The sequence below is a fragment of the Taudactylus pleione genome, unplaced genomic scaffold (assembly GCF_031769625.1).
Source record: "Taudactylus pleione unplaced genomic scaffold, aTauple2 ptg000179l, whole genome shotgun sequence".
Lineage (NCBI taxonomy): Eukaryota > Metazoa > Chordata > Amphibia > Anura > Myobatrachidae > Taudactylus > Taudactylus pleione.
In genome coordinates this window covers 8,288,108-8,432,286 of record NW_028284581.1, presented here as the reverse complement: position 1 = coordinate 8,432,286, position 144,179 = coordinate 8,288,108, and the positions used below count along the sequence as shown (strand labels likewise).

At 44.0% G+C, this 144,179-nt stretch overlaps 1 protein-coding gene and 2 long non-coding RNA genes across 3 annotated transcripts; 1 reads left to right on the top strand and 2 right to left on the bottom strand.

Annotated features, from left to right (window-relative positions):
• Window positions 1-23,140: 23,140 nt before the first annotated feature.
• LOC148519892 (uncharacterized) lies at window positions 23,141-54,030 on the bottom strand. The gene is made up of 3 exons (XR_015878892.1): window positions 53,978-54,030; window positions 29,505-29,598; window positions 23,141-24,996 (listed from the first exon to the last, which is right to left on the bottom strand). It is a non-coding gene; the product is annotated as an uncharacterized LOC148519892 (long non-coding RNA).
• A 157-nt stretch (window positions 54,031-54,187) lies between these two features.
• Window positions 54,188-58,422, bottom strand: SOX4 (SRY-box transcription factor 4). The gene has a single exon (XM_088475957.1). The coding sequence runs from the start codon at window positions 57,983-57,985 to the stop codon at window positions 56,816-56,818; it is 1,170 nt and encodes a 389-aa protein (XP_088332083.1). The 5' UTR covers window positions 57,986-58,422; the 3' UTR covers window positions 54,188-56,815.
• Window positions 58,423-76,342: 17,920 nt separating this feature from the next.
• Window positions 76,343-142,113, top strand: LOC148519890 (uncharacterized). The gene is made up of 4 exons (XR_015878891.1): window positions 76,343-76,511; window positions 97,130-97,246; window positions 133,238-133,342; window positions 141,870-142,113. It is a non-coding gene; the product is annotated as an uncharacterized LOC148519890 (long non-coding RNA).
• The last annotated feature ends 2,066 nt before the right edge of the window (window positions 142,114-144,179 follow it).

The window sequence follows — 144,179 nt, the reverse complement described above, 5'->3', positions numbered from 1 at the left end:
TTTGCTCCGCGTAAATGACCGGGGCACACGTGTGCCCTATCAGTGAAGGGGCCACCAGCCAATCAGGGAGCATCTCCGTCGGAGCAGCTCCCTGATTAGCTGAATGCGGTCAGCCTGTGTGTCCCGTAGACGTCTATGGTGAGAAATCCCAGTAGACGTCTATGGTGAGAAATCCCCGTAGACGTCTATGGTGAGAAATCCCCCTAGACGTCTATGGTGAGAAATCCCCCTAGACGTCTATGGTGAGAAATCCCCCTAGACGTCTATGGTGAGAAATCCCCCTAGACGTCTATGGTGAGAAATCCCCCTAGACGTCTATGGTGAGAAATCCCCCTAGACGTCTATGGTGAGAAATCCCCCTAGACGTCTATGGTGAGAAATCCCCCTAGACGTCTATGGTGAGAAATCCCCCTAGACGTCTATGGTGAGAAATCCCCCTAGACGTCTATGGTGAGAAATCCCCCTAGACGTCTATGGTGAGAAATCCCCCTAGACGTCTATGGTGAGAAATCCCCCTAGACGTCTATGGTGAGAAATCCCCCTAGACGTCTATGGTGAGAAATCCCCCTAGACGTCTATGGTGAGAAATCCCCCTAGACGTCTATGGTGAGAAATCCCCCTAGACGTCTATGGTGAGAAATCCCCCTAGACGTTTATGGTGAGAAATCCCCGTAGACGTCTACGGTGAGAACCGCTACATCGTAGCCGCAAGAATAATTGAGGTTAATCTTGTGGTTACATCAATGATACAATGTGCGAGAAAGTGCGAGTTTGTACTGTTACTAAAACTGACACGCTATTACATTTGGCCCATCGTCTTTCTCTCACATCCTCATGACATTTGGTCGATATTCCTGTGTGACTGGATCATGCAGCCAACCAAACTGTGCATTCTGGCTGGACCAAAATGCAATATATAGCACATATCCTTGTGTATCAATGCCTATTTCCCTTAAGATTGTAAGCTTGCGAGCAGGGCCTTCCTACCTATATATCTGTTTGTTATTACCCAGTTTTGTTCTATTAATGTTCCAATTGTAAAGTGTAACGGAATATGCTGCGCTATATAAGAAACTGTTAATAGAAAAAATAATAGATAATAAATAATAATTCCAGCATATACAGGACCAGCGATCACAGTAAGCCATTATATGCGGCAGTATGGCCATCCTGCCTAGGCTGAATGTTTTTATTTTAGATGTGGGCACCATTCCAGAGTATTAGAGCAAGTCTGGGAGCAGCAGAATAACCTAGCACTGCCCTGGACATATATGTACATATTGGCTCTATAGCAGCACATCCCTAACAGTGAATGTTTTCCAAATCTCCTAGTTGATGCACAGGTGTATTTATCAGGGCCGTAGCTAGGGTAGTGCGACCGGTGCCATCGCACAGGGCACCACAGGTCAGGGGGCACTGTTAGGGCCTGTCAAATTTCTGTTTATTATCATTCTTGCTTGTAGCTTCCTCTTATTTCATCCCCAGCATCTCGAGGCCTCTCCTATCTATTCCCTGGCCCTTCCCCATGAGGCCATTGCCCTTTTTTGGGTGCATTTTGTTCCTTTGAAAAATGAGAGGGGCGCCAATGCTCTCTCTGGCACAGGGCACCAAAAAGTCTAGTTACAGCTCTGGTATTTATTACTAGCTGATACATGTTAAAAGATCCACAGGTAGTGCTAATTATTTCATTTGTGATACTGAGAATAACATGCAGCACTTGTAAAATTCTATTATATTACTATTTCTATTGTGGTCATGGTGTGGGCTGGGGAGGGGGGTTTCCAGGCAGACGGAAACCCCCCTACGTTTGCCTATGACCCCAAGGAGAAACAAATTGAGGTAACACTTGGAGATATGGTGCTATGCATTCTTTTCAATTTAAGTACTGTACACAGTATAAAGCAGTCATATCCCCTTTTTCTCTTTTTTAGATAGAAAGGGGGATTATCACCACCTCCTGCAATTCTTGATAAGGGCCACCGCAGAGATGATTTATCATTCAGTGTCTTTAATTTGTGGAGTTCATCAAGGGCCTGATTCAGCAAGGATCGTTATTGCGATTACGCATGTAGATGGTCAATTGCTGCTTTCTACGCATGCGTATGTATCGCAGTGCCCGAGCGAGAAGGTCTCAATGCGATCAGACTGTGATCGCAGTGACTATGCAGACCCATTGCAGAGTGATTGACAGGAAGTGACCATTTGGGGGTGGTCAGCAAAACACAGGCGTGTCAGTGCGTTTGAACGCTGTTGAAGGGGCATGCATAAACTAACCACAGCAATGCCATACGCAGCTTGGGCTTGCACTGCGTGCGACGAGATTAGCAACTTCTGAGTAAGGTCAGTCCTTGTGCAAGTGTGTGTGAGGCTCTGATGGTACTCCATGTTACTGATGGTTTTGCAGACTTGCTAAGTAGTATGGATGTGTGTAAGGTGAAGTGGGCGTCCTTATGTTATGCTGCAACTGCATTGCGATAGCAATCATTAGCATATTTTCGCAGTGAGACTGCATGCGTAATCGCAGCTGTGATCAGAAAAGTGATCCTTGCTGAATCAGGGTCCATGTCCCCATTGTAGATTTTAGTGACTGTGATCATGCAAAATATGTAAAACTGCCATAAGCTATACTTGGTGCGGGTTTTGAATATAACATAAGAGCATTTCAGGATGGTATTTTGCTTATTCACCTTTGCCGTGCTGTGTGAAATCCACTAGCAATGAACTGCGGCATGTGCAATAAGGAAAATAGGAGAAAATGTTTACTGAGCATGTGCAGGCTTTCCAGCTAGGGCATTTGCAGTGAATTTTAAAATATCCCTCCTACAATGCACAGCATTAAGTTTCTGCCAAGGTTGCTTTGTGGAGGGGTGGATTAGCGCATCGTATCGACAAAGGGGTAAAATTTAATTAATTGCATGTTGGAGTATGTACATAAATAGACAAGAGTGCAAAGGGCAGAACAATTTTACTCATATTACCGCTTTTATGACAATAATTAATTTTATAATTTATACAACAAATATGCAGAATTATGGTTAATATAATGTAAGACTTGGACAAAAGTAGAATCACATTCTTCCATCAGAAAGTCTTTTAAATGGCAGTTATGTTAATACTAGAAAAAAAATAGAACACCAAATGCTTAGAAAAAGCAAGCAGGAGCCAGATTCTACGTGTGTGGTCTGCACCGTACAAAAACAAAACAGTAGAAAAAACAGGCAGCTAGAGAATTAAAATGCCTTTAAAAAAAACCTCTTTCACCTCCTCTTTTGTTGCTGATGCACTTGTTAATTTTCCTTGAATTTCTGAAAAAAGTAAGCATTGCACTGGTGATCAGCAGCAGGGTGACTCCATAAATTCCTTCCTCTTGTAGATTGTAAAGGGGCCTATGTGTGTTTTGTGCTTTGCATTATCTTGTAACATAATTATGTTTGAATTCTTTGTTGTTAGTGTTGTTTACTAATTTGCCAATACCAATTATGCTTAATTTTCAAATATGAATTTACCATGAGACCTGCAGTCAGAGACCAAAACAAAAACTTTGCAGAATGAAAAAAAAAAAAAAAAAATCCACAAAACAGTAACACTTTTCAAAACTGTTTCCATGTGTTCTTCTGGTGCAGTAATACCATGGTATATTTATGTTCAGCTGCAGAACATCAAAATAGTGAAGCAACATTTTGCATTGTAGCTTGCATAATTTCTTCAGCTATATGTCAATGACATTGCTTTGGACAGATGGTGAAAGATTTAAGTCGACAGGTTTTAAAAATTGCCCACTGAGGGCAAGAAGAAGAACACGGTTCCTGTATCTCCATATTCTCCAGTGCTCATTTGAGAATGAGATTAGTATTCGGATTTCCACGCCGAGTTCAGATTTTTCCCGGCAAAAAATGGGACTCAGAAAGAGGCAAAACGTAATTTTTTATGGACAAACATCATCATTCCTGGACTTGTCCAGGAATGATGATGTTTGTCCATGAAAAATGACGTTTTGCCTCTTTCTGAGTCCCGTTTTTTTGCCGGGAAAAATCCGAACTCGGCGTGGAAATCTGAACTAATCTAAACCCGCTCATCTCTAATTTAGATGTGGAGTTATAGGAGAGCATGAGCAGAAGCAAGAAGAGGTTTTTTTTTAAATTATAATAGAAGGTAAAAAAGGTTGTAGGGGGAGTCAGTGTTGAACGTAGACAATAGAGGAATCCTTTACAATCATAGGGGTTGGGTCTACCCATCATGGCCCACCACTGATTCACCACACTTCGTTATCCAACATCTACTTACAATTTTACTATACTGATTTTAAATATATGCTATATATATCTACTATATGTCTAGGGTACCATCTATTGCCAGCAAAATTCCTAATTGAAATGCATAAAGGCATTTCTACGTATACATGTACCAACTAGGTAGTAACAGTATGTATATATTATATATACGGTTAGGATTTGAAACATTCATTTGTTGTGGCAGTTCTACAGCTGATCACCTTCCACACGTTTCAATACCGTGCACATGCTAAGGTGATGTGAACATGAGCTTAATCACTCTACACACAATCCATAATAAAAATATCAAATCTGTCAATAGTGGTACTCTTATTTACTATTATAATGCTTAAAACAATTCTTTCTCTCTTTCACAATCTTAATTCCCCATAATCATATTATTTGATAGATATTTCCAATTGAATACCTTAATCAAATGGCAACATTATAGAACAAGTAACATTACTTTAAAAACACCAAATTGTAAAACAGTAAGGCTGAGTACACACGTAAAGATTATCTGTCCAACCATCCAACTAGTTGATTGGTTGGAATGAAAATCTGGTAACATATGGGAGTAAGTGATGATCAGCAATTTGCTCCTAAATGCCAGAAAACAGATGAAAATGGTCGTCAGACAAGTTTGTTAAATGTTTAATCTGAACAATTTGTTCAAACAACAGTTTTTGTCCATTTTCCGGCGTTTGGGAGAAAATTGCTGATTGTCATTTGCTTTCATACCTTACCAGATTTTCATTCCAACCAATCAACTAGTTGGATGCTTGGACAAAAAATCTTTACAGGTGTATTCAGCTTTAGTGTTGTAAAAGTTAAATAACTGAACATTTAAAATAAGTGTCCACAAAAATGTAGTAAGTATCTCGCCAAGTCCGTACAATGGGCCTGATTCAGAGCTGGACGCAAAGGCGATTACGCATGCAGATTGAGAGATTGTTTGCCATCGCGCATGCGTATAAGCCGCACTGCGTGTGCACAGTGATTGCATTGTGACTACGGATGCACAGAGTTATCCATCGCAGAGTGAATGACAGGTTATCAGCATTTGGGGGGTGGTGACAGGGGGTGGCCTGAAAAATGCATGCATGCCTGTGCATTTGAACACCGTTTCACGGGCATGCATAAATTAGCCACTGCGAGTTGGCTGCTCAATGTGCGTCGATGTTACTGATATTTCTGCAGGTAGCACGCAGGTAAGAAGGCAGCAGTGGGCGTATTTATGCTCATGTGATCTTTGCAGACATTAGCATATTTTCACAGCTGCGTTGCATATGAAAACGCAGCTGGGATCGCATTAGCATCCATCTCTGAATCAGGCCCACAGTCTGCTTGTTTCAAAACACATAGGGATAGATGGTCCAAAAGTCCCTGGATATATTCATCAGAGAGCTGAACAGTCAGTCCTTAATTAGGGCAGGAAGCACACTTCTATCACTATGTTGTAACTTTATGCCATGGGAGTGGGAAAAAGAAAACTGACCAGATCTTTTTATTACCTCTGTCCAGTCAGAGAATTCCTTTATGGAATATGATGCAGCTATTTAAAATAACCTAATACTCATATATATTGCTGTAATAAACAACAGCCCTGGCTGTGCCTACTTCTGTAGCAGAATAGTTGGAGAGCTGTGGAACAAACTTACTGTCGAGCAGCATGATCTTGAACAGACTGTTATCGCCCACTCATGACAAATTTTATTAATGAGTATGAGGCCGCAGTTTGTCGGCGGAAAGCTGTGGAAGAAGCAGTGAAGATCCAGAGGAGAATCCAGAAGAAAGAAGTTGGTGGAAGAAGCAGAGGAGAAGAAACAGCAACCTCAGAAGAAGGAGAAGATGTGGGAAGCCATGGCTAGCGGTGTCCGCCACCACTACCAAGGTAAAGATTAGAAAGGAAGAGCCAGTACCCGAAGAGGAAGGAAGAGCAGGTGAATATGCTGGAAGTACTGGAGCTGTGATAGCCATTGCAAGACCTTAAAAAGCTTGATGCAGCCGTGGCTACCCCTCCTCAGGACAATGGTGTACCTGTAATGGGTGCAGGGTGTGTGGCGTACATGGGCCCCTGTGTCCGTGGAGGCCCCCACTGCACCCAATTGTAGCTCTTCTTACCCCTCCGTAGATGCAATGGCGCAACGGCCATTTCCCTGGTGGTGTGCACATGCACACTAGAGATGTCCATGGGAATAAGGCACGGGTGCTATTTTCCAAGACACCTGTGCACTGCCAGAGAAGAGGGGTCCACACGGAGGCTGCACATGGGCCCTCTCATCTCTTAAAATGCCCCAGCCTCAGAAGAAGACGATTGGTGATGGTTTCGGTGCGACCGCCGGTGTGACACCAGCAGAACAGTAGGCTGAAACAGTGCAGGTTCAGCTGAAGATGCCAGATGACTTAAAACTTCAGTGGGGCTTTTGTTCTTATTTCCACTAGACCACCAGCTGGTTGCTGCTACAATACCTATCTAGTGCTAGGTCTGTGGCTCCATATGAAATTCTGTTCTAGCCCCTTGGGTAACAAATTAAACCTGGGTGCTATGCCCTTGCTGAATAAATTATTATTATATTATTATTATCATTTATTTATATGGCACCACAAGTGTTCCGCAGCGCCTTACAAAGTATAGAAACAAATAGGTGACCAAAGACTTACAGTACAATACAATACAATGCAGGACAAGGACATGGATAATATACATTGCTACATTAGTGACCATAACACCCACATAATCAGCAGAGCTTAAACAACCAAGTGTTAGGTGCCCTAGTGGGGAGTAATGAGTAGATGAAAGTATAAGTAAGGAGAAGCACAAGAGGGTAGAGGGCCCTGCTTGTAAGAGCTTACAATCTAAAAGGGAAGGGCAGATAAACAGGTGTGACACAGAAGGGGTAGACGGGGAGGAAGGATCATATAGCAGCAAGTTAGGATGAAAGCTGGAAGGCTTTAATGAAATAGTGGGTCTTGAGAGCCCATTTGAATGATTGTAGAGAGGTGGAGAGTCTGATGGGGGAGAGGGAGATAGTTCCAAAGGTGCAGAGCAGCACAGGCAAAATTTTGGAGGCGAGAGTGAGAGGAAGTAATCAGTTGGCATGTTAGACCTGTGGCCAAGAATTATTTCCCCTATTCAGCTAAGTTTGGTGTGGGGGTTTGACTGGTCCCCATACTACCCGCTGTTTCACCAGGGAGTTTCCCATGATTTTTCTGTCAAAAGAAAATCACCTGTAGACCCTTTTAAGCCCCAGTAGTAGGCCCATTTTTAGGAAGCTGCTCACCATTAGTCTCAAAAGGGACAGGGCTCACAAATTTAAGATTCTTTACCTGACAGTGATAGATCTTCACCTGTCAATCAGCAATAAGTAGGTAAATTAACACTTCAGCAGGAGGGTAATTAATTTCTATATGTATGTTTGCTAAAGCAAACTTCATTGTGGTCAATTTTGTCATTGTTGTATTATCTTTGGACAATGTATATTTGTGGGATTATGGTCACGTAGGTTGGAAGTGTAGCACACTGCACATGAGTTGATATTTGTTTTTATTGTTTACACTAGGCCAGTTGTGAGTTAGGGCCATATAGTTGTCATTAGTTTGTTAGTTTTTTATTGGGTGGTACATTGTGTGATAGCTAAATTAGTTGTGGGTTGATGTGCTGTACATCTTTTCAGGTGGAGCAGAGATCCCCTAACAAAGTGACAAGAATTACTGCGTTGAGTGTTTGTGGGTTGAAAATTTTACATATATGTAGTGACCGACAAGATGCCATCATGCATATTGACAAACTGTTGGACACATTTCTGTCAAGAGGTTATCACCCAGGAGCCTTAAAAAAGCTAAAGAGAAGGTCCTTCATTATACGAGAGAAGAAGTATTATCATCTAAACACCAAACAAAGGAATCTAAGAAACAAATTGTCTGGACTCAGGATTATACATCTATCAGTAATAAAATTGTCCTAACAGCAAAAACAGATTTGGCTGATTGTCAGCACGGACAATCCACACACTTTAAATGAGATCTCATCCATTTCTTGATTTTTATAATTAGCAGCTTTAGGGTTATGCCCAACATTTTGGCTCCATGTTTTTTTTTTGCCTTAATGAGTCCCATATGCCATAGATTGCTGTATGCATTGTGCGATAGAGTTTCATGTCTTTTTACTACTATTTATTGATTTATGACTTTTCTCTTATTTTTGTGGTTAAATCTAGCTGTTGTATATTATTGTAGCACTGTACTTTATCTGTTTTCTGTTTTAGTCATGTCCATTTAAGCACATCACTACGGTGACGGATATACACTACATGGCCACGCCCCCTCGAGATGTCCACGTGGGGCTTACACTATTTAAGGTTTGTATATTTTTATAACACTTGTCTTGATAAAAGGGTTTGCTCCCTGAAACGTCGATCTATCCCCCTGTTTGCGTGTACTTCATTTGACTAATGTGCGACCCTGAGTGACGTCCACTATTGTTCTGTATGCTATATTGAGGAGGAGCACCAGGCAAGTTGCTTTGCATGCATTAGGAGTGCCAGTCATTATGGACTATATATATATATATATATATATATATACAGTAACCAGAGCTCTCACATGTGTAATGTTCTCTGTTTCATTCTAATTTCCCACCATGCCAGAGCAGGTCGATCACTGTTTCCCCTCACAGCCATTAGACTGCGCCTCACATCAGTCATACTGTCCCAACATTAGTTGTAAGATGGTGGGGCTGGCATAAACATGGTCAAACATTGAGGTGCGTAGTGTGATCATATTTCTGAATCTAAAGGGCACATCACCAGTGTATGGTGATAATGTCATGTCATGGAAAAAAGGTTTGGATTTGGTGCACTGGCTTTGATTATGGCAGGACAGACGTTTAAGATGAGCAGCGATCTGGCTGGTTATGCACATCCACCACAGATGACAATTTGTGCCGCATTAAAGGTCTCATTCAGGAGGACAGACACATTTGAGTCAGTGATATTGCTGACAAATTTAACATCTCAGTATTTACTGTGCAGAACAACATTGTTCATGAGCAACTGGGGTACAGGACAAAGTGTTCACGTTGGGTACCGAAGCAACTCACAGATGTTCACAAAACCAATAGAATGGGATTGTCTCTCACTTGATGCAGTACCATAAAAAGGGAGTGCTTTTCCTGCAGCATATTGTTACAGGTGATCAGTGGCGTAAGTTCATCCCAGATGCCCGGAGGCAAGTTATAATTTGGTGCCCCCCCCGTCACAGCCGCTGTAATGTAGCAATTCCCATGCAGTCAGGCTATAGATAGACGAAGGTGGCAGCTGATGATCTGACATGGAGCTCTCCACTAGTGTATGGTGGCTTCTCAGGTGCCGGGAAGGGGTGCCATGTATCGGGCGGCTGTGATGGTACACTCTGGGTACATAGTTACAGCCCTAAGTTGGGTGAATATTTTGTGGACAATGGAAGAGGTGCCCCCTTCTGAGCTGGAGCCCGGCGGCAGATGCCTCCATTGTCTCCCATAGTTCTGCCCCTGCAGGTGATGAAACGTGGTGCAGCATGTAACACCAGAGATGAAGCAAGCATACATGACATTGAAACATGCATCAACCCCACCTTCAAAGAAATTCAAGACAACGCCATCATCAAAGAAGATAATGGCAACTGTGTTTTGAGACCACAAGGATGTGCTTCTTGTTGATTTCCTCACCAAGGAAGATACTGTGATTGCTGTCCGTAATTGTGACACATTGAGCTGGTAGCGGAGGACAATTTGTCGAAAATTACCTGGGTTGCTGCGAACAGGTATCGTATTGCTGCACTATAATGTAAGGCCACATTCAGCCAACTGAACGCATGAGTTGTTACGGCGCTACCAGTGGGAGGTACTGGACCATTCTCCCTACATCACTGACCTGCACTGAGTGATTTCCATCTCTTTGGACCATTGAAGAAGCACCTGGGTGTAAGGCGATTTGAAACTGACGGTGAAGTTTAGCAAGCCACCATGTCCTGGCTTCAGACACTTGACACTGATTTCTTCTGCACCAGGAAAGATGCCTTGAGGTACCATTGGAACAAATGCTTAGACAGTATGTGGAAAAATAATCTGTACCAAGGCCATACTATTGAATAGATCTTGTTACCTTATTTATTGAACCACTCTCAAGTGTGTATGTATATATATATATATATATATATATATAATAAATGACGATAGCTGCAGTGGAGCACAGAATGTACCCACTACTGAAGTAGAAAATGTTGTTGGACTAGTTGACTGTGGGCCCGATTCACTACGGATCACAATATAGTGTACGTACGCAGTTCAGTGCGATGGTATGCTAATCCATAGTGATCGCAATGCCGCCGCAGCACTACATAAGGACACCCATTTACTTTACATGCACATCCATAATGGTTATCAAGACTACGTAAACATTGGTGCAATTGAGTACCATCGGACCCATAAGCACAGTTAAGGCAGGTCAGACCTCACTCAGGAATTGCTTACTTCAGTGCACGCTATGAGGCCTCAGGCTGCGTAGGGTATTGCAATGGATATTTTATGCACGCCCATGCAACTGCTTTGAAACGCACTGGCACGTCTGCATTCGGCAGAACACCCCCGTCACCACCCGCAAACGGCATTTTCTATCAATCACTCTGTGATGTGTCTGCGTAGTCACTGCGATCGCAGTCCTGATCGCAATGACTGGTTCTCGCTCACGCACTGTGATGCATATGCATGTGCAGACTGCAACAATCGCCCAATTGCATGCGTATAAGCAACTGCGTTCCTTGCTGAATCTGGTTCTGTATGTCTGATCTTGAAATGAGAAAATATATTTTTGCCTCAGAACAGTTAAAAGACCCTACTATGGTGAAGGCTAGAGAGAATGTAAAAGTGGTTGATGGAAGCCCAGTAGAGGCTGATAGTAGGTTGTCATACCCTCACATGACAGTACTTCAAGATTTGTTGTATCAACTGTCCAAAAAGGGAGAAGATGTTGTGGAACAAGTGATAGTTCCTAAGGCATATAGTAGAACGGTGTAGACCTGACTCATGGTCACATAACTGCCATCTAGGGTTAGAAAAATCTATGAGAGAATTTTACAGCGGTTTTTCTTGCCAATGGTCCATAAAGATGTATCTGACTACTGAGCATACTGCACTGAGTATCAGTACCATACTCCCAGGCCTATAGCTATGGATTGGCTGGACCTCTAAAAAAGTGTGCCCAGGATCATCAGTATATTTTGGTGGTAAAGGATAACTCTAACAGATACCCGGAAGTGATACCATTGCACAATTCATCAACTAAGAAATTGCTAAGGAACTAGTACATGTCTTTAGCAGAGTGGGAATACCTAAGGGAATCCTAACTGAGCAGGGATCCCCATTTATGTCAAGAATCATTAAAGAGTTAAGCTGTCTGTTTAAGGTTACTCAGCTCAGGATCTTAGTGTGTCATCAAGTTTTTAACAAAACTTGAAAGAATAGGCTAAAGAAACTGATGAATAAATATGGGTAATATTGGGAGTATTTGTTACCCTAGTTATTGCTGCCCATCAGAGAGGTTCCACAATCTTCCAGGGGTTTCTCACCTTTTCAATTGCTGTATGGGAGACTACCAAGGAGATTGCTGAATATTGCAAAAGAGACATGGGGTGGGCTATCCAATCCTTATTAAATGGTTATTGAGCATGTTCCTCAAACTCCGCAAAGAATAACTGCAGTGGTGCAGTTTGTGAGAGAGCACTTGGCACTACAAAGTGTGTACAATTGTAATGCCCAATTACGCACCTTTGCTCCTGGGGACAGAGTGTTTATTTTGGTTCCCACAATAGAAGGTAAATTTTTGGCAAAATGGCAAGGACAAAAAAAAAAATCATAGAAAAAATGGGTGTGGTTAATTAGAAAGCCTGAACATTCCGTCACGTACAAAATCTTATAAAACTTTGGAAAGATAGAGTAGCTCTGTTAGCCACCCTGGTCCCTCTAGTTTCTGCAGTACCTTTGTTTCCTAAAGAAAAAATATCCAAAACCCTCTCAACTATTCAACAGCATGAGGCTAAAGAATTTCTCATACGAAACAGATATGTTTTCTGACATACTTGGTAAAACAGCAGTCATTAAACATGACATAATCACAGAACTAGGGGTTAAGGTTAGCCCAAAGCCCTAGAATACAGAAGCATGACAGTCTGAGTTGGTTTCTAGAAATTAAAAAAATATGCTGAAAGTAGATATGAGTCACATAGAGAGGTTAGGATTAGGCTGTGGGGCAGGAGGTTAGGGTTAGGCACTAGAGGGGGTTATGGGTAGGGATTAGTGCTATTGATAGGAGAGAAATATACACCCGAATACTAGAAGATTGGAGGTTTGACCCCCCTAGGACCTGGAAGACGCGGCTTAGCTGCAGCAGCTGTAGGGAGCAGGTAAGGGATGGAAGAGATGTAGTATCTTGGATGAACCATAGGCAGAGGTTTGAGAAAGCCCCAACTTAATAAAATTGAGGAAATACAAACTTGGTTATGACCCCTAAATAATAAACAGGTGGAAACTTTCTTAAGAATCACAGGGCAGTATAGGAAATTTATACCCAATTGTGCCATCATTTCTGCCCTTTTAACTGACCTTACCAAAAGTAAACAGTCAATGTGGATCACCCTCTCCTCCTGCAAATCCTTCACTCGCTTGGTGTACGTGACACTGCCCTCTCCTGGCTGTCCTCCCACCTCTCTGACCTTTTCTTTTCTGTCTTCTCTCCTGACTCCTCTTTCCCCCCACTAACAGTAGATATTCCCCAAGGTTCTGTTTTTGGACCTCTCCTATTCTCCCTCTATACATCCTCTTTAGGTGAACTCATCAGCTCTTTTGACCTCCAATATTATCTCTATGCTGATACTACTCAGATCTGCCTTTCCTCCCCTGGCCTCTTCCCCTCTCTCCTCACTCGTATCATCTACTTATCTTTCTGCTATCTCTTCCTAGATGTTCCAGCGCTTTTTTAAACTTAACATGTCTAAGACTGAGATGATCGTCTTCCCACCCTCCCGCATAACCTCAATTCCCACAATTTCATTATCAATTGACAGCACAACTATCTCCTCTCCAAAGTGCACTGTCTTGGAGTTATCCTGGACTTCCTCCCTCTCCTTCAAACCACACATTCAGCAACTCTCGCACTCCTGTCATTTCCATCTCAAACATATTTCCAGGATCAGACCCTTCCTCACTCTGGATGCTACTAAAACCCTCATCAACTCACTGGTTAGACTACTCTTCAGGTTAATCTCCAGGTTAGACTACTGTAACCTCCTCCTATCTGGCCTCCCTGACTCCACCCTCTCTCATCTCCAATCTGTCTTAAGTGCTGGCACTTGGCTCATCTACCTCTCCAAACATTCCACCTCTATCTTCCCATTTCCTACAAGCCCTACACCAGCTCCCCTTCCCCTTCAGAACACAATTCAAGGTTCTTACATCACTTATAAAGCCCTCACCCCAACCTCTCCCATTTACATCTCTGACCTCATCTCCTTTCACACTCCTGCCTGCTCACTTTGCTCAAAAAATGCATGCTGTCTTTCCTCCCACTCCCACCTCCAATATTTTGCCATGCTGTCCCCTACCTCTTGAACTCTCACCCTCTCCCTATCAGACTCCCCACCACTCTACAATTATTCAAACAGGCTCCCAAGATCCATTACTTCATCATAGCATTCCAGCTCATATCCTAACCCACTACTACATGCTCCTTCCTACCTGCCTACACTATCTGTATCACACCTGTTTGTCTGCTCCTCCCCTTTAGAATGTAAGCTCTCACGAGCAGGGCCCTTTTCCCTCATGCGCTTCTCCTTACTTATACTTTCATGTACTCATTACTCACCACAAGGGCACATAACACTTGGTTGCTGACTCCATGCTGCTTAATTTGAGTGTTAAACTATGTCCTTCTCCTGCATTCCATTGTACTGTAAGTCACTGTTTTCTTGTTCACTTATTTGTTTATGTACTTAGTAAGGTGCAGTGGAACACTTGTGGTGCCATATAAATAAAGGATAATAATAATAAGTGGAATCCTGAGGCAGAAAAGGCTTTTTAGGCATTGAAGGTAGCGTTATCTACCCAAACAGTTTTGAAGACTCCTGACTTTAAAAATCAATTTGTTCTGCAGACAGATATATCAGATGTAAGGATAGATGTTGTGTTGTCTCAAAGCAAAATGGTGAACAGCACCCTCTTATTTATTTAAGTAGGAAATTGAATATAGATGAGAGAAATTATGCCACTGTTGAAAGAGAAGCATTAGCAATAAAGTGGACATTAGAAGCACTAAACTACTACTTTTTTGGCAAAACTTTAGAGTGATTACAGATAATGCTCTGATGAAGTGGATATCTGAGAATAAAGAGACCAACTAGAGAATAACTACTTGGTTCTTGGCATTGCAAAAGTTAACATTTTCAGTAGCGCATAGACCGGAAATGCAACTGGCCAACACATTTGCTTTGTCCCTTATTTTTTGCTTAGGGGCTACAGGTGTTCTTTCCCACAGGTCAAAACAGGAGGGGGGGATACTTAAAAAAAAATTGCCAAGGGGAGATATATATGCCCCAGGGTTTTAGCTTCTGTCTGGTAGACAGAAGTTGACTAGCAGCCTTGATTGCTAGATCACCTGTGGTATGCTGATAAAGTCTCAACAGGTCACAGGCCTGTTAAGAGATTCTGTTATCAGGGGCGCCAAGAGGAGGGGAGAAGGTTCTGATAACCCAAGCATTGGTCCACTGCTCCCCCCTCTTGGTCCTGTCAGCAGCAGTAGTTCCCAGCACACACTGCTGTGTGCTGAGCTGCAGTGAAAACAGGGAGGCTGCTGCCACTGAGCGCAGTAGCAGTCTCCTCTGCCTGCACCTGATGGGAGGAGGGAGATCGATTGCACTGTTCACCCACTCCCCCTTGGATCTGCACATAATACAACCAGAACCACCACATGCCATTTCTATACATTAAAAACAAGAACATGCCACTGTTAAATACACCGCCGGTCACAATCTCGACAGTGAAATGCCGTCTAAGGATTTATGATAGGAGTCGAAATACCGATGCAAAAAACATTTGACCAAGTATCCTGGGATCATCTCTTCAAATAGTCGCGTAAATTTGGATCTAGTGATGACTTCTTCACAATTCTCCCTACCTAATATGCTAATGATACTTCCCAAATTTCTTGTGATGGCTACCTTTCCAGCAGTGGCGTAACTAGGGGGGGTCGAGCAGGGCTCGAGCCCTGGGTGGCATGAGCGCGGGGGGCGCTGTAGGCCGCGGTCCAGGGCACTGGTCAGTGTAGTGTGGACTGCGATACACAGTAACAAACGCCGCCGCCGGGTAGTACACTCGTATTACCCGGCGGCAGTGAGTTTGTTTTGGCAGCCAATGAGAGTCAGATAGACTCTCATTGACTGCTGTGCCACTGCCGGAGCCGGAACTCACTCATGAGTAGTGGGTGATGGGAGAGACGTCATGACGCCATGACGTCTCTCCCATAGTGCAGAGCGGGCCGGCCCGGGAGGATGGACGACCGGTGGAGGGCGCAGGAGCCGGGATTAAGGTAAGTGGGGTTTTTTTGTGTGTGTGCGTCTTTGTCTGGCCCTACTACTACTTGGGGCAATATATAAGGGTACTGCATAAGGGGCACTGCATAGGGGAGGCTATTACTGGGGGCATTATATAACGGGCACTGCATAGGGGGAACCACTACTGGAGGCATTGTATAAGGGGCACTACTGGGAGCACTGCATAAGGGGCACTACTGGGAGCGCTGCATAGGGGGGACCACTACTGGGGGCACTGCATAGGGGTGACTACTACTGGGGTACTGTATTAGGAGCACTGCATAGGGGGGACCACTACTGGAGGCACTGTATAAAGGGCACTACTGAGAGCACTGCATAGGGGGGACCACTACTAATGGCACTGTATAAGGGGCATTACTGGGGGCACTGTATAAGTGGTACTACTGGGAGCACTGCATAAGAGGCACTACTGGGGGCACTGTATAAGGGTGCATTACTGGGGGCACTGTATAAGGGTGCACTACTACAGGGGACACTGCATAAGGGGCACTACTACAGTGGGCATTGCAAGAGGGGAACTACTACTTCAGGCATTAAGGTGAATATGGAATGGAAAGGAATGTTCCCAGAGTGACAAGAAATGGTGGTGTGTTATGTTGCCACGCCCCCTTTTTCCAGTGGCCATGCCCCTTGTGGCAGCCCACTTTTTTGGCGCGCGCCTTCGGCATGCACCTACTTGTGGGGGGCATCATTTTTTAACTTGCCCTTGGCTCCAAGTACCCTAGTTACGCCGCTGCTTTCCAGTCCCTTTACAATTTAACGGGGAACTAGACAGGGCTGCCCCCTTTTTCCATTTTCCCATTGCAATTTGCAGCAGCCCTCCATCCAATTGGAGCCATTTGCGGCAGCCCTCCATCAATCCTCTAGGTTCCAGGGGATCCAAGTAGGCACAGTCTAAGTTAAAGTCACCCTTTTGCTGATGACATGCATTTGTTTGTCTCAGCCCCAGATTCTTCAGTCCCTGAAGTGCTTAGAATTATTTTCCTTTGCAGGATACTGTGTTAATGTAGACAAGTCAGAATTCCTCCCCCTTAATGGCTCCCCCCGAGACAACTTCTGCTTACATACCTTCTTCTGTTTCATTGCTTACGGACCAAATTCAAATATTTAGGGATTCCTTCAGATTTGTAAGCTCTTTATTCTATAATTTTTTTCCCTTTGCTAAAATCCATTTTGAGGATGCTCACCACATGGACATACCTTTATCGCTACTGAAAAGTACTGTTTTAACTAAATTCATTATCCAATGCAATTGTTACCTATCAACATACCTAAATCTGATTTATCGGCATTACATAGAGTATTTTCTACATTTCTATGGAATAAAAGGAAAACAAAACCTGCCATGGCTAAACTATGTCTTTTCAGCAAGGTTGGTGGTCTAGCTGTTCCGAATTTATTGGCTTTTATATTTTTTTTAGATCGGCCTTTAGACCATTCTATTTATAGAATATTGCTTTGGACAATGTTATGTTAGCCCCATACTCTCCTAGCTCTCTTTTACACACTCCCAGGGGTCTACTCCAACCACATGCTTTTTACGAACCCCCTATTCAGGGACACCAATTTGGATTGGATATTTGGCTTGGAACAGTTAATTGCACAGGACAATTTAATTGGCTATTTCCTCAAGGAAATCTATACTACCTCTTCTCACCACTATTATTATGATAGCCTCTTTCAGGGAACAATTATTATGATAGCCTCTTTCAGGGAACTAGTAAATCCCCCCCATTTCTTATTACTTTCAAACAACTACTCCTAAAACTTTTATACTTGGACAGGCAAACAACACTCCCTGATACTGAAAAAGGGAGACATCCATTTTTATAACAAATGGGGCCTCTGTGTTGAAAGCTTCAACACACAGACTCAGGATCACTTTTTCCGCCTTTTTGAGTCTACTAATTGGTTTTTACTATGACAGCTCTGAAGACCTGCCCGACTGCATGTCACTTATAGTTAGTTTACTTTCTGTTGATATGTTTCTTTATTGCTTCATATTTTTATATGTTTTGCAATATTGAGTGGAAACTGCTTAATAATGTTCTATCCTTTGTTCCCCTCTTTGTTTTTCTGCCTCTGTTTTTGTCTTTTCCTCTGTAGGCATTCGCCACCCGCCTCTTTCAATGTCTATCAGTTTTTGAATAATATTCACATTGATGTTTACTTGTCAGAATTGTTCTTTTGGATTCTTTAGTTAAAATAAGTTTTCTTTTCCTGTCGTTTTTGGTTCATTTCTCATAACACACTTTTGTGTGATACTGTATAACCATTGTCTACTTTGCAACATGTATTTTTTTTCTTTCTGACTCTACCATTAATGTTACCTAGATGATGCTCTCTTTATATTATGACTATCTTGATAGCCTATTATTGTCTTGTTGTATAAAAATTCTGTAAACACATTTGAAAAAATACTCAAAATATTAAGCAGAAACTTACTAAAATATCCCACGAGAAAGATTATTTATTATTTTATGTTAACCATAATGAGTGTTTTGCATCATTTATTGGTAATTGGAAAAAAAATGTTTAACACAAATAAAGAATTTTAATTCAAAGTTATTTACATAGCACTCACTATTAATGGCAACACAGTCCATGAAAGTATTTGCAGATGTGACCCTGTTCTGGGCTATAAGCATTGCATTTCATACATTAACGCACTGTGGAAGCAATTGCTTTCTTACTTTATTGCATTTGTTTCCTGATAGGCATTGCTGATATGGCAGGTTATCATATTAATGTTTTTGTTGCCTCTATTCCTAGGACGATTGGATAGTCTACCTATGCCAAACAATTAGTTCATTAAAATTCTTGCTAGGGCAAAAAATAAATCAATTTTCTCTCCGGTCACTGAGTTATCTAGAATAAGCAAGACATCAGGCACTGATAGGTTCAGAGTTTGTTTGCTAAACTGGCACTGTGTGACACATTCCCCTGTGTGAATGAAAATTGATTCAGAAGAGACAGGCAGCGTAAACATGTTTTCTACCCTTACACTGTCTACAAGTGCATAGGTTAAAGATATTTAACCTTTTTGCATTTTGTCATTAACATCAACAAAAAAGCAGTCATTTCTTAGCAATGTATTATAAAAAAGTGCATTTAATTCCATATGTGATATTTTTTTTATTAACATTGTTATGAATGGACTAAGAATCAAGCTTAAATTTGGATGATTATAATAATAATATTATTTATTATTATTATTATTATTATTATTATTATTATTATTATTATTATTATTATTATTATTCATAATAAGTAAATTCTCCAAAAGGAGGAGTGCCATCGGGGTGTCTACTGTCTGACATTCAGGTTCAGCCTTAACCCTACTTTCAGATACTTGTTTCATTGGTTTTAATCAACTCCCTGGGCCTGGTCCCATAATACATAATATTATTTAAATTTACATAATATTATTTTTCAAAGCTGATACTGGCAACTCCCAAATGTGCAGCATGTTGCCCTAAACATGCCCTTGCTATTTTCCCAAGCATAACAGGAATAAATAACCCTCTACTGTAAAATATGAGATTATTAGAAGTCAGCAAATAGTTTGATGCCCATGTATATAGATGATGCTAATATTTTCTAATTTTAGATTAAATGGCCATATATCAAGAAAATGTCTACTAAGCATTTTAGAGTACACAGAACAGTAAAGTCCTCACAATACTCAAGTTTCTAATAGGAATAGGAAAGATACTTGAATAAGCTGATCTTCATATCCTGATGTGTTTTATGTTTAGCGACATTTCTGCATGGTAATATAGAATAATATAACAATGACTTGCAGTATGTGGCACAAGTACATCATTATTCTCCAAATATAAGATATGGCATCAGAATGACATGACTATTGATTAAATGGGATGTGGTCACAATCCCGGCACATAGCATGCCGGCGATTAGAATACTGGAACCGGAATCCCGACACCTGTCAGAATCCTGAAGAAGGTCAGTAGTGGGTGGACAGGGAGGGTGAGGGGTTAGGCACTAGGGGGAGAGTTAGGCACTAGGCAGAGAGGGTTATGATTAAACACTAGGGAGGGAGGTTAGGGATAGATGAAGGATACCTACCGACAAATGTCAGTATCCTAACCCTGTATAGATGTTGGCGTCGGGATTGTGACCGCCACGATCCCGAGCGCCGTCATCCTGTATCCAACCCGATTAAATATAAGGATAGATTTGTATATATAATCATATATTTTGTGAAAATACATTCAAAATATATTGCATAATCATATTGTCCCCTGTATGGAATCAACACCATAAAAGATTTTAGACAGGTGGCAGCACAAGCTTTATCTCAGTACGTCATACTTGCCGACTTTTTAAATCTCTCCGGGAGAAGCACAGAGAGGAGACGCAGCTGGCCACTTTGGGGGGTGGGCCAGGCCTCTAAGTCATTAGGCTCCACCCCATCAAACTTATAAATCGCAAGAAAGGAAGGGGAGACGGGTCTAAATGATGCGTTTGCATGTAATGTAGACCCACCCACCCCCTAGGCCCCCGTACAGAACTGCGATTCCCGGCAATTATCTCCACATCCTGTCCACTCCCCTAAGAAGTGGATGGATGCTGTAGATCCGGACACTCTTCCAGGGATGCAGGGGGTTACCCGAATATTCGGGAGCCTTCCACAACTTTCAGGAGAATAGGTCAGTATACAACACTTCTGCTAGTAACTGCAATCAGTGCTGAGGAGCAACACTCTAATTGCAGCTTATATATACCCTTAATCCCACCAACCTGTGTTTTCTAAAAACTATATATGTATTTACTTGTTTTTAACCTTACTTTTCTCCTACAATACTAGTCTGTACAATGCTAATGGCTTATGTCCTTTGAACATCTACAGTGTTCACTCCAATGATCGCAGTTTAATTCTTTTGTGATAGTACTCTTCTCCAGGGCTAGGAAACCTGCTGTGGAACTACACATCCCAGCATTCCCTGCCATAGTTTTTCTATTAAGGCATGCTAAAACTGTGGCAAGGCATGCTGGGATGTTAAGTTCCACAGCAGATGGAGTGCCAGAGGTTGCCTACACCTGCTTATTCAACCCTTTAACCATGGAATCCTCCATCACTGCTTGTTTTCCCGGTACAAGCTCCTTGGTCAAGAATAGTTTGTTTCTGTCTGGTACCCATGTAAAGGGGCCTCTTCTTTGGAACAACATAGCTGCACACCAGAAACCTGCAGCCAGTCTTCCACAAAGACAGTTTTCTAACACCCACAATCTGTAACATATACTTATTCAATGAAATGCTACCCCATAACTGCACACTGTTTGCCTCATTTGATTAATAATCTCTAAATAATCCATCAGGAGACAGCCATACCCTGATAATGAAAGACTTTGTAATGCACAGACCTAAAAAAAGTGGACTGTTTTTCTCTGTTGAGGCATCATCGACAGTTATACTAAAGTGCATTGGGTTTATTTATCAATGCAAGTAAAACACAAGTTCTGTAACCCATAGCAACAAATATAGTTTATAAATTATACTACTGTAGACAGCTTAAACCTTATATATTGTGTATTGCTGTGTTTTAAAGCACAATATACCTGTTTGTACCATGTTATTAAATGTGCATAAGCTTATAAGCTATTGAAACGGTATCGGTATGTAATACTGACAGTCGGGATGCCTCCTGTCATAATAGCGACAGCGGCAACCAGATGGCCGGTATCCCAACAGGGGTTGGATAAGTATACTTACCCTCCCCCCTTCTCCCCCTAACCCTAACCATCCCTTCTTGTAGCCTAACCCTCCCCACCCCGCACCCTAACCCTCCCTGTTAGTGCCTAAACCTAACCCTCACCCCATAGTGCCTAAACACCCCTCCCACTGGTGCCTAAGTCTAACCCCCCCTAGGGGTGCCTAACCCCCCCTAGGGGTGCCTAGCCCTAACCTACCCCCCAAAAAAACCTAACGCGATATCGTCTAGTGTGTCCCCGGCAGGGTGTGCTCAATGTCGTTCATGACATTGAGCACACCCACTGAACGATATCATTAACGATCATTCAACGCCGGGCTCTCTCCCCCATTCCATAACATGCAGCAACCTGACGACATCGTCAGGTTGGCCTGCATGTTAACCCAATGAACGATGATGACGAATGACCCGCGGGAACGCACGTCGTCATTATCATTCATCATTTTTGTGTTAAACGATATCATTATCGTTCAGTCGTCCACTTTAATCGCCCATTGTGTACGCACCATTACCCTCCTGATGTGGGGGGGGTGCCTATCCCTAAGTCTCCCCTGGGAGCTCCTAACCTAACCCTCTCTCCCCTGTGGCTGTCCACGCCCGTCACCCGGCTTACCTTCGTTCTGTATGCCCGGACGTTGGGCTCCTGGCGTAGGCATAATGATAGGCGTTGGGATTTTGACGCCTATCATTTGTCCCCTGTTGGGATTGTACAGTCGGGAAGCCGGCGGTCGGCATTTGGACCGTCGGCTTCCTGACTGTATCCCGTACATACAACTCCAAACATATCCCAAACTGTATATTTGTAGACCAAAAACATCTATTAAACCACATTCTTCTTTTCCCCAGAACAGCATACTGGGCATTTAGAAATAAGCACAATGTGTGTATATCTTGCTTATAACTTTGTTTCATTCTATTGCAAAACTCACTCGCCAACTGTAGCAACCACTCTGTAAAGCCTGATACACACTATACAATTTCTTGGACGATATGTCTGATTCCGACTGATCGGAACGACATATCGTCCAAATCGTCTAGTGTGTACCCAATATGTCGGCTGTTGCGCATTCCTGTTTGGTCGTCAGCCACATCGTCAGCTCGTTCCTACATGCAGCTCAACCTGACAATGTGACTGATGACCCCATGCAGCCGGATGCAGCAGGGGCCAACATATCAGGCTGTCGGGCACCGAATCATCTTATGTGTACCGACCGCTTTATATGTCGCCCGTCGTATCATTGTGTACACATCATATAGTGTGTACCCAGCTTTACAGTACATTCATGTAAAGTGGACAAATTTGTTATCTATTGTATATTGAATATACTATAACTTAAACAATATAAATGGTGTTGTATAATCACACTAATTAATAAAGTAATGTAAACATGTACATACCTAATGCTGAATGTATATCAGATTACAGAGAAAAGCCCCAACCATATGGAGATACTTAGATTGCTTTTATTTAATGAAGTTATCCAACAGAGTTTACATGAAAGTGTGCAACATAACGTAAATTGATTTTGTTTAAATTGATTATTATCAACTTTTATTTATATGGCTACACAAAGTATCCACAGTGTTGAACAAGGGATAACAATACAATTGAACATGAATACATAGGATAATTATAACAACATGATACAACCAAATGGTGGATGGAGTTAATGGGGGAAGTGAGGAAAAGGGTAGAGAGAGACTGATTATGGCTAGTGAAAACAATAATGAAATTCCGATTGGGAGGGAGGACAGGAAGTAACTCACCATTCAATGAATCTGTCCCTAACAAGTGGATGGACACACAGGATTAAAGTCACTGGTGGGGGATCGGAGACAGGGGAACAGAGGCGCAGTGGTAGCAGGGATAGTGCTATTAGTAGAGAACAGGAGAAGAGGGCCCTGCCAATGAGGGCTTACAGTGTAAAGGTAGAGGCATAACCAGAATAGTGAATTGGGAAAGAGAGAAGGTGGCAGGTCAGATGAGTAGAGTACTGCGTTATGAGGAGGACTGACAGGCTTTCATGAAGAGGTGCCCATTTGAATGTGTGGTAGCAGAAGGGAGTTCCAGACAATGAAGTAGCATGAGAGAAATCTTGGAAGTGGGACTGAGGTGTTGACGCAAGTTAAGGTGAGACATCGGTCAGTGGAATTGGGGAGAGACCAGAAGACAGTGTGAACAGAAATGAGGTGGGAGATGTAGGGGGATTGGCATGATTAAGGGATTTATATGATGGAAAGCCAGTGAAGTAGTTTGAAGAGGAATGAGGCAGCCAGAGAGCATCTGTAGAAGTAAATGAGATGGGCAGAAGCACTAAGTATAGATTGTAATGGTGGGAGGTGGGTAAGAGGAAAGCCAGAAAGGAGAGTTGTAGTCTTCCAGGTGGGAAATTATAAGTGCATAGAGGAGATACTTGGTAGCATGCTTGCCAAAAAAAAGGTCTGATTCTAGAGCTATTGCAAAAGTGGAAGCGGCATAACTGAGATTGGGGAGCAAGGAAGTGGGCAAAGTTGAGTTTTATGCCCAGGCAGTGGAGTTGGGGAACACAGGTGAGGATGGTGTTGTCAACAGATAGAGAGAGAGAGGAAAGGAGAGGGGGTCCTGGATGGGGGAATACAATGAGTTTGGATTTGGACATGTTGAGCTTGTGAAAGTGCTGGTGCAGGAGGAGAAATCAGAAAGGCATGTAGAGACACGAGAGGAGGGAGAGAGGTCAGGGAAGGAGAGGCAAACTTGGGTATCATCAGTATAGAGGTGGTATCAGAGACCGAAGTTTCTGATGAGATCCCTAAGCGAGGAGCTGGAGAGGGGAAATGGGCCAAGAACAGACCTTTGGTAAACATGTAATGAAGAATGACTTGATGAAACACTGAGGTGTAGAAGTGCTAGGGACAAAGAAGCAAAAAGCTGAACATTCTGGTAAAACATTGTAATGTAAAAACAGTGGGTTGGTGCCCAGATACTGAGATGGCAGGTACAGTGTGGGTTAGCTGGGACAATGACTCCGACAATCTAAGAGTCAATAAGTGTGGTGTAGAAAAATAGTTTTGTGTGCATTATTAACTCTTATATTATATACAAGCAAGATCAATCAGATGAACACAAGAGGAAAAAATATGAATACAATATAAACCAATTCCCTTGCAACTAAGGTACTTTAAGTTTCTTCACGGAAAAAGCAATGGAAAGAACAGTAATTGGCACTGAGCTTCCCAGCAGAGTAATGTACAATTTGATAGTAAAACAGAAGGCAGTGAAGATGAGGAAATGTCTTTCCTGGAGGAGTGTCACATGGAACGAGTGAGATGTGCAGGTCAAGAGATAGTACAGTTAGTAGCATACATGGGACCTGTGAAAAAAATGAAAAAGAGCAAATGGAAAAATGAGAAGAGAGAATATACAGGCCGGACATGGTTAAACAACAAATTCTACAGCATTTAATATTTTAAGTAGTGCCCAAGTAAGGTGGAATCTTTGGACTGTTTAAATTGGCATTTGACCATCTCTCTCATCTTAGTAGGTCTTACAGAAACTCTGTCAAGAGTGTTGTCTTGCCAAATTGGGATGTGAAAACGAAGTCATACCAAGGTGCCTATAGGGAGATCAGTTTTCCATTGTGGGTGACTGGAAACCCCCAACAATATTTAAAATTATGTTTGCATAGCTTCATCATCAGAGGTTTCAGTAATCTACGTTGTTGAAGTATTCATCAAGATAGATCTTCGAAAATTTTAAATTTGATGCCATATAATTCCATGCCATCCAAAGTGCAAATTATCTCCCATTACTCCACTTTCATTCTCTTCTACCCCTCCTACTACCCCACAGCTTATCCCTCCTCCAAACCTCCTCTCCATGTCACCCCACCCCACCTCCATCCATATCTCATTAAACTCCCTCCCTGCCCACCGCCTACAGGTTCCCTTCCCAGCACTAGTGCCCGCACAATCTCTCCACTACAGTTATCTCGGTCACCCAAATTAATCTCACCTTCTTGTTACAGCAACCCTGATAATCTCATTCACATCTCTCCCACAAACACTGTCCCTCTATCCTGTGCCCTCTGGAATACCAGATCAGTCTGTAATAAATTTGTTCCCACCCATGACCTTTTCATCTCCAAAAACTTGCATCTCCTAGTCATTACTAAAACCTGGATTTCTCCCTCTGACACCATTTCCCCTGCAGCTGTCTCCTCTGGAGGCCTCACCTTCTCTCACACCCCTCGGCCTGGGGGTCGCCATGGTGGTGGTCCTTTTATCCCCAGGTTACTCCTACCAACTCCTACCCTCTGAACCATCCCTTACTTTCTCTACATTTGAGGTTCATGCTATATGCCTCTTCCAACCCGTACACCTGCAAGTAGCTGTCATTTACCATCCTCCTGGCCCTCCCTCCAAATTCCTTGACAACTTTGCTTCCTGGTTCCCTCACCTCCCTTTTAACCTATCCCTCTCTTGTTCCCCTCCTCTACCTCCTAAGGCCACCATCACTAAGCGTAACATTGAGGCTATTGACACCATTTCTTTTTCTTCCCTGCTTGACTCACTTCTCTTCCCTATACTCTCTCTCTCCTGCCCTGAACAAGCCGCTTCCCTATACAATTCCTCCATTACTTGTGCTCTGGACTCTGTTGCTCCGGCAATCACTACTTACCCTTGCAGATCCACACCTCAACACTGGCATTCCTAATGCACCAGATACCTGGAAAAGTGTTCATGAAGATCAAGCTCAAAGGCAGATTTTCTCCATTTCAAATGTATGCTCTCATCCTACAGTGCTGCCCTTTCCCTCTCTAAACAGTCATATTTAAGAACCTCATCTCCTCCCAGCCCTCAAATCTCTTCATCACCTTCAACTCCCTCCTCTACCCACCCCCTCCTCACCTCCCCTCCTCGCTTTCTGCCCTTGACTTTGCTACCTACTTTACATCTAAAATTGATTCCATACGTCAGGACATCATATCCCTCCAGTCCCCCAGCTCTCCACCTCCTCCTTTCTCAGATCACCACACCCCCAATCATTTTACCAACTCTAACTTCCTTCTCCCCTGTATCTGGAGAGGAAGTTATGGCCCCTCTTCCGTTCCTCCCACCGTTACACCTCCCCCATTGACCCTATCCCTTCACGTCTCCTCTGATACCTCTTTCCATGTGCCTGTTCCCATCTTGCCCACCTCCTCAATCTCTCCCTTTCATCTGCACTGTCCCTTCTGCATTCAAACATGGCCTTGTCTCCCCCATTCTTAAAAAACCTGCCATTGACCCTAACACTCTCTCCAACTACTGGCCCATCTCTCTCCTCCCTTTTGCCTCCAAGATCCTTGAACATGTTGTTTACAATTGCCTTACCACCTTTCTTTCCTCCCACTCCCTCCTTGACCCTTTTCAGTCTGGCTTTCGTTTTGTCCACTCCACTGAAACTTCCCTTAAAAAAGTCAGCAATGACCTCCTTGCTGCTAAATTCAAGGGCCTCTACTCTCTGCTCATTCTCCTTGACCTCTCTGCTGCTTTCGACACTGTGGACCACCCCCTTCTGCTGCAAATCCTTCACTCCCTTCGTCTGCCCTCTCCTGGCTATCCTCCTACATCTCTGACTGATCTTTCTCTGTCTCCTCTCATGACTCCTCTTCCCCCTCACAGCCTCTTACAGTAGGTGTTCCCCAAGGTTCTGTTCTTGGACCTCTCATATTCTCCCTCTATACGTCCTCTCTAGGTGAGCTTATCAACTCTTTTTACCTCCATTATCATCTTCAAACCACATATCCAGAACCTCTCGCAGTCCTGTCGTTTCCATCTTAAAAATATTTCCAAGACCCTTTCTCACCCAGGATGCCACTAAAACCCTCATACACTCTCTGGTCATCTCCAGATAGGACTACTCCTCCTTTCTGGCCTCCCCAACTCCCATCTCTCTCCTCTCCAGTCTGTCCTCAATGCTGCTTCTTGGCTCATTCTCCTCTCCAAATGCTCTACATCTGCCTCCCCTCTCCTACAAGCCCTCCACTGGCTCCCCTTCCCTTTCAGAACCCAATTCAAGGTTCTCACACTCGCCTACAAAGCCCTTACCCATTCATCTCCCATTTACACATCTGACCTCAACTCCCTTCACTCTCCTGTCCACCCTCTTTGTTCATCAAATGCACGCCTCCTCTCATGCCAACTGATTACTTCCTCCCACTCCTGCCTCCAAGATTTTTGCCCATGCTGCTCCCCACCTTTGGAACTCTCTCTCTCTTCCCATCAGACTCTCCACCTCTCTACAATACTTCAAACAGGCTCTCTAGACCCACTATTTCATCAAAGCCTTCCAGCTCTCTTCTTAACTTGCTGCTACATGCTTCCTCCCTGTCTGCCCCTTCTGTGTCACATCTGTTTGTCTGCTCCTCCCCTTTAGAATGTAAGCTCTTTAGAGCAGGGCCCTCTACCCTCTTGTGCTTCCCCGTACTTTACTTTCATCATTTCTTACTCCCCACTAGGGCAACTAACACTTGGTTGCTTATGCTGTGCTGCTTATCTGGGTGTTATGGTCGCTAATGTAGCAATGTATATTATCTTTGTCCTCATATTGTATTGTACTGTAAGTCACTGGCCAGCCTATTTGTTTATCTACTTTGTAAGGTACTGCGGATCACTTGTGGTACCATGTAAATAAATAATAATATTAATATTAATAATAATAAAGATGTCCTCTTTTTGAGTTAAATAGTGGAAACTGCAAATAATTTCTGTAGGCCTTTCACTGGCCAATTATGGTGGCTGGATGGAGGAGATCATTCTCCTTGTAGCTATAACAGAATTGTAGGCCACCCTTTGGCAGGTAGATTCCAAATTGGTTTACAGCAGCATGATTTCTATGTGGAGTGGCTCAGACTCTGTTTGCCTGTTGCAACATTACAGGACACTGGGTGGCAGGTAGATTTAATAGTTGAAAGGCAGCAGTCAGCACAACTAGAGGAACTAGAGCAGGGATTTCTACCCTCAAGAGAGCGCAGACATGATATCAACAGTGGTGGGTGGATGCATTCCACAGGTTCAATGTCCAGAAAAAGTCACAGAAAACCAGAAAGTTGCAGATCCCTCAAGTGTTGAGGAAAATCTCCATGCCTGAATGTTGACTGGCAAGTCAGGAAGCTCCAGGAAAGAATACACTGTGGAAAAGCTAGTGGAAGGTTGGTTCTGCAAGAAGATTAACAAGAAAACACAAAGGTTCATGCAGTATATTTGTAGAATGGGGTATTCCTAATAGAAGACCCCAGAACAGCCTGGGAAGGGGCGGCAGATTTGGTAAAAGGTAGATGTACAAGGGCCTTATCAGTTCCCATCTAGCAGTCATAGACCCTTGGGTCAGTAGAGGCTTGGCCATGAAGAGAGGTAGATCAGTACTCACCAGGAACAGCAGCCAGGTGAACATTGTAGTAGCTGTGAAGAAAGCAGTGGAACCCACTAATCAGAAAGCCAAGGTTGCAGCTGATCAAGTCAGATTGTGAACTCAATTGCATACAGTGAGTACAGTACAGCCTCAGTAGATTTGTTGGCGGGGAGGAGCACAAGAGCAAGGAAAAAGTAATTGTGGTGGTCAGTGGGTGGCAGAAAAGTAGGCAGCAGAACTGAACACCAAGGCTATCTGCATGGAGCCAGGAGGATCACCAATATAGCCTCTCAGGCTCCAACAAGTATAACAGGTAAAAGTAAGCTCCTCTGAGCGGGGCATACTCATGTGAAAAGTCGTGGACAACTTATTGAGTATAGAGTAGGGATGGGCGTTGATCACCAATCTTTTTTAAAAGTGTACAACACATCTCGAATTTGATATTGATTCTAAATTGACAAAATGTGGAAGTAGCAATATACTTACCTTTTCCAAGAAGTTCTCGGCATCTTCCACTCCACTATGAATATGCCATCTTTTACTCTTTTTCAACTTCGCATGCCCGATTTTCCCGGTCCACCTAACAGCACATGTGGGAAAATAATATAGATATCAGGGAGGATCGATAACAATTAATTTCTGTATCAAATACATACATGAAGATCCTGTATCAATCGCAAATATCTATATGTAACCATAGTACAGAGCTCTACTCCACTGTGTCTATTTCGAATGACTACCAAGCCACACCCCATGTTCAACTTTTTATGGTATGTATTGAACATGAGTAGCTTTTGGCAATATTTATGTGACAGGTTCATATACAGTCACTTTTTCAACACAATTTAATTACATTTTTGACTCATCAAAGTAGTCACTTTTTGCAGATATAACTGCAGAACATATTTGTGGCATTCTTTCTACAATGGGAATCAAATATTGTTTGTGATGTTCTTCCCAAAAATATGTAGGTTGCTTTGCTTTCATCTTTCCGTCCAGTTCATCTCAAACCAACGTCATGGGGTTTAAATCTGGGGAATGTGCTGTCCATTCCATGATTTGAAGCCCACCGTCTTGTTCTTTTGCTTGAAGATTGCACTGACAGCCTGGGGGTATGTTTTGGTTCATTATCTTGCTGTAGAATCAACCTCTGACCAACTGGGCATAAACCAGATGGTATTGAATAGTGCTACAAAATACTGTGGTAGCCCTTTTAGTAAAGCGTGCTGGTCACTCTGTGTGCCAGTCACTTTGTGAAAGTCACTAAAGAGCCCCAGGCATCAAGCTCCATCCTCCATGTTTGACAATTGATATAAGTAAATTAGTATCAAAACATGGAGTGTGTTTCTATTAAAAGCATTGTCCTTTTAAATTTTGGGCTTCAACGGAAGTAGCGGCTTTTACAAGCAACAACATAGTAAATATCCTTTATACTACTGGATGGCGAACAAAAACACTGCGTGACAAACCAAACATTTTGAGTAATTGGTCTTAAGTAGTCCACTGGCAGTACTTTAGGCCAGGCACTTTTTCATTGCTACAGAACAGCTGTAAGTTCTTAATCACTGGACTTGAACTGCTTAAATTTCAATGAAATATGGAAAAATATTACTGGTAGTGTGTGTGTTTTTTTGTGTATATACACACGGGCAGGGGGGGAGGGTTACACAGAGATGAGAGAGAGACAGGAGAGGGACAGAGTTGAGAAAGAGACTGACGAGGGGAGCAGTGATGAGAGAGACTGATGGGGGGACAATAATGAGCTAGACAGGGAGTGAGAGAGATTGGTAGGGGAGGGGGGAGAGAGATGAAAAAGACAGATGGGGAGGGGGACAGAGATGAGAAAGACAGATGGGGAGGCTGCATAAAGCTGACAGAGGTACATGGGGCAGAGGTGTAAAGATGAGAGAGATATACAGTATACAGTCTTATGCTAGCATAGGTAACTGGGTGACGTGTAGGTGGGGGGTAGGATAGAATTGAATAAAAAAACAGGATCTTGCCTCTGCAGAAGCCAATCCTGGGACTGATCTCATTCCAGTACTGAGACAGCTCATGCATGCACAGAATATCCTTCACCATGTCAAGTGGTGCTCTCATGTATGTATGTGTCTGTGTTATACCTCCTACACCAGTCCCTACATAATATTACTTATCCTATACATAACATGAATACAACCCCCAGATACTGTAACATTAATACACCATCCATGTAAATTATTATACCACTGTCCCTCTTCCAGATACTTAGCTAGCCTGGAGCACTCTGGTCAACCCTACCTACTAGTGTACAGAGTGGAGGAACAGGATAAAGATCAAACAAAGAGGAGAAGGAAGGAACATGGAGGGGAGAAGAAGAAAAGGGCATGGAGGGAACAGGAGGAATGAATCTTTGATCCACGGTACAATGCTTTGACAGCTGGTGCCAGCTGAGAGGCTAGCCACTGGGAAACATAGCACTAGTGGAGTCAGCCCCCATTAGACCAGGGCCAACCCTGATAATCCTGTTATAAAGATAATTTTCTAGGTGACCCAGTACCCCGATGCTGTCTGGTTGGCTGGCAATCCAGGCCTGAAGCTGGGGTCATAGGTCACCTAATGGCGCTATTTATAATTTTCTATTAGTCATATAAAGTTGAGTATAAAGTCAAAATATAAGAATAAAGTCAGCAAGAGCCACTGAATTATTACCATAGTCAAAGTTTTGCAAGTATGTTTTTCTCTAGAAGCAAAAGGTGTTTTCTCATATTAACTTGGAGAAAGGTTTGCAAACGTAATTGCTTAGAATATTTTCTTGAGTTGTGTAACTAGGATTGGAGTTACAGCCTAAAGTGCTTTGAGAGCACTTTTCACAAAGCTGGTCTAAATTTTAATACAAAATCTACTCTTCTTGGAATGTAACTGTCTGAGCTAAGTAATAATTCTGGCAGCCGGCAAAGGATTTTTCGGTTTAAAATAGGCATATTTCCGGCAATAATTAAAGCAGCTTACCTTAAAGTAGCCCATCTAAAGCAGATTATTCTTTGTTAGACAAATGTCAGATCATACTTATCACTCTGTTCAGTTGATAAACCATGTATAACATGCAATATTTTGATGTAAAAAAATAAATTTAACTGAATTTGAAATTCTCTAAGTGTATTATTTCTCCGGCTGCTTTTGTTGCTCTTGTAGGAAGGAGTGTTTCAATACATTAAACATTTCCAAGAGAATATTCTGTTTAGCCACCATTGCATTTAGTGTTGAAGAGGCTGATTATGAAAATTGAAATGCAGTTGTTATAGAGTATAGGCCAAATACTTGAATGATAATGCACCTACACAACACATAAGTCTCGTATGTAATGTCTTTCACTGGTAACCTGCTCTGTCTGCGACCTGATTAATATGTCATCTATGGAGGTGGATCTATGTTAGAACTGCCTGACATACTCATCACTGCTTGTTCAAACAGCATTCACTGCTCATTCTCAAGCAGACAACATTCACTGCTCATACAGGACTTCCTCCTCCTCTACATCAGACCTCCAAGCTTTACCGATTTAGGGCCTGAATCAGAGATGGATGCTAATGCCACCGCCGCAGCTGGGAATTTGTATGTACAAGCTGTGTGAAAATATGCAAATGTTGCAGCCACCAGGATTCGTTTTGAGACGCCAACCTATGGCTTCGAAAATCCAGGGGATTGTATACAAAGAAGAAGCATCGGATCAGTTGATTATTGAAAGTCCATTCGTGGTTCCTATGAATGGATTCCAGAACTGAGACGTTGAAGCCATATTATCTGCAAATGGGATTGCGATCGCAGTCTGTGACCTGCCCCAAAAACAGTAGTGACACGCCTGTGTTTGGGCTACCACTCCCTCGTTTCCTCCTTCACACTGTGACCAAATCCTTGCTGCGACCGCTGATGGTAAGGAAAGGCAGTGCGACTCAGATGCATGCACAGACCACCCATAATCCATAAAACTGTAGTTAGTCACATGTCTGTGGTCATTTAACATTCTTTTCTATAGAATGTAGCTTGTTTTACACCACCCAAGGATATGACACACCAGTGCCGGATTACCATATAGGCAGAGTAGGCACCGGCCTATGGGCCCCACGACAACAGGTCACAGTAATATTGATTTGATCTTGAAAGAAAATTACAATCATGCTTTCTTAAATTGTTTTCAGAAGAAAGCAAAAGATAATGAACTCAGAAATGAAAACTTTACATTAAAGACTCTATATACAAAATACTGAATTAATGTAATTTACCCATTAACAACTTCAAGTACAAAAACCATAGACATCAGAGTCACATTACAGTTTGTCTCTTACATGCTTATCTTCTGTCAGCTGTCCGTTTGTAAAAAAATTTGGTGCAACCTACGTACGGTTTATTAAAATTGATGGTTGGTAAATTAAAAATGTATTCAAAAATATATACTAATTCAGGCGCAAACCATATATAGATAAACAATCAACAATTATTTAAGTCATTAAATCTCTCTTCAATCTAAGCAGCTCCTAAGGAGGGGGTCTATTCTGATTCCTCCTGATAGAAAAATACAAACATCTAAATCAGATGAATAAATATAAATGATCTTAATTAAATTCAATATATAAGTAAACTGATGTACAAAAAGCGCTCAATAAAGATATAAATTATTTCATAGAGGTATCACACTTATTAGAAAATTCACAATAAAGTACAATACAATAAATAGTATATAATAAAATAGAGCAAGATAGGCTATCGATAATGTCTATCCATACAGAAACTATTGACCACATATATAGATAGATTAATTATCTTTAGTGTTGGACTCTCCTTCTGCAGTAGGTGTCCATACACAAAATTATTGTAAATGTAGTAAGGAACTGGATATCTGTTCATAAATGATGGTCTTTATAGGATCCTATGTTTAACAGTCACAATAGAAAAAATCTTTAAAGAACAATAGAGCTCCTATGCCCAAAAAAAAAACTTGATTTGCAAAACTGATGCCAAAATGAACAAAAAGCCAAAATAATCCTTTAGTAAATTTACCCCAGTGATACTACTGCAGCACCAGGTAGTCATTGCTGCAAGAACAGGTAGCAGAACAGAACAGTCTGCAAACTCTTCAATTCTGGCAGCTATACTAGTAAAAATGACCAAAATAAATCCAACATAAGTGCTCATACTATTACTCAATTATTAGGGTGTTCAGTTCAGAGCAATGGTAATATCATTAGAGGAGTCACAAGCACTCTGTACAAATTTTCTTTTCCAGATGAAGCAGGAGCTAAAAGAGATGATCTGAAGAAGACTAGTACTATTTTACTGTACACCATAGAAGGAAGGAACCTGTGTGGTGTGCGTGATAAATGCTGGGGCTTGGGGCACACACATGACAAAGTTTGAATGGTGGGGGCAGCATATGTGACTATGGCCAAGACCAGTAGGGCAGATATCCAGATGGGCCAGTCCGGCTGCCTGAAGGCCTGGCCGAGCAGTTTCGCCTCCTAGCGCTCTGCATGCGTGCAAACAAAGAATACTGATTCCTACTCCCAGTCCATTTCGAATGGAGAGTATATACTATACATATGCCCTCTTCTTGGCATATATTCTAAGCTCTTACAAGCAGGGCTCTCACTACCTTAAATCTCATGTCTGCCCCCTCTTTGTCTAGCCCATTTGTACTGGTTATGCGTTATGCTGCAATTTCTTTTAACTGAGTGTTATTTTGTAATACACAACTTATATGTATTGTATACGTATAATCCATACATGTTTTGTACTACATGTCGTTGTAACTGTGCGATTCATACTTTCATTTTACCTAGTCTTCCTTTCATGCAAAATTTTTACTCATGTATTTGTATGCTGATGGTCCAGCACTGTGGAATTTGTGGCACTACACATATAAATAATATTGTTGATGTTATCTTCTGAAACTGTTATCCCCTTATCACTTATGCCCCAAGCCTTCCTTATAATATTCACATGGTACGTGACCATGGGAAGGAGTGTGAAGTCATATGTGACAATAAGTAGGATACTGTGGAGGCATATGTGACCAGGGGAAGGTGACATATACTGTATGAAAAGTGAATATGGTGGTATAATGTGGCCCAAGACCAAGAGAGAGGCCTGTACAGCAGACCTCAAGAGTCTCAACTTTATGTGAAATGCACATTATGGGATGCATCACATACCTATATATTACATTTATAGTGAACACTCGCATCTTAGGTGGGTACATACACACATATATCCAAGGCCTGAGATCATCTTAATCCTCCACTGCATAGGGAGTATAGTTTGGAAATGTCCCCCCTTTGTTTTAGTAAGGCTCTCTTTCTAGTGCTTCACATGTTGAGCAAGACTAACCAATTCTACACTTAAGATAACAAAGATAGAAACTGTAGTATGCAGTAATCTATGATGTCAAAACTTTATTTGTACTAGGGAATAGGATTGCCACCTAGCAACAGCATATGGTATAGGCAGCAAGACGAAAAGTGAAAGTTTTAAGTAATTTCCCTGCCAACACTAGCAGTGAAGCTGCACCAGCCCAGAAGGCTAGGCTGTGCACAGGCCACATGCACACTAGCAGCTGGATGGGGCTACTGCTCACTGAGGCCCTGATTCAGAGCCGGACGCTCTGACAGAGCGCTCACTCTGAATCAGGGCCGTTCTTTTTTTTTCTAGAACAGCCTCCTGGCCGCTCGCATAGCTGTGGGTGACCACCCACAGCTATAGCGATCGGCCAGGAAGATGGTCGCGATGGTCCCTTGTAGTAGGGTCTCGTGGCCGCAAGCCCCAGAGAGCTTTCGGCTCAAACAGAGCCTAAATCTCTCCCACTGACATTGTGATGTCAGTGGGGCCGCCCCGAAATGGAGGCGGTCACATGGGAAAGCCTCTGTTTGGGCAGCCTTTCCCCCGGCCCGCCCACCAAAGGGGGCGTGCTGTCACTCAACATTGACAGCACGCCCCCTTTGGTACGAGACCCGGAGCGACGGATTGCCCGTTGCTGTCCAGGTCTTGCGCATGCGCACGATGGAGCCGGCTCCGTCGTGCGCATGCGCTCTGGGCCACCATCGACCCGGTTGCGAGCACTCAGCGCTTGCGACCAGGTCTGAATTGGGCCCTGAATCCGATTCTGAGAAGTTTAATAGTGACAATTGTGATCTCTTAAGAAATAAAGAGAAAGAAGGATACAATTTCCCTATAACCACAATAACCAGACTGGATAAATATGAGGTATACAAAGGTTGCAGAAAATTAACAATTTTATTGATGAAGAGGACGCAGTCACCAATAATGCATCAAATGCTAATAAAATAAACTAGTAAGATGCTGTAAAACATAGAAGGACAGCCCCTGGTTTTAAAGCTTGGAAAGGCCCCTACTTACTAATATTGGCCAACGACACACAATTCCAATTATTCTGGGCCTGATGGTCAGAGAAACACGGCCCATTGACACACCAGTGCAGACCAAACCAGGCTGCCACTTCCATAGTAAGTGACAGCACCCAGCACAGACTGCTTCCACCTCTATACGAGAATTCAACAGATACCACTGGTAGCACACTCAGCTACTAGTTGAGCCAGACCCCATTGGCCTGTGGGGTCACCTCTCCATTATATCCTCTCTATGCCCACAAGCGTTAGTGAGAATGTTCCATATGGGAAGAGTTACACTGCAGATCTGAGAGTTGAGATCTCTCATGGAACAGAGCAAATAGTTCAATAAACCAACTGCCCACCTACCTGTAGGTCAATTCCTCTTTTTTCCCTATCAGTGCGGAAAGCCACCACTGATCCTGAATTGTACTGTAACCAGTACAAACACTCCTAAGTGCTCATACTTGAACAAAAGTCAGCACAGGAGACATGCTGGTCCAGAACCGCATGGTAAAGATGCTCCCTAAAAAAATCACCTCACCCCAAAAGGGTATATCACTTAACTACACAGCGGGAGTATAGATACCACTATACTGGAAAGGGTGTTCCCAAAAAGAACAGACCCCTCCACTATCCACAGAGAAGCACTATGATAAAATACTTGACTTAATAAACGGATTGGTCCCTACACGCCGGTATCCTCTCATTATTCCACACCACTCATCATTTATACAGAAAATACACACAACTATTTATATCACCACCACCATGTCTCTCTCCACCACTTGGACACCACACAGACACACATATGGGGCCTGATTCAGCAAGGATCACAGTTGCAAAGGTGCACGCAATCGGTTAATTCACATTTCGCATGCGTATGCATCGCAGTGTGCGTGCGCAAACTAGCAATTACGATGGGAAATGCATTTGCAGAGTCTACGCAGACCCCGAGCACAGTGATTGACAGGAAGTGTCATTTGTGGGTGGTGATGGGGGGATGGTCGGGCGAGCAGGCGTACCAGTGCATTGGGACGGCGTTGCAGGGGCATGCATAAATTATCTACTGCAATACAATACGCAGCCTGAGGCCTCATAGCATGACCTGAAGTTAGTAATTCCTGAGTGAGGTCTGACCTGCCTTAACTGCGCATATGGGAGCGATGTTACTCAATGTTACCGATTATTTTGCTATGTTGCCCAAGTATACGGGTGTGTGTAAGGGGAAGTGGGTGTCCTTATGGTAAGCTGTGATCGCAAAGCGATTGCAAACATTTGCATTTCACCGTTAATAATAGCAACTGCGGTGCGTGCGTTCTAGCAGAATAGCTATCCTTGCTGAATCAGGCCCATACTCCCTTCTAACACACTAAGGGGTCTATTTATCAAGCAGTGAAAAATGTGGAGAAGTGAACCAGTGGAGAAGTTGCCCATAGAAACCAATCAGCTTTGAAGTAGCATTTATCTAGTACAGTCTATAAAATAATAGGTAGGAGCTGATTGGTTGCTATGGGAAACTTCTTCACTGGTCCAGTTCTCGACACTTTTCACAGCTTGATAAATAGACCCCTTAATTCCATACACTCATATCACAGGGTGAGCACTCGTACGTTTTCTTTATACAATTCTTGTGACTCAGGTAGGAACAGGTACTCTACAGTAATGAGCCACACATCCCCCTCCCAATTCCCTTATACAATTTCAATCTCTTACTACACCACACATAAGATATGCGGTTCACTACCCCTTTATACAGTCAGGTGCATAAATATTGGGACATTGACAGAATTTTCATATTTTGGCCTCTATTCACCACCACAATGGCTTTGAAATGAAACAAACAAGATGTGCTTTAACTGCAGACTTTCAGATTTAATTTGAGGGTAATTACATCCAAATCAGGTGAACGGTGTAGGGATAACAACGGTTTCTATATGTGCCTCCCACTTTTTAGGGGGCCAAAAATAATGGGACAAACTAAACAATCCAAAATCTAACTTTCACTTTGTAATACTTTGTTGCAAATCCTTTGCAGGCAATTACAGCCTGAAGTCTGGAACGCATATACATCACCAGACCCTGGGTTTCATCCCTGGTGATGCTCTGCCAGGCCTCTACTGCAAATGTCTTCAGTTCCTGCTTGTTCTTGGGGCATTTTCCCTTCAGTTTTGTCTTCATCAAGTGAAATGCATGCTCAATCGGATTCAGGTCAGGGGATTGACTTGGCCATTGCATAACATTCCACTTTTTAGCCTTAAAAAACTCTTTGGTTGCTTTCGCAGTATGCTTTGGGTCATTGTCCATCTGCACTGTGAAACGCCGTCCAATGAGTTCTGAAGCATTTGACTGAATAGGAGCATATAATATTGCCCGAAACACTTCAGAATTCATTCTGCTGCTTTTGTCAGCAGTCACATCATCAATAAATACAAGGGAACCAATTCCATTGGCAGCCATACATGCCCATGCCATGACACTACCACCACCATGTTTCAATGATGAGGTGGTATGTTTTGGATCATGAGCAGTTCCTTTCCTTCTCCATACTCTTCTCTTCCCATCACTCTGGTACAAGTTGATCTTTGTCTCATCTTTCCATAGGATGTTGTTCCAGAACTGTAATGGCTATTTTAGATGTTGTTTGGCAAACTCTAATCTGGTGTGGCGCACCAAAGGTTTACATCTTGTGGTGAACCCTCTATATTCACTCTTGTGAAGTATTCTCTTGATTGGTGACTTTGACACATATACACCTACCTCCTGGAGAGTGTTCTTGATTTGGCCAACTGTTGTGAAGGGGTTTTTCTTCACCAGGGAAATAATTCTTCTATCATCCACCACAGTTGTTTTCCAAGGTCTTCCCTTGGTCTTTTGGTGTTGCTGAGCTCTCCGGTGCGTTCTTTCTTTTTAAGAATGTTCCAAACAGTTGATTTGGCCACACCTAATGTTTTTGCTATCTCTCTGATGGGTTTGTTTTGATTTTTCAGCCTAATGATGGCTTGCTTCACTGATAGTGACAGCTCTTTGGATCTCATATTGAGAGTCGACAGCAACTGATTCCAAATGCAAAAATAACACCTAGAATCAACTCCAGACCTTTTACCTGCTTAACTGATAATGAAATAACGAGGGAACAGCCCAAACCTGTCCATGAAATAGATTTTGAGTTGATAGTCCCATTACTTTTGGCCCCTTAAAAAGTGGGAGGCACATATAGAAACCGTTGTAAGTCCTACACTGTTCACCTGATTTGGATGTAATTACCCTCAAATTAAATCTGAAAGTCTGCAGTTAAAGCACATCTTGTTTGTTTCATTTCAAAGTCATTGTGGTGGTGAATAGAGGCCAAAATATGAAAATTCTGTCCATGTCACAATATTTATGCACCTGACTGTATATTTGTAACATAAATCCATTCTGTATCAAAGGAGAACTTTTAATGATCGATATGAGTCAATTCTGAAGGGTTTATTTATTAACGATTCTGATTGTGTTTATGCCCATATTTAAAAGGGCTATGATTTTAGTAGCCGTATCGTGCTAATAAAAGTATTGCCGTTTTAAGTATTGGGTATAAACACGATCAGAAGCGCAGAGTATTACAACCTAAATAAATTGTGATATGTGTGGGCGCACTGACAATGATCTCTCTCCAATGTTTATTATTATAAAAAGTCAGAGGTGGAAGTAATATATGGTCTATCTCTGTGTGTTTTATTTATTTAAGGTTGCAAACAGGTAAAAGTCCAGATACATAACCTGTTATAGCAGTCTTACAAATGCAAGTTTTGTAAGACTGCTATAAGGTAGGAAAATAAAAAGGTAGGAAAATAAAAAGACTGCTATAAGGTAGGAAATAAAAACAATTATGCAACATACATAAAAAAAACCGGCTATAGACTGTAATGTTAAACAATTAAAAAATTGGTGTTCAGATGCTTAATTTGTGGGATCTCCCACCAAAGTCATGGGGGTATAATTACTAATGTGCAGGTTTTTAAGTAGTGCCCCTTATGCAGTGCCCCCAGTACTAGTTCCCCTTCCCAGTGCAGAACAGCCCGCCCACACCGCTGTGCAGTACTTACCTGTCTTCACACTGGAACTGATCCACGCTGTCAGTGCTCTCGCTGTTACTCCCGCTGCTGCTGAATGGATCTAACTGGATCCAGCAGGCATGCAGGCTCCTCACATCACGCACTGCATCACTGGGAACGCTGGTCTCTGAAGCGATCAAAGGCTTCTTTAGCCTCTGATCGCTTCAGAGGCCAGCGTTCCCAGTTGCTGGAATTAGGATGGAGCTACCGGTAGATCGCGATCTATGTTTTGGCCGGGTCTGGTCTAAAGTAAAGGTAATAACAAAAAGGTACTATAACCAAAGTTTGATAGCAAAAACAACCAACAGCAACAGGGTTGGTAGGAATTGAAGTGGTTGCTAGGTAGCAATTCTATTCCCTAGAAATAACAAAGTTTACAGATTATAATAATAATTTTATTTATATAGCAGCTTTCTCCAGCAGGACTCATCACAGGACTCCAGCTGCTGCCTTATATAAGCCAGCGCAAGGCAGCAGCTGGCAGTCCACCAGCGGGGAGGAAGCGTGCAAGAGCTCCCCAAGACAGAAGACTTTGGAAGCCCTGGGGAGGCAGCAGTCATGCAAAAGAGCTGAAAGGCATCCGCCACCCTAGGTGAAGACGTCGTAAGCCCTGGGAGGTGGCGGTCATGTACAAGAGCTGAAAGGCCGCCGTCCCCCAGGTGAAGGCGGCGGAAGCCCTGGTGAGGCGGGTCAGCGGTGCTCCCCCTCCCGGGTGAAGACGTCGGAAGCCCTGGGGAGGCAATGGCCATGCAAAAGAGCTGAAATGCCGCCGCCCCCCAGGTGAAGATACTGTATAATAAACTTTTATTAAAATATTAAAGTGTGTTGTATTATTTTAATATTTTCTTTACAGGCGGAATACAGGTGCCAGGGGGCCTTTAATGTCTGGGCATATAGGCACTTTTGGTTCTCCAAGTGAAGGCATGCTGGGGTAGGCTTGCTGGGATCTGTAGGCCGCCTGTAAAGAACAATGTTATACCATGAATCCCACACTCACCACCACCAGGGGTGCGAGGCATAGCACTAGGCTTTCAGCTCAGTTCTGGTTGTTGCTCGGGTGGGGGGGTCCCCATTTTATTTTTTGGGGATCCCCACTTTCTAAGGAATTTCAGCCCTGGGCTGACTAGTTTAAGGGTGGTTAATGTGATGGCAGGGAAATGCCACACTGAGTGCTATGGTTCAGCCTGGTACTGATTACTGTTATATAGGGAGAACCCTATGCTTTTTTTTTTTTTAAAGGGGGGGTTAATCAGCCAGTGCCTCCCTAGCCATTGACCTCACCACACATCACTGGTCGCCCCTCTTTTTTGGAAAGGACGAGTCCAGGGTCTGCATTTTTGGACACAGATTTCCTGTCCTCACAAGTGACCAGGCATCGACCAGGCTTTGGCTTACACAGCCTGGCCAAAGGAGTGTCACGGCCAGGGTTTCTCGGCATGGTGGTCACCAGGTATTACCTGTGAGGTCATTGTGGCGAGGGGTCTCTGGCAGCGGTGCTGGTATTTGGCGAGGGGTATTAGCTGCACGTGGTTCTTGCAGGCACATTGTCACTGAGGCCTGGTGAGGCCTGGTGGTGTTTCCGTTCCATTTGGCATGGGCGCCGCCATCTTGCCTCAGGTCATGTGATTCAAGCTGTCCAATCCTGGTGGATCATGTGCTCTTTCCAGCCAGTCACAGCGCGGCACCTGGTATTAAGGAAGGTCCAGAACCTTCATTCATTGCCAGAGCAACATGTTTCTCAGCTGCGGCTGAGAGAGAGTACCTGTGCCTTACCTGTCTGCCTGGAAGCGCTACTAGCCTGTTACCTTGCCTGCTCCAAACCTGCTGGACTCACCCTGCACCCTCCATTTACCTTTCCCCTGCCTGAGTACCTGAACCTGCTGTGTCCCTGTACCTTGCCTCACACTCTAACTCCCAGCTGGACTTCATTACCTCTGCCTGCACTTTGTTACAGCTCACCAAACCTGCATACTGGACATTTCCTGCCTGTCACTATCTGGACATTCTCCCATTTGCTTCACCACAGTTATCAAGTGCACTTTAGTGCTAAACCTGGACTTTTTCTTTTGCCATTCCCATGTCTGCTAAATCACTTATTAAAAACTCCACCTTTTTATTTAAATCTGCTTCTGTGTCTGCTCCTGTCACCACCCCGGGTCCACAACAAACCCAGACCTTCACAGTTTGCACTGGCCACGGAACAGGAGTCTGGAGTGGATTTATTTCGCTGTATTGCTGGTCGTTTAGAAAACCTGGAAATTATGCAGCATCAAATGTCTCAGTTTTTACACGAGATGTCTAAACGACAAGGTAATCTGCAAACCTTGTTAACCACTCCTGGGGTATAAGCAACTACACCTCCTCCTGCGCCTGGTAATACAGGGACCAGGGTATCCCCTCGTTTACACCTACCTATGCCAAGCAAATTTGACGGCAATCCTAAGCTCTGTCGTGGTTTCTTAAATCAGTGTGACATACACTTTACCTTACAGCCTGATAACTTTCCCACTGCTGGAACTAAAGTGGCATACATTGTGTCTTTGTTGTCCGGCTCAGCTTTGGATTGGGCCTCCCCACTCTGGGAGCATTCAGACTCGCTGCTGGATAACTATGTGGACTTTGTGTCATCATTCAGGAGGATTTCAAAGAACCTGGACGCACTGTGTCAGCCTCGTCCAGTATAATGAACCTGAGACAAGGAACCCGTCCTGTCAGCCAATATGCCGTACAGTTTCAAATCTTGGCATCCACTCAGCCTTTTGGCATGGCCTTTCGGACCGGCTAAAAGATGATCTGATCAACCGTGAGCTTCCCACTAATTTAAATGAGTTGATCTCACTCTGCAATAAAATTGACTTACGCTTCAGAGAACGTCAGGCTGAAAAGCACAGAACTGACCGTCAAAAGTCATTCACTCCTCCCTTGCCTACCCATCCACCCCATCCTCCTATAGATGAGGAGCCTATGCAGGTGAACCAAACCCATCTCTCCAAAGAGGAACGTCAGAGAAGGATTCTAAAGAACCTCTGTCTATACTGTGGAGATTCAGGTCACCTGGTGGCCTCCTGCTCCCGTAAATCGGGAAACGCCCGTTCCTAACTGATCCTGGGGACATCAAGTTAGGAGTTATGAGCCCGTCCCCTAATACTAAAGATTTCAAAATTTCCTTAGCTTTGGATCTTAAGCCTAAGCCTGTTATTGTTTCTGCTCTATTGGATTCTGGAGCAACCGGAAACTTCATGACTTCTTGTCTAGTTGATAAACTACAGATCCCTTGTTCATCTCACCATCACGCAATCTCCCTGACCTCTGTAGATGGATGGTCTCTAGCTAAAGGAGTGGTCACCAAGGAGACTCAACCAGTATTAGTCCGTGTTGGGGCACTCCACTCCGTCTTTGAAGTTCTTAGTGATACCTGAGGCCTCCCAATAAATCATTTTAGGACTACCCTGGTTACGCCAGCATAATCCCAGGATAGACTGGTTTCTATGCAGATTCTTTCATGGGGAACTGACTGTCAGGAATCCTGTCTTCCCAAGATACGACCTGTAAGAAAGTCATCAATATCTCCATCTATTCCCAAGGAGTACCAGATGTTCTCTGACGGTTTTTCCAAACAACAGGCGAATGTCTTACCTCCCCACAGAGAATGGGATTGTCCAATCGAGCTGATGCCTGACAAGATGCCACCTCGTGGTTGCACCTATCCTCTATCCTTGCCTCAGACTCAAGCCATGTCTGAATACATCCAGGATAACCTAGCGAAAGGATTTATTCATCCTTCCACCTCTCCTGCTGGAGCTGGCTTCTTTTTCGTCTGCAAAAAGGACGGTGGCCTGAGGCCTTGTATAGACTACAGGGGCCTTAATGATATAACGGTCAAGAATTGATATCCTCTTCCACTGATCACAGAGTTGTTCGACAGAGTTAAGGGGTCCATCATATTCTCAAAATTTGATTTTAGAGAGGCTTATAATCTCATCCGTATTCGTGCTGGTGATGAATGGAAGACCGCCTTTAATACTAGAGATGGACATTTTGAATACATTGTGATGCCCTTTGGGTTGTACAATGCCTCTGCCGTGTTTCAGGGCTTTGTTAATTAAATTTTCCGGGACTTGTTGTATGTCTCAGTAGTAGTTTACCTGGACGATATACTGATTTTTTCGTCTTCTATAGAGAAGCATCATGAACATGTGAAGGAAGTATTATCCCTTCTAAGAAATAACCACCTTTACTGCAAATTGGAGAAATGTGTCTTTGGAGTACACAGTGTGCCATTCCTTGGTTATGTCATCTCCGGCTCCAGTCTTGAAATGGATCCCAAGAAGGTGCAGGCAATTTTGGATTGGTCCCAACCTCAAACCTTGAAATCCATCCAGAGATTGCTTGGGTTCGCCAACTACTATAGACGTTTTATTAAAGAATTCTCCTCATTATTGGCTCCCATCACCGCTCTGACCCGTAAAGACGCTAATCCTGCCCTATGGTCACCTGAGGCAGAGACTGCCTTCCAGCTTTAAAACAGGCTTTTATTTCTGCTCCAGTCTTATGTCAACCACATTTGGACAGGCCTTTTCTATTGGAAGTGGATACCTCTTCAGAGGCCGTGGGTGCAGTTCTTTCCCAGCGTTATGAGGATAATCGAGCTCAACCCTGTGGGTTTTTCTCCAAGAAATTCTCACCTGCCGAAAGAAATTATGCCATAGGCGAACAAGAACTCCTGGCAGTGAAATTGGCATTAAAAGAATGGAGATACCTGCTGGAAGGGGCTAAGTTCCCCTTCAGTGTTTTCACAGATCATAGAAACCTCCTATTCCTCAAGAATCTCCAGTGCGTGAGTCCTCGTCTGGGCCGATGGGCAATATTTTTTGCTCGGTTCCAGTTCACCCTGACCTTCCGGTCTGGAGCCCTTAATCAAAAGGCAGATGCTCTGTCCAGATCTCTCCTCTGTGATGACAAAGCAGAGAATCAACAAAATACCCCTGTCTTGGAGTCAAGAGTATTTGCCACCCTACAAGTACAGCCTCCCACTGGGAAGTCCTTTGTGGCCCTGGAGTTAAGGAAGCAGCTCCTCACCTGGGCTCATTACTCTCGCTTTGCAGGTCACTCAGGTACCCGGAAGACCCTGGAATTTCTGAAGAGAGGCTATTGGTGGCCATCCATGAAAGCGGACGTGTCAGAGTTTATCTCTTCATGCTCCTTGTGTGCACAGCATAAGTCTTCACGTCAGGCTCTGGCTGGTTAGTTGTTGCCGCTACCTATTCCATCACGTCCATGGACGCATCTCTCCATGGACTTCGTCAGGGATCTGCCAAATTCTCAAGGGTTCACTACCATCTGGGTCGTAGTAGACAGATTCTCAAAAATGGTCCATTACATACCACTAAAGATATTACCCTCTGCTCCTGACCTAGCTCATTTGTTTGTACAACATATATTCCGTCTCCATGGTCTTCCTGCCGAGATAGTCTCTGACCATGGTGTTCAGTTTACAGCAAAATTTTGGAGAGCCTTATGTTCAGTATTGCAAGTAAAGCTAAATTTTTCTACGGCTTATCACACACAATGCAATGGTTCCACCGAGAGGGTTAATCAAGACCTTGAGACCTTCCTGAGGATTTTCATGACATCTTCCCAAGACAATTGGTCTGAATTGCTGCCATGGGCTGAATTTGCGCATAATGCCTCCTACCAATCTTCCACGAACCAAACCCCATTCCAAGTGGTCTACGGTCTTCATCCTCGGGTTCCTCAATTTCAAAGCCTGCCCGTCTTTGAAGTACTAGCTGTGGAAGACACTGTAAGAGATTTGCATCTATTTGGACTCAAGTTCGTACAGACCTGGAGAAGGCGTCCTCCCGCTACAAATTTCAAGCTGACAAGAAGCGTAGGATAGTACCACGTATGCAAGTTGGAGACCAAGTCTGGTTGTCCAACCGGAACCTACGGCTCAGAGTACCATCTATGAAATTTGCTCCACGCTTAATCGGGCCCTTCTCCATTATAGAAATTATTAACACCGTGGCTTACCTTGCCTGCTCCAAACCTGCTGGACTCACCCTGCACCCTCCATTTACCTTTCCCCTGCCTGAGTACCTGAACCTGTTGTTTCCCGGCACCTTGCCTCACACTCTAACTCCCAGCTGGACTTCATTACCTCTGCTTGCACTTCATTACAGCTCACCAAACCTGCATACTGGACATTTCCTGCCTGTCACTATCTGCACAAGGAGCACTTATCGCAACCATCTGGATCTAAGGCAGCGTCTACAGACCCTGCACTCAGATTCCAAATGCAATGCAGGAGGTGTCTATTTCCTATAGACACCTCCTGCTGCATTTGCATTTTGTTGGGTGGTATTGCACAGCTGCTTCTGAATCAGGCCCTACATCTAGAGCGAATACAGAAGGTATATCAGGTAAACCTGCATGACTGAGGAGAACCCACTCGTCCTCCTTAATTACAGCAAAATTAAAGGCCAGTTTAATTAGTTTATATTCCCTTAGAATTTTCTGAAAAGGTCCAGCATGTGCAGTACAGCTTAGCTTGCGGTGTTTTACATGCATGGGCTACTCTAACCATAGCTGTAACTATCATTTTGAGCCTTGACTATCATTTTGGAGACCTGTGCCAGAAAGAATGTGTGGCGACCCCCCTCTATGTTCTAAATAGGGACAGTGTGCATGGTCTCACAGGGAAGGGGTGTGGCACACAATAGTATACACAATTCAAATCACAGCACACTGTAGTGCCCCTTATTCACATTTTGTCACAAAGTAGTGTCCCTTATTCACATTACGCCACACAGTAGAGCCCTCTATACATGTTACACCACACAGTAGTGCTCCTTACACACAATAGTGCCCCTTACAAACTTTGTGCCACACAGCAGTGCTCCTTACACACATTATGCCACATAATAGTGCCCCTTGCACATGCCATACAGTAATGCACCCGTCTCCATGACTTATATGCCTCTCTCACATCCCAAATGCAGCACTCACTCCAATTAAACTGTGACTGGGCAGGCTTAGCCTCACACTGAGACTGTCAGTGACTGACTCTGACACCCTGCTGTCTGTCTTGAGTGGACTAAAGCCGCCTTCTTGTGCCCAACAGAACAGCTCCTCACTAGATGCTCAGCACTGTGAGAATCTGGAGAGATGTCATGACGTCTCTCCCTGCATACAGCGCAGGGGAGAGACGGAGCTCAGTGTTAGGACAGTCAATGCCTATTACAATGTATATTAGTAGCAGTGCTAGTGCGCCCGGCAGAGGAGCCCAGTGCACCGCTACAAATATACATTGCAGTGAACGCCCAGAAATTAGATATTGCAGCGGGCAGCCGGTTCTGCCCACTGTCATCTGCGCTCTGTGTGGTGGCGCCAGCAGCACTGACGTAGTTATGGCCCTGACTCTAGTGGGCAAATTTACTAAGAATCGAGCCGCTAGTCAATTAGCGGGCATCTCCATCGGAGCAGCTCGCTGATTTGCTGTGTGTGGTCAGCGTGTCTCCCCATAAACTTCAATGGGGAGAATTCTCCAAATTGAAAACAAGCAGCTTACACATATCCCACTGATATGTGCAGGCTGCTTGCTAGGGAGAGTTGTGCAGAGAGAAATCACTGCAATCTCGGGTGAGATAACTCACTCAAGCTTGCTTACAAATCACCCGAGAATCTCGGTACATCACCATCGGCAAACTCTTTTAGCCTCAAATCGCCTGTTGGTAAATTTGGATAAAAAAAGTGAAAAAATCACCCGTGTTCCGGTGATTTATACCAAGATCAATCACTTTGCAAATCGGGTCAATCCCGATTCTTAGTAAATTTACCCCGAGTTAAAATGATCTGAGTCATGTTTCGCCTCACACTCTGCCTTTGAGTTGCAGAAATTTTTGAGGATTTTTTCCTCTTAATAATGAATTCCTCTGAGGAGGAAGAAGAGGATACTTCTGCAGGGGTCCAAACGCAGATAGATACATATAGGTAGAACATTGACGCGTTTTGAGCAGCAACAAGGCTCTTTTTCAAGGCAATGTAACTGTAACTGCCTGGAAAAAGAGCCATGCTGCTGCTCGAAACGCATCGGCATTCTACCTGTATGCATCTACCTGTGTTTGGACCCCTGCAGAATCGCGAATTAGACATTTAGAGCAGTATGCAATTGTTGGTGACGGCAGCTGTCCCTCCTTCGCTCCCGGCGGAGCTATTCAAGTGTTGCTCCTGTCGGGTGCGAACAGCTGCCAGCGCTGGCATTTCAAATGTGCGAAAAGTGACCTGTTTGGGCACCCAAAGGGCACTTTTCGTTATCACGCCCAGCACGTTCATCGGGTTTAGCCATTTTACGCGGCTAGACACGACCTCTTTGGATGCGATAATCAGAATCAATTGAATATCGCCTGCGATCTCCTAACGGGAGATCGGGCGTGATAAAACAATTGAATACCGCCCTTAGAGTACATCCGGAGGTACTCTTCATGCACACGCATGCTAACTAAATGTGTACAAATGGCACGGGTTCATTTTGTTCTATTATGCATTTTACATGCCATATGCTTTCATTTTTTGCTCTTTTACCCTTGCTCTCATGAGCTCATGTTATAACATTTAATAAAATATTCAATGTTGCCATTGCAGTATTTGCTTTTCCTCTTGTTTTTTATATATTTGATTCACATCATTGCTGTGTCCGTCAGGAGAAGACCAGGGAAGTATACATCTTTCTAATACTTAGCTCCCAGGTCCAATACCATTTTTTACTGTCTAATCATTGCCTTTAACTTACTCGAGCAGAATAAAAGTGCATAGCATGCATTTAGTATATATTGTCAAAAACCAAATCTACAATTTCCAACAAACAATGAAACATTAAATATTTTATCTGTGGCACCATATTTACTTATTTTGGTTTCTGTGCCTATTTTTTCCAACAAAGTGAATATAATGATGCTGTAGTACTTAAACCAAAAGGTTGAAGACAGACATTACCTGCTTATTGCACAGAGGCTCTGTCATTAACAATGATCTGTCATTGATCTTTATCCAGTAAGAGCCAAGCTTCTTCTTGTGAAATATAATACAGCATTTCTTAAAAACTGCAACTTTAAATCAGGCTCCACTCAGTTTTATGATTTTGGGGCCTATTCAGCATCACTTAATTTCTACAAAAATAGATGAAAAAGAAACATATTCACCTGCAATTGTAGAAATTAAGTTATCGGCCCATTCATCAAGAAGGTACAGCAGGAGATAGCACAGATATCACCTGTTTACCATCCTCTTGCGAAATGGCCTGCTGTCCCCATACTTTACTATGGGGACAGAACTCATCAAGCTCCGAAAATACTATATTTTTAGAGCTTGATTGCTGGAGCATTCGCCATCTTCAGATGGCAAGTGCTCTAGCTACCCGCTCCTTCCCTATTTGAAGTAGTCCCAGGTTGCGCATGCGCACTAGTGTCACTGCTCCAAAAGAAGCAGTGAAAATATTCATTGCTCTGAAAGGGAGACAGATGATTTTCGGTTCAGCTGTCTCTGCTCTGGAGCAATGATGAATTGCTCTGGCACTCGCATCGAGTTTGAATGGTAATTATCGAGGTCCGACAATTAACATAATGAACAGACCCCTTTGTGTGAAAAAATACAGACTGTAATATAATAATGTGCAAGCAGGACACATGTTAGAAGTCATAGCAAACAGATAACTTTCATTAAATTATGTTTCTCTGGACTAAATAAATATAAAACTAGATCTACCGCTGGGGATTATAACATTTTATAATTTGCAGCATGCTAAAAGCTTTAAAATATTAGTAAACAAAACTATAATTTTCTTTTACAAATTTGAATTCAGACAAGTCTGTCTAAAACACGTGCTTCCCACCAAAATGTAATAAATTCAATAACATAACTCCACAAATTGGTATCTATTCATTAAATTTGTATTCACTTAAAATTGTCTTGCCTGTATTATGGTCTCATAAAATTGAGTCATAGTCCATCCAAAAAAGATATCTGATTTATTTTATTGCATTCTACATGGAGTTTTCAATTTCATAACACTAAGTTAAAATTCCTATCATTTTTTTTACTGTTTTATGCATTTTTTTTTTTATTCAAAACAATCCCTAGGCCCCTCTAGAGTGCCTGTTTTCAGTGTTTCTAAAGGTGCCCATATACGGTGCGATAAAGCAGCCGATCCGACGGATTGGTACGATTTGGCTGCTCTATCGTACCATGGACATGATATCGGATAGTGTGCACACCCGTGGGGTAGTACATCGCACCCCCAGATCTTACTTCAGGTTCAGCCGATCTGGGGATGCGATGTGCGATCCCATGCAGCGCTATGCAGGTGGGAGGGAGGAGCCAGCGTATCGGGCGGTCGGGCACTCGATGGCACCGTGTGTGGGGACCGCCCGATATGTCGCACGGGGCACATCGCACCGTATATGGCCAGCTTAAGGTAGGTGAGTGAGGACAGAGGTTTAGTAAATTATTCACTTATAAATAAGGAAATTTTTAGAAAGTTATTTATTTGAGAGAAATAATTAGAACATTTTGCATGTGTTATATTGTTTACTATAAATATTTGGCTTAGCTAATATACCACATCCTAACAACCAAACATGTAGATCAGTGTTTTCCCCAGGGATTCTTTGATGGGCATTTCTCCAGGTATTTTTCTTATGCCGCTCGGCATCGGCCAGGCTTGCAAAGTGCGCTGATGCCAGCCAATGTGTGTGTGGGGATCTGGGTGGCGCAGTGGGCAGCGTATGTGCTCACTGCACGGGGCCGTCCCTGCCGGAGGGAGGATCCCTGCTGCTCCATCTGCCTCGGCCCACCCTGCACTAGAGGCATGGGTGTAACTACCAAGGGTGCAAGGGATGCAGCTGCTATGGGGCCCAGAGCTGAGGGGGGCCCATCTTTCTTGTCAAAGTTACATGTGTTAATTCATTTTTTGCCATTGGGTGGCACATAGGGGCCTTTACAGACTATGATACTTTTGCTATGGGGCCTTCAACTACCTAGTTACACCCCTGACTGGAGGAGATCTGCCCCTAAGAGCCCGGACCCGCGGAAACTAGCTCTGTCAGTGAGCTGCTCAGTGCGGCTCCAGGGAGAAAGCTGCACTACAGACACATCCAGTAACAATGAAGGCCCCAGCCAGCCAGCAGCCTGCAACCTAGTTGTCCTGCCACTCCACAGCCACACATTGGCACGGGGGAGGATTAGATTTCCGTGGTTGTCAGATATGAAACACTTTAACGGTAACCACTGGTTTTTGGGTGTCAGAAGAATAGCATTCAGACACAGGGCTTTTCCACTGAACAAAGGATAAACATAAGGCATTATGCATGTTTTATCTGTAGTGTTATGTTTAACTACATATAGTTTTTGTTTCAGTTAATAGCTGTATATTATAGAATTTAAACATTTCAAACCCTGCATTTAAAATAAGGATTTGAGAAACACATTGTAAATTATGCCTTATTCATTCGGAGACCTGATGTTTATTAACTATACTTAACATAAATTTAAAGTGTATTGTGTGATACCACAAACATATATACACACATTCACCTCCAAACAATCCATTGTGTGGATAAAGCAAAAAAAGGGGCTAAAAATTTAGCATGGTCATACAGACAAGACAAAATACCTGCATGTAAACTTCTTTTTTGATCTTTAGAGAGCATCTAATTGTTAACTCTGCTTGAATCCTGGGAGAGGTATTGGGCTTAACTTCAACACCTCATACATGTCACCTTTACCATATCCCTAACAAGGGGTAGTTTGTTTGGGCCATTGTTTAAATCCATACAAGGGTTAGTGTTCCCTTGCAAGCCCTGCAAATATGAAAGTATGTATGTGTACTGAGAGGCGTAGAAATCCCTGGTCTTACCTACAATCTATTCTTTCTTCCTTCCTGTGCCATTTCCTTACAACAGAAGAGCTGCAGCTGGAAGCATTCATAGCACCACTTCACCATTTAACCCCTTTGAGTTACAGGCTGTTTCTGTTCACTGGATTCTCAAAAGCATTCAGTGCAGTTTATTATTTATTGCCCCATTCATATGTCACTTCCTAACACTGTATTGAAACGCTATCTCGCTTTCTACCATTTAATTATTGACCTGGACATTTTTTATTTTTTTTTACTGGCTACATTTGTGTACAGAACTAAAAGGATACTATAAACACAACATAGAGAACTTTCATAGGAACATTTTGTTTGTGTAATATAGTGACAATATTTATTTTAAAACTAGCACATGCAGTCTTTGAACAGTCTCGTGCAATTGTGTAGGAACTAAGCTCATGCAAAGCCCGTACACAAATCAGGTCTTGCAGGGATTTTCCTGGAAATCTGGCACTAAGGGAAAGCAACTGCTTCTGCAGACACCAAGGTCAGGCTGCGATGACAAATCGTTTCTGTAGCTTCTCAGGGTGAAAAGGGGTGGAGCTTTATGCTGTTCACTGGTTGGTGATTGTTGGAACCTGCATTATCCATGTTTTGAATCCCTTCTACTAGGATGCCTGGGAGAGATTGGTAATTAACCTCTTCCAATGTAATGCTTGGTATTAGGGTGCGTACACACTAGACAATATGCTCACGATGCGATATCATGAGCAATTTCCCTTGAACTCTCACCGGCACTCCAGGACATGATATGGTGCTAAAAAGTGTCCAATCTGACTAAAAACATCTATCACACACAATATCCATCTATTGCACAAAATAGGGTATGAGATTGACAAATCTTGCCTGCAGTAGGCAAGATCTGAAGATGCGATATACGAGAGGATACGCACATCCTGATCGTGAGTGGAAACGCACAATTAACATATTTTATACGATTTGGCTTTCCGATGGTCAAAATCGGGCGAATTGTGTAAAATAACGTCCAGAGTGTACGCACCTTAAGTGTGTGACTATACAATCACATAATTCCTCTCCTTGGAGCATCATAGAACAACAGCTTCCTTGCTTCTTCATTAATAACTGCATTACCTTATTACCATGGCATGGCACCAGTGCCATACTACACAAACATGCATAGGAGATGCTGTAGAAGTTTGTCAGTCAATTCATACTCCTAATATAACTAAAGGATATTAGTTATGTCCAACATCACCAACTAAATTTGAAAGCAGAGCTACAAAGACCAGTAATGTACTTACATGGTTTATTTACCTACATAACCTATGAAACAATAAGAGTACATCCTTTTACACAGAAAATAAATGAATTCTTTACAGGTATAGAGTAAGGTCAATTATTAAAAATACATAAAAAAAATATTATATTTAAGTTTTTTGTTCCTCAATTAAACTAGCATTATTATTTAAAATATAAATATATATATTCCTTTTTGTGCATCCATTGTGATATTTAACAGAGTAATCGTTTTGCATAGTGTATTCCTAGAAAATTTCCTAGATAGCAAAACATGCTGTGACATTCACACATTACCTGGAAGAATGGCCTGCCAAGATTTTATTTCCCTACTTGCACCGTACGTGTTCAGAATAGAAGTTATAATGTTACGTGTTTTTTTTTTTTTCTTCTTCCAAATACAAGGACCAATAATGTTAAATTTGAGTCCATAGCTCCTCCTCTGCAACAGTCCCATCTCTGGGAGAAGACTCAGCAGCTCAACACACACAATAATGACAAAACCAATCAAATTTAAGGGTTCAGTTCCAGCTGATTTTATTTCCTTTTAAAAAAAGTTATTTACAGAAGTATATCAACAATCTGACAGGCAGTGAAAGAAACATGGTTAGCTGGCATGAATGAATGCCTCAAATCTTTGTTTTGTGGCTTGATGGTTCGACAAAATTATTCTGTACGGCATATTGCACAGTATGGGTTACAAAAAAGGTTTTAAAAATTATGTTAAAACAGAGCTACCTCATTCGGCAGAAGTTCTAGTGCCTGTCATGTAATACATACATAAACACACAATCTTTTTTTTTTTGTCATTTTTGCTTATTATAGACTTAAATGTACAAAGATGTTTTCACTTTCTTGTTTTTCATCTTAAAACACAATAGCTAGAAACCTGAATACATATGCTATCATCATGCCCAAAAGAGACTAAAACAATCATAGTTTAGCGACAAGTATAAAAAGGATTAAATAGTCAAATACGAGAATGAAAACGCAGTACATAGTGTCGCGAACTCAAATCGGCATTAAGATAGGTCCAGTGGTTTAAACGGCACGGTTTGTTTTTGTATTATAAAAAAAGTGCAAAAATGTGGTCTAGAAGTTAAAGCTACAGGATCCCTTTTTTGCTAATAATGTGCACTGGTTGCTTTAAAGCATTTCAATAAAGACTAGCTTAATTAACCCTTTGGAGCTAAAAGGGACAACCATATTACAAGTTCCCCAGCAATAAAAGGGTTATAAAAAGCAAGCATCTGAGAATACAAAAGACTGGGGTTATAACATTATAAAAAAAAATAGAAGTGTGTGGCTCACTGTTTTAATCCTGCATTTACCTACTTGGAAATAGGCAACTAACATTGTTCCCCTTTTCCTTGAGGCATAACAGTGCCAAACACAAAGCGCTGCCATTATTCTATCAATGAGATGGCTGCACAATTTAAAAATAAAATTAAAAAAATCCTCTTAAAGGTATAAAGCGCTATATAAATACTACACAATTATTAATACAAAGAATTTTTTTTTGTAGTTTTTAACGAATGTACAGTGTATTATGAATACTTTGGAGGTGTGATTGTGGAGTGCACTAGGCTGGAAGGGATGCTGTCACTTTAAGAAGCCCGCAGATTGAAGTGTGTAAACATGGAGTAATAGGCTGGTTAAACTTTTTATTATTTGTTTTGAGATATCAACCAGCCTCCCTGTTTGTAGTATTGTCAGGAAATTCAAAACTGCAATTGACACCAGTTAAAACACCCCCTTTATAGATTTTTTACAAAAATACACTGAGAAAATAATCAAACGTTTTCATCTCTCTTCTTTCTTTTTAAAAGTGTCAAAAGTCTACATTTAAATATAAAAAATTAAAAGTTAAAACTCTAGCCCTTCAGTGAAGGAGACATAAAAATGTGTGGATAGGGAAGGGAAGCTACTTAACAAAAGGAAAAAATAAAAAAGTTTGGCCAGTATAAATATGTCCACATATAAAATGGTATCTGTATACATGTACAAGAGGGGGTGGGGGCAATATGGATCACCAATGAGAAAGAAAACCCAAAAGAGAAACAGTCTTTCCCATTTACATCTATTGAGTAATAACACATACATACTCTGAGAAAAAATTTGGTCCTGAATTATTGGTTTAGTCCAGCACAGATTTGAGTTGCGTTTGAATCCTTAAGAGTTAAGAATGAGAAAAAAGCTGGTGATTTTCTTAGGAATCAAACATAGCGCCATCTATCTGCTTTATATTATCCTAACACTAAAACTGTTCAACAGTCTTACAGAAACCTTAAAAAGATAGACAGGATAACATGCTATATTAACCCACCAGTGAAATAATCCAACACCATCACGATTCTGAGCAAGAGAAACACATTTTTAAAAGAATCGCCCTTTCCCCCCCAGGTACCACATATAAATATGTAACTCGGTGTAGTCCAGAAGATCTCTCTTCCTTCTCAAAAGTAGTGTCCTTAATTTTTTTCATTTTTTTTAATATATATATATAAAATGTCCATCTTTTCACGGATGGTTAAAGAAAAAGCTGGGTTACCCAAAGGGTGCCATCCTTCTCCAGGCGTGCAAATCCATTACATCTATAACAAGCCTCCCCGCATCCACCGACTGCGCTTCCAGGGTACATAGGGTGGTGGGGAGGTCATTTCGGGGGACTGGTGACCCCTGTAAAATGTGTAAGTAGTTTGTATTTATTTTGTGCTCCTTCCTCTCCTCTCCGTCTGGAAGGTAAAAGCTGCACTGGCGTTGGAAGGGAGAGTCCCTTTGCTCCCTACTGAAGGGGAGTGAGAGGACTGGATCAGAGCACTGCTCTCCCCCATGGTTGGATGGCTGGGAGCTCTCCGCAGATCTCTCCTGTACCCAACAGCATGTGCAGCCGGATAAGTGCCTTCATCACTGGGAACTGCTGCATAAGAGGCGCCCACACCCCCCTGTATGCAGTCTGTACAGAGGGGGATCTCTCTCCACTGGGGGCAGAGAAGGGCGCTCTCCACTTGGGCTGCTAAAACAACAATCCCTTTTATCAGTCCCGTGTCCCCGGTATGAGCCATAAAGCAGAGGTGCAGTCTCTCTCCGGGTGCTGGGGGCCTCGTATCATTTGGCTGGCTGGCTGGCGGCGGCTCAGTAGGTGAAGACCAGGTTGGAGATGCTGGACTCCAGCCAGTCCCCGGAGATCATCTCACTCACCTCCGGGGTGCAGTAGTCCGGAAACTCGAAGTGGGAGCCGGAGCCGGGCTCAAAGTTAAAGTCCAGGTCTCTGTCAAGCGCGGATGAGCTGAAGCTGCCTAGGGACATGCTCTCAAAGCCGGGGGTAGGGCTGAGCTCCAGCAGCTCGTCCTCCAGCTCCTCGTCCGAGGAGGAAGCCGATGAAGAGGAGGAGGATGCAGAGGAGGGGGAGGATGCAGCCGAAGAGGAGGAGTGAGAGGAGGACGGGGCCGGGGAGGACGCCCTCGGGTATCCGTCGTGCTCGGACGGGGAGTCGGGGGAGTTGTGCATGGAACCGGCCCCGTCGTCGTACAGGCTGAGTGGGTCGCTGGCCTCGCCGGAGCTGCTGCTTAGAGTGGGGCTTGCAGGCACGGCCATGGGAGAGGAGCTCTGGTAGCCCGGGGCGCCAAAGATATACAGCCGGTGCTTGGGCTTCTTGTCCGGTGCGGCCTGCCGGCTAGAGCTGGCAGCAGTCCGGGACTTGTACAGGGAGTGGTGATCCAGGATGCACGGCTGCTCCGGGAAGGCTTTGCCGCCCAGGACGAGCTTGGTGTGCGGCTTGCTGCACAGCTTGGCGCCGCTGCTCTTCTTCACCGGAGGCTTGGATGAGCTGCCCCCGCTGCTGGGGTTACCGCCCCCCGGGCTGCTGCAGCCCTTCTCCCCGGGTTTAGAGGTACCGGACTTCACCTTCTTCCGTGGCCGGTACTTGTAGTCCGGGTAGTCGGCCATGTGCTTGAGCCGCAACCGCTCGGCCTCCCGGATGAAGGGGATCTTGTCGCTGTCCTTCAGCTGCTTCCAGCGCTTGCCCAGCCGCTTGGAGATCTCGGCGTTGTGCATGTCCGGCGACTGCTCCATGATCTTCCGGCGCTCGATCTGCGACCACACCATGAAGGCGTTCATCGGTCTCTTGATGTGCCCGCTGGGCGTTTTGCACCAGCTCGGATCATCAGCCTTGCCCCCGATGGAAGCGGTGGAGCCCGGGGTCGGGGAAGATGCCATATCCAGCTCGATGCCCACCCCGGACTCCGAGCTCTCTCCGGCGAGCAGTGCCTCAGTGTTCTCGGCGTTGCTGCTCTGCTGAACCATGGTGATGCGCGGAGCGTCCCGGCTGCGGTGTCCCGGAGCGATCCAGGCTCTGGAGCATCCAATGCAGCGTGCACCGATCAGCCCGGGTCAGGCGCTAGAGCCACGTTGTGCGGTGTTACTGGCGGCTCCAGCCACTGGCAGGCATCGCTCTGGCTTTATTACTGTGTGATGGTGATTATTATTATTACTGTAGTGATTATTATACGGCTCCAGTCCAGGAGGCGGCTGCTGGCACCAATCACCAGAAGGATCTGCCGGGCACTGATAGGAAAATGTTCATAAGCAGAATACAATCCCAGGAAGCAGCAGCGGGCTGTGAGAGGTGTGTGCAGTCCTGAGTGAGAATGCGGGGTGCTTACACACACATACAGATGTATAGTAGTATATAGGTATATACAGGAGGGCAGCCGGCACCGCTGCCACACACACTACTGCTGCTCATACAACTCAGAGCGCTGCTCAATTCCGCCTCGCGTCCCTTTATCCCTTCCCCGAGCGCTCCTTCGCCAATCCCGTGCTGTTTCCAACGCTTCCTCGTGCCAAGCCCCGCCCCTCCGCCGCCCATTGGCTGGGAACGCGATGCAATAATAATCACCGCGTGCAATGAGAAGCTCCAACGCTGACCTCATTCCGATTCTCACAGCAAACTTTCCTGCGAGGCGGCCGGGGGAGAGAGAGAGGGAGTGTGAGCCCTGTGCCTGTCTCTGTGTGTGTACTGTATATATGTGTGTACTGTATATATATATATATATATATATATATATATATATATATATATATATATATATATATATAGACATACTACATACACAACTCCCCAACGTCTGTCTGTATAGATACACCATACTAACATCACTGTCTGTGGATATACATATCTCTGCATGTATCCTATATACCTACAGCTGACTACCTGTATATTCAGTATCCATGCAAATGGTTCTCTATCTGCATAGCATCCCCTGCACACCTCTGTCTCCTTCACACTATCCGCTCCATTCATCATTCAGATGTAAAATATTATCACACAATATCTGTGCTGTATACAATGTAGCAATAGGTGATATCACTATCCAAGGATGCAATATGTAACCAAATGCATTTTCATGTGTGCTAGCAACAAACAGAAGTCTGGTACATATTATGCCATATGCTTCTATACATAATTTATGTAATACAGTAAATATGGATACCCTTTGCTCCCGTATGCATTTCTTGGTGTATCTGTGTTTCTGCGTCTTATCCAGGAATACATCTTTCTATCAGTGCCATGCCAGACAGGCTGCATCTTCAGGGGCAGTTACATCTGCTCGGTGTGTGAGTAGTAGAGTACTTTACTCATTATGGGCTCGTACTAGCCACCTACATTACACACAACTCTCCAGCCAGGTGAATCAGATTAACACATAAATTACTATTTCATTCTCTTGTAGTATGACGCCTGCACCTTCATTCATAAACACTGCATCGGTGTGATGGGCTTGATCATGATGCATGAGCTCAGTCTTGTGGTAGAACACAGAAGACTCATTGGGTGCTTGTGGAATAGTACATTATAGTGTTGCTGCACAATGAGCTGTTTCCCATCAATGTGACATTTGCAATTAATGACATTATGTTCCATGTTCCTGGGGTAATAGTCTGCAGTACGATACAATGGGAGAGGATACAGCACTGTGCCAATGCCTGTCACGCCCCCCTCTATCCCTCACACTGCACACAAGGCAGCAGCCTGGCACTGTGTTATCCGATCTGACTGGCACTAGAAGGCTCTCGTCGTGCCATGTGCAGTGACTATACTGGTTACATTACTCATTATAGTATAGTTATTAGGCGATGCCTTGTCGACCGAGGTATAGTGTGGACATTACTGTACGGTGCTCTATCCGGGTGAATGGGGCATTTGGGATTGTGTGTGTGCTCCAGGTTGCTACCCTGGATGTGGCACAGGCACTGCAGAGAGCAAATCGCCTCATGTCTGCTCTATTCTAGGCACAGCCAGCACACGTGTTCCTCTATGGAAGTCTCCCCCAGGCGGAGAAGGAGAAGGAGGAGGAAGGGGGAGGCGGCCCGGAGCAGCAGCTGCAGCAGTGTTGAGGCGTGTACAACGACAGCTACAAGCCGGTGAGAGAGATGGGCGGCTCCTGTCTCCTCCATCAGCCTATGGGCACTGGGCCGGCCTTGTGTACACAATGAGGAGACACCTCCGGGAGCAGGGGGTGTGCGCCGTCTGGCTGGCTGTCTGAGATGGGGGAAGGGCGGCAAGATTGCTGCTGCTGAACCTGAGGCGGCTGAGGTCAGCTGCAGAGTCTGCACTGACTGCGAGGGCTGCTTGTCACTATTCATAGCACGGTGCGTGTCTGGGAGGGAGCACCGAGACATTAACCCCTGCTGCCCGACTGCTGTCACTCTTCTAGCTCTGCCCTGCAACAAGCCAAGCGCCTCGCCACCACACAGGGGAGGGCATACGGGGTGCTAGGGAGGCTTCTGTCATTTTACTGAACATGGTAACAGGCTTTCCAGAATCATGTTACACGCCCATAGCCCAGCACATAACAGAAGGGGTAGGCAATGATCGAATGCATATTCCAAATCCCTGGCTCCTATGGTGGCAGTAAAATTATGTGTAACTGCAGTTCCCGTTCCTGCACAGAGACAGTGCTATGATTTGCTGCTGCATGTAACTGGGCAGCTCAGAACTGAAAGGGTCAGGATGGGTGACGTCATAGTGGCTACCATGTTATTTTGTGCTCGGATAATCGCTGCAGAAAAAAACTTCCACTCGGGATTATATATTGCTGCATGACGGCAGTGTGTCTGTGTGTATATTATATATTTATACACATACATGTACTTTGCAAAAATACTAGGACAGATGGTAATGACAAATAGACGCTGTATGCTATGGATCTCTCGGTAACATCGGCTAGTCCATGGAGTGTAGTGTAGGAGAGGTGTGATCGCCAGCGGGAATTTATATTGTCATCTTTGCAGCTGTTTTGTTAGGAGCTTGATTATTGCCCTCTATTAACCGTTCTCAAATATTGTCAGCATTGGCTCTTAGTGTAGTGATGTGTATACACTATACAGACAGGGGAAAATATGCAGCAGTTTTGGGAACGTCATTGCAATGACATGACAGAACTGTCCTCAGTCCTCGCTGTGTATATTTGATCTGATAACTATTTTAGCAGATTACTGCTGTTTTGTCCCAGGCGAGGGTAAAAGTTCACCCGAGGTTGCTCCCAGATGTCCCAGCTTCGGCTGTGTGGAGCACAGAATAAGTTAACGCTCGCTTGGTGGCAGCGGTGAGCTTCCTCCTCTGGCTGCAGCATTAGTACACGTGTGGCGGTGGGACCGGAGACCTGGTGTCCGAAGGATAAGGAACCGGCCATACAGAAGAAGGTGGCAAAGGGGACAACTGCATCTCGCCCGCGGGGGAGATGTTTCAAATTTTGGAGAGAAATAAAGAACCAACCAATCAGCTTCTGTCATTTTTTTCAAACAACCTTTAACATGACAGTTAGAAGCTGATTGGTTGGTACTTTATCTCTCTACATTTTATCTCTCCAAGGTTTGATAAATCTACCCTTCAAGGATGTTTTATTTATAGATAGATATGCACATACAACAGTTATAAACTCATCACACATGGGTAAATTTACTGAAGTGAGAGTTTTTAGCAGTGAGTTTTAAAAGTGATGTTGCCCAAGCAACCAATCAGATTCTACTTAACATTTAACTAGCACCTTCTAGAAGATAATAGCTAGAATCTGGTTGCTATGGGCAACATCACTTTTAAAACTTACTTCGAAAAACTCTCACTTTAGTAAATTTACCTCACATACTCAATTTGTACCTTACACATAACAACCCTTGTGAAGGTTCTGTGTTCCATCTGGGAACAAAGGGGTAGATGTACTAAGCCTTGGCGAAAGATAAAATATCAACCAATCAGCTCCTGTCACTTCAAACACAGGGCCGTATTCAATTCGGAGCGAAAAGCCGTTTTTGCATGGTTTTTGGCAAAAATTTTGCCTGAAAATGTATCTCCGTATTCAATTCCAGTTCGTTTTCGCCTATGAGAAAAGTCAATGCACTGAAATAGGCGAAACTTTTTCTCCACAGAATAGCAGGAGAAAAGAAGTGCAAAATCTATATTTTGGGGTGCAGATGTTGGGAAACCACTCAGAACCCTTGGTACACCCCCCCCCCTCCAAAGGACAATTCATCCAAAACAAAGAAATAAAAAATTCCAGGAACACCCCAAAAAACGCATTAGAAATTTTCGGCAAAGATGAAAAAAGTGGGTGGGACAAATTCAAAAGCTAGCAAAATAAGCTTCTGGGGGTGCTCTAAGAAGGGGCCAAGTGTTTTGGGAATTGCAGATGTGCTTGTATGATGGAGGAATTAAATTTTTTCAAAAACTTCACTTTTGAGACATTAAAATATGCTAGTATCCATTTTCAAGCACCTTAAATTTGAATGAACTACTTATTTGCTCCAAAAAACACTGCTTTATGCCATTCTTCAACACTTTTATCAAGATGCTAATAGCAAGCAATTACCACCACTTAAGTACCCTAATTAGTTCAATTAGGGCTAATACTAAACCTCCATAATGATTTCAGAAGTCAGCCCATCTTTTTCTGGGGTACAGAGTGATTCCCACAATACATCCTGCACTTTTCGTCGGTTTCACAGTCGCCGGGTCCCGTTTTTGTCTGTTTGGCAATTGAATGAGTTAATCGGAAGCACGCACGAAAATTTTTCACATCCAAAACATGCGAAGGCCGCGAAAAGTCAGGCAGGCGGAACTTTCTCGTCGATGCGAAACTAATTGAATATGGCCCACATCCTGTAAAATGACAGGAGCTGACTGGTTGGAAATTTCTCTCTTCAAGGTTTAAGCTGGGTACACACTAGACAATATGTCGTCCGATCCCGTGGATCGAAGCGACGTAGGGTACATCGTCTGGTGTGTGCCCATGATATGCGTGCTCCCGCGGGTCGTTAGCTATGGGGGATGTCGCTAACTATGCCATGCTGCAGAATGCAAAATGACGCATCCCTCCATCCGTTGGACACAGCATCGGCAAGTGTGTATGCACTTGCCGCATGCCGGATCCCGTCACCCATGACGGCGAGCTAGGTACACGTCGCCTGATGTGTACCCAGCTTTAGTACATCTCCCCTTAAGTGCATTTAGGGCTCTATTCATGTAGAACATGGACTGGCTACCGGAAAATATCACTATATATCGTATCTTATAAATGCAATATATAGTAATTTTTTGCAACCATTCAGATAACGTACCTGTCCGGTGACATCCTCTGATAAACGTCCCCTCTGCCATCCCTGCTAGTAGTGTGAAGACTGATATATCAAGAGTCCGAAAAGTCTTCACATTGCGCATGCGCCAGAAGTGCCTGCACACGAGTGTCCACCCACGTCAAAGGGCTGATGCTGGACTCAAGGAGCAGAGTAATACCCCTTTTACACCGGAGCTAAAACACGGGTTTTTGAAGGGTTAACCCGTGCAGCTCCCTGGTATAAAAGGGGAGAGAGTAGGATCGCCGGGTCGAGTGACCCGGCAATCCAACCCAGGTAACTAGCAGGGTTTAACGTGAAACCCTGCTGTGAGAGCAGCGCACTCCGGGTCACGATGACCTGGAGTGCGCTGCTAGCCGGCCGATTGGCCCGGCTTCAGTGGTGCTTGGAGATGACGTAATCTCCAAGCGACCACTTTCACTCCGCAAAAGCCGGGTCTATGCAGACCCGACTGCTGTGTGAGCGGCGCTGACACGGGAATATCCAGAGTCGGCGCCGGCAAAATTCCGGGTCTGATCCGGATAGGAACTTTGAGCCTGATTCAGAGCTGAACGCTCTGACCAGAGCGCTCGCTCTGAATCAGGGCCCTCCTCCATGAAAATGGAGCGGCCTCCTGGCCGCTCGCATAGCTGTGGGTGGCCACCCACAGCATATGCGAGCAGCCAAAAAGATGGTCGCGATGGTCTTGACCATCGCGACCATCGGACTTGCGACAGAGACCCTACGGTAGGGTCTCCCTGCCACAAGCCCTGGAGTGATTTTGGCTCTATCAGAGCCAAAATCACTCCCACTGACATCACTAGTGATGTCAGTGGGGCCGGCTTCAGACGGTAGGCGTTCCCGTGGGAACGCCTCCGTCTGGCAGGCACGCCCACCAAAGGGGGCATGCTGTCAATCAACATCGACAGCACGCCCCTTTTGGTGCGAGACCCGGAGCGATGGAAAGCCCGTCGCTCCCCGGGTCTCTCGCATGCGCACGACGGAGCTCCCTCCGTCGTGCGCATGCGCAGTGGGGAACATCGACCCGCTTGCGAGCGTACTGCCGCTCGTGAGCGGGTCTGAATGACCCCCTTTGTTCCAACTCCGGGTCAGACCCGGAATTTAGGTGGAAAAGGGGTATAACTGGGAAGGAGCTGGAGCAGTGAACCTCACTGCTCCTCTCCGCCCAGCGAGTTATGCTTCAGCTCATTTCGCCATCTCGGAGCGGGAATCAGGGGCACCGCTGGAGAAATGTTAAGACTTATCCACAGAATACCTCTTCTTGAATACAACAAAAAAGTGAAAAGCCCTGTTTTCTGAAGTACTTTGTGAAACAGGGCTTTTCACTACTACATGAATAGACCCTTTAGTTCTTTATGCTGTGTTGTGGGAGAATGCTGAGTGCTATGATTTTATTCAATAGGCTTTATGACATGCATTTTGAATATAATGATGACTGCTGAAAGATCAAAATTATTACAGATAAAGGGGCCCATTTATTATTTATCGGGTTTTAGACCTGACATTTAGATATTCTTATTGCCACTAATTTCACAAAAAAAATTATGTACCACTCGGATGTATTAAAAATCACGTCCAGGGACAGGGACTCCGATAAGAGCCTGTCCCTGTGATGTGTTATCAGTTTACTTTATGCTGCCAGGCCTACTGCGCATGCAGGATCCCTCTCCCCATAAATAATGCAATATATAGGCTATAATGGCTAACGGGGCCAAGATCCGCTTGGTAAATTTCACAATATAGCAGCCTCCAGAGATACATATAGGGGCTGCTACTGCGATCGGAAATTGAATACTTACATTTTGCAGGTTTCCCGCAAAATGTGTATAATAAATATGGCCCTTATTGCATTACGTTTGTAAACAACTACCACCTAATAGTATATACAGCAAATGGGAGCACTTATTTATAGAAAAGGATGGGCATGGCAAATGTGCAATTGTTCCCAACTGTAATAGATTTTACTTTGCTTTTTGAAATAAATAAAATCACTTTCAGGCCATTTTACATGGGTGATTTTGATACATGTGATTAGCTAAGAACAAACAGTGATATGACAGCAGTAGTTCATAGGACATATTGCACATTTCATTTGCATTTTCACTCTGCATCTGTTGCAAAATGATGCGGTAGCCTGCAGTTTTTAAGATTGTGGGGCTTATATATCATCCGTGGCAGTTAAGACCCAGAAAAGGGTAATTCCTTATCACCATGAACTTTTGGGACTATTAATTGATTATTAATATTTATGAAGCACACACATATTACACCGCACTTAACAGAGTATATTGAGTCATTCACATCAGTACCTGTCCAGTGGAGATTACAATCTCTGGGTCTGATTCAGCATAGATCACAATTGCAACCGCGTACGCAGTTCGGCCGATTGTTGCGTACTGCATATGCACCGCTCTGCACGCGTGCAGCGGGCGCACTGCGATTACAGACGCACTTTGGAATCCATCGCAGAGCGAGTGACAGGTAGTGAGCGTTTGGGGGTGGTGACGGGGGAGTGGTTGGAGAAATGCAGGAGTGCCTGTCTGTTGGAACGCCATTGCATGGGCATGCATAAATTAGCCACTGCGATTGCCTACGCAACTTGAGTACTCACTGCGTATGACGAGACAGATCAGACCTGCTGTAATTGTGCGTTAGGGGCCGATGTTCTCCGATGTATACGCAGGACTGCGAGGTATTACAGATGTGAGAAGGCAGTAGTGGGCGTCTCTATCCTGGCTGAACGGTCGCAGGCTATAACATTGTTGCAGATTTATTGCATGCGATTATGCAGCTGCGATCCGTGCTGAACCAGGCCCTATATTCCCTATTATATGGACACACCCTAGGGTTAATTTCTTTGTCAGATGCCAATTAACCTACCAAATATTTTTGGAGTGCAGGAGGAAACTGTTGAAAACATGCAGAGAACATTCAAACTCCACACAGATAGGGCCCTTGTTACAATCAAATCCATGACCTTATTACTGTGAGGGATCTATATTAATCCTTATACCACTGTGCTGTCTAAATATATGGCAGATAGCAGTGATATATATCACTGCAGTGATATATATCACGCAGAAACTGCTGTTTCTGCATGATTTTCTGGGGTTATAAGCTGTATTAAATAGTTCCCTGTGGGAAGTACAATATTTAGATTACTTTGTATCCAGTGTTAAAATAACTATTTAAATTATCTACTAAACCAATAGTTTAACTATACTGTTGTTTCAAAAAGTCACTGTGTGTAAGATTGAGCCAGTCTCTCTCAATCTCAGTGACACATATGTGTATACCCACATTTACATAGTGTGTATTTTTATTTGTGTTTCTTTTTAATAACATTTTTAATATCAACAATAGCACCTTGCCCCCCACCAGTATCCTTGTACCCATTCCTCAGATATAATTAAGATTCTGCCTCTATTCTGACTGCTTTGAGACATACGAGATGATCCAGGGGCGTTTCTTGAGAGGAGGGGGCCCGTGTGCAGACTCCGACACGGGCCCCCTCCTCTCAGCGTGGTGGCTGGCAGCGCACTGAGCTGTGGGCCTGATTCAGAGCCGGACGCTATTTGCGCTCGCTCGTTCAGAAAAAGGGGCCGGCTATTTAAATTGAGCGCTCGCTCTTTGCGGTCTGTTTACGCCTCTATGTCTGAGCGAGCAAACGAAACATGCGCTCGCTATTTTGTAAAGACGCCCCCTGGCCGCTCGCATCATATGTCATCTCCGCTATTTGATTAATCGAGTACATCGAAAGGCGTCTGAACTGCTCGCAGTGCTTGTGGTTGGATTTTCCTACCGCAATCATGCGAACAGTTCAGGCTAAGAAACAACCAAGTGACGTGGTCGATGACGCTGCTTTGTTAATTATGCACACCCTTAAAACGCCCGTTTTGACCGTTTGGCACACCTGCGTTCGGATCTCCACTCCCCGTTTTCAAGCACCTGCCCCTGTTACCACCCACAAACGCCTCATCCTGTCACTCAAATTAGCAGGCACTCGCAATTTTGCGAACACACGTTTTCCGACCGCACTGACTGGTTGGCACATGCGCATTACGACCCATACGCATGCGCAGATGTGCGAACATCGCTCAGAGCGAACGAGCGGCCGCTTACGAGCGGCTCTGAATCAGGCCCTGTGCGCGGCCAGCGCCGGAGTTATAGACTCTGGGCACTAGAGTGTGCCCAAAGTCTATAGTGTACGCACAGGTCATTGGGAAAATGGCCGCGGCGGCCATTTTCCCCATACTACGCATGCGCAAACGACGGGAAAATGGCTGCCGTGGCCGTTTTCCTGTTGTTTTACAGCGCCGGACGCCCGCGCCGACGTGGGACTCCAGGAGGTAAGTATTATTATGGGTGCAGGGTGTGCAGTGCGGGGCCCCCCTGGACCCAGGGACCCGTGTTCCCCGCACACCCTGCACCCATTATAGATACACCCCTGAGATGATCACATGTTACATTACATGTTGCCCAGTGATGAGTTCAAAGAACATGGCAGCGCACTGGAACATATAATCAGCTCTCTTATACGGGATGCAGTCATTAGGACTACAAGCACAATGTCAACAGGCAACATGTTGACATTCTCGGAGTGTAAAAACCTAACATTGTCAGAATGTGGACATTAGGATTAGGCTGAGGGACGGAAGCGAAGCTGGGTACACACTCCACAGATATATCTGCAGATGATGGTTGTTCATACACACTGAACAACCATCATCTGTTTGTTGGAGGAGGGCAGGTCCAGCTGGTCAGGGGCATGTCGTGCGCCCCGCCCTGCGGCTGCAAGTATACGGGCGGGTGGCTGATATATTGGGCATCAACTGTACAGCATCGTTGACGCGATATGTCTGTGAGCGACGTCATTCACAGACATATCGCTGGTACACACTGGCCGACGGGCACCCGATATATATTGGCGATCAATTGATCGGCCAATATATCGGGCTGTGTATCCAGCTTTAGGCTGCAGGAGGGAAGGTAGGCACTAGATCAGTGACTCCCAACCTCGGTCCTCAAGGCACACTAACAGTCCTGGTTTTAGTGACATCCATGCTTAAGCACAGAGGTTTAAATAAAAAATAAGTGAGGTACTAATTAGGTAACCTGTGCCCAAGTATGGCTAGCCTTAAAACCAGGACTGTTAGTGTGCCTTGAGGACCGTGGTTGGGAATCCCTGCACTAGATGATGGGGTCGGGGTTATGGATAGTGCCAGTATACTCAATGGAACACTGCTCCGTCAGATGACACCATTGGCACTGACAGTCAATGTTGACATGCTAAGCATATCATACTACACACCTTTTACACACACACACACACATACAATTATATATATATATGTATATATATATATATCTATACAATATCATTACTAGAACTCCACGAATTGCAAAAAAAACATGTTATCCAAATAGTCTGATGCAACAGAAAGCATCACTCTATATACTCTATGTATTCACCATTGTATTCACCATTATGGCTCTGATCCCCAGGGAAGAGCACTGGGTCAGAGTGAAAATTGAAACAGTGGAAATCGAAACCAGTAGAAAGCAATCTGGTGTTTTCTTTTTTCCAAAAAGTATATTGCATGCTGTCAGGATCAAAGAACCTGTTGAAGGTTTCAGGTTTATGCTTGTTACTACAGGGTAAGGAGGAGATAGGCCAGATGGCAGGTGGATGAGCAAGCAGGGAGCTTTCACAGTAGTCGCCTGAGGCACATGCTGCAACAAGAGAGTTTCAAAGCTATGCCTGACTTAACTATTACTGAAGACGATGTAAGTGATCAAAGATCAGTTAATTTTTCCTTAGTTATTATTACTTTGCTTTTATAGACTTCTACTTTGTTGCCAAAGGTAAAGATAACACATCAGTATTATGTTGAATGAAAGTTATGTAAGTGAAAATATTGAACATATTTTATGTTTAATGTTTAGATTATATTTGTAGAAATGTAAAGCAATAATTAAGCAGTTGTCTGAATGTTTTTTAGCGCTTTAGTTTTATTTTATAAATTTTTGAAAAACAGATTAAGTGTATTTCTTGGTCAAAAAGAAGCTGGTGAAAATTCACATATATTATGGGGGGATTCAATTAGCCACAGTAATTTACTGCAGGCTAATTGACACCCCGGAGCTATCCAATTAGCCCGAAGCGCGGCCGCCAGCATCACTTATCAGGGTTTTTTTCGAGACCTCATCATGCTCCGAAAAAAATTCCCCAATAATTAGACTATTTTTGGGAAGCCAGCAGCAAAAACACATACTGTAGGTCCATGAAAACACACTATTTTGGGCACAAAAAATGGGCTCTAATTGAATTGCCTGAAGCTTAAAAATGCAAAAAAGTCCAGTTTTTCACCCCTCCCCCTCAAAATTATTGGGATTAACTGTTTTCACCCTTATGACACCAGACTGTTGTGACTACTCTCCCAAGGGGGAGGGTAGTTACAGTAGTGTCCCAAGAGGCTACAGTTTCGAGCATCCCCTAAATTGAGACAGACCATGATAAATAGCAGAGCTTTTTAACAGATTAACTGGAAAAAAGGAGAATAACAGAAGAGGAGGTAGGTACTGCAATAAATTAGTCGGCAGCCATAATAAGAGAAGCTAAATCCACTCTGGAACATGTGTCTGTAATTCTGTTGAGTATGCAAAGGAGACAGAAAAACACAAATGTACAGAGGAGCAGAGAACCTGCACATCACTTGACTACAGGAGCTGCTGTGGAAGACAGAACAGTCAGTGAGTACTGTGAATGTGAGAGTCTTATAAAGAGGAAAGTAGAAAGATTACCACTTATTGGTTAAAATGTAGCAAGCACTCTAAAGAGTGGAGAAGAGTCAAAGGGAATATGTATCAAGCCTTGGAGAGAGAGAGAAAGTAGAGAAGCTGCACTCATCAATCAATCAGCTTCTGTCATTTATCTTGCACAGTCTTTGGAATGATAGACACTGATTGGTTACTTTGGGGAGATGTAAAATGGCCTTTTAAGATCCCTAAACGCATGGCCCTGCTTCGCCCATTATCGACGAAGAAGGGCCAGTTACGGACACAATGGCGAAGAGGGAGAGTGTTAACTCTCTGGCAATTCGGTCTCTCTTTTGGCGTCTGACTGGTGCATGAAGTGATACTGTACATGCTCCAGTGTAAACAGAAGAGGGTAACTATGGCAACATTAAAAAAAAAAATACATATTTTTTTTTGTGTGCACATTCCCTGGCTGCATATTCCAACAGCCAGGGATGGTGCTGTGTACTCCAGCAACAGCCGGAACTTCCGAAATCGATAGATGCAGCCGTCGGAACGGTCAGTGCCACTGACCATTCATAACTTCCGACTCCTGATCGGTGCCCTGTCTAGTTATAGATGCGCCAATAATGATGGGGACACCCAGTGCTTCCGTCATTCAGAATATGTCCCTAATACATGCAGGGAAGTGGTAACTGCTGCACATAACGTGCGCAGTTACCGCAAATACATTTAACATACATCTGTGCCTTTATCTCTCTCCAAGGCTTGATACATCATCTCACCTTATGAGTTGAGTAATGCATCACAACCTTTAGACAGAATCAGTAGTCACACAGAGCAAGCTGCCATACTGACAGCTTCTACATGTACAAACGAGGCCATAAATCTGTTGAAGATGGCTGGAAATCTATCAGGCAGGGCTGCTATAGTATTAGAGCTAGCTGCAAGACTGTCAGAGGGGAGTGCAAGTCCCATAGGGGTGTCAACTTGCCAGTGAAGCAGGGGGCTAAGCAGAGGCATAATAACTACTGAGGGGGCCCATGTGCAGCAGGTCTTCTCCTCTAACCAGTGGCTGGGCATCTTATCTTGCTCCGTCAAGTGGGTACCTTCTCCTTCACAGCGGCATCTTCTCAGTGACATTTGGTAAAGATGGCACATGCGCATAAGAGAGCAAAGGCTCTGGCACAGTGCCAGTCTTTGCTTCCATTCCATAATGCCATCATCCTAAAGATGTTACTAGGAAGATTGCGCCGCAAGGGAGGGGGGACCCGCTTGCCGGAGCAAGGCAAGTATACTTTGGGTGCAACAACCCAGGGGCCCATGTGCCCCTATTACACATATGCTTATGGGGCTAAGGTCATGCCCAAAGAAAAGGTGAGAGCACAGACACACCCCAGAGATCCAAAGAGAGCTCAAAAGCTGCCTGCCACTTGAAATGTCTCTGCTGTTACAGGATTTTGCTACTGATACTAATATCGCATACTTAACATTGCTGTATGGTGAGAAGAGTCACTGAAAGACATTCCAGTACTTTTAGTAATATTGAGATACCCTATCAAGTTTCCAAGCTTGTCAATATCTGCTGCATAACACTGCACTGCACCACATCCAGAGCTGTTTGCCCATGTGACAGCCGCTTTGTGACAGCGATACTAACTTGCATTGCCCTACACTACAGGGACTTCACCACCCACACCAAACCTTACTGTATATTTACTGGCGACTATTGTTTAAGTGTGTATTCCGCCCCTTTTTACTGCATTTAGCTAATACTTGCTGAGGAATAGTATAATCTTGCTCCACATATTGAGCATACTGCCTTCTGCCAAAACAACTTTCCTCACATTGACCTGTTACAGTGACTGCAATCCTTATTGTCATTGTTCCTACACCTTGCAAAGTACCCTCATTGCTCGAGACTGTACTATTTAACTTGGCCTTACACAGGTTATGCCATTGCTATTATCCTACTGCATTCTTCAAAATTGCAACACATTTGCAGCCTACAATGTACTTTTACTTGTGTTATCCTTGTCAACTTGTTATTGTTCCATGCATTTAATTGTTTGTTTTAGGGTACAAATCTGTAGGTAAAGGTTAAATTGTTTAGTGCTCACCATAAGTAGAGAATTGAGTAGTGCATTAGTGTATGGAATGTGCACTGGCCACATATCTACTGGCGATCTTGATAAATAGTAATATTGATGGGTTTTGTTCCAGTGTGACATAAAATATGTGAATATTCCTATACAAATCAAATACTGTGACCAGCAAATCCATAGGCAAATACAGAGTGTATTATAAGCCGTAATCATAACTATGAAGTACATATTCTAGTACAACAACCTTAAGTAATGCGATACTGTTACACAGCCTTCTCTATTTCCATGATCCCAGTGTATTGCTACATAAGGGGTTAATTACAGTGTGGCAGTCTTCAGCCTTATTATCTACTCATTGCTACAATTGTCTTTAAATTGTTCTTGCAGTGGTTCCCAAACTGGCTGCTGTGCCATGGGTTAGTGGTCCAAAATGGTTTTTGGTCAATGTGATAGGCAAAACTAGTGTTGGACTCTATCCACCAACACATAGCTGTAGCTAAGTATTTCATAATTTTTGCTCAGTTTCTCAATTAGAAACTTTTGTCCTAGGGGTGCTGTGGAAAAAATGCTTATTCTAGGACACAATGATGCAAAAAAGTTTGGAAACTACTGTGTTATTAGATCCCCTTTACCTGTGACTGTGTGTATGTGTGCTCCTGCAAGTGGTTTTTAGGGAGACATTTAGATATTTCCCCAGTGAACCCCTGGTGGAGTATATCAGTACCCACAACCTAGAGAGAGAAAGACTTGGGGGAAGGGAGTCAAGAAGTATATCTGTAAAAGATGAGACAAGTAAAGTTTAATATCTTTTGGGTTCATTGGCAGTGCAGGTGCTACACAATGTTAATTGAACTTGCAATAGATACAATATATTGAAAAGGGTTGGGTATGCGATCCTGGCACACACTATGCCGGCGGTCGGAAGCTTGCCGTCAAAATCCGGATGGTTGGAAATCCTGATGTATGCAGGTAATTTAACCCTCCCTCCTGCAGCCTACCACTAACCCTCCCCCCTACTGCCTAACACCCCTAACCATAATACCGTCGGGATCGCAGCCACCGGGATTATTACTTCTGTCAGGATTCCGGCACCGGGATTCCAAGCGCTGGTATTCTGTGCGCCTGGATGCCAACTACATCCCAATGAAAAACTACACGTGTAGTCAGGATACTTCAGGCTGGTTTTCCCCAAGACTTGGCCTCACTCAGCTTCTTTTAAAATAACAAAACAAAGATTGTGTAGGTCTACTTAGCACAGTTGAACATTAACTTGTTCATTTAGAACACCATACAATGAGTACTGCCTATATAGTCTGTTAAATAATAAGTAGTTAATCTTCAACTGTGAACTGTAGCCCTGTGTACTGTTCTTTGTTACGTCAATAAAATTACTTTACATATAAATTACATCTCTGTAGTTCATATAAAGTTAATATGGTCTGGGTTTGTTAATGCAGTTTGTTAATGTTTTCAATGTTTTAACCTAACTGACATCACTGTAGGTTTGGTAAATTGTTGAAAGTCTGTACGACTAATTTAACAACTTTCAACTTCAGAGATGGACGGTATTGCACACCGGCGGCCTCTGCAGCAAGTGTACTGGCAATAGGCTGACCGACCGTACACACAGCACGATGCACCAATACTGTATATGAGCAGATATATTGAGCATCGGCTGTGCTCCAGAGCCGATGCGATATGTTTCTGAACAACGTCGTTCACTGACATATCGTCTGTACACACTGGCCAACGCGCACGCAATATAACGGCCAGTGTGTACCCAGCATTACTCACCATTACACTTGCTGCTTTGTTGCTTGCAGCCTCCAGCTTTCCCCTTTCCCAGGCAGTATGGGTAGGAGCTGACCACTCCTTCGATTGGCTCAAAGACTGCGTGATGTGTGACCAATCGGAGAACAGCAGAGGCTTCTGTGAAGTTCCTGCCTGATCAAAAGACATCACTTAAAGCATAAAATCAGACCACAAGGGGATGGGTGCTTCTTAGGAACTCTCCAAATACCAGCACACTAGGCAGCTGTCTTTTGGTAGTGCTGGACCTTCTCACTGAAGAATCAGGCCATTTGCAGCGCATGGAATGTAAAAGCTTATCAGCAAGCATCAACGAATGCCACACATCTATATCCTTATAAAAGTAAATTACAGTATACCTACCTGGACACTCTTTCATCCTGTCTTGGAAGCTTTTTGTGTCTATTAGTAGGCCAGATTACTTTTGGAGAGATGCATCAAACCTTAGGAGCAGATGTATGCACTTAATGCACAATTCAGTTAGAAAAGACTTATCCTTGCATTTGCAAGGTAATTCTGTCTTGTAACACCCATGTTAAGTGTTGGGGGAAATGAACTTGTACTCCAAAAAGTGCAAATAAATATTGGATAACAGTATAAAAGTCATTAGTGGCCAAAAGCAAAGTATTTGGGGCTCTTAAAAGGTGTCAAATTGCTGGGGGGTTTTTGCATTTTTTAATAGCAGTGAAAAAATTATAGAAAGCAAGTGTCTTCCAGCAAATAGATGCTCTAGATTTGTGGCAAATAAATTGCCTGTAAGTAAATTTTTCTGTCCTATTAAGTCACTTTTAAATTTTTGATAAAAAAAAACTGTAACTGCCACCTGCAAGCTTTTAAACACCTGTCCCATCTTTTAACACATTATTCTGCATTTTGCAGAATATCATCCCAAAAATTATATAATTTTTTCGACAAATTCAGCTAATTAAATTTTATTAACTGCCTAATTAATCATTAGGGGGGTGTCCCAGGGGTTCTGAACCAAGTCCTGACATTTTTACCTTTAAAATAGGGATTTTCCTCAACTTTTCACCTACTCGGGGTCTGCAAAGAAAAAGCTGCATAAAGACAGCTAATTGAATAGCAAAAAAATTGCACCCAGCCACATTAAATTGAATTTACCTGCGTTAGTTCATGTAAACGGATTATCGCGGCTACTTGATTCCCCCTTTAGAGAGAGGCTAGAAGTTGCCCATAGCAACCAATCAGCTTATAACTGTCACTTTATAGACTGCTAGATAACTGATAGCTAGAAGCCAACTGGTTGCTATAGGTAACTTCACCACTTTCTCTCTCTTTTGAAGGTTTGATACATTCTCTACTGTGGGCCTGATCGGGCGATTGTTGCACTCTGCGCATGCATCTGAGTGCGCGTGCCAGCCACTACGATCGGAACTACAATTGCAGTGACTACATAGACCCATCGCAGAGTAATTGACAGGAAGTACTGTTTGTTGGTGGTGACAGGGGGGTGGTCGGCGAAACGCAGGCGTACCAGTGCGTTTGAACGCCGTTGCAATGAATTAGCATACTATCGCAGTTGAACTGCGTGTGTAATCGCAGCTGCGATCACAATAGCGATGCTTGCTGAATCAGGCCCAGTGTGTTTACTGCAGAGCCAAGAAAGGGCGAATACTTAATGACCCAGCATATGCCACATCCGTTAAACTAGTTCTTTAAATATTTGCCTGTGAGATTTTGCCCATTTCGTGAGCAGAATAAATTGACCATCATCCCAAATATACTCATTTCACAAATTAAAAAGTACAAATCCAATGTAGCTTTAAGCAAAACCACTACTTGAATTTGCAACCTCCTTTTGTTTGCCAAAATTGTGCAGGACTTCTGAGCAATTTCACTAATTTCTATTGTTTAGATAACATTGTTATGCAAAATACGTGTATAGAATAGTAGTGGTGGCGCAAAAAGTTCTTAAAAAATAAATACTAAAATCTGTGCATTAGTGCTCCTGGTTTTCTAATGAAATGTGGACAAGCTACAGGCAGACAAGTCCTCCCAGGCAAGGCATGGGACTATTGATTCCAAAACTGTTCAGAGTACCCTAAGGGATGTGCATAATCTGCGTTCATTTCCTCCATTATATGGGAGCACCGGGCCCGAGGCAGGGAGGGGGTTAACACAACAGACGAAACCGTTTCACGCAATTTTCAGCGCGCGCTCTGCACGGGTGCCACGCGACGGTTGTCGTGGTAACGAGAGGCGGGCGCGCGACGGCGCGAGTCTGGCAGGTGGCTGGGAATGGGAGAGGGAGTGTGTGACGTCAGCATGAGACTGAGGAGAGCACAGCGCGGGAGAGTTGGCGGTTGGGGAGGTGAATCGAGTTTCCTCACACAGACAGCAGCAGTGCGCGCTGTGCTCTGACTCTCTCCTGCTATCAGCACTCAGCTGTGACTCAGCGTTCCACTGCCTGTAGTGTTCTTATACCTGTCATATTTCCTCCTATCTACAAAATTCAGTTGTTTATTTTCTAAATATGATGCTCTAGGTCGCATTTGATACCTGAGGTGAGACATGCATTTACCTTCTGGTAACAGTACAGATGGGTGTGGTGTGTTATTAGATTGACATGGCCAAAATACTTACCTGGCCTCAGTGGTAGTGACCTCTTATCTTCTTCCGGGTCCCGGCAGTCATGTGACTGTTGGTTCTAGTGGGGTGATCAGAAGTGCTGGCGTTCTGGTAGGTATACCAGCCCTAACCCTGTCTAGTGCCTAACATCACCCTGCAGTCTGACCCTAACCATTGGCATTCTAAAGGGGCCTATCCACTAGGCGACCTGAAAGACTGAACATCTAGTGTTCAGGTCGCCGAGGTGCAGTGCCCGTAATGAACGGCTTTCACTTAACGTCATTCAATGCAGGAGCCCGACCTATCTCTGAACATGCCGAACCTGACAAGCATCGTCAGGTTGATGGGCATGTTCAGTAGATAGTCGAGGACGGCAAGGACCCAGCGTACAGGCACGCGTATCGCTGGTCCTTGCCAGCTATCCATTACCCAAATTTGAACAATGCGACCAAAGCCTGGTTTTGGTTGGATTGTTCACAAAGTTGGGTAATGGATAGGACCCTTAAGGGGGCGATTCAATTTTAGTGGGAGTTGAAAAGCTCCAGGAAATTGGGGCCGGAGTTATTCAATTCGGCGAGCTGTTTAATCTGATTTACAATTCAGAGAATGCCGGTTCTCGCAACTTAACCTGGGTGTTGAGTCGCGAGAACCGGCATTCTCTAAGTGCTGGCTGCGAGGCTGTTAGCTCTGCGATATGCTGGAAAACAGCTTCATGCCGGAGCTTTAGTTGGATTTCTCTTCGCACCCTCAGGAGGGTGCAAGAAGAAATCATTTAGTCGACCTAATGGCGCTGAATTGAGCTCTGGGACCAACTTCCCGGCGCTATTCAACTCCCACTGAATTGAATTGCCCCCTAAAAATATTAATATTTTACTTGTTGATATGAAAGTCGGCTATACCTGGATACCATCCAGATGATTGCAGTTAAAAAAAAAGTTTACTTTTTCCAAGTGTTAGGTACTGTTTGGTGATATGCAGCTTTTTGGATTGTATTTTATAACAGAAAATCAGTCTGATCCATCAGAACGTGGGCAATCCAACAGGAAACCCATGCCAATGTTTTTCTCGCACTGCATTGAGGTGTAAACATAGGGCTCGATTCAATTCAGCGCAATGCTGAATAGCCTTGGAAGGGATCTCCCGGAGCTATTCAATTCATCGCACTGTTTAGTCCGACTAAAGGATTTCTTCTCGCACCCTCCTGAGGGTGTGTGGAGAAATCCGACAAAAGTGTTGGCCGCGCGGCTGTTTTCCTGCTGTTTGAGCCGCCACTTCTCTAGTGAAGTGGGCAGGGGCCATAATTATGTAATCCACCCCCCCCCCCGTGACATAATGCCACGAGTCAGAGCAAACATTACAGGGCAGTGATTTGCAGCTCGCTACTCGTCTGGACCTCTGTCTACATAGACCTCTTAGTACTCGGGGCTCCAAAGTAGGCAAGTATCATCTACCTCGATTAGGCAGATTCTATTGAATGTGAGCTACTGCTGTTGTATTGTGTTTCCGCCTATTACTGTAGCCTTCTGTGAGTTAACACACGGAAGTTGCTGGAACGGGTCCCAATGCTTATGCGCTTAATTGATTCCTGGTGATTTTATGATAATTTAGGGGATGATGTGCTGTTGCAAACGTTTGGAAACTAGGTATGGCCAATCATCTGTCCTGGATTGATGTGCAATTGGCATGTCCGTAATTAATACAGTGACCAATCGGTCAAAATAATATTGATATTTCGAGAATGATATTATATTGACACTTGCAGTTGGAAAAATAGGAGAAAATAGGAAAAGGCAACGCATACACAGTTCAGCCAGAGACACTGGGGACCAGGTAAGTATATCGCTATTGCGGCATTGGAATTTTTAGATTGATTGTAGTGATACTGTACGTCAAATCTCCAGAATTGATCCAAAAACCTTGATGCATTGGGTATGGAAAGCAAACTTCAAGAAAGATTGGACATCGATGCCAAGCCCTAGTGGAAAAGCTAGTGGTGGCACATCAAATCGCACAAAAATCACAGATTTCTTCAGGGTCCATAGGCTCCACAGGGAGACCTTGGGGGTGAAGGTGATGGGAACCAATCTGGGCACCACACAGTTAAAGCTTTCCGCTCCCAGGATGCATTGGGTCCACTCTATATTCTGAGCCAGAGGCACCTCCGTTTTGTTGGTGCCCTGCCGGAGTCGGGTCACCATTTTGCAAGGGGGTTGTTCCTCAGCCCCTAAAGCTTATTTTTTTAAATTTACTTTACAAGGTATAGAGCTAGCAGCAGCAGACTGTCCGTGGGACGTCTGCGCTGCTACTCCGTCACCCCTCTGGTGCCGCGACTGCAGTACTGATCTGGGGATCTCGGTGAGCGTTCCGGGGTCAGTGCTAGCTAGGGCCCCCAGAGAGGACCCAGACATCAGTGGACACGTAAGGCAGGTTGCCGCTCGTGGTGACCCGTTTGTTATGGCAGTTGATACCTCCGGTCTCGGGACAGAGCGGAGGTGCTGGGTGTGGACGCAGGCTCCTGCCATCACGTTCCACTGGACCATATTGGTGTGGGAAACCAGCATCCCAGGGGTTGATAACCGGCCAGGGGCGACAGCTTCCCTGTTTAAGCGGCTCCTCAGCTCAGCGAGCCTTTCCACTGCGGTCTGGCTTCCCTGAGCTGCTCTTCTCCTGACACGCCCCCTCTTAAGCTGGACATTTTCTATGGTGCAGTTCTCCCAGGACTACGCATGATCAGATCCCCCTGCATAACTCTTCCCAGGGTCAATGTGTATGTAGCGCTATTTCCTACCAGACACTGCGTCTGTGTAGTTGAGTATAGTCCCACTTTGCAGCTTCTTTCCTGCATTGTATGTGACTTGTGCTAGCGCTATCTACTATGTCTTTTCTTGTTTTACCAGCTTATGGCTATACCCTTTCACTCATTCTGCCCTAATACAGGTGTTGTTAAGGTGGTTCATATCTGACCCCATATATATATATATATATATATATATTGTGATAGGATCACTGGTAAAGTGGTCTGTGGCAGGTACATTTGTCCCAGATTCCTGTCTTATGTGTTTTAAACCCCCAGGAGAAAGTCTGCAGTGTAGCAGGCTTGAGTTTCGGCTTTTTGAAAAGCCGGTTCGGGACCTGGGGGTTGTGGGTGAGAGGAGAGGGAGGGCTCCACCCACGGCCACTCCAGGTTTTGGATCTTGCAGCCTGGTAACAGGCTTGTGAAGGTTTCCACCTGAGAGTGGCCAATATAAGCCTAGTGTGTTGAGGGCTGATTGTCTCACCTGGGAGAGCAGACAGGGAGTTTGCTCAGAGACACTTGAAAACCTAACTGTAAGTGTTGTGCTGTGCTTTTGTTGCTGGTGAGGGCATTAGGCCCTGCCAGGTTCTGGTAGTGAGGGAACTACCTGTGAAGTTAGTGCCCCGACAGGGCTAGGATTTACGTTTATGTTTTCTTTGTGTTATTTCTGATATTGTACAATAAAGACTGGCGCCGACCAGCTTGTACTTGCATCCAGACTGGTGTGCTGCTTCCCTGCTGCTGTGTGTGTGAGTAAGGAAGGAGTCCTCTACCCTGGAGAGGGACCCCCTAACCTAACTGTGTCACTATATATATATATATGTGTGTGTGTGTGTATATATATATATTATGCAATACAATATTTGTGAGGTCTGTCACATACTGTTGTGTGCTGCACTGTGCCATATTTAGGCAACAGGTTCCTGCAGCTTACCTAAGCATAAGACAGGACCAGTATATTGCTCCCTGTTAGTATTTATACATACTCGTGCTTGCTTTGTACTCAGTACCATATTGTGCGCCATTTACCCTGCAGACATGTCTGATGAGGGCAATGAACGCATTCCTGTACCCATGTCGCAATCTTGCAGATCATGTACTGCAGTTTTCAGTGAGGAGGATGTGGTTTGGGATGGGCTATATGTGAGGTGTTATAACCCGCCAGGTTCCCCGAACCCCCCTCGACATCAGTACAGGAGCCACCTTGGGCAACTTTTTTGCATATGCTGGCATCTATTGTGGACCGCCTGGCGGTCACAGATGTTTTTCCTCCTATGGGGGTTCCACAGCAGTTCCTCCCTCCCTCACAGGGACTACCACTGGTTATGCAGACTCCTTCTGTACCTCAGAAGGTGGTCATTCCCTCTATGGGATTACCATAGGGTGGACATTTTCTCTAACTCAGTACAGAGTCTGGCAGCAACCTCAACTGCTCTACAGACCATGTTGCAGAATGAGAATCCCGTAAGACCAGCTAAATGTCCTGTGTTGTCATCTGAATCCACACAGCTATCAGAGTCTGAGATGTCTTCTGATGACGGAGAGTTGGCTGATGCCTCTAACCCTGACTCCCCTAGGCAAGAGGTGGAGCCTAAGTCAAGGATTAATATTCCTGCCTTGGTGTGTGTGGTCGGATCAGTATTGGTTATAGAGGATGACGAGCCAGTCCCTAAATCCAAACACCCCCTGTTTAAACAGTTGAAGGTGACTTCGGCAGTATTCCCTCTGTAAGATCAGCTGGTGGATCACATGGCTGATGCTTGGTAAGAGGTATCAACCTCAGAAACATTTGACCTCCTGTTGCCCATTTCCAGAGGCTCATTGTAAGAAGTGGGAATCTCCCCCTTCAGTGGATTCACACGTTACATGGTTAATTAAAAGTACAACGTTCCCTATGCCTTCCATTTCTTCCTTAAAGGATCCTACAGATAGGAAGGTGGAAACTTGCCTAAAGTCTATATACTCTTTCTTCTTTGGGGTCCATGGGGTCCACAGCCATTACGTTGGGTATGAATCCCGGTCACCAAACAGTTAATACAAACAAGCTCTCTGCTCCCAGGATGCATCTGGTTTCCTCCTTATATACCCCACCTCATGCCTCAGGTAGCCAGTTCTTCCTGTTTGGTGTGTTCACCACATAGACAGTGGGACTGCTGGAGCAGTCCTGCAGACGAGTACAAAAAAAAAGAGAGTTTTACTCTATCTCAGCGGGTTGTCTGAGCTGTCCTGGAAGCAGCCTCGCGCCTGATTGGAGGCGAACCGGCCACGCGCTGCAACTACCTCCTCCGGCGCTGCACCGCTAGCCTCAGCAGGTCCTTGGCAGGGGATTCGGCAGGGGCTTTCTGAACCGCAACCGGATCAAGAGGATGGCAGGTAAGCAGGTGGTTGCGGCGGCCGCTGATGCCGGGACCACGTGGCGGTCCGGCCTCTGGCGGTGAGACTGGCCGGAGGCGCGCTGCAGTCAGGAGGCATACGGCCTGTTCTCCTAGCCTAGACTGCCGGGATTTGATGTTCCTGACCAGCCGGGGCTTGTGGCGGCGGCCAGGTCAGTTTACCAGGCAGGTCCAAGCAGCATTGGGGAGGTACGCTTCCCCGGCGGCCCCTCCCCAATCCACACGCTAGTTCAGTCCTCTGGCACAGTTGATTGTGGATTGTTCCTCCCAGCCTCCATATAGGGCAGCCAGAGTGTATGTCAGTTGCTCTCTGAACGCTGTTCCTACAAGAGGGACGCTGGGCAGTCTCCCTGTATACCTTGCCTACTACTGGTCTAGGTTTTTACAGGGCTCTATCCTACCTAAGCTGAGGCTGATTATGGTAGTGAGAGCTTATATGCATTTGGCTCGCAGAGTATTTATGCATGACATGTGATTGTTGTTTATGGATACTGTTTCTTCTGTAAAATAACTAATTCCTGTATACTGTCACTGTCTCTCCCCTTCCCTTGCTACAGGTGTGTGGGTTGAGAGTAGAAAGTATACACTCAGAACCAGTGGCATAGTGTTATGTCTAAGGAGTCTGAGGGTCAGGTGGCGGGAGCCCCGTTGCTGATATCCTGTGTAGCCTGCAAGGCAGGTTTGTCCCCACAGGACTTTCTACAAAATTGGCTTTGTGGGAACTGTTTCAGACAGCCACCACACCAATTAAGTTTGCCTGTTTCAGGCCCTGGGCCTCCTTGGGCATCATTTTCTCAGGTTATGGCTCAGGTGGCAGAATGGCTGGCTGCCCCGGTACCACTGGTTTGGGGTTTGCCTCAGCAGATGCAGCCTATGCCCATGATGTGGCTGCCTTGGATGGACCCTGGTGCTGGTAAGGTTATGGCATCATCCTCGGGGGGTTTTCAGCCTCAGGCTGTCAAGCCAAAGCAGCCTAAATCTAGGCGCAATGTACCGCCTTACATGGGTGAGTACTCGAGTGCCTCCTCCGAGGAGGAACAGGCACAGGACTTTTCGCAGGAGTCTAGCTCCGAGGAGGGTGATGATCATTTCCCAGAAGCCGATGTCCCTTTTCTGATAAGGGCTGTAAAATCGGTGTTAAATATCGAGGAAGGGGATCTTCCGCTTAGGAAAGCCCCCCTGTTCAAGCGCCAAAAAGTGGTCAAGGCAGAATTCCCAAAGTTTGAACATTTATCAGAACTTATGGAGGAAGCCTGGGTCCGTCCGGCTAAGATAAGCCATTCTTCTGAAAGAATGGCGCTTCTATATCCTTTTCCAGCAGAGAACTGTGCCAAGTGGGAGAATCCACCATCAGTTGATGCGCATGTGGCACAGCTGATTAAACGTACCACTTTGCTAATCCCAGCAGTTTCGCTGAAGGAATCCACGGATAGGAGACTGGAGTCTTGTCTCAAATCTATTTTTTCGCTGGCAGGGACGGCCACCCACCCAGCTATGGCCACTGCCTGGGTAGCAAGAGCTATTGAGTGGGCCAAAACTCTAATAGAGTCTTTACCAGATGCCTCTAAGGAGCAACTGGATATGATCTCCTTTATAAGAGAAGGGGCCTCTTATTTGGGTGATGCCGCCTTGGATGCAGGGATCCTTTCCTCTAAAGTTTCAGCTGAGTCCGTGGTGGCACGTAGGATCCTCTGGTTGAAGGATTGGAGGGCAGATGCGGGTCCAAAAAGGCCCTAGAATTCCTTCCATTCACAGGAGGTGTGCTCTTTGGTCCAGAACTGGACAAAATTGTATCCTCCATGGCAGCCTCAAAGACGGCAAGTTTACCATCAGCAACCTCGTCTAAATTGAGGAGGGCGTCCTTTCGGGGGTTTCGGCCGCAGGGCAAGGCCAAAGGTCAGCCCTCAGCTAGATTTCCACCAAGAAAGGCAGGACCCAGGAAGCCCTGGCAGAACAAACGTCCAGGATCTAGGGTCCAGGATAAACCAGTGGCCTGATGGGATGGGCCTCCCCCTGGGGGATCCCAGGGTGGGGGGCCGACTGCTTCGGTTCTCAGAGCCCTGGCACCTCACGACGGAGGATGCCTGGGTTCGGGGAGTTGTTTCCCGAGGGTACGCCCTGACGTTTTGGAGGACTCCTCAAAGGTTCTTTTGTGTAAACCCGCAGGTGGGTTCAGAAAGAGCTTTGGCCCTTCAGAAGGCTATTCTTGCCTTACTAGCATCAGAAGTAGTGATTCCGGTGCCAGAGAACCAGTTCCGAGAGGGGTTTTACTCCAATCTGTTCTTGGTTCAGAAACCGAATGGGTCATACCGGCCTATTCTAAATCTGAGAGAGCTCAACAAATCTGTTTGAGCCCTCGGGTTCAGGATGGAAACATTGCGATTGATTGTGTTGGCAATGGAACAGGGGGACTATATGGTGTCCCTAGACATACAAGATGCTTACCTTCACATCCCAATCACACAGGCTCATCAAAAATGTCTTCTTTTTGCGGTAGGGGAGGAACATTTTCAGTTCCAGGCCCTGCCGTTTGGCCTGTCCACAGCCCCTCGGGTATTCACCAAGGTGATGGCAGTGATGATGGCATGCCTCAGACACCAAGGCGTCAGGATTTTGCCTTACTTGGACGACCTCCTGTTGTTGGGGCAGTCCCCACAGCAGTTACAGGATCATTTGAGGCTGACAGTATCATGTCTGTACAGTCACGGCTGGATCATAAACTGGCAAAAGTCGTCACCCTGTCCGGTACAACAGATGTGTCATTTGGGAGCGAGATTGGACTCCGTGGTGCAGAGAATATATCTGCCGGAGGAGAAGATCCTTGCTCTACAATCACGAATACGCAGGTTGCTTCGCAACAGGCAAATATCCGTTCTAGTAGCCATGCAGGTCCTGGGGTCAATGGTGGCCACCTTCAGGATGGTGGAATACACTCAATTCCACTCCAGACCACTGCAGCAATTCATTCTGTCTCGCTGGAACAAGGATCATCGCACGATCAGGTCCCAACTGCTGCATCTCTCTCCAGAGGTACGGTTGTCCCTGACCTGGTGGTTGCAGACAAAGCATCTCAGGCAGGGTCGCCCCTTTTGGTTGTCTGATTGGACATTAGTCAAAACCGACGCCAGTCTTCAAGGTTGGGGGGCGATGACTGGGTCACACACTATCCAAGGAAAGTGGTCAGTGACGGAAAGCCGGCTACCGATAAATATCCTGGAACTAAGAGCTATATTCAAAGCTTTAGTGCAGGCTCAGGAAATCTTAAAGGGCAGGTCGGTGCAGATACAGTCAGACAATCGCACTGCGGTCGCCTACCTAAATCATCAAGGGGGCACGAGGACTCGGGCCGCCTTGGCAGAGGTATCAAGAATCCTGGTATGGGCAGAGACTAATCTGCCCACGATATCTGCCGTGTTCATTCCAGGAATCCTGAATTTGGAGGCCGATTTTGTCAGTCGGCAAGAGATAAATGCAGGGGAATGGGCCCTACATCCACAGGTTTTTCGAAACCTTGTGGACAGGTGGTGTCTACCAGAAATAGATCTGACGGCATCAAGAAGGAACAACAAGGTTCCCAGGTATGGATCCTGGACAAGAGATCCGAGAGCCGAGTTTGTAGACGCACTGACAGTAAAGTGGTGTAAAAGCTGGTATATCTGTTTCCCCCGTTTGCTCTTCTGCCCAGAGTGGTCAGAAAGATCAAACAAGAGGGCAGCACCGTCATATTAATAGCTCCAGCGTGGCAGAGACGGCACTGGTTCACAGATCTACGGTCTCCATAGACACTCCATGGCCTCTGCCATTGAGACCGGATCTATTGCTACAGGGTCCCTGCTGGTACCCGGATCTTCTTTGGCTATCTTTGACGGCATGGCTCTTGAGGCCTCCGTCTTGAGGGAAAAGGGGTTTTCCGAGTCTGTTATACGGACGATGCTGAAGGCACAGAAACCATCCTCAGCCCGTATATATTATAGGGTTTGGCATACTTTCTTTCAGTGGTGTGAACTGAAAGGGTATGATCCACATAAATTCCTGGTATCTAGAGTGCTTTATTTTCTTCAAAGCGGTCTGGAAAAAGGGCTACGCCTGGCCTCTTTAAGGGTACAGGTGTCAGCTCTTTCAGTCTGGTTCCAACATAAAATTGCTCTGAGACCGGATATAAAGACCTTTATTCAGGGGGTGTTGAGGATTCAGCCTCCCTTCGTTTCCCCGGTTGTTCCGTGGGACTTGACTCTAGTTCTGGAGGTTTTACAGGCTCCTCGGATTTAGCTGCGCTTTCCTTTCAGGAGCCGTTCTTGATATTTCATAAGATAGAGCAGTACTACGTACTAGGGAGGGTTACCTTCCGAAAGCGGTGTCTAAATTTCATATTAATGAAGAAATAGTAGTTCCAGCATTTCAGGGCACAAGTCTCTTACAAGGTGAGGCTTCCCTGGATGTGGTCCGTGCGTTGAGAATTTATATTAAACGCACGAGCAAATGGAGGAAGTCCGATTCACATTTTGTGCTTTATGGTTGTCATAAGCGTGGCTGGCCAGCCAATAAACAGACACTGGCCAGGTGGATTTGCATGGCAATTTCATTGGCTTATACACAGGCTGGTATGCGTGTGCCGGATTCAGTGACTGCACATTCTACTAGGGCGGTAGGTCCATCATGGGCTGCCCGCCGGGGTGCTTCTGCTGAGCAATTATGTAAAGCAGCCACACTTCATACTTTTGTCAAATTTTATGCCTTTGACACTTTTGCCTCTCAGGATGCCTCCTTTGGGCATAGAATTCTCTCTTCCGAGAGTCAAGAGCATCCCCAACGTAATGGCTATGGACCCCGAAGAAGAAAATAAGAGTTATGGTGTAACATACCTTTAACTCTTTCTTTGAGGTCCATGGGGTCCACAGGACACCCACCCAGACGCACCTGTAGTTCTGGGGGAGGTTTTCCGTAGTTTCTTCTCTTGAGAGTCTGGACTCGTAAGTATGGGTCTTTTCTTTCTTACCCTTTGTTTGTCTCTGCCTGCTTGAGCTTGGTAACGAAACTGGTTACCTGAGGCAGGAGGTGGGGTATATGAGGAGGAAACCCGGTGCATCCTGGGAGCAGAGAGCTCGTTTGTATTAACTGGTGACCGGGATTCATACCCAACATAATGGCTGTGGACCCCATGGACCCCGAAGAAAAAGAGTTAACAAAGGTATGTTATACCATAACTCTTATTTTCAGGAGCTGTTGCCCGGCCGTTCATGGCTATCTCCTGGGTAGCTAAGGCTATAGAGAGTTGGGCCGATACACTAGAGGACTCTTTGGAAGTTCCAGATGATCAGGTGTCACTGGTCGGCAATATTAGGAATGCGGCTGCGTATATTGGTGAGGCTGCTCTGAATGCTAGTTTACTGACGTCCTGGGTCGCGGCCTTGTCTGCTCGCTGTTCCCTGTGGTTAAGCTATTGGAGCGCAGATGACTATTCTAAAAATAGCCTGGAGGCCTTACCCTATAATAGGGAGATTTTGTTTGGTCCAGACCTGGACAAGATTGTTGACACGTTAGCCAAAACAAAAGAAACAAGCCTGGAGCACAAGACGCCCGGCCTCCAAACGGGAATAAACCCGCAGCCTAATGGGGCAGGCCTCCCTCTGGGGGACCCCAGAGTGGGAGGCCGACTTCTTCAGTTCGCCCAGTGTTGGTGTCAAACCACCAAGGATGCTTGGGTAAGAGAAGTGGTCTCGGCTACGCCCTCTCATTCCATCAAAGTCCTCCCCACTAATTTTTCTCCATAGGCCCTCCTTCAGACAAAACCAAGGCCTTGCAGATCCAGAAAGCCATACATTCCTTGCTGCAAGCAGGGGTAATTGTACCAGTTCCACTATCTCAATGAGGGACTGGTTACTACTCTACTCTCCTTCTGGTTCAGAAACCGAATGGGTCTCATCGGCCTATCTTCAACCTCATGGCTCTGAGGATGGAAACCTTATGATTCATCTATCTGGCTATGGAACCTGAGAATTACATGGTATCACTGAACATTCAGGATGCATACCTAAATGTTCCCATAGCGCCTTCTCACCAGCATTATCAGTGGTTTGCTACACTGCAACAACACTTCCAGTTTCAGGCACTGCCCTTTGGCCTATCCACGGCTCCAAGGGTATTTACCAAAATTATGGCTGTCATGGCAGCCCATCTGCAAAGTCAGAGTATCCGGCTCCTACCATATCTGGATGACCTCCTCTTATTGGCAAGTTCTACAGAGGTGCTTCACCACCACCACCTGCAACTGACCGTTGCTTGTCTACAGGAGCACGGGTGGTTAATCAATTGGTAGAAGTCCTCCCTAATTTCCTCACAGAGGATGGTCATTTGGGAGCCCTTCTGGATTCTCACCAGCAGAGAATCTTTCTAACTCCAGAAAATATCTCCACACTACAGCTGAGAGTACGCAGATGTCTCCGCAGTTGCTGGGTGTCCGTCCACTGCGATCCATGGTTCTGCGATCCAAAGTGTCAACATTTGACATGGTGGAATATGCTCAGTTCCATTCCAGGCCTGTGCAGGGGCTGATCCTCTCCAGGTGGAACGGTTTACCCCACCGGATCAGGGCTCAGACGATGATACTCTCTGGAGGTGCACCTGTCTCTCTCTTGGTGGCTATTGATGTTTCATCTAACCAAGGGTTGCCCCTTTTGGTTCCCGGACTGGATACTCCTAACAACGGATGCCAGTTTCCGGGGATGGGGCGCAGTGACCGGTCCACATTCCTTTCAGGGCCGGTGGACAATGGTAGAGGCATCACTGCCCATCAACATATTGAAACTTCGGGCTGTGTACAGAGCCCTCATGATGGCAAAGCACATTCTTCATGGAAAACCTGTGCAGGTTCAGTCTGACAACGCCACCACAGTGGTTTACATCAACCATCAAGGAGGCACTCGAAGTCGGACAGTAATGACAGAAGTGTCATGCATTCTGACATGGGCAGAATCTCATCTCCCCGCCATTTCGGCAGTGTTCATTGTGGGAGTTCTCAATTGGGAAGCGGACTTCCTCAGCTGTCACAACGTGTATCCAGGGGAATGGTCTCTTCACCAAGAGGTGTTTCAACTCCTAGTGGACAAATGGGGTCTCCCAGAGGTGGACCTCATGGCCTTCTGACACACACAAGTTACCAGTGTACGGGTCCAGAACAAGAGATGCCGAAGCAAGCCGGGTGGATGCTCTGTCAGTAAAATGGACCTTCTTGTTTGCGAACCGGTTTCCTCCAGTCTCCCTGCTTCCTCGGAAGTTCAAGCAAGATGGAGGCACTGTCCTACTGGTAGCTCCAGCTTGGCCCAGATGTCATTGGTATTCAGATCTTCGGAATCTCTCCATCGACACTCCGTTCCTGCTGCCGCAATGTCTGGACCTGTTGTCTCAAGGACCTTGCCTTTACCCGGGCCTGGATCATCTGTCTTTGATGGCGTGGCTCTTGAGACATCCCTCCTAAGGTCCAAAGGATTCTCCAGCTCGGTCATCAACACGACGCTTAGAGCGCGTAAGCCTGCCTCCGCCTGGATCTACCACAGAGTGTGGCATACTTCCAGTGGTGTTTTACAAGAGGCTACGACCCTCAGGTGTTTTGGATTTCCAGAATCCTGGCATTCCTTCAAGCTGTATTGGACCTTGGCCTTCACCTGGTCTTGTTGAAAGAGCATGTCTCTGCACTTTGTGTGGCAACATAGAATTGCTCCGCTTCCGAATATACACATTTTCCTCCAGGGTGTCCTCCGGATTCCACCTCCCTTTGTCCCCCCAGTGGCTCCTTGGGGTTTAGCAGTAGTTCTTCGAGCCCTCCAGGGTTCCCCATTTGAGCCACTAGATTCAGTGGAACTTAAGTGGTTAACGGTTAAGACTCTTTTCCTTCTGGCTATTGCATCTGCCAGGAGGGTGTCAGAATTGGGAGCGCTCTCATGTCGTCCTCCTTTTCTGATATTTCACCAGGACAGGGCAGTGCTACGTACTCTCCCTGAGTTCCTTCCTAAGGTTGTTTCTAGTTTCCATATTAATCAGGAAATTATAGTACCAGCCTTTCTATCACCAGACCTCTCGGCAGGTGAGGCCTCCTTGGATGTGGTCCGCGCCCTCAGGATTTATATGGACCGTGCCAGTTCTCTTCGGAAATCAGACTCCTTGTTTGTTGGATTTCATAAGAAGGGATGGCCAGCCAATAAACAAACATTGGCTAGATGGCTTTGTATGTCTATCTCAGAGGCTTACAAGCAGGCAGGCCTGCCAGTTCCGACTTCTGTTAAGACTGCTTTGGGACATATCCAAGGTCTCCCTGTGGAGCCTATGGACCCTGAAAAATAAAATGAGTTATAGTAAAAACTTACCTTTTGTTAACTCTTTCTTCGAAGTCTATACGGTCCACAGGGTACCCGCCCTGACGCACCTGGCTTCATATGGACTATCGTACTGGTCACCGGTTTCCCCTCTCCTTCTCTGTGTGTGTGATTCTTGAGTGTTCCAGTCTTCCTTCTCCCGACCTTTGACTTTTTACCAACTGAGGTGACTCTGGCTCGGGGGCGGGGTATAGGGAGAGTGGACCCAATGCATCCTGGGAGCTGAAAGCTTTAACTGTGTGGTGCCCGATTGGTTCCCATCACCTACACCCCCAAGGTCTCCCTGTGGACCCTATGGACTTTGAAGAAAGAAAGTTAACAAAGGTAAGTTCTAACCATAACTTATTTTTGTACTATGGGTCTGCAAACAAATTGTCGATCTCGGGGCTACTGTAAGTGCAGTATGTATAGTTGAATCATTTTGTGTGACTTTAGAGTGGATCTGGTGTTTTGTGTGTGATTTTAGTGTGGTTCTGGAATTTTGTGCTGATCTGGGTGTGTTTGTGTGAATTCAGTGTGCATCTGGATGTTTGTATGACTTTAGTATGAATCCAGCAGATCTTGCTTTTACCCACACCTGATTGTATGTTAGTATAAATTATTATATGGTAAAATATAGGCAATCAATATGGGCACTGACCTATCGGAGTGGTAGAATAAGAATGTTTTACGAGAAAAATTAAATGCTACATTTTAAAATAAATTGTAGGGGTGTAAGACTGGTTAGGGATAAGTTAGGTACACCTGGCCGACCTATCTGATGATTCGTAAGTGCATATACACTTACCAATTGTTTGGCTGATGTATCTGCGCTGACATCACTACTGTGCAGGCATTTAAATTTGCCCATCCAGTTGAGATGTCAGTCACCATGAAGTAAGTGTTCACCAGGTATCCCGTACACACAGCCAGAAATGCAAAATATATCGACATCGGCTGTGTTACAGAGCAGTTGCGCTATACCTGTGAATGAGGTCGTTCATACATATTTTCTGCACACAACTGCCATTGCACTACTTATATTGAAAGAAGCTTGCAGTCTAAGCTTGCTCATTGAAAGAAGCTTGCAGTCTAAAATGAAGCTTGAATTCTTACGTGAATTGTGAGTTTGAAACAGAAGCAGGTGAGTTATTATACACAAACAGAAACACATATTTCAAATACCACTTACATCTGAGACAATGTTTAGCCTAGTGCAGGGGATGTAATGCATTTGTTTTGCAGGAAGAATGCTGGAGACGCGGCTGCTGCCCAATCTGTAAGCAATTTTCTCTGCTGCAGGAGGAGATGGCAAAACTGCATGCTGAGATATATAGGATGTCTGTGTCCTTGAGGCCACCACTGCCTCAGAGAGCCCTCAGAAGACATACTGCCTGGACTACTGTGGGCTCTGAAAGGCAGAGATTTCCAGAGGGACACAGACACCTCCCACAAGCTGTGACACTGCAAAGCTCATAAGCTGCACTTGCAGGCCTGGAAGGTACAACTAATATAGGCAGTACAGAACAGGAAGATATGGAGTCTTTCAGTGACTATAGAAAAAGGAATAGGAACAGGAAAATGACATCTTCAAAAAGGACTACACTTCTCTTGGGAGATTCCATTATTAGAGAAGTACATCTGGGAAACACTGCTGAAGTAGAGAGACAAGTAAGGTGTTTACCTGGAGTCACAGCTCCAAGGGATAAAGAGTGCATGCTGAGAATTGTAAAGGCAGCAAGAAAAGATGGAGCGGTAGATGTCATTGTCCACCTAGGGACAAATGACCTGACCAATGCTGAAGTCATGGCAGTAAAAGATGAATTCAGGAAGTTAGGGACTGCTCTAAAGCAGGTGGCAACCACTAACTTTTTGAGAAGTATTGCCATTACACACAGAGGGGGAGATAGAAATCATTGCATCAGAAACTTCAATGTTTGGCTATAGAAGTGGTGTTATGAGGAGGGATTGGATTGACAGTCCATAGCCACGCCATCTGGCAAAATAGAAGCTTATACAAATATGATGGTCTGCACACATCTTCAAAAGGAACTAGAATACTGAGTGAACAGTTTGAAACCTTCACCAAGAACTATTTAAAACTAGAAGCGGGGGACAGTGAACCAAACAAGAAAAAAAGAAATCTGCTCCCCCAATAAAGAGGTATTATCTGCTGGCAAATTGAACAGGAAGCATATCCACAGCACAGAATATAGTTCTCAACAAAATAAACAGGCAGAGAGGTGAACATACCTTGGAACAGGAGAAATAAGCAATATGTGCAAATGCTTAGAAAATAAAATCCCTGAACTAATTGCAATAATGACAAGGGATAATCTGGATATTGTGGCTATTACGGAGACATGGTGCAATGAAAATCATGACTGGGACATAGCTGTTCCGGGATATACTTTATTTAGGAAGGACAGAATGGGAAGAATAGGAGGAGTAGCAATGTATGTCAAGGAAAGCATAAATATGTTAATACATAGTATTGAAGAAAAAACTATTTGGGTGACTATAGAAGCGGGGGAGAAAGTGATTCTTCGTATTGGGGTGATCTACAGACCACCAGGTCAGGATGAGAGAATGGACAATAAACTATTCCAGGACATCACTACAATGACATTAAAAGGAGAGGTTATACTCATGGGAGATTTTAATCTACCCAATTTAAACTGGGAGGTATCTGTGGCGAGTTCCACTAGAAGTAGAGACATCCTGAATTCATTGCAGGGAGCCTCCCTCCAGCAATTGGTGAGGGAGCCCACTCGGAAAGATGCAATATTAGACTTAATACTTACAAATGGAGACAGAATATCTGATGTAAAGGTGGGTGATCCAGTGATCATCAAGCAGTATGGTTCAAAATAAAGACAGATACTAACTCACCCCTTACAAAAACAAAAGTGTTAGATTTTAGGAAGGCTGATTTTGCAGGGATGGGAAGATGTGTAAGCGAATCTTTGGCAGAGTGGAGAAACTTGAAAGGAGTGCAGGAGAGGTGGTAAATTTCAAAAAGTGCAATATTAAAGGCAACAAACCTTTTGTATCAAAAGGGTTAGGAAAACACAAGTAAAAGAAAGCCAGCGTGGTTTGGGAAAGAGGTAGCAAGTATTGTAAAAGCAGAAAAGATGGCCTTAAGGAAATACAAGCAGAGGCAAAATAATGAAGACAGAGGTGTATCTTGTAAAACAGAAGGAGGCTAAGAAAATAATCAGATGTGCAAAAGCTGAGGAGAAATTGGCACAGTCAGTGGGTAAAGGGGACATAACTTTTTTTTTTAAGTATATAAGCGAAAGGAGAAAAACAAAAGGTGGAATTTAAAAGACTAAAGACAGAAAGAGGGAGTCTTGTTGAGGAAGACAATGTAATAGCTGATCATCCTAATTATTTTTGTTCAGTATTTACTACTAAAATAACAATAATATGTGAATCCACCTCTAGCGCTCCTCTGAACCCAAATTCACATCAAACCATGTGGTAGATATATTAAACTAATGATCACCATGAATGAGTCCATTTGATAGTAAGCAAATGTACACCAGGTCCAATAGGAACTTCTTATACACAGATGATTGATGACATCTAAAAAAATTCCTCTGTGTGTTATTAACACCAATAGGGGGAATAAAAGAGAAGACAAAAAATAGTGCAGATCAAACTTGGACATATAGGTTTTAATGACAAGTTTGCACTTACAACATGCAGGTTTAAACAGGCATTTGTTTAAAAACATCAATGGTGGTAGGCTGACAGCACTCCCAAGGACTCCATCCTTCACCTTCTAGATGACAAATGAGGGAAGGCAATAGCCCAGCTCCGGATACTCGGATATGCCACACAGGAAGGGGTACTCCAGGAAGCGCTCCACCACTTAGCCCACGCTTAACGCGTTTCGGAACATCAGTCCTTCATCAGAACGCTTCAGACAGAACAGTCACCTGAACTGATTAAAGAGAGCCTCTAAGAAAAAGAGAATTAATATATAAATTGTTATTTCAAGTTTAAATTATTATAGGGTCAGAATTTAAAATTTTTTATTATTGCGAAGGCCCCCATCCAGCTACTTCTTGATGCCACCCGGTTGGAAAAAATTTCTGGGGAGAACATAGCATAATTATTTCTATTAAAGTTTATAGAGAAGCAATTTTAATATAACATGCTTTAAAAGTAGGACTCGGCATGCACATGGTTGTTCAACGCAAATGGAGTATGCATAGGATTGTTGGATTAGTCATGTAAATCCAGTGACACATAAATTACAAATGCAACATGGCTGCTTTGAAATATAATCACATGTAGGCTTCATGTCTGTAGTTTGTATTGTGCATTATAGTGTGATAGTAACCTGGAGAGTTCAGCATTGCATTACAGTGATCATTTGCTGGCAGTGTTTAGCATCAAAGTAATCAGAGGAGGGTGGAGTTTATCATATGTATATTATATGTAATTTACAAGGCTGATGAGTTAACTATATTCACAAGGCCGTACTTGGATATTTTAGTGCTCCAACTCCATGCCACACCAAAACTACCCCTCTGGGTCTCTGAGCCCTGCATGCTTTCATGCTCTCCTGTTTCGCGTTTTCTTCTTTTGTTTAATTAATCTTATCTGTCTGCTGGCTTCTTCTATTCAGTCTAAGGGCCGTATTCAATTGCAGGTGAAAAACCGTTCTCGGCTAAAAGTTTTCGCCGATGACATCATTTCGCCTGTCGGAAACTTTCCGCCCAATTCAATTGCAATGACTTTTCGCCTAAGCGGAAAGTCAATGAATTCAGATAGGCGGAAAAGATTTGCCTCTGAATGGAGGCGGAAAAAAGTGCAGTTTTGGGGTGCAAAGTTGCGGGAACCCCCATGCAGTGTTAGGACAGTCCCGCAAAGGTAAACTGCGTAAAAAAAACAAACCATTAGAACACCCCAAAAAAGTACTTTTATTTTGTTCAAAAGTGTAAAGTTGGGGGACAAACATAAAAACTAGCGAAATAGACTCCAGGGGGGTCCCCAAGTATGCCCCAGGTGTTTTTTTCTTTGCAGGTGTTTGCGGCAGGTGGTTTTTCCATGATTTTTAAAACTTCACTTCAGTAATTTTTAAATATGCTAGCCCCCATTTTCAGGTACCCAAAATTTGCTGGGACAAGTTATTTTGATAAAAAAAATATTGCTAAATGCTATTCTTCACCCCATATGTAAATACGCGAAATAGCACCTATTGAGACCATTTAAGTACCCCAAATACCTTCAGCAGGGCTTTTCGGGGGTATCCATAGTGATCCCCTATGTCAGTGCATCTTTTGGGGGGTGTCAGGCTGATTTCCCCAAATCTGACAGGTCTTTTCGCCGATTTGAGTTTTGCCGGGATGTGTTCTCGCGTCCTTTGCAATTGAATAGGGCGAATAGCGGGACAAGCACGATACTTTTCCGAAGGCAAAACTAGCGATGACAGCGAAATCTCCAGAATGCGAAAAGTCCGGGACTTTTCGCCGGCAATTGAATACGGGCCTAAAGCTGGGTATATTGTACAATATATAATTCCGCCCGATTCGTCATTCATTGAATCGTCCCATCTGCTGTCCTGCATCGAATTGTGCAGTGTGTATTGTGCGCGCGTTGTATCTTTACATCTCTCTCCTCATCGGTAGGTCGCACCATCATATGGTATCTACCCAGTGTAATGGAGCAGGAAGCTATGAGCAGGGTATTCATGTATTCTCTAGGCTGATTATAGGTGCAGCTGGGGCTACAGCCAGTTGCTCCCTGGGTGGTGGCACAGGTACCACTGCCTTCGGAATTGACCTGTCTATGTATACATCAATATACAAAGAATTAATGCTCATGGTACTTTTATCTTTACAGTACATTCCCAGTTTAAATCCTTATTTTTAATCCTTGCTGTGTGCAAGTTTTCTGCTCTCCAACAATGCTCCCAGATGTTGAAAGGAAGAACAAACAGGAAGAACTGATTTCAGTGGTTTATTTTCGCCATTTCCTGATTCTACAAGTATGCTAGGATGTGTGTGTGACATGTACTAGGTTCTTTGAGACCAAATGCACTAGGTGTTACTTGCCTTGGTTACTTTTCATTTTGTTTAATTGAATATACATTTGTAATTCATGCCAACCAAATAAATATATATTTTTTTTCTGCTGTCTGCTAGTGCAGATTAAAAAGAGGAGTTTTTTTTATTTGTGGGCAGGGAAAATAAATGCTAGCTTTTGACGAAAAATATAAGGATAAGCTATGTATATTCAACACTAAAAAATTTACTTATTAAATCCATAAAACATGCAATGTTTCAAAATGTACTAATTTAAGAACAATATATTAAAGTGTATACAACATCGTCTTTTGGAACACAGTTCAGCTTAATTCACCAGTGTTATTAAACATTGTACAAAATGTAGCTCAATAATTAGTAAATCTAAAGTGAAATGAATACATAGCATGGCAGTTTGTAAAAAAAAAAAAAAAAGCAAAATCTCGTAAGCACCATATTTATTGAAACAGATTACAACTTAAAGAGCTAAACTACAGTTGTTTCCTCATACACCTAGCGTCAATACACCGAGTGGTGCGAGACACCTTGCGGAAGTGAGCCGACAGGTCCCATGCAACTCTTCTTGCGCCCAGTGTCTTTTTTGCCATGCAATGCAACTAAGACGCACCAGGAGACTGCACTGATTAATTTGATAAGAGACACTTGCATATCTGTGTCTACTGGCATGACTTAGTCGCAGCACAGTCTCCTACCACGTCTTAGCCGCAGCGCAGTCTCCTGGCGCATCTTAGTCGCAGTGCGGTCTCCTGGTGCCTATTAGTTACGTCGCTTTGCGATTAAGATTCATTTTTACGGTGAAAGACGCCCAGTGCAAGCATAGTCGGACGAAAAGCCCTTTTTGTGTGACTGCATTAACAGTGTATGAAGACACATCCGTATGTGCTTTGTGCTAGTGTATTGACCAATTCTGATTTAATGGGTCTTAGAAGACAATTTTTAATTGTCACTTCTTCCCCACAGCATTTTATGAGCCTGCAAATTGACCTGTACCATGACAAATTTGAGTTACTAAGATGGAAAATCAGAAAATAAAAAAAAATATGTTATATGCAAGTGTTCCCCGAAGGACACTTCTAGGTAAGTAATATAATTTTTATTTGTATCACTCTGACTTTATTATCATACTTACCATTCTCTTTTATTTGCTATAATCTGGGTAACAATAGTGTGTGTGTATAGAAACACATTTTAACAAATCAAAAAACGCAAACTAACACGTAAGAATAATTAAAAAAATATGGTGAAAGGCAAGAGTGGTTGATTCCTTTCGCAGGCCAAGGAAAATTGTATTGGCTTAGAGCAGAGATGGGGAACCTCAGGCCTGGGAGCCATATAAGGCCCCCGGACTCATTTGGTCTGGCCCTCTGAGCTTTTTTTCTGGTAGCCTCATTTAGCTAGCAGGGTGCCTAGAATAGCACCCAGCAGACAAAATGTATACAGAAGTGCCGCCAGGAGCGTCGCACTGCTGCCTTTACAGCTCCCGGAGCATCCTCAGGATGCTCCGGGCATTGCTGTAATCACCGGCGATTGTGGCCCCGCCCCTGTGTGACATCACACGGATGTGGCGTGGCCTACACCAGGCCCGTGAATAATGTTCTATATATCAAAATGGCCCTCGGCAGAAAAAAGGTTCCCCACCCCTGGCTTAGAAGGAAGAGGGTATCTGAGGATGAAGAGGCCCAAAAGGAACAGTATTGGAACAAGTTGCTTTCTCACTTTACCTGTCTAAGCTAAATTAAACTGGCTCTTTATAGAGCTACTGTAATTGTAATGCAAAATTATCTTTGAAGATATTTGTTATTTTCATTTTATCTTGTGGTAGGGAAGAAAATCAAATTATCTTGATTATGTATTATGCATATATTTGTTCATTCTGTTATATACCTATGTTATATACATTCTGTTATGTGTTTGGGTATCCATATGATTTGATTGTAGAACTACAAGACATTAAAGGAACAGATTCAATTGTGCGTGGGAACCTCTGGAACGGGTCCTGTCTGCTTCCCTGCGTTCCCTGCTTTCCTGCTCACAGCCTGTGTTTGCAGCTCCATAATCTGCCTACCATAACTTGCAAACAAATGCGCAACGTGAACTGCCGCTCAGCTCACATTGAATTGAATCTGCCCCTAAGAGCCTTCTTAATAACAGTAATATCTTGCATATCTTAATTCTCAACATCTACAGTTCCCTCCCGCGGCTATTCAACATCGCACTGAATTGAATTCGGCTATATATAGTCTAGACCAAAGGTCCTCAAACTCTGTCCTCAGGACCCCAAACAGTGCATATTTCTACTTCAGGGTCCATAGGGGGTCCACAGGGTTGACCTTGGGGTATAGCTGGATCTGGATCCACGGGCACCACGCAGTTAAAGCTTTGCTGCTCCCAGGATGCACTTGGGTCCGTCCTCCTCTATACCCCGCCCCCGAGCCACAGCACCTCAGTTTTAGTTGGTGCCCGGCCGGAGTCGGGTCACCCTGCGCAGTGGGGCTGCATAAGCAGCCCCTAAGCTTTATTTTTTTTTTTTTTTAAAAGAAGATTTTATTATTTTATTTTTACTGTCTTCAGAGCGGCAGCATCAGACTGTCCATCTGGACGTCCACACTGCCGCTCCTACAGCCCCGCTGGTGCTGCGACACCGGTACTGATCCGGGGATCGCAGCGGGACCCCGGAGTCAGTGCTAGCGTGGCTCCGGGAGCTCCCACTGACTGCTTCCGGACTCAAGGGGCCAGCTAATGCAGTCTTCATGCCACTGGTCTCTGGGGACAGACCGGCGGCGCTAGTAGCGGCGGCGGGCTCCCCCACTATGTGGCATACCCCGCGTGTCTGCTGACCTCCAAGGTGTAAGACTGGCGGGGAACCGGCTTCCCTGGGGGTTTTCATACTAGCAGGGGAGGCAGCCTTCCCTGCTTCAGTGCTCCTCCCCTCAGCCCAGCGCTCCTTCTCTCAAGCGTGCTGGCGTCGCTGGGCTGTTATCTCCTGGCCACTCCTCCTCAGTGCTCTCCGGCGGCCATCTTCATGCAGCATCGCAGAGCTCCCAGGCAGGCTTCCAGTGGACCAGTCCCCCTGCGTACCTCTCCCCTGATCAGGACAGTGTTCGCAGCGCTATAGCCCTCCCAGACACTGAATCTGGGAGGTTGATTGTAGCGGAAGGTGCAGTGAGTAATATCTCTGCATGGTATGTGACTTTTGCTAGTGCTGCTGTCTGTGCTTTTTTTCTACTTACTGTCAGCTTATTACCTATCCCTTTCCTTCTCCTACGGCCCGCAGGTGCGTGGGGGAGGGGTGTTCTTTCTGTGTAACCTCACTTATATAAATCTACGTATTTGTGAGGTCCGTCACATACTGCGGTGTGCTCCTCAGTACCACTTTGTGGGCTGTTCGGGTTGCATACTTGGGAGTGCGTGGGTGTTATACACCTTACCTCGTTTCGGTGAGACACTTTTATTGCAAAAAAGTTTGTGTCATGTCTGATGAGGAGAATGAGCGCTCCGTGGCTCCTGTGTTGGTTTCCTGCCGACGCTGTTCGGCAGGAGTTGACGGGGCAGATTTGTCTCAGGACGGTCTGTGTTGGCAGTGCCAGTTGGTACCTGGACCTTCTAAACCCCCGGTGGCGCAGGATCCTCCGTGGGCGATGTTTACGCAAGTGCTGGCGTCGATCGCGGACCGACTTGCGGTCCCGACTGCGGCCCCTTCTAGGGTGTTGCCCCAGCCTACCATCCCCCGTTCCCCGGGTGTGACGCGTCTGGTACAGTCTCCTCCCGGGTCTCAGACTGTGGGTCCTTATGCGGGTTTGCCGGTATACGTGCAATCCCCCACGGTGCCGCAGCAGTCGATGGTACCTTTTCAGGGCTATCCTCAGGCAGTACCCCCGCCTTGGGTGGACGTCCTCTCCAGCTCTGTTCAGAGCCTGGTGGCTTCGTCATCGGCTTTTCAAACTAATGTTGCACAGTGATTTCCCCCCTCGGGCGTCCAAGAATTCCGTTCCGGCTTCACTGGTGGCTCAGTTCACGGACACGGACGTGTCTTCGGATTACGGGGAGATCCATGAAGACTCTGACTCGGATGCCGGGGCCCAGGAGGTGGAGGCTAAGTCTTCCATTAATGTGCCGGCATTGGTTAGGGCGGTGCGGGCCATCCTTCACATTGAGGAGTATGTGCCGGCCCCCAGGTCAAAGTACCCAAATTTTAAAAAGGCCAAAGTAGCTTCGACGGTTTTTCCCCTGTCCGATCAGTTGACGGATCATATGGCAGGGGCCTGGCAGTTGCCCAGCAAGAGGTTCCAACCGCAGAAGCGGTTGGCTTCGAACTATCCGTTTCCGGAGGCTCATTGCAGGAAGTGGGAAACTCCTCCCGCGGTGGATTCCCACGTTACCCGCTTAATTAAAAGCGCTACGCTGCCTTTGCCGTCAATCTCCTCCCTGAAAGATCCCACGGACAGGAAGGTGGAGACTTGTTTGAAGTCTATCTACTCTCTCTCGGGGGTGGTGGCCCGTCCGTCCATGGCCATCTCTTGGGTGGCTAAGACCTTCGAGAGCTGGGCCAATGCTTTGGAGGATGCCTTTCCGGAAGATGCTCTGGAGATCCAGAGAGCGTTGATAGGTCAAATGAGGGATGCGGCTTCCTACATTGGGGAAGCATCGTTAGATGCAAGCCTGCTGACATCTCGGGTGTCGGCTGCAGCTGTGTCGGCGCGTCGGTCCTTGTGGCTGAGGTCTTGGAGAGCTGACGCTGACTCCAAAAAGGGGCTGGAGGCCTTACCTTTCAATGGGGAGTTGCTTTTTGGTCCAGACTTGGACAAAATTGTGGACACTCTGGCTAAATCTAAATCAGCCTTCCTCCCTTCGGCTTCTGCACCTACCAAGGTTCGGAGCTCTGCTTTTCGGTCCTTTCGGGTTCAGGGCAAGGCCAAAGGTCAGTCGTTCCCGAGGCAGTCGATGACCAAGGCCGCTTCTAAGCCCAAGAAACAGGCCTGGAGTGCCAGGCGCCCTTCTTCCAAGCAGGAAGATAAACCTTCTGCCTGATGGAACGGGCCTCCCTCTGGGGGACCCCAGAGTGGGAGGCCGACTTCTTCTATTTGCCCAGTGCTGGCACAATGCCACCATGGATGCCTGGGTTCGAGAAGTGGTCTCCCAGGGGTACGCCCTGTCTTTTCGGCACAGACCGCCCCACCAGTTTTTCTGCATGAGTCCTTCTCAGGATACGACCAAGTCCTTAAAGATTCAGGAAGCTATAGAGTCCTTGCTGACAGCAGGGGTCATTGTTCCCGTTCCTCAATTACAACGAGGGATGGGGGTACTATTCTTCTCTGTTTCTGGTGCGGAAACCCAATGGTTCTCATCGCCCTATCCCTCAACTTGAAGTCTCTGAACAAATTCCTCAGAGTTCCCAAGTTCAGGATGGATACGTTACGTTCCATCATTCTGGCGATGGAACCGGGGAATTGCATGGTGTCCCTGGATATCCAGGACACCTACCTCCATGTTCCGATAGCACCTTCGCACCAGCGGTATCTGAGGTTCGCTATCCTTCAACACCATTATCAGTTCCGGGCGCTACCCTTTGGTCTCTTCACGGCACCGAGGGTGTTCACGAAGATTATGGCGGTCATGGCCGCACATCTTCGGAACCAGAATGTACGGCTGCTGCCGTATCTGGATGACCTCCTGTTGCTGGTGAGCTCCCCGGAGGTACTGCTTCAACATCTCCACCTGACGATCGCTTGCCTGCAAGCACACGGGTGGCTGATAAATTGGAAAAAGTCCTCCCTGATTCCATCTCAGCGGATGGTTCATTTGGGAGCCCTGCTGGATTCTCGTCAGCAAAGGATCTTCCTGACCCCGGAGAAGGTCTCCTCCCTGCAGCTGAGGATACACAATTGCCTGAGCAGTTGCCGCCTGTCAGTCCATTCGGCTATGAGAGTTCTGGGCTCCATGGTATCAACATTCGACATGGTGGAATTTGCCCAGTTCCATTCTCGGCCCCTGCAGGGGCTGATTCTATCGGAATGGAACGGGTTACCTCACCAGATCCGCTCTCCATTGCTGGTGTTGTCCCCGGAGGTTTGGCAGTCTTTGGCTTGGTGGCTTCAAACAGCTCATCTGGTCGAGGGGCGCCCCTTTTGGATCCCGGACTGGGTCCTGCTCACGACGGATGCCAGTCTTCGGGGTTGGGGGGCAGTGACCGGCTCGTTGTCACTTCAGGGTCGTTGGTCTGCGGAAGAAGCTCTTCTTCCCATCAACATTCTGGAACTGCGGGCAGTATACCGGGCCCTGCAGTCGTCCGGTCCCGCTCTTCACGGAAGGGCGGTTCAGGTGCAGTCCGACAACGCCACCACGGTGGTGTATATCAACCACCAAGGAGGAACTCGCAGTCGGGCAGCGATGTCGGAGGTGTCTCGCATCCTTGCTTGGGCGGAGTGTCACATTCCAGCGATCTTGGCAGTCTTCATTCCCGGAGTCCTCAATTGGGAGGCGGACTTCCTCAGCCGTCACGACGTGCATCCCGGGGAATGGTCGCTTCACCCAGAGGTGTTTCAGCTACTCGTGGACAGGTGGGGGCTGCCGGAGCTGGACTTGATGGCCTCCCGTCACAATCACAAGTTGCCCATTTACGGGTCAAGTACAAGAGACGCAGGCGCCAGTCTGGTAGACGCGCTGTCGGTGAAATGGACGTTTCACCTGGCGTATCTGTTTCCTCTGATATCCTTACTTCCTCGGATTCTGCGGAAATTCAAGCAGGACGGCGGCACGCTCATGCTGGTGGCTCCGGCGTGGCCCAGACATTCTTGGTACTCCGATCTGAGGTGTCTCTCCATCGACGCTCCGTACCTTCTTCCTCAGCGTCGGGACCTGTTGTCTCAAGGGCCCTGCCTTTACCCGGACCTGGGTCGGCTGTCTTTGACGGTGTGGCTCTTGAGACAGCCATCTTGAGGTCTCGGGGCTTCTCCAGTTCGGTTATTGGTACCATGCTCAGGGCACGCAAGCCTGCTTCAGCACGGATTTATCACAGGGTGTGGCACACTTACTTTCAGTGGTGTGAGTCCAGACATTATGATCCTCAGGTGTTCCGAGTTTCTAGGATCTTGGAATTTCTTCAATCAGGATTGGACCTCGGCTTACGCCTTGCATCTCTGAAGGTTCATGTGTCCGCCTTGTCCGAGTGGTTTCAACGGCGGATTGCAATACTGCCGGATGTTCACACCTTTTTCTAAGGTGTTCTCAGGATCCAGCCTCCCTTTGTGCCTCCTGTGGCTCCTTGGGACTTGGCGGTGGTTCTGCGGGTCCTGCAGGGTCCTCCGTTTGAGCCTCTTGAGTCGGTGGAGCTCAAGCAGCTGACGTTCCGTTTTTCTCCTGGCAATTGCTTCTGCCAAGAGGGTGTCAGAGTTGGGGGCACTTTCCTGTCGCCCCCCTTTTCTGATTTTTCACCAGGACAGAGCGGTGCTCCGCACTCGTCCTGAGTTTTTGCCCAAAGTGGTTTCCAAGTTCCACATTAATCAGGAGCTTGTCGTGCCAGCTTTTCAGTCACCTGATCTTTCCGCTGGTGAGGCTTCCTTAGATGTAGTCCGGGCACTTAGAATCTACGTGGACCGGACTGCTTCGGTTAGGAATTCGGATTCTTTGTTTGTCCTCTTCGGTTTTCACAAGAGGGGTTGGCCTGCCAACAAGCAGACGTTAGCCCGTTGGCTTCGTTCAGTTATTTGTGAGGCTTATGCACAGGAGGGTTTACCTGTGCCAGCCTCTGTTAAGGCGCATTCCACTCGTTCTGTGGGTCCCTCTTGGGCTGCTAGACGTGGCGCCTCCGCTGTTCAGCTGTGTAAGGCGGCCACTTGGTCTTCCATTCAAACGTTTTTGAGGTTCTATGCGTTTGACACGTTCGCCTCTCAGGATGCATCCTTCGGGCACCGGGTACTCCTTTCAGCACAGGAGCGTCCCTGCCCTTAGTTGAACTGCTTTGGGACATCCCCAAGGTCAACCCTGTGGGACCCCCTATGGCCCCTGAAGTAGAAAACAAGAGATATGGTAAGAACTTACCTTTGTTATCTCTGTTTCTACGAAGTCCATAGGGTCCACAGGGCGCCCGCCCTGACGCACCTGGCTTCATATGGGCTGTGTGGCTGGTCACCGGTTTTCCGTCTCCCATTTCTGTGAGTATGGTTTCTTGTGTGTTCCAGTCTTCCTTCTCTCTGTTTAGTCTCCTCCTCCGGCCTTGGCTGCTTACCAACTGAGGCGCTGTGGCTCGGGGGCGGGGTAGAGAGGAGGACGGACCCAAGTGCATCCTGGGAGCAGCAAAGCTTTAACTGCGTGGTGCCCGTGGATCCAGATCCAGCTATACCCCAAGGTCAACCCTGTGGACCCTATGGACTTCGTAGAAACAGAGATAACAAAGGTAAGTTCTTACCATATTTGTTTTTCCAGGTCTCCTCACAGAATGCACACAACAAAGAAAAGGAAGGTTACTGCACTAGTTTATGATTTAAATATGTGAATTATATAAGGAACTCCATATGCTCCTATTTGACAATATATGCAAATTATGATATTATATTCGTTTTGGGGGTGCAGCCTGATGACAACAGTAAGTACATCAGAATTAATTAGAATAGAGAGAAGAGGGTTGTCTTATGCCAGGCGCACAATATTGAGTTAAAACATAACTTTTAATTCATATTCAATAAACATATAACACAAAAATAAACAGCGAAATATTTAAAAGAAACAAGGTGTCTCTAGACTATAGACAAACATATATAGTGTTGACTTGACAATTGAAAATGTGTTTATTAAAACTGAAATGTCTCGCTGTGTGATCTATACAGTTGTAATCCAACTATTCACAATAAATTATAAGGGAGAATGCTGAATTAGTTCTGTGTCTTTCTCAATAATTGCAACAATAGTATCATTCTCCAAGCTCCCAGTTAAATCCTCATCTGAGGCCCGTATTCAATTTAAAGCGAAAAGTCCGAATTCGGATTATTCGCCATCATCGCCATTTTTGTAGGGGATAAAGTATCGGGCGCGTGCCCGCCTATCCCCGTATTCAATTAGGAATCAGCGAAAGCAGGACCCGGCGGAAAGGTATGTATTGAAACTCCTGTCACTTTTGGGGAAATCAGCCTATCACCCCCCAAAAGATGGTCTGACATGAAGCATCTCACTATGGGTACCCCTGAATTGGCCTGCTAAAGGTAATTGGGGTTTTTAAACAGCCAAGGCAGATGCATTAATGTGTCTTTGAAGAAGTGGTGAAGAATAGCATTTTTTGGGAAAAATAACTAGTCCCATCAAATTTGGGTACATGAAAATGGGTTGAAGCATATTTTTAAGTCCCTAAAGTGATTTTTAAAAATTCTTTAAAATTCCTCCTGCCACAACCACCCGCATTCTAGAAAACACCTGCCGCATACTTGGGGACCCCCCCCCCCCGAGTCAATTTCGCTAGTTTGTAGGTTTGTCCCCCAACTTTTTTTTTTTCGTCCCCTGACTGAAACCACTTTTTTAGGGGTGTCCTGTGCTAATTTTGAAAACATTTTTGACACAGATTACTTTGTGGGGACATTGCAAAGGCTGCAGGGTACTTTTTTTTTTAATTACTGCACCTCAAAACCCCATTTCTGCACTTTTTTTCGCCGCCTCTGCAGTGGTGAAAACTTATCCCCTTTTTTTACAAAGACTTTTCACACCTGAGAAAAGTCTTTGAAATTGGGGATAAGTGAAAATTGCGAAAATGACATAATCGGCGATAAATTATCGCTGATAATGGACTTTTCGCCTCTAATTGAATATGGCCCTTGGTAACATATGTTGTAAGGTAGAATTACATGAACAGGCTAACTGTGCTTGCTATAGGTACGATTGTCTTCCTAGACTAATTATATTATTGTTCTATCTATAACACATTTGATCTGTGTGAGTTCAATCTGCTGAATATATAGATGTAATCTCTCACAGTACCATGATAATATAGATAATTATAAATTTCAGAGCACGGAGAATCTATCAATGTTAAGTGGATCTATTTTCCAATCAACTGAATCTTTTTTTAAACAAAATATCCCCTCTCACAAGATAATTGTTTGTTGATTCCACGATTTATGACTATATAAGAATATTCAAATTAGTTGATCGTCATATTGTCCTCTTGACATGTCCAGCTTAATAGTGCTTTTCAAATATAAGGGGTAAATTTACTAAAGTAAGAGTTTTTAAAAGTGAGTTTTATAAGAGATGTTGCCCATAGCAACCAATCAGATTCTACTTAACATTTAACTAGCACCTGTTAGATGATGATAATAGCTAGAATCTGATTGGTTGCTATGGGCAATATCACTTTTAAAACTCACTTCTAAAACTCTCACTTTAGTAAATTTACCCCTTAGACTCTATTAGCCAACTATGAATTCACTACCAAGGTGATCCAAATACTGAGTAATACAGACACTAAAGGGGAATCAATTAAATCCATTATCCCTGGAAAAATAATAAATTCAATATATTGATTCCACTCAATTGTTATACTTATAGGGAAAATACAGCATTCATTCCTTCTTAAAGTGTAGTGATCTCCAATAAATATTGTTATAATACTATTAGTGTATCGGAGCCACATGTCCTCTTTCATAGGACTGGTCTCTGATCATCAGCATTGGATTAATAGGATCAGGACAAGGGTCAGTATTAGTGTAATGCTGTCCCTGTCTCCCTGTGCAGTGCTATGAGCATGAACATGCTAAGTAGCTACACATTCTATGCTCATACATTTGTAATCATCCACAGTACTTACTAATATCCAGACTCAAAAGATCATTGACAGTGTGACGCTGTCCCTGTCTCACTGTTCAGCTGAAAACACACTGAGCAGCTACACATTTCCTGTGTTTAATACACGTCACCGTGCTCATGCATTTTAAATAATATTCCCAATTATTCACAAGCAAGCATCAGATAATATATATTGATAGCCTATTTCATTGATGGAAACAAGAACACAGCGAGAGCTGCCGCCGACGCGCAGTTTGCTGGGATTAGCTTAATCAAGGCTAACCAGATTGCCCTGTTTGGTATCCTAATATTCATCCATGTATCCAATCCAAATTCGTAAAACTGGTCACATGTGGATCTCGACCAGTATCATTATGCTCCTACGTGTTAATTCTAATTCCCGTCTTCAGGGATACAATAGGTGCAGTGAATTTGAAATGCACCAATTGGAACTATCCTAGGCAGAATGTATGCAAATATTAGTTAGCAAATACATTACATTATACAAATAATTTGCTAAATTATCACAGCAACATTAAAAAGTTTTTGTACTAATCTGAAATCCACTACCATGCTGCCCTTCATAGATACGATGCTTTGTTACCATCAGGAACATTCTGCCTACAGTTATTGCCGACCTGCCATAAGTCCACTAGGAACTATCAACAGCTTAATAGAACGTCTATATAGGGGCTACAATACACATTAAAACACAATTAATACACATATCCCTGTACCACAGAGCGCTAAGCTTTTCCTTTTTTTCATTATTGCTAAAGGGGGTTTTGGAATACCCCATAGAGCTAGCAGCACATGATATAATTAGTAGGTTAATTTGTGTGCGCAATCCGCCTATTCCCACTACCTTGCATTTGAGTTCTGTTCCAAGGTTAGCAGCACCAATTAACCAAAACACATTGATTTATGGGGATCCTAGATTCAAGGACATCGAGATTAGATAGGGCAAACAAACTGTTTCTAGATATAGATAGTGGAATACCCCTAATACCCAGTAGCAGCAATTTCTGTAGCAAATTCACTGAATTAGAAAAAGATCTAATCAAAGTAACTAAGATATGGAGGGAGGTCTATACTTTTGAATGGTATCTGAAAGAATGCATCATACCAAAAGGCCTGAGAATACATAAGAAACCTACTCACAATGCAGACAACACACCATTTACTGATAAATGGAACAAGGTCCTGTCAGAATGCTCCAACCAATTAATGCATCTAATATTGACAGAAAGGAAGTTAGAATTGGATGAAATAGAACAATGAATTGCAAAACTAGATTTAAAATTAGAACCCTATAAGCAAGATACAGATTATATAAATTTAGAGAAAGTAACTAAAATAAGATTGGACAAAGTTGAGAAAGAGGTGATTGACACAAAAAGATCTAAGATTCTAAGAGACAAATTTGGACTTAAACAGGCCAAAAAACACCAAGTTAACTCTCGGCTAGGATGTAGACCAGATAAACATCTCAGAAATACCCCAAAAAGATCCATGAAAAAAAACCCTAAGAAATCCCCAATATACAAAAAACTAAATCTTACTTATCAACAATATATGAAAAAACTACATGAAATACCAAATATACAAGATAGAAGTATCAATCTGGATCTAACAATTCACAGTGAGGGGACTGATATTAGTGAAGATAGATCATACGACAGTTTTTCGGTTTACTCAATAGAGGAGAACGATCATGATAATGAACATCGTATGACCCTAGCACGTCAATCATTTGTAGAAGGGTGGAGAGACTCGATCTACCTAAACCCTACAAACACTGAAGCTACACAAGATCAGGGGGAGAGCATCCCTGACAATGCAGACAAAAGTCAACACCAGCACATTACAATAGAGGAGACAAGGAGTGAACAACAATGGGGAGACTGTTTTTTAGACCTGGGAATCAGCACAGCCAAACAAAAAAGAAAATTGGATATACAAGATGAGGATATCGGGGAGGGCAAAAAAAGCAAAGTAGAGGAAGAGCCACACCCATCACAGAATCACCAATAGGGATATTTAGCATCAGCAGTAAGACCTTCACCAACCCTCAAGTAACATTACTTAACAAGGGACTAAAATTTTCTCCCACAAACCATTTAGAGAAGTTCAATACTTACCTAGATTTAAAAAAAAATTACTAGGAAATTAAGTTTATAGAAATACTTCCTAGATAAGAACACTAGTACCCTGAGAAACGCAGAGCCATCATTACACAAACATATAGGATTAAAACCCGTATCAACTTTTAATCCCTGTCATATGAAAGGCAACTTTGTTAACACGTTTGAACAAGCAGTACTCCAAGACATTAAAAAACTGAATCCTAATATTGGTACAACCAAGCAAAACCTCACAAGACTAGAACAGACAGCATTAAAAGAATTACAAAATGACAAAGACTTGGTAATCAAACCATCTGATAAGGGTGGGGGCATAATCCTACTAGATAAGAGAGACTGCATCACAGAGTCCTATAGACTATTGAACGATCCAAATACCTATATGAGATTAAAAGGGGACCCGACGAAGGACTTCCAAAACGAACTTAGGACCCTAGTAAGTGAAGAGGGTCACAAGGTATACTTAATAAACAGGAATTAAAATTCTTAGATACACCCTTTCCAGTAATTCCAGTCTTTTACCACTTGCCCTAGGTGCATAAGAGCACTACACAACTGCCAGGAACACCCATAACATCAGGTATAAATTCAATCACCTCACCCCTCTCAGAATATATAGATCATTTCTTACAAGAACATGTTAAGAAACAAAGATCTTATCTGAGAGACACCACACAGGTATTAAATACCCTAAAGAACATTAAATGGGAAGATGATTATTGGATGGTAACTAGTGATGTCACTTCATTATACACTGTGATTGACCACAGACAGGGCCTCCACAGTATAGAATACTTCTTAAAACAAGATTCAGAACTTAAGACAGATCAGATCAACTTTTATCCTTAAAGGGATAGAGTTTATCTTGACACACAATTACATGTAGTTTGAGGAGGAATATTTTCTACAGCAGAAGGGGACAGCGATGGGAACCAAATTTGCCCCAAGCTATGCGTAACTTTTCATGAGTCACTGGGAGGACAACAACATCTGGTCTAACCATGAGCTCGGGGCAAATTTGGTTCTCTGGAAATGATATATACATGACGTGTTATTCATCTGGAAGGGGGTCGAAACATCATTAAACAACTTTTTGACCTACATAAACAGTAATGAAAGGAATTTACAGTTCACATCGAACTACAGTAAAAAGGAAGTACAATTTTTAGATCTAGACATCTTTATCACTAATCAAAACATTCAAACGAAATCACACCGTAAAATAGTTGACGTTCACAGCTATATTTTAGCCACAGCAATCACCATCCAAGCTGAATTAGGGGTATCCCCAAGGGACAGTTTACGAGACTCAGGTGCAACTGTACGAATATGAAGGACTATGTCACACAAGGAGAAAACCTCAAACAACAATTTGAACAAAAAAAGTATAACATGAGGGAGGTAGAAACAGCCTATAAATTATTGGAGGGCACACCCAGGGACACATTACTCAAAGATTCAGTTAAACAACATAGCAAAGATAGTGAGAAAATATATTTTATAACAAATTATAATGGAGCAGGCCAAAACATTAGAAATCTTTTACAAAAACATTGGCATATCCTATAAATGGATAATAACCTGAGCAAAATACTGCCCAATAGACCAGACATTGTGTTTCATAAAGCACCAGACTTAAAGAAAAAACACCCACAATCATTTAAAAGAAACGAAAGATCAAAAACAAAGCACAATAGAGGGACAGACTGTGGCGACAGGTTTTTTTCCACTGAGGTAGATGTTCCAATTGTAAAAAATTGAGCTATAAAAGTACTAAACCGACAAAGCAGATCAGATCACGTGTGACATCAGTAGAACATAAGATAAGGGACAATATAACTTGTGACAGCGAGAATGTCATTTATATGCTGGAGTGCCCATGTGGCTGCAATACATAGGCCGTACAATAAGGACCCTTAAAATCAGGATTAGCAAACATGTTAGAAACATAGAAAGAGGTTTCATAAACCACAGTGTGTCAGAACACTTCAGGGAAGTACATCAATGCAACCCTAAAGGATTAAGATTTGTGGGTATTGAGAAGATGAGATATAATTGGAGAGGAGAAAACAAATTAAATAAGATTGATGTAGAAAGCCGATGGATATTTGATCTGCATACCCTAAAACCAGAAGGTCTCAACATTGATCCATGAACACCAACAGTGTTCCTCTTTATGCTAAGATAGATATAATACTCCGCAAATCATCACACATTAATCCCCTGATCCACATATCACATTCACAAGTAAGGGGTCTACTTACTAAGCAGTGTTAGGAGACAGAGTGAAAAGTGATGTCTGTGATAAGGTGCCAGCCAATCAGCTCGCAACTGCCATCTCACAGACTGTGTTTGAAAAATTACAGTTGGGAGCTGGTTGACTGGCACCTTATCACAGACTTATCACTTTTCACTCTGTCTCATAACACTGCTTAGTAAATAGACCCCTAAATCTTGCAGTAGCAAAGGGGCTATATTTCCCATGTAGGAATGGGGAACATCATTTAACCCATTATATAATATGCATTAAATGGCATATGACACTCTACATTAATGGTTCAGTGTATGCGTTATGTATGCCAACAATAAGGATATACAACCACCTTATCTGATTCCTAATTCTAGATGAATTCTAGAATTATAAGTCATTAACCATTTTCCACTAGGACCCTTTATACAAAATAATATATATGGTTGGAGATATCTCATATTTAAATCATAACTGACAACAGGTACCGATATTCTGGGGGTCATAAAAATAAGTTCTCATATATTTAACTCCAACGTCAGGACACAATGCTATACCCACACTATCAGTATATTTACAAGAGGCTGCGATTTCACAGATGTTGAAATAAGTACATACTCCCAAGAGACAGATAGAATTCAACGTTGTGGCACGAAAAAACTCTTCAAAAATGGGTACCGCCAGGACAGAGACCGGAGACCCAACACTAGGCAGGTCTCAATTACAAGGCAACGCATATTCAATGTGGAGGACAAGAGGGACAATATACACGAGTCGCCATTAAGGAGAGCGGCCCACACACTGATCGGCGCATGCACATTAAGGACATAGTGATACACAGACATGTGACGAGTCACGTGAGCGGGAGCACGGACGGAACCCGGAAGTACGCCGCTACACACACACAAGGGATGGTTTAACTAATTACAGCAGGTATAAAGCATGGTAAGTCACATCACTACTCCATCTGCGCATGAAAAAGTCCCAAATGGGGATGAAACATGTTGGGACCACTAGGACATTTGCTATATTGACTTTAAATACCATAGACTTTTGATTTCCAGCAGCAATATAGCAGCTGCATTTTAAGCCTTAACAATAAATAGTTTTATTCTGAGTATCCTCAGTATTACGGTCATATCATTTACCCTCATATTCACATGCATGAAGTTACGAGCCAGCAATCAGGAGGACCAGCAGATGCCATTCTTTTGGTGAGTACATTCCAACATATTGACAACCTGCACATATAGTGTCCATTTTCCCTGATACTGCATTCATTCATTAATTTTGAGGTACCAATGATGACGTAAAGAAAGGAAGGAGGAAACATTCAGAGACTTTCTGTTAACAAGGATCTTTGGATTACAAATACTTACAAGACTTATTTATTTTATCACTATTTGAATTTTGAACATACCGCCAAAAGTTTTTGCCCACCAGATATAAGACTATAGTGTTGTATTTGTTACCATCAGGAACATCCTGCCTATAGTTATTGCCGACCTGCCATAAGTCCACTAGGAACTATCAACAGCTTTATAGAATGTCTGTATAGGGGCTACAATACACATCAAAACACAATTAATACACATATCCCTGTACCACAGAGCGCTAAGCTTTACCTTTTTTTCATTATTTGTTAAAGGGGGTTTTGGAACACCCCATAGAGCTAGCAGCACATGGTATAATTAGTAGGTTAATTTGTGTGCACAATCTGCCTGTTCCCACTAGCTTCCGATGATAAGAGGGCCTAATTTAAAGATATATACGTAAATCAAATTTTTATGCACATCTCCAATGTTTTTACATCTGCACATAAGCCGCACTGTGCATGTGCAGATCTGTTTGCAGTCCCCCAAACATATGCTGCTGGAGTTTGGGGGCCGCAACACAGATCTAATTTATAAGACATCTAGCGACCCGGCCCGGCTTTGCATGGGAACAATTTTATCTTTCTAAAGCCCCCGGCATCTCATAACAACCTGCGCCACATCACCACAGTCACCTGCATCTCACCACAACCTCCTGCTTCTCACTCCTGCCCCCTCCATATCAGCAGTGTCACCACAACCCCCACTGCTGCTGCCCTGCCGCTGGCTGGGGTCCGGCCACTGGGATGTGCTGGGAAGAGCTGGAGGATCATGGATGGTAGATTTGTATTGCAGCCACCGTAATGGACACCTGTGCATATTTCTGTAGCATCCATGTGCACCCCTTCCCAGTTGTTAAACATGGTGATGAGCAATGTCCTCTTTGCACAATATACCCTTGATTTCCTGGGCCTACTGTTGAGCTTCTTTGCCGTGGTGCCCCTGTCCAAGAACAGCGCTGACTTCCATGGGAGGTGCCTCCTGTTCACTGAGGGTGTGTGGCTGAGCGGGAACATAACGCTGGAGAAGGGGAGTGGTGACTGGAGTCTGCCTGCATGTCAGCTTAGGGATGGACATCGGAATCTGATGGTTACTAACCATCAATGTCTTTGTTCTGATGCCAGTGTTTTTACAATTTGATGGTGGCTGTCCGATTTTATTAACCATCAATATATATATATTTTTTTTTTATTCCTGACAGCTATGCTTCCCATGGCTCCTTCCTGGCTACTGTGTCTGCATCAGGGCATCTTCATGGGTTCATTGTAGGCTGTCTATCAGTCTCTATCTCAGACGTGACCCTGCTCAGTCTCTGACTCCCTCCCCTCTCTTGGCTGCTGCTAAGCAACAGGGCACATTGCTACAGTATCTCTGATTTACTCTCACTGTCTCTTGTTTCAGCACCCTTACAAGCTTCTATACAGCAGCTTGGTGCAAGATTTTTTTTCTGTGACTTTGCTTCACTAAAATCATCACTGCTCGACTCCCTTTTGTCACAGATGAATGGTTAATAAACCTGAACCTTCCTCAACCAATCCTGTATAGAGTAGTGAAAACCCCATCAAAATCCGTCCAGTGATTCAAGTGATTAGCCCAAAGGAACAGGCAGACCCCTAAACCGGGGACTTTATTTTACATATGTATAGAGATAAATTATCAAGTGAGAACATAATTTGCATATTTTTAAAATCAAGGACGTCAGAAAGGCAGATAATTTCTTCTTTTGGAAGATTCACATCAGGAACCCGCTTCCCCTAAAACATGCTTGTAAGATGGACGTCAAAAGATGATCTTTGCAAAGTAGCATGAAGTCATTAACTTAACGAGGACAACTGGTTTGGAAAGCAGACTCTTCAAACTGTGGATCAATAAAATCTGTGCCTCCTCATTTGATTGCATACATACATCACGGCAATAGAGTTTGAAGAAGAAATAAACTAATTACGTTTACCTAATAATTGAACTTCTTTGAAGCACTCCCAAAAAGTCGACGCTGTGGAGCAATGTCTTTTCTCGGCGCATGCGTCCTGATTTTGTACCTGCAGTTCAGATCTGGACCCACAATAGAAAAAATGTTTTTGTTTTTAATATTTACTTTAAAAAAATTTAATAAAAACAAATATCAGCATTACTTAGTATTTTTTCCTGACATATAGGGCTCAATCCTGTTAGCCACTACATGAGCAAGTTGCCGTTTCAACAGGAGCAAGTTGCCAGCAACAAAATCGCAACTCGCGGCCTGGTCTCACCCCAGATACACATATTTTTATGCGCAGTCCTGTAGGGCTGCAAACAAAAATATAGGAGTCCGGATATACTGTAAGTGCAGCATACAGCTGCACTTACTCGTACCGCAAAGGAAGATTGAGCCTATAGCACATTAATTCTCAGATGGCTTGGTTTCTTGTTTTGCAATGCCGATCACGACACCTCCATTGCCAACTTCAAACTAACCAACTAAGTCTAAGGCAGCAGGAGAACAGTTATGTGCCTCTTTGGGATGCCAGATACATAGATGATTTGCTTTATTAGGGTTACCACATCATGGTCACTGATGTCATGATGTGGTAACAATCACAGCAATCTTACTGCTGACTAAACTGCTGCTCATTTTCCGATTCTGTATGTCTGGGTCATTCCAGATCACAGTAGTTGCAGGAGATGGTACAGTATGTTCCAGACTGCTTTCAGTCGCGTATTCAAGCGGATACTGCAGGTATTCAAGTCGCTCATCAAGCAATTTATTCTTTTGCCATTGGATACAGGTCCCTTTTGCTGACAAAGCAGCAATTTTAAACTGGGCTTAATTTCTGTATATCACAGGGGAAGTGGACGGTACTGACCAGGTACCACCTGCAAGAGATCAATACTTTTTTGGAATCAAACAGTTTCATTCCATTATTATTAAGGTTATTAGGTGATGTATCTTACCTGTATTCTCACCTGTAGGCAATCAATCATAAGGCAGAAATGATCACTGATACAATGTGAACACATTGCTATTAGGTAAGCAGGTATTTTTATACATAAATAGTAAACAAAACTTTGGTAATGTAAGTAAATTTTCACAATCAAGTTGCTTTTTAAATGTCTAATTATTTAATTATTTTCTTTTTATCCCTCTGAAGCTACACATTTCTGAGACTAAAGTGTCTTTAGTAACATACCATTCAACCACATTATATATATATATATATATATATATATAATCTCTATAGTGTGTGTGTGTGTGTGTATATATATATATATATATATATATATATATAGTCAGGTGCATAAATTTTGGGACATTGACAGAATTTTCATATTTTGGCCTCTATTCACCACCACAATGGCTTTGAAATGAAACAAACAAGATGTGCTTTAACTGCAGATGTTCAGATTTAATTTGAGGGTAATTACATCCAAATCAGGTGAACGGTGTAGGAATTACAGCAGTTTCTATATGTGCCTCCCACTTTTTAAGTGTGTATAAGACGACCTGATGTTATGTCAAACTTAAATTCTTCATACATCTATCTCTATGACAGTAAATAGATTATGTGTATGTGTTATTTACTTGAGAGATGTGCAAAATAAAGATGTAGTGCTTTAATTTTTGTGTGTTCCATTTTAGCATCTACTGTAAATACATCCTGCTAAAAATGCAGCTATTATGGGCCTGTCCCACCATCCTAATAGAGTAGTGAATACTTTAGTCCCAGCTGCTGGGTGCTATGACCTGCTCCTGTGAGTGGGTGCATCTCACATGCTGGACCCACCCACAAATGGGTGCAGCCATTCCCAGCAAGCTGTGGTCCCACAGTATGTTGCTGTACCTCGGCCCAGAATTTCTCTTGGCAGCCCTGGAGGTGACAGGCAGAACCAGGAAAGAAAGGGGCTTAGTGGTGGGGTAGCAAGGCCATGGAGGGAGGTGGTTGAGAGTGGAGGAACAGGAAAGGTGGGGGAAAGAAGCAGAGGGTTGGAAAGCAGACTGATGAGAGGAAAAAGGGGGGGATAGGGATGGATAAAGTACAGGATTATGTGGACACTGAATAGGGGTGGTGTTTAAAGAAAGGGTGTTCATGCTGTGGATGAGGTAATACGCAAGATGAAAACTGGAGTGGAGGCTGTGTGATGTAGAGACAGTGTGGATAAAAGTTGTTAAATGTTCAAAAATACAGGTAAAAGAACAGTGCAGCTAATGTATGATCGCAGCTCCAAAAGTGAAATATAAAGAGAGGTTTGCGAGTAATGGGTGCAGGAATTAGTCATTAAAACAAAGAATGTTTAAAGTGAACAGATGTGATGCAATGGAAAAAGTCAATACAGTACAAACAGGATGTTCAGTAGTATGAAGGCTAAAATTACAATTTATAGAGACGATCCAGTCAAAAGTGTTTTGAACAACAAAGGTCAATCAACAAGAGCAGCACACAGATAGAGGAGTACTTGCAATGTCCAAGCAGCGAGTGCAGTAAGCAGTTTCCTGGTAATGCACACAGCAGCTGATGGTGAATTTGGTAATTCACATAAGTATATTGCTTGTTGTCGTTCAAAAAGTGTTCTGGTTTTGAAGATGTTTTCCCTCAGTTTTCCCTCAGTTTTCCTCCAGTTTAACTCCATCTTAGTTATCAAATTGTGATTACACTTATAATCTAACACTTTGAATCTAACACTAACTATTGCAGTCTACGTCTATGCAGCCTTACTGATCACTAATAACTAAAGTTACCAACATGTCTCAGTGTGCTCACTGATTGGGACCCCACCCCCTGTTCTCAACAGACACTAAATTGGGATGCAATAATGTCTAAGATAAACAATTTGTGAGAAGGGGGTAGAACACAAATTCACAGTAAATTCCAAACTTCCTTTCTAGAAAATGCTCCAATATAAAAGTGGAGACAATTTACCGAAATCATTTTTCAAAGCTGTGATTATGCATTCAACACAACAGCATCTGATGGGAGTAGTGGTGCAATTTACCTAAATAATTTTTCAAAGCTATGATTATGCTTTCAATATAACAGCATCTGATGGGAGCAGTGGTGCAATTTAGAGAGAGAGAGAGAAGTCACATCAGTCTTTGTATGGTGTGCATATGGCTTATAAGATTTCCCGCGTAACTCCGTCTTAGTTATCAAATTGTGTTTACACTTATAATCTAACACTTTGAATCTAAAACTAACTATTGCAGCCTATGTCTATGCAACCTTACTGATCACTAGAGTTCCCTCCAGAACAACAGTATGGACGCAGCCATGTTGGACTCTGTCACCTAACACTCTTCCTCCACTCAGAGAGCTGCTCTCAGACCAGCTGATTGCAGCATCCAATCCCTGGGGATTCACCTTTATAAATTCCATTCCCTGATTGGCCCTTATTTCCAGTACAACGTCGCTTCTTGCCGAAGTTACCGTTCAGTACAGTTCTGTATCCGAATGGTCCCAGGGCCTGATTCTGCAAGGATCATAGTTGCAAAGCTGCACGCAGGCAGCTGACATGCATGGGCATGTCTGGACCTGCCCCCAGTTGGGGTTTGCCCAAGGCCGCCACTGCACTGCCATTGCATTCATTTCAACAGAGTGTCCCGAGCAGCGTCGAACAGCAATGGAGCAACAACACAACATTAAGGTCTGCTTCAAATTGGGTAAATCGGCAACGGAGACGCACAAAATGTTGGTGAAAGTGTATGGACAGTATCCTGTGAGTAGAAAATGTGTGTATGATTGGTTTGCACGCTTTCGCAGTGGCAAGGGATTGGTGGAAGACTAGCTCCATTGCTGTTCGATACACACTGCTCGGGACACTCTGTTGAAATTAATGCAATAGCAGTGCGGTGGCGGCCTCAAGCAAACCCCCACTGGGGGCAGGTCCACACATGTCCATGCATATCAGCACGCATGAGCGACCTTGTTGCAGGCGTTGCATACAGATATATCAGACCATTCACCGAACCTTTTAGACAGACCTCGTGTGTGTATATGTGTGTATATACAGTATATATATATATATATATATATATATATATATATATATATATATTAGGGATGAGCGCGTTCGGTTTCCTGAGAACCGAACCCACCCGAACTTCGGGGATCCGGGGCGATCCGAGCCCAAGCTCGGATCTCCCTGTCTGCCCCGGATCCCTCTCCCGAGGCAAAACCTCGAGATCTGCTGTCGGATCGGATTTTTTTTAAAATGGCCGCCCGAGGCAAAACCTCGAGATCTGCTGTCGGATCTCGAGGTTTTGCCTCGAGCGGCCATTTAAAAAAAAATGCCTTTGCCTTTAATGGGCAAAGTGCTGATTGGCTGACAGAGCCGTCTGTCACGGCTCTCAGCCAATCAGCATTATGGTGCTCATTTGCATGTAGCACGGACTCGTGAGATCCGTGCTACATGCATCTGTGTGACTGACAGTGACACAGAGCACAGATGGGTCAGTGAGACCCGTCTGTGCTGCTGTGTATTTCAATGACACAGATGCACGCACGGACCAGGAGATCCGTGCTACTTGCATCTGTGTCATTGACACAGAGCACTGACGGGTCCGTGAGACCCGTCTGTGCTGCTGTGGTAAAAAAAAAAAAAAAAAACCTGTGTAAAAAAAGAAAAAAATGGCGTGCCCCCCCCCCAAAAAAGAGCAACCAGCCCCGGGCATTAGTGACCCAGTGCTGGGTGTGCTTAAATACAGGGGACAAATGACGTAGGGGTCCCCTGTACTTAAGCACAACCAGCACCGGGCTAGTCAGAACCAGCGCTGGTTGCCAAAATACGGGGGACAAACGACGTAGGGGTCCCCCGTATTCTGCGCAACCAGCTCTGGGCTCTGATCCGGTCCTGGTTCTGGAAATACAGGGGAAAAAAATTAGTAGGGTTCCCCTGTATGTTCCAGAACCAGCACTGGACTTTTTCTAGCGGGGGGCTGATGCCACAGCCAGGGGAGCCCTTTCACCGGGCCCCCCAGCCGCAGCATCAGCCCTGACCACTAGTCAGCCCAGGCCGGGGATCCCTGGAGAGCTGGGGACCCCCCCAATAAAGGGGTCACCCTCTCCAGGGCACCCCAGGCCAAGGCTGATAGCCCGGGGCTATCCCCGCCACCCCTGGTGGCGGTGGGTGGCGGGTTGATTGTGTGGTGTGGTGTAAATAAAGAATATCAAACATTGTCTTTACAAGTAGAACTGCAAGTCCCAGCTAGCCTGCCCCGCATGCTGGTACTTGGAGAACCACAAGTACCAGCATGCAGGGCATTAAGGTCCCACTAGTACCTGTAGTTCACCTGTAAAAAAATGTTTAAAAAAAACACAGGACACACACACCGTGACAGTATAAGTTTATTAAACATACATACACACACACACACACACATGTACACATACTCACCTATGTAACCTGTAGCATCGGTCCACTGTGGGGATATATATATATTAGGGGTGTGCACCGGACACTTTTCGTGTTTTGTGTTTTGGTTTTGGATCTGGATCTTTCTTCGTGTTTTGGATCTGGATTGGTTTTGCCAAAACTACCCTTCCGTGTTTTGGGTTCTGAGTTTTGTGTTTTGGATCTGGATTTTTTCTTAAAAAATAAAAAAAAATGCTAAAATCACATAAAATGGGCCTTTTTTTGTTCCTACGCTATTAATAACCCCAATAACATTAATTTCCACTCATTTCCACTCTATTCTGAGCACCTCACACCTCACAATATTGTTTTTAGGCCAAAAGGTTGCACCGAGGTAGCTGGATGACTATGCTAAGCGACACAAGTGGGCGGCACAAACACGTGGCCCATCTAGGAGTGGCACTGCAGTGGCAGACAGGAAGCCAATCAGCGTTATGGTGCCCATTTGCATGTAGCACGAACCCGGGAGATCCGTGCTACATGCATCTGTGTGATTGGCACAGAGCAATGACAGGTCCGTGAGACCCGTCTGTGCTGCTGTGGTAAAAAAAAAAAAAAAACCTGTGTAAAAAAAGAAAAAAATGGCGTGCACCCCCCCAAAAAAGAGCAACCAGCCCCGGGCATTAGTAACCCAGTGCTGGGTGTGCTTAAATACAGGGGACGAACGACGTAGGGGTCCCCTGTACTTAAGCACAACCAGCACCGGGCTAGTCAGAACCAGTGCTGGTTGCCAAAATACGGGGGACAAACGACGTAGGGGTCCCCCGTATTCTGCGCAACCAGCTCTGGGCTCTGATCCGGTCCTGGTTCTGGAAATACAGGGGAAAAAAATTTATAGGGTTCCCCTGTATGTTCCAGGACCAGCACTGGACTTTTTCTAGCAGGGGGCTGATGCCACAGCCAGGGGAGCCCTTTCACCGGGCCCCCCAGCCGCAGCATCAGCCCTGACCGCTAGTCAGCCCAGGCCGGGGATCCCTGGAGAGCTAGGGCCCCCCCAATAAAGGGGTCACCCTCTCCAGGGCACCCCAGGCCCAGGCTGATAGCCCGGGGCTATCCCCGCCACCCCTGGTGGCGGTGGGTGGCGGGTTGATTGTGCGGTGTGGTGTAAATAAAAAATATCAAACATTGTCTTTACAAGTAGAACTGCAAGTCCCAGCTAGCCTGCCCCGCATGCTGGTACTTGGAGAACCACAAGTACCAGCATGCAGGGCATTAAGGTCCCACTAGTACCTGTAGTTCACCTGTAAAAAAATTTTTTTAAAAAACACAGGACACACACACCGTGACAGTATAAGTTTATTAAACATACATACACACACACACACACACATGTACACATACTCACCTATGTAACCTGTAGCATCGGTCCACTTGTCCGGTAAAGTATCCATAGGGGACCTGTGAAAAAAAACATACTCACCATCTCCTATGCGAGGTTCTGTCCTCTTCGTTCCAAAGTAGGCATCCCCGGACTTGGCAAAAAAACAAAACGAAAACGCGATCCACGAACTTAGTACCGTTCTATAGAACGGTACTTCCCGAATGAGAGCTTAGCGGCGGGGTATCACCATGGAAACCCCGCTGCTAAGCGTTCATTGGCTGAGAGAGGTCATCTCCCGTCTCTCAGCCAATGAACGGCTCCCTCCATTGTAGTCAATGGTGGGAACCGCAGGGTAAACTTTAATAACCTTGCGGCTCCCACCATTGACTACAATGGAGGGAGCCGTTCATTGCTCTTTTTTGGGGGGGTGCACGCCATTTTTTTCTTTTTTTACACAGGTTTTTTTTTTTTTTTTTACCACAGCAGCACAGACGGGTCTCACGGACCTGTCATTGCTCTGTGCCAATCACACAGATGCATGTAGCACGGATCTCCCGGGTTCGTGCTACATGCAAATGGGCACCATAATGCTGATTGGCTTCCTGTCTGCCACTGCAGTGCCACTCCTAGATGGGCCACGTGTTTGTGCCGCCCACTTGTGTCGCTTAGCATAGTCATCCAGCTACCTCGGTGCAACCTTTTGGCCTAAAAACAATATTGTGAGGTGTGAGGTGCTCAGAATAGAGTGGAAATGAGTGGAAATTAATGTTATTGGGGTTATTAATAGCGTAGGAACAAAAAAAGGCCCATTTTATGTGATTTTAGCGTTTTTTTTTATTTTTTAAGAAAAAATCCAGATCCAAAACACAAAACCCAGAACCCAAAACACGGAAGGGTGGTTTTGGCAAAACCAATCCAGATCCAAAACACGAAGAAAGATCCAGATCCAAAACCAAAACACAAAACACGAAAAGTGGCCGGTGCACACCCCTAATATATATATATCCCCACAGGGGGTGGCACTCCAGGACTTTAAGCAGGCAAAGACATAGGTTTGCTAAAGCGACATTTCGGTTTAATTGCAAATTGTCATCAGGCATCACAATACAGAAAAACCCCTTACCTTAAATACCCCCATGTGATCACACCATCTTGCAAGAGCTGCACGCTGCTGGTGCGGCTCGCAGTGGTGTTGGGCACATGGCAGCGACTGTGAGTGACGTCAGTTGATCACTCGGCCGGCCCATAGCAACCACATAAATAAAGTCTTATCGAAAACGGACAGGAGACATACGGCACAACATACTCACAGCCCGGTCAACGTGTAAATTAAGGCAAATCAACATATACAGACAAGAAAATCAGTCAACCTAAACATGAAATAAGAATGGAAAATAAAAAAATGTGGAAATAAAGTTAAAAGACACAATACCACTATACACCACATACCTTTTAAGTATGTAACACGGCAATCAATAGCCAGGTCTCACCCTGTCAAAAAGGGTCTATGTGGATGTAATGCTATGGGTCCCGGTGGAGTGATCTAGAAAAGAACACAAGTGTTGACTATAATTTGAGAATAATTGACTTTAGGTAAGCTCTCACGAGCAGGGACCTCTTCCCTCATGTGCTTCTCTTTACATTTTCTTTTACTCTTTACTCCCCATAAGGGCACCTAACACGTGACTGCCAACTCCCGGCTGCTTATTGTGAGTGCTTTAATCGCTATTGCAGCAATGTATATAAATCGTGTCCTTGTCCTGCACTGTAATGTACTGTAAGTTACTTGTTTCTTGTTCACTTGTTAGTTCTATGTACTATGTACTGTAAGGTGCTGCGGAACACTTGTGGCGCCATATAAATAAAGGATAATAATAATAGCAGGTCTTCCAAAAAATTTTTATTTTATTTACTGTAATGATACAACCCATGCTCAACATCATACTAAAGACAATAACAGCACCAGGGACCTCAGAGAATGCAGCTGAGAGACAGTGACTCATGAAGTCCAAAGGGAATCACAGTATTGAGTCTATGTATCCACCTGCTTCTAGGCGCAAAATGGTTTTAGCCCTATCGCCACCCCTACGAGGAACGATGCAATCAATGATTTTATATTTCAAGGTGGCCAATCCATGTTGCAGTTCCTTAAAGTGGCATGCTACCAGTTGGTCCTGATCTTTACCATCCAATGCTGCTCTTATGGCGGAACGGTGTAGGGCCATCCTTTCTTTAAACTGGCGCGTGGTTTTACCCCCATACACCAACCCACACGGGCACCTTATGATGTGTACCATGAATTTGGAGTGTAGGATAGAACATGTTTGATCTGGTACCGTTTACCTGAATGTGGGTGTGCAAATGTGCTTCCAGGTAGTCGCCGGTTGTGCAATTAATGCGTCGGTAACAACCTGGTTTCTTACTCATGAAGTTCCCGGGTGCACTCGTACCCAAACCCGAGATATAATTTTTCACAACCAAGTCCTTAATATGTTTAGGTCTTTTATAGCAAGGCATTAGAGATGTCCAACTCAAAGCTGGTAACGTCGGGTCATCCGCTACAATATGCCAAAGGTCCTTGGTCGATCTGCTAATGCAGTGGCTGAGGGGATTGAACTGGTTCACCCAAGTAATGTTCTTAGAGTTAGATCTCTTTTTACTGGTAATGGTTTCTTCGATAGGTGTAGCCAAAATTCTAGGTTTAATCTCAAGAAGATCAATGTAGCGATATCCATGGTCGACAAATTGTTGTATCGTCCGATCCATCTACATCACAGCCACTGCTGGATCATCTCTTATTCTATGTATCCTCAGTAGTTGGGGAAAAGGAAGGCCTTGTTTTAAAGGGCGTGGATGATTGCTCTCTGCCCTTAGGAGTGTATTCCTGTCAGTTGGTTTTTTGTATATCATGGTGTTCAGGGTAGTGTCTGTTTTGGAGCCCAGAAAATCTAGGTAGTGAATTTGGGTTGGATGTATATCCCATGTGAATTTGGTATGCAGATCATTTTATTTGATATGCTCCATTGATTCTATAAAGCACCCCTTGGATCCCGGACCAAATGATGAACAGATCATCAATGTACCGTGTATAGAAGTGTATATTGCATGATAGCCAAGTCTTCAAAGAATAGGTTTTGTTCCATTTGGAACATGAAGATGTTTGCGAAGGACGGTGCAACACAGGACCCCATTGCATATCCTAGTAACTGCAAAAATATCTGTTATCAAATAGGAAACAATTTCTCAAGAGTTAATTCCAAGAGATGTATGAACAGGGAGATATCTGGGCCGCAGTAGAACCTGTTATTGGTAAGACATGTACGCACTGCCTCAAGTCCTGCATCGTGGGTTAGGTTAGTGTACTAACTGGACACATCAAAGGTGCACAAAAAACAGTCACTGGGAACAGGGGTCACACTGAAGTTTATGGAGGAAGGCAGTAGTGTCTTGAATTAAGGTGGATTGAGCCTGCACTAGTGGCTGCAAAATGATCCAGGTACTGGAAGATTTTATATTACAGTGAACCCCTAGCCGAGATGATAGGACGCCCTGGAGGTTTATCCAACCTCTTATGGAATTTGGGGATCGTGTAGAAGATCGTAATTCGTGGGTTCTCTTCTTGTAAGGCTTTAGCTGTAGTGGTTTTCAAGATATTATCTTCTACAGCGTGTTTAGGAACCCCATCTAATTCAGATTTACATGTCGCAGTCGGAACCCCTTTAAGAGGTTTATAAACAGCTGAGTCAGCTAATTGTGAGTAAATCTCATCTTTATAAACTGACAGGTCCTGTACAAGTAAGTTTATTAAGGACTTTCCCCTTCCACTGTCCCCTCCTAGTTCTTGTTCTTTTGGGGTATCCGACTGGGCGCGGTTAATTACCCCTAAAGGGGGCTTCTGAGTGATGCACATTCCGTTTCGCTGACTGACGGGTCAGATCCTGCTGAAAAGTCAGTATCAAAGGTATTGCGTTTATCTCTCCTTCTGTGTCTAAGTCGCGGTTTGGGTTGTGTTAGTGGCCCAGCTCTATACTCTGTGCTCACTGTAATCTCTGTTAACGGTCTCCAATTTATCACGTTTAAATTTGATCAAGTGATTGTAGTTTCTCAGTCCACTTAGTGGATTGGTCACTGGAGAGTTAAGACAGATGGGTTAGTTCAAAGGTACTGATGCTCTTCGGTTGCCTTCAGCTCCCTGGCCAACTCCTCAACTACAAAGAGTATCAAGTCGAAGCTGCATTTATTTAAAACTGTAACCCACTTTCTACAAAACTCTTGGTTGAACTTGCCAGTAGTGGGGATATTTTTTATTCTAAACCCTCTGGGAATTTTCTTCTCTCGGTAATAATCCAAAAGCGTAATCTACTTCTCTTTTTTTCAATTTGAGGAAATGAAAAAATAGCTGTTCATTGGTGGACTCGCCTCCAGAGGTTAATAGGTTTTCCTTAAACAGAATACCATTGGAAACAGAACAGAAATTGGAAATCACGCTTTAGCGTGAGGACGCGGTGGGATTTAATATATTGGCGGACCACACGTTGGGACGCACGCGCCAGCATGGTGATACTGGGAGACCAGATTTATTAGCATAGTAGTAACAGGGTAGAGGAGCCTCGGCACACATCCAGGAAGTAGCATTCAGCCATGCCTGTAATGCATATTGGAGGATATGTTATTAATTTCAATAAGATAAAATGTTTTATTCTGATTAATTTTGCCAACCCGTAAAGAATTAATATGTATTCCAAAAGGCCTAATCGACTATTTTAATTACTGTTGTTTAATAGACTTACCTTCCTGGTGGATTTAAATCTCCAGTAGAAGTAGATAACCAGTTGCTAACAAGATGGACTGGCTGAGAGACTTTTTGTTTGATCCTGTGCTAATACTAAGTAGTTTAATGTTCATCCCTTTATGATTTGAAATAAGAACTGGTATAGTCCAAACCATTTATAAAAGTGATTATTGTTTCTTAGGCTTACATTGTCACCATCCTTAAAATGATTTTCCTGGTGGATATATACTCCCAGTAGAAGTAAATAACCAGTCCCTAACAAGTAAGTTTTTTAAGGCTTACTAATATTGTAATGTGGCAATTATATATAGGTAATTACTTTATTTGTATAGAGGGAAACTAATAAGGTCAATTGTCAAATGACAGGTGGTATCCAGGTTTTAAACACAAATGTGATTAAAGGGGCCTACACACTAGGCGATGTGGTCACGATCTGATATCGTGTCCGATTTCCCTTGAACTCTCCCCGGCAGTCGTGGGCCCGATTTGGAGCAAAAACTGTCCAAATTGGCTCACGATCTAACGATCTATCATGCATTGTGTCCGTTGACCAAATCGTGAGATCATAAACTATAAATCGTTAGCTTAACAAACACATCACGATGATTGGGCAGATATATAAAAAAATTTAATAATGGGCGGGCTTAAGTAGGGGTATATAAAGCAGGCGCCATTTTAGGTCTGTGCACTTCTACTCTGTGACTAGTGAGGCTTGGTGTATACCTGCTGAACGCTGTACATTGCTATTGTGCTATACTTTGTTTTGCCTGGCTTAACAAAGTGTATTTTTGCTGCATTCTATCCTGTATTCTGTGCTGATGGATCCCTATCGGTATAGAGTGATATTCGCTTATGCTGGGGTGAAGGTGATGGAGGAGAGCATGCTGGACCAAGGAGTGGCTGCTGCAGAGGGAGAGTCGCTCTCAATGTCCTTGCTGATGGAGATTCGGGAGAACAATCCGGATGACTATAGCAATTACCTGCGCATAGATGACGCCAGATTCCTGGAGTTGCTGCGCCTGGTGACCCCTTTTATCCAGAAGCAGGATACTAAGCTGTGGAGGGCTATCGCTGCTGAGGAGAGGCTGGTGGCTACCCTGAGGTACCTGGCTACAGGACGGTCACTGGAAAATCTGAAATTTGGGACCCTCATATCCCCTCAGACTTTGGGCGTCATCATTCCCGAGACCTGCAAGGCTATTGTGAAAGTGCTGCAGTACCAGTTTTGCAAGGTAAGGAAAAAAAACACTACACATTTGTTTCTTGCGAAAGGAAAAAAAAAATTATCTTTTTTTCTTGAAAATGTAGAAAAGTACTGTATAAACAGTTTAAAACTGGCTCAAAATTTCAGCCAATATGGCTGCAAGTAATAAAACTGTCTTTATGACAACAGTATAAACATTGGCATTCCAAACATGGAATAAATAACTTAGCAATTGTGTTCTTTAAGAAATCTCCTATATGCATTTATAATGTAAGACTGCATTATCCACAAATTTTAACAGTCCCAATACCTAGCCTGTTCTATGGTATACGGTGGCTCAGATGCCGGATTGAATAGGCCAATACCCACATGGCGCAAGGACAGATAGTGGCCCCGGCTTCCAACAATTCTGTACTTGCGCCATGTGTGTATTGACCATGTCCAATCAGCATCATCACCACTGTATATCATAGGGCAGGTATTGGGAATAATAAAATTTGGGGATACTGCAGGCAACAACAGTAACAACAACAATCAAAGTTTATATTTGGCAAACCCTAGATTTTCATCATCAACATCTAAATGGGCACTATATATAGCCTGGTTTGCGGTGGGAGGGTTAGTGGGTGGTGTAGTAGGCTGCGCCTGGGATGGAGGCATCACAGAGGCAGTTGGGGCAGGTGGGAAGGGCACAGGGTCACCAATATAGGTAGCTGGATATAGATTGTTACGTAGCGCCCTGATGAGCAACTCATAGACGAGGCGCTCTGGAATTCGCTTTGAGTTTCAGCACTCATCTGCCGCATGGTGCTGTTAATATGAATGGTGAAATTATCTAGGTGGTCTGGGCGCCTTCTTAAAAGCTCTTCTGCCTGTTGGAGAAATGCGTCTGCTGGCTCCCAGCTTTGTGTTTTTTTCCCAGGGCGTTTTCGTTTTTGCTGGGTAGCTGCTGGGGGTGGTGCGGCTGGTGGTGTGCATTGGGATTTCGACACATCCCCCTCACTGTCAGCAATGCAGCTTAAATCAGGTGTAGATACCAATTCCAGTTCTTGTGTCAGAGTCTGTATTGAAAGAAAAGATTATGAAAATAATGTTAATGTTTGAACATTTTTTTTTCCCTAGCTTCCTAATACGGTTGAAGAGTGGAAAACCAACGCTGAAGACTTCGAACGGCGTTGGAATTTCCCTAACTGCGGGGGAGCAATCGATGGGAAACACATCTGCATCACACCACCTGCCAACAGTGGGTTGGCTTTCTCGGCCACTTAGGATTGTGGAAAATGCCTATGGGATCCTCAGTAACTGGTTTAGCATTTTCCACACCAGCATAAACCTGCGTGTGGACAAGATAGACTGGGTCGTGATGGCGTGCTGTGTTCTGCTTGACTTTTTACGGCACAAAACAACCCTACAAAACAACCAGGCACAGCTATGCTAGAAGAACCAGACCATCCGGAGGAGATTGGCCAGATATCATCAGTGGCAGCACCATTAATGCAAGCCACAGGCCCTGCATGGGCCAAGCAGTGTGAGAGGAGTATATGGCCTATTTTAGTAGGCTGGGTGCAGTGCCATGGCAGGAGGACTGTCTCAGATAATTGGCCATAAAGTGGACAAATATGGAACTTTAAAAAATAAGTTTTTGTTAAAATAATAAAAAAAAAAACATGGTGTGTATGCACTGTGTCTCTACTTACCAAACCAGCCTGGGACGGTTCACTCTGACCTTCAACCACCTCCTCTTTTCTCTCTCGCTCGGCCATAAGCACAAAGGACTGTCTCTGTGGTACCTGCTCCATTATAAATGACATTAGAGGATAGTACCAAAGGGAGGGGTGATAGACATCATCAGCGGTTGCTCCAGAACGCTTTGACTCCTCCACCTTCTTTTGATCTTTCACAAACACTGTACGGAGGCGCACCCATTTCACAGATGATTCATGGCAGTATTGGCGGCTGTATTCCACCAATTCCTCTAATGCCAGACGTTTCTTGGCTTATTGGAGTAGTCGCGACAACTAACCCTCCATAGACACTCCTTTGCTTCTCAATGCTCCAGGAAGCCGGTGATGAACTCACAGTGCTTATCCAAAGACATTCCTGGTGGGAAAAAAAACGACATAAAAATATGGATGCATACAATATTGTCCTAATTTTTAATAGTTTGGAATATATATATAGTTATACATTTTTAGAAATAGTTTTTTGGTTTGGTTCTGTTTTTGGTTTGGTTCTGTTCTTATGTTTTACATAATTTTAATCCTGATTGCATTTTTTTAAATTCTGTCATTTACTTTACTCTATTCCAGTGGTCAGTGGGTGGGTGGGCGATGCATTACACACATGGTGGTCAGTGGGTGGGTGGGCAATGTATTATACACATAGGTGGTCAGTGGGCGATGCATTATACATATGGTGGTCAGTGGGCGATGCATTATACACATAGGTGGTCAGTGGGCGATGCATTATACACATGGTGGTCAGTGGGTGGGTGGGTGAGGCATTATACACATAGGTGGTCAGTGGGCGATGCATTATACACATGGTGGTCAGTGGGTGGGTGGGTGAGGCATTATACACATAGGTGGTCAGTGGGCGATGCATTATACACATGGTGGTCAGTAGGCGATGCAGTATACACATAGGTGGTCAGAAGGCGATGCATTATACACATGGTCAATGGGCGGTGCATTATACACATAGGTGGTCAGTGGGCAATGCATTATACACATATGTGGTCAGTGGGCGATGCATTATACACATGGTGGTCAGTGGGTGGGTGGGCGAGGCATTATACACATAGGTGGTCAGTGGGTGATGCATTATACACATGGTGGTCGGTGGGTGGGCGAGGCATTATTCACATAGGTGGTCAGTGGGTGGGTCACATTGGTGGACAGTGGGTCAGGCATATTGGTGGACAGGGTCTGCATATACATTGCTGCTCAGCAATGTATAGTACAAATATATTCACTAAATTAACAGATTGTGCGATCAGGTTTGCAGAACAGGGAATCGCGTCCGTCTCATCCAAGTCACGATGCTGCACAAAATGGAGACTGGGCGTGTACAGGGGTATGTCAGTCAAGTGACGGAATGGACGATGGATCGTGAGTACAAACACACGTACGATCCGCACCACATCGTGTCCGAGATGCCTGCAGCAGGCAAGATCTGAATATGCGATGTATGACCAGCGGATATGCGCATCGGGATCGTGAGTGGGCACTCACGATTTGACCATATTTTACACAATTTGTCGTCCCGAGGCATCGAAATCGGCAGAATCGTGTTAAAAATCACCTAGTGTGTAGGCACCTTTTAGAGTTTGGAGGCATACAGTTATCTGAAACCCAACTGGAATTAATACATACACCATTGCAGTAAGTTCTGAAGCTATATTTACTAGCATCTAAATTTTGAAGGAGTTCTACAGTTGACTCATTATGAACGCTTGTCCATATTTTACATGTACTAGTTGTTTTTATACCAACATACTTTAATGCTAAGAGCCTAGCTTATGAATATTTTGCTGTGATGTTTTTGAACTCATGCTGTATGTTATAACTGTTTTCATAATGTATTATGGATCAGTTGTGTGTGTATGTATAATATATATATTAATCAAAACCTGCTTGGACTTTTATTTATGATGGTGAAAGTATTATGTTTGTACTTGTTATTTATGTTTTGATACTGAGACACCCCATTTATATGGATGACAAGATATCAAGATCCAAAATGGCCCCTATAGGCTGTCAAAGAGCTTGTCCCTATAAAGGGAGGCAGCAAGTATACTAACATCTGTCCCACAATGGTCAAGATATCTATGTATATGTGAGAATAAGTTTCAAATGTGTTTATATGTTTTTTTTGTTTTTTTTTATAAAAGTGTACTAAAAGGAAAGACGGTTACTAGTTGTATTTGGGTGAACTCAGGTTGAAAAAGTCTCATAGTAGGCCCGATAGGAGGAATATAAAATTCACCATTATCACCTTACAACACTCTATGTAAAAGGGACAAAAATTATACTATACAAAGGAGGAATTGGATCCCATATCTATCACTGTGTGTATGTACTGTATATATTATGCAAACGTAGAACTGGCAGTCTGAGCTTGACTAGATTTAGCTGACACAGTGATAGCAAAAGGTTGTTAACCTCTGCTTTATATAATATTCATCTTTAAACTGTGCTGTTTGTATGAGGTGCACATCATGTGTAGTTAGTTGTCACAGTATACAGTATTTCTGCTACAAGTAATAAACAAAAAATATTTCGCATTTTTAAGTTTTTTTTCCTGATAGAGAAACTGCCTTAATAGCATTTCTTTTTATAGACCTGTACTTCATCAGATTTATTATATGCTACATACATCTTATACATTTTGCATTTTTAGCTAATGTGCCAGAAAAAAATGATGCTAGACTGTAGTGATATTAAGTTATCTATTGCTTTTTACTGACACAATTTGCTGTTTCTAAAACACAGATAAAACCCTGGCAGTATGTTTTAGCTCTCACGGACAGGTATGCAGCCCATTTGAGCACTTTCACAGTGAGTTTAGTGACCCCAACGACATCACTTATCCACTGCAAATAAAGTTTTTTTTTCCCTGGTTTTTTTTGACATATTAATGAAATTTTTTTGAGAGTAATTTGGACAGATGTCTAAAGCACTGGGTCATGGGTTTGGTTCCTACCAAGGCCCTATCTTTGTTCTCACAATGTTTGCACGATTTTCTTCTGTGCAATCTGTTTTCCACCCACAGTCCAAAACCATACTGGCAGATTACTTCACTTCAGACCAGAATGAATCATAATGTTTATGTCTAATGTGGTAGGGAATATGGATTGCTAGATCCACTGCGGCAGAGACTTTTGAGAATGACTAAATGTTCTCTGTAAAGTGCTGCATAATATCTGTGTGCTATATAAATAATAAATAAAATGAAGTGATCTCCTTTATATAGACAGTAACACCAATAGTTTGTACTGCTTACAAATCCAATCAGTATCTATTATATTACCCAACTATTTACAGTGTGTCCAAGTACAATTACAACTCAGAATAGCTTGTACTTTGGCAGAAATTTAGCAAGATGTTGCTTACATACTGTTTCAGAGTCTAGCTGTGCTGGCAGCTTCCCTTGAGTCTGGATTAATATGAGCAATATAGTAGAACAGAACATCCTAATCATGCAGGTCTGCAGAGCCACATGAATGCTGTAATACACTCAGATCTTTGGCAAAATTTGTGTACTTGTGTGGTGATTTTGTACTGTTGAACTTTTAAATAATACATGGTTACTGTAATTCAATTGAGGCGGAAACTCCCTTCCCTATTAAACCCTCCCATCACTACCTGCTACTCCGCTTTTTTAATTGATTGTCTGCAGAAGAGACACAAAGATGTTAGGAGGATTTTTATTTGTTTCCAGTCTTTTGTTTTATTTAGTATTTCCCCCTGCACCTCAGCTCCCTAATAGGACTTTGTGTACACACAGAGCAGGGGTACAGAACCAGTAGCTTGGTGCAGCCCCCAAATGGCCGCAGCCTGCTCTGGATGGCCCTGGAGGGACACCAGACACCTACAGATGGGCATGGGTCCCAAAATATGGCACTTTTTTAGCACTCCCATCCTTGGAAACAGCATCTTTAATATGATACCATCACAGCCTACCTGAATGTAGCATCTGGACATGTTAGGAAGGCACAAATACCTACTAGAGCTTGTCACTGTGGGGTTCAAGTCAAGTGATAGACGGCCGAGGGAGGGTGTAGAGGTCCAACTGATCCCCTTCCGGGTGCTGTCACTTTGTCGGTGTCTTCCAGAGGGATGGTGCCATCTTGCCGGAGCCATTGCAGTGCTGAGTGGAGGGAAGGATTGCTCATTAGGGGGACAGAAGTGGCAAAGAAGGCCTCCGGTCCCTCTTCCCGGTAAGTACAGCAATTTTTTTTTTTAATTCCTTCTGTGAACTATATTTGAAAATAGCAGATGTTGATGGCCATCTTAGGGCACCAAGGCAGGGCTGTGGAAGTCGGTACACCAAGCCTTCGCCCCGACTTCTCTATTTTAGTAAAATTATTTTACTACTGTCTGACAGACTCCTTCAAATATATAATAATATATATTACAAAAACAGGGTTGGAAAAAAAAAATTTTTTTATTGTCTTAAACCATTTTTTTTGGTTTAAACCAGTTTTTTTTGTATTAATGTTTTAATGAAATAAAATTGAATCCTGCTTATTATATTAATATTGTGTAATCCAGGGAGTTTCATTCTCTATTGGACCCAAAGTTTTTCTTGTAACTTTTAAAGTCAGTGACATAATTTAGTGAAATTTAACACAGCCCCACCTCATGTCTGTGTTAGGGTTCGATATGAACTGGTACACAACTGAACAATGCGTTTTTATTGTCCAGACATACTGGAAAACTGATTCGATTAAAGGTTCATATCGGCACATAACACACAGACGCAATGAATGTGGACGCCTCAGTACACAACACCACTGTCAGAGGCAGGAATACCTACTGACTAGCAGTGGCGGCTAAAGAGGTGGGGCTGCAGCACAGTCCAAAATTCAAGTCGGGGAACCACACCAACTGCCATCCTCACTGGCATCATCACTGGCAGTTGGTGTGGTTCCCCTATTTAAATTTTGGACTGCACTGCTGACTAGGGTGGTGAACAGCTGGCTTCACTTTGCACATGCGTGAACAGCTAGCCTGGATGCTAATGGAGAACACTTTCAACACTTGCCTTGACTTGCTTTTGTTTCTCATAGACCAAGGTATGTCCGTGTCACATTTCGCTAAATGACATAAATTACTTTAAACGTTCTAAGTAAAACTTTGTGGCCTATAGTGAATGAAACGCCCTGTATTTCTATGTAACAGAAACCTTGATCAACCATGTTTTAATGGTTTCCAATATTAACAATCCAAATGTATTACTTATTACTTTATTACAATTAACCACAAAAGCAAAGCTAAAAAAAAAAACACACCTAGGATCCAGAATGTCTGCTCGAAGTTTGTTTGCAGGCCTGAGTCCCCAAGGGCAGAGGTTTACAAAATCCGCCATTGCAGTCCAGGTTTTAAGGATATCCATGCTTGAGCACAGACTGTTAAATCAATTTGACTGAGGTACTAATTAAGTAACATGTGCTTAAGCATGGCTATCCTTAAAAACTGGACTGTAATGGCAGATTTTTGAGAAACTATGTCCTAGGGAATACAGACCTGTACTGACGACTGAGGGTTGGTTTGGCAATATTCTAGGGGCTACCCCAGTCTGCAGGTTTCCCTGCTATACTTCCGCAATTCCTGGCTGACAAATTCTAATGCTGGTAGCACCAAATTTGGAGGTACTTCATACTCTGTGCTTACAATTTTGCTGCCACCAGCCTGGGCTTTCATCACTAGTACTGGTTTTACTTTCTGTTTGTATGGTGGTTGTGGGGAGTGATACCTGCTTCTTTAAAATTTTATTTTTAACACCATGCCAGATGATATAGTTATGGTTGTAGCTAGCTCGCCAGCCGGAGGCACCTTTATTGTCTCACAATTTGTTCAGGTGCTTTTACAGTGACTTTTAAAATTATGTTTTTTAAAATGGCGGGTTTTGTACTCTATTACATATGGCATTTTGCAATTCACCGGGAACCTGCAATTTTTACAATATTGGAGGCTACTACATCCTGGCCATTATGTTCATTGACAACACACTGGCAGAGGGAATGTGCAGTAGCTTGTGGAGCAAGCACACATAAGTAGTCGAGGGGCCTGACAGATCATGTAAACACTGGATCTCATCTAAGTAATGATTGAGATTTACCACACATAACTGAATTTTTCATTATGGATTGAATTATCTTAAATTTAAACATTTTAGTTTTTCCACCTTAATACTGCACAGGTTAGCATAATTTATATTTTAAATGAAACTAGATAGGGAACACCAGAATTGTCTTTTTTTGTTTGGGTGTTTGAAAGATTTTATTACATTGCTCGAAATAAGCCATGAAGGGTTGGGTGCGGAATCCTGACAGTCAAAATCCCGACGCCCAAAGTTAACCCCTAACAATCCTTTCCTGCAGCCTAACCCTAACCCTCCCTCCTTGTAGCCTAACCTAAATCTCCCTCACATACAGGCTGGCACTGCTGTATGTGTGCCTGCTACATGTGTTCCTGGTGTTTACCCTACTGTAAGCTCCCACAACGGCAGATGGGCACGGCCACATTGGATTTTGCCATATGACTACAGATCAGATTTTTGCAGTTTAGAGAATCGAGTAGGTCTTCTACAATGCAACACAATACACTTTTATTGTTATTAACAAAACAATGAGTTGTCAACAAAATATCAAATTAAACACCAGCACATTAAACCAAGCAAATAAATCAATAATACTCATAGTGCATTTTGACAGTTCAGTATACAACCAGCTGTTGGAAAAAAAACTGTTATACAAATGCTTAATGCATATACGCACACTCCTAAAATGTTTATTAAATGGTAACTTCTCAAAACTCTTATAATTCGGATGACTAAGATCAGTTAAGATATCTCTAGTTCTCTTTAGTACTCTGCCTCAAACTCTGGATCATTATGAGAGTAATTTCACACCAATCACTCTACAGACAGTCTTGACCAGGGCCGTAGCTAGGGTAGTGCGGCCGGTGCCATCGCACAGGGCACCACAGGTCAGGGGGCGCTGTTTGGGCCTGTCAAATTTCTGTTTATTATCATTCGTGCTTGTAGCTTCCTCTTATTTCGTCCTCAGCATCTCCTGTCCTCCCCTATCTCTTCCCGGGCCCTTCCCCATGAAGCTATGGCCCTTTTTTCTGTGCATTATGTCCCTCTGAAAAATGAGGGGGGCGCCAATGCTCTTTCTGGCACAGGGCACCAAAAAGTCTAGTTACGGCTCTGGTCTTGACCACACGTTCAAGAGAAACCCGCTCAGCATCACTAGTTTCCATACCATACAATAATCCCATAGGTCAGGATACTCTCTATTATACAATTATATAGTTTAAGAGCGTCTCCATACTCAAACAAGCCGTCCTTAGTGTCCTCAAAAAGAAAAGCCGTTGCTACTCCTTTTTCACTAAAAGTTTAGAGACCAAGTCAAATCCCTCGAAATATGAATTCCCAAATATGTAAAGAACTCCACCTCCTCAATAATTATACCATCAAAAACCACCTGTAACTCCCTGCTTTCCTTCATAAAATCAATTACCAGCTCTTTTGTTTAAAAGGTAAGCAGTTACCCTTACTCCATTCAGCTAATTATTGAACCTCATACATGCATGCTTCCTCATCTTCATTAACTATCAAGCCAACAACAGCAGTATCGTCCGCAAATTTCACAATCTTAACAGATTGTGAAGTTGATACTCAATCGTAAGTAAATAGTGAGTATAATAGCGGACTCAGAGCCTGAATCAGCAGTGCACTGCTGAACACAGATTCCTGATGTTTGGGAATCTGCACAGACACCAGACCCGCTCTGTGCATGTGCAGAACGGGTCTGTGAGGCCACACGCAAACTGGCAGCAGACAGTCTGCTGCCATTTGTGGGCGGGGAGAGGGCGCCGATGCCCTCCGTCTCCTGAAACGGAGGCGTGTCGCCGCTGTTGCTGGGGAGGGAAGAAACCAGGATCTCCGTTGGCTGAGGGAGATTTCCTGGCCTCTTGGCCCAAACTGCTGCGGCCGGCTGCGGGACCCCATGGGTCACCGCAACAACGTAGCTCGGTTAAGTAATGCACAGGAGGCGTGATACCTCCTGCTGCATTATCATATCTGCTAGCGTTGCATTTGCAAAGCTGCCTGCATGTAGCTTTGCAATTACGATCCTTACAGAATCAGGCCCTCAGAGCAGTGGCAGAACTCCCGGAGGCAATGGAGTGCCCTGAAGGGGGCACCAGGCTCTATTGTCCCCGGGAGCTGCATGGAGAAGGAGCGCCGCTGATCGGCGCTCCACCTCCATTGGCGTAACTACGGAGGGTGCTGGGCGTGCGGTCGCACCCCCTGCACCCTCCATTTTCCAGGCGCCCGCTGAGTGTGTTATCAGTGGGCGCCCGGCTCCTATTCAAACCCCCGGCGGCAGCCGTAGGACGGAGCTCCCTCCGTCTTCCGGGTCCTGCAGTGTACTATGGGAGTGACGTCATAACGTCACTCCCATAGTGCCGAGGAGCGGACGCCGGGGACGGAGCTCAGGAGTGAGCTCCGTCTTCCGGGTACCGCAGTGCACTATGGGAGTGATGTAATGAAGTCACTCCCATAGTGCCGAGGAGCAGACGCCGGAGATGGACGGCAGCAGCACTGGAGCGGGGATAAAGGTAAGTGTTTTTTTTTTTTTTTTTCATTTGTGTGTGCGCGTGCGGGGTGGTCCCTCACTACTGGGGGCAACTACAGGGAGCTCACTACTGGGGGCAACTACTGTGGGCTCACTACTGTGGGCAACTACTGGGGGCAACTACCGGGGCTCAATACTGGAGGTACTGCATAGGGGGACCATTAACGGAGGGCACTGCATAGGGGGACCACTACTGGGGGCATTATATAAAAGGAACTGCATAAGGGGGGTGGCGGCAGCTGGGGCTGGCATAGGTGCTGGGGAGTGGTACATTTTAGTTTCGGGGGGGGGGGCACCAACATTTATCTTGCCTCCGGGCACCTGGGATGAAGTTACGCCACTGCCTCAGAGCTCACCCCTGCGGTGCACCTGTATTTACAAAAACTTCCCCAGAAAAAAGTCCCCCTAACTTAACCACTTGGGGCCTGTCAGGAAGTTTAAAACCCAATTGTACGTATACCCATTTAAGCCTATATAAAAGAAAGCTTGGAAACCAGAGAAACCAATAGTGTTAAAAGCAGAACTAAAGTCAACAAATAAAACTCTAACATATGACCTCTTCTGCTCTAAGTGAGTCTACAATTGGTGTAGAACAGTTATGACAGCGTCATCTATAAAGCTATTTACCCTATAAGTGAATTGAAAGGGGTCGAATTCAGCAGCAAAATGGGATTTGACATGTCTCAGCACCAGACGCTCAAAGCACTTCATGACCAGAGAGGTCAGAGCGAATGGGCGATAATTATTTAAGCATTTAGGCACACCACTCTTTTGGACAAGCACAATAGTTGTTGCCTTAAAATATTTAGAGACAAGACAATGAGCAAGGGACACATTAAAAATCAACGTAAAGATCCCAGCTAACTGATTACAACACTCTCTAAGCACCCCTGGATCCCATCCGGACCAGCAGCTTTACCAAGATTTACACTACACAGACACTCCAGGACTGTTAATTTATTTAACACTAAGGGGGAGATTTACTAAAAATCGTGTTGGACTGCGATCCATTATCACACCTTATCAACGGAACGTTTTGCGCCACAAAACGCACATTTACAAATAATTTGCTTTCGTTTTTTAATTTGAAGGTGGAACTAGTTGTGTTATAGCATGTCTGCAAGTTCAGTCAAATCGCAAACCTGTGATAAGACAGAACCTGCGTCACCAAAATTCGCATGTGAAACCTGAGCAAAACTGAGAAATTTGCAAACCTATTCCGATTGGTCAAAATTCGCACATGCTACAGTGGCGTCACGATGTTGTTATAAATACGCCCCCAAACCACAGAAAACACGTGCATTGGTGGAGTTTGTATTGGTTGGAATGTGCACAATGGTTGGAGAGGAGAGATTTGGCCAGATATTATATTTGATTGTTGCTTGGTTGGTTGTGTAAGTGGTTGGGGGAGAGTGGCAAGGGAAGCCGGCGGCGCATGCGCATACTCAGTCTCTGTATTTTTCGGAAAAATACCCTGAAAAGTGCAGGGAGAGGATTTGCATGGACAGAGAATTCTCGCAAGCTCTGTCCGTACATGCAATATTCAATACATCCTTGTGATGTATTGAAATATAGCAATGCTTATTCAGGCACATTTATCATATCCCATCTGCACCTGATATTGTGATAAATATGCTCCTAAATGTTGAATAGACTATGAGGAATAATGACTATTACAATACTGCTGGCAGAAACTAATTATCGAAAGAATCAAAGCTTTATGCATTTACAATAAAACTGCAGATAACCTCCACAACTGTTTTTGTCCCTAGGTTACTAACTCACATAGATTGAACTACATGATGTTTATAGAGGGCCAGGTGCAGACAACCTAATCTTATCTGTCATTTGTTTTAGGGCAGCTGCAACAGTTGTTCTCTGTTAATAAGTTACTATATTCCATTTTATATTTGATTTTTGTATTTTCTATGACAATTATCTTTCCGTATATATATATATATATATATATATATATATATATATATATAAATAATTTCTAAGCTGACATTATTTAGTTCTCCTAACTGTAGATATGAACTATTATAAAGTAGCAACACATCTCTTTATAAAAGCATATGCTTGCAGTCATTTGAATTATTTTTTATGTAAAACAAAAATTAAGAAATGTGTTAAATAATTAAGAAGCGCTTGAAAGGTAACCACAGTAATCAATATAAATAATTATTATGAGTAAAATCTCATCCAATGCGACCACACCAGGCTGAGCTTTCCCTGACATGGTTGCATATGATGCAACCAGTCAGAAACGCCCAACGGGCAGCTGATAGAAGATAATCTTCCAACAACCACCAAACAGATGGATCTCCAGGCCCCTCTGCACCTTTAGATCCTACCCCAGTGTGTGCCAATCGCTGCTGATCAGAGGGATCAGACAGCCTGGTGGTACCCCGCACCCAGCGGCTGCAGAGAGAAGCAGCCACCAGTTCATACAGCGCTGCCCCCAGTGTATACACTGCAGAGCTGCAGAGAGAAGCAGCTACTGGGTAAATGTAAAGATAGCAGCATCACTGCCTCCAAGTGTGTATCGATTAAAATTGATGTATCGTTTATCTGATACAGTATATCAGAAATATTGATATGAATCATGGCACTAATAACTTATTTATTTTTTTGCAGTAACAGATCATTTCAATTTATTTTGCTCGGGGACGATTCTGCCACTGTGATATATATTGTTCTCAGACTGGCTCTCATATCAGAACAGCAGCCCCGCCCCCCAGACAGTGGCGTCCCTCCCCGCTGTGACACCCGGTGCCATGCGTGCGGCCCCGCTGAAAAGGGGGCGTGGCCCTCTGAGCGAGGCATGGCCTCTCTAACAGAGGGCGTGGCCTCACGGCCTGAACCCCGGCCTGTGCCGTGGGTATCATGACTGGGGTGGTGCTGGGTGCCGGCTCCCTCACTGTGACAGGAGCCGAGTGCTGCACTTAATGCTACAGTGCAGCACCTGGCACCTGTCGCTGAGGGGGAGCCAGCACCTTGGTGTCACCCGTCAGCGGCGGCCCGCACCCCCCTTGTGACACCACTGCCCCAAGACCTCCTGTAGACTACTACTGCATAGTAGTAACGAAATTCATAAATATCTATTTCATATTTTGAATATTGTGATCCCGTATCGATCAAGAACATTGATACCGGTCCGCCGATCAGGTGTGGTCAATTTATATAAGTCCTAAATACGTGTTCAAGTTCATACAGTTGAAGAAAAAAATGCTATTGTTATGCTATACTGTGTTTTTTGAAAAAAATTAATAAAATAAATTTGGATGTTATAAATAAATGTTCTTGATCTAATTCAATCATAGAAAATTACAAATTCTGAGCATTTTTTGGAAAAAATATTAGTTAAGTGGTTATATACATCTCTGAAGGTATCATATGTCTCTCTGTGCCTTATGGCAAAGCTGAACATTAGATAGTTGCAATTAGTTTTTTAGGAAAGCTTGAGATCAGTTTACTTATTGTAGGCAGATTATGATGCTAAGTAGAAGTTCACAGGGGGCAGGTGGGGAGTTTGACTGGGGCGGTACACCTGTCAAACCGTAACGCAGGTGTCCTAAGGCGAGCTCAGGTAGGACAGAAACCTCCCGTGGACCTCAGGTGGTCTGAAACAGATAAAAGTGGAAAGTGGCATAGAATTCTTTCAAGCATTAGGCTTATAAATCACACACTTCATAAGAAAAAAAAAAAATTGACAGGAGGAGAATGCTGTGGGGCATCTTGAGGATCAGAGAGGTTCACATGTCAAGCCAATTGAAGGGCATCATCAAGGGTCTTATCAGCTAGGACAGGTTGCCATATGTGGTCCTCAAGGCACCTCAACAGTTCTTGTTTTAGAGATCCATGGTTGAGCACAGGTGGTTAAATCAAATTGACTGAGGTACTAATTAAATCACCTGTGGCCAACGTGGATATCCTTAAAACCTGGACTGTTAGGGTGCCTTGAGGATCGAGTTTGGGAACCTCTGCACTAGGATATTGCCATCAGATCAAACCTGAAGGGTAAAAGGGATGCTCTAGTAATATTTATAGTTGCTGCCTCTCAAAGTCTTGGAGATTTCTTTCATCTCTCTTTGTCTAGCCAGTGTGATGGAGGAAAGATCTTGGAAAATGAGGAGTTTGGATCCCTCAAAAGTAATCTCAGGAGACAGCCAGGCCTTTGTATAAATCTGGACCATTGCTGTGTAGTAGTGTATTCTCAGAATCACATCTTTGTGAATGGTGACATCTTGAGACCTACGGCGAATTGCCTGGTGAGCTCTATTCAGAAGCAGCATACTGTATCATCTGAGATGGAGAGAGTAAGAATAATAAAGAGGCGGAGAAGATAGTCCATAAGATGGCCTGATTCCACGGACTCAGGTATGTTGCAGATCCGAAGGTTGTTCTGGCGGCCTCTATTCAGATATTCCTGCTTGTCAGCCAAATGTAAAAAAGTGCATATTTTGAGCTACTTCCTATTTAAATTAGTTTTGGAAAATGATAAGCTCCTCTGGTTTCTTCTCAAGAGCATCAACCATGGAGCCTATATCAGCCATTTCAGTCTTAAGACCACAGAGAGCTTCTGAAACTTCCTCACGGATTGCAGATGAGAGTGAAGGATTCTTAAAGTATCCAATAAGATTGCGGGATCCCAATTATTTCCCTTTAGGCATGTCAAAGTAGGTGAAGAGGGAGGTGAGTAAGCTTTACTATCAACACTGGGTAGGGGAAAAGAAAGTTCCTAAAACATCAGGACCACAAACAGGACTAGGCAACGTTCATAGTAGTGTTACATGATCCTTTAAGAACAAGACAACATGGTGCCACAGCTGGGTAATGGAGCAGGTGAGTAGCAGCTAAACTTGATCGTGATGGGAAACTTGATGAGCTGTTAGGCACCAGGGGGGATGCTGGTAGCAACTGTCCACAGAGGTAAGAAATGGCTTCACATAGTTGTGCAAAATGCATATAGGATTGTGAATATTTTCCTATACACTCGGGGACACTCAAGTTTGGGTTATTCGGTAAGTAGTCTTGGTTGCAGATGTAAGTATGTGTTTGCCAATTGGTAGTATATAAATGATGTAGCCCAGAAGGGCTCGGTGTCTCAATGTCCCAGCATTACTTCCTGTTTAGAAATCAGCTAATGTGCTTCTTTACCTATCAGAGCTGTCATTTCATCAGAGATCACAGAGAAATTAAAATTTGATCTTCTTACAAAGAGCAGCATGTTGCTATTTTAAAGCCAATATGGTCATATTTATGGACATGTTGATTAAGTTTAGGAACACTCAAAACTGTTCGCTTAGTTGTCTTCAAAAAATTTTACACCAAAATTATTAAGCAATATTTCATGTAGAGATTATGCTGCTTAGATTGACATATTTCCTGATTTGATAATAGTTATTAATTATTTTATCATTTTCACAATTAGAAAACCAGAGAGAAGAGTTTGGAACTTGTATTGTGTATATCAAAGATAAATTATAATTTACAAGTGTAATCAAAGAAGTGATTTTTATAAAAAAAAATTCATAAATTTTATATATATATATATATATATATATATATATATATATATATATATATATGTTAGAGGGAAAATGGTTAATTTAATTGTTTGGGTAAAAATGTACTAGCAATAAGGATGTCATCTCGAAGAATTTTTTTAGGGGGATCTTGCGGATTAATTTGTGTTGTTAAATGAATTTTTCAAAAGCATCCAGGAGTGACGTAGGAACAAATTTGAGACCTTTTCTTAGGACTCTCCTCAAATTCTGTAAGGGGTCTTGAGCTTAAATTGAAGATCACCCGTCTTTCTTGTTTATGTTCCAGTCTTATTTTTTGCAAACTGTTTCCTTTTATTTTTGGATTTTTCCTTGTTGCCGGCTCTCTTTCCTCTTTTCCTTTTTATATTTGAAACAGTGGTTGTTACATTTCTTTTCTTTTTGATGATTTTCTTTGCTGTAATTTTCTTTAACGTTGTCTTCTTCGGTGTTACCTTTCTGCCTGAAAAGGAGACCTAATTCTTCGTGGTGTCAAGAAAAAATCGGTATCTTCATGAATTGAGGCTGCTGTTGCTACGGTTTTTCTAACTTCTTCCTGTGAAATTTTGGAGAAGGCCATCTGTTGATTGTCTGGGTGGTGTTTAAAGATTTTCTTCTATTATGTGGTGATCTTCGAGTAAAGTGTCTATGATGTTCTCTCCTTTTGAACTTTGGTGGAGAAGGAGTGTCTCTTTGTGAGTGATAATATCCTAAAAACCTCTTTCTCGATGTGTAGGGTCGATGTATGGCACTATGGATTCTGAATGGTCCATTATATCGATGTCTCATGTTGAAACTGATATTCTTTCTTGGTGTATACCGACTAAGATGGTCATTGGTTGGGTGAAGGGATTGTCATTTAT

Coding starts and splice junctions, on each gene's coding strand:
- SOX4 (XM_088475957.1), bottom strand. CDS start 57,985: ATGGTTCAGCAGAGCAGCAACGCCGAGAACACTGAGGCACTGCTCGCC.